General features: G+C 38.0%; 1 protein-coding gene across 3 annotated transcripts; it reads left to right on the top strand.

Annotated features, from left to right (window-relative positions):
• The first annotated feature begins 15,923 nt into the window (after positions 1–15,923).
• On the top strand, positions 15,924–71,169 carry susd1.S (sushi domain containing 1 S homeolog). Of its 3 annotated transcripts, XM_018239968.2 has the most exons (21): positions 15,936–16,297; positions 24,752–24,874; positions 27,941–28,096; positions 34,272–34,421; positions 34,604–34,756; positions 35,426–35,605; positions 36,365–36,544; positions 37,217–37,396; positions 37,751–37,930; positions 38,891–38,988; positions 39,097–39,280; positions 39,698–39,792; positions 40,124–40,310; positions 41,359–41,459; positions 43,152–43,329; positions 51,666–51,756; positions 53,871–54,126; positions 60,729–60,762; positions 65,360–65,453; positions 67,612–67,664; positions 70,723–71,169. In XM_018239968.2, exons 1-20 carry the CDS (start codon positions 16,213–16,215, stop codon positions 67,628–67,630), a joined length of 2,724 nt encoding a protein of 907 aa, XP_018095457.1. In that variant the 5' UTR covers positions 15,936–16,212; the 3' UTR covers positions 67,631–67,664; positions 70,723–71,169. The 3 variants fall into 3 exon arrangements, with proteins under 3 accessions (XP_041435913.1, XP_041435914.1, XP_018095457.1); XM_041579980.1 differs by lacking the exon at positions 35,426–35,605 and having other exon boundaries at positions 15,935–16,297; XM_041579979.1 differs by lacking the exons at positions 43,152–43,329; positions 51,666–51,756; positions 53,871–54,126; ... (2 more) ...; positions 67,612–67,664; positions 70,723–71,169 and adding an exon at positions 41,934–43,106 and having other exon boundaries at positions 15,924–16,297.
• The last annotated feature ends 50,727 nt before the right edge of the window (positions 71,170–121,896 follow it).

The raw sequence follows: 121,896 nt of genomic DNA, 5'->3' as shown, positions 1-121,896 counted from the left end.
AAAGCTAGCATAAAGATGTGCTCGTTTGGCGAGGTAGCTCGATTTGGTCTCCTACATGCTCACAGCCTAATGGAAACCTATGCTGGCCTGTTGGGAGAGAACTGTGGTGTGTTTACCTCCAGCCACTAGAGGGCTTCAGTTGATAATAATAGTGATGGCCGAATTTATTCGCCAGGCGCGAATTTGCGGCGAATTCCCGCAATTCGCTGCTGGCAAATAAATTTGCAAAAACATCAGCGAAAATTCAAAAAAAATAGACGCCAGTGCAGTTTCGTGAATTCTTTGCCGTTTTGCGAAATGGCCCAAATTCGCCCATCACTAGATAATAAGTGTTTCTGTGGATCTAACTGTCAGCACTCTTGTTTGTTTATATCTGGCCCAGTTATGCTCTAATTTACCTTGCATGCTCAGTTCAGGAGGCTTTTTCAGGAGATCCATGCTGACACCATGTGTTATTTTGTATACTCACACTGATTACAACTGATACAGACTTTTATTCAGGGAGCTTGTAATACACAGCAGTTGAGTCTTGTGGCTGAATATCTATTCCTGAAAAACAAGAGTACTGACAGTAAGAACTAGTGATGTTCAGCCCAGCCCAATACCCACAGGTTTACCCAGGGGTCAGTTGGGTTCGGGCAGATCCCGCACCAAACTGCCGGCTACCGACTTCCGGCTTCTTAACTGCGTGCCTGCTTGCCCTGGCCCTTTTGTGACAACCTCGCCAGGGCATGCAGGTCTATAAAGGGAAGCTGGAAGACAGGCTCGGGTGGGCATGGGTGGAGGGACCCGACCCGCACATCACTTGTAAGAACCACAGAAACATTTATCTAACTGAAGCCCTCTAGTGGCTAGAGGTAAACACACCACAAGAACCACTTGCTCAAGCATTACTCACCTGATGGGATATTCTAAGCTGTGTGATAGATATCTGGCTGTTGAGGAGGCAGTCAGGAAGGGCCCATACACGGGCAAAGAAGATGCAGACTGAATTAACATCTGTTTGGCCAGCTTTAACCCCAACCCTCTAATACTGTTTGTATTTCAAAAAAGGCTTTATTAAATGGACAAAAAAACAAAAACATTCATAAACTTACTGTAGGTTCTATTAGGCTGCAAACCATTTAGACATTCTAAATTTTAAAGAAGCCTTGATCCATCTTCAAAATAATCTAGTCAGTACTGAGGTTCCAATGGTTTGTGATCAAGTCATGAATGATCCCTGTTGTGCAGTATTACATTTGGAATAATAGGCATGGCTTGCTGAATTATAGATCAAAAGATGATTCCTTTCTCCTAACTCTCTACAAAGAAATTCTGATTGGATCCAGTGTGTAATGATATTGTTACAGGTGTGTGTGCCTTGACCAAGAGCTTGACCAGTATCCAAAAGTGGAAATTGCTGCATGTCTAACCTACACCACAGCTCCATAGTAACCATGTCTTGGCTATAGGGCATTCCAACAAGAACTGGGATACTTGGCAAAATCTATAAAAACCTGGGGCATGTAAAGCAGTTCATTCTTTCTTTTCTTATTCTTCCCATTGTCTTTCTTTAACAACTGCTCTGGTGGTCTTGCAATTTAAGAAACTCACTGATCTCCTAGCCTTGGCACCATACACAAAATATGTATGGTGCCAAGGCACAGACTGTTATTTAAGTGAAGGTTTACAGAAAAAAAGTCATAGGTCTACAGAATAAACATTTCTGCTAAATAAAAGCATGCTGCATGATTAATTAATTTATAACAATTACTGCTGCAATGAGGGGTTGGGTTATTTTAATATAAAATGCTGGTCATTGGTTCATAACTGATAAGTCATGACATTATACCTTTTGTTATGTGCAGGAGAAGGTAACTTAGATTTTAGTAAATTGCTCCTTATTCACTCCATATAAGGTATAGGCTTGCTCAATTATTGTCCTCTTCAAGATTCGGTTCGTAGATAAGGTGTGGGGGGGGGGGTAAATGTTTTGTTGTTTTAATCACCCTACTAAATTGATACATTTATAGAATTGCCGTAACTTTTGTTGTATTTAATATTTTTTATTCAATATTTTGATCTAATCAAGATATTATTAAGTAATGGCACGTATTACTTTATGCTCCTGGAATGCACAACTTTTTACCTATATAAACAAGTATTCTCCGTCAATACTTTTACTACAGAAAACTCATTTAGTCGGTTCTAAATTTTTAGCCCTTAAAAATCATAGGTAGGGGTATCACTACCATTCCCCTTTCTAACCCCATGCCCGGGGGCTGTCAATATTGATTTGCAAGAACATAATGTTTGAGAATATTCGTACATATGCAGATACACAGGGGAGATTTTTAATTGTACATTGTAAAATGAATTCCTTTTTAATTACAATTGTAAATGTATATAATTCTTCTCCAAGTCTATTAAATATAATTTGAACTAGTTTTTTTTTAAAAATTGCTATTGCGATTCGGCCAAACCCACGAATGCATCGCAAAAGATTCGGCTGAATACTGAACTGAATCAGAAAAAAATGTTACTTCCTTGTCTTGTGACAAAGAGTCACGCGATTTCCCTCCCCGCCCCTAATTTGCATATACAAATTAGGATTTGGATTCGGTTTGGCCAGGCAGAAGGATTCGGCCAAATCAGAATCCTGCTGAAAAAGGCTGAATCCTGGCCGAATCCTGGATTCGGTGCATCCCTATTTAAAACTGGGGAAGAACGAATAGCTTTTTATGCTGATGATATATTATATTATATTGTTTCTTCCTTACAAAAGGTTCCAGAATTGGTGCAGGAATTTGGTTCCTATTCTGGTCTACAGGTCAACTGGGACAAATCTCAAATAATGGCAATAGATGTTATACCTAATTCAGTGTGACCTCTGAATATTCCATTGGTCTGGATAGGAAAACAACCAGTATCCTCATGGAATCCTTAAAGGAAAACTATACCCCCAAAATGAATACTTAAGCAACAGATAGTTTACATCAAATTGAATGACATATTAAAGAATCTTACCAAACTGGAATATATATTTACATAAATATTGCCCTTTTACATCTCTTGCCTTGAACCACCATTTCGTGACTCTATCTGTGCTGCCTCAGAGATCACCTGACCAGAAATACTACAACACTAACTGTAACAGGAAGAAGTGAGGAAGCAAAAGGCAGAACTCTGTCTGTTAATTGGCTCATGTGACCTTACATGTGGTTTGTATGTGTGCACAGTGAATCTTACGATCTCAGGGGGCGGCCCTTATTTTTTAAAATGGCAATTTTCTATTTATGATTACCCAATGGCACATACTACTAAAAAAGTATATTATTATGATAATGGTTCATTTACATGAAGCAGGGTTTTACACACGAGCTGTTTTACTCGGTATCTTTTAATAGAGACCCACATTGTTTGGGGGGTATAGTTTTCCTTTAACAGCTCACCTAACTCAACTTCCAGATTTATATCTGTATTTTTTAGCAGCTCAGTTCTCACATTTACATGCATGGTTTGTGCCATATTTTGAAGATCCAAACATGCTTCTACAATTGTTAATTTTAGGATCTCTTAAATATTTTGCTCATAGTCCTTTGCATAATTGAATGAAGCATTCCAATCTACTTCCTCCTGTGCTGCACACTTCCTATAAGGCTTGGCAAGACATAAGGAAGCTGGGGAAATTAACCTCATATTTACTGGCTCCGCATACACCACTATGGGGAATTCTCATTTTCTTCATTTTAACTTTTTACAGGATTTTATATATTGGCCTAAACTTGGCATTAAAACACTAGGACATATTTTGCATGAAGGAACTTTGAAATCTTTGGCACAACTTACAGAATTTGCACAGGGCCATCATAATCACCCATTCCGATACTTACAACTTAAACATGCATTTAAGGCTCAATTTGGCCCATATCAGATTGATGTGACTCTAATGTTAAGAAATTCACATCCTAAAAAAATGATATCTCAGTTGTATAGAGCTTTACAGAATTTTTTCTCACCTCCTTTTCACAAAGCTCTTAATAAATGGCATTGGGTACTTCCCTCAATCACTGATAAATTTGTTAAGATTTGGGGTCTGTGGGTAGATATTTATCCTATACCATAGTACTGATGTACCACTGTTACAGAACTGTTTTGTCTATTCTTGGTTATGTATGTGCTTATTACTGTTATTAGTAGGTGAAAGTAATGTATTGGCAACTCTATTTGATATATTTGTGGGTCTAAATTCAAAAGCAAAACAAATACTAGCTGCGTGTATCTAAAGTGCCTATATGCAATATATATAATAGAATACAATTGGAATTTACATTAATAACAGCCCTTGGGGACAAAAAGAAGCAAAGTCATTATCCATAGGCATAAGCACTAGAGAGTTTAGATCTGTATCTTTCTAATATGTTTACTGACAAATGTGTTGGTGGGAACTTTTTTTCTCACAGTGTCTCAGTAATCTTCCTTCTAATGCTTGATAATTGCAATGTTATGTTTCCAAAAGTGCATAGGCCATAGAATATAGATGCTTTCTTCATACTATAGTTCCTGATGTCCTTGGAAGAATTGCTATCAGTACCATTAAAGGTTTTCACCGACACCTTTATTTCCTCCCAACATTAGAAAAACCACACCCCTAATTACCATGTCCATTTTACAAAATTTGGCAGGTTATGAAAGTTTGAACACATTTCTGTGAGTTTTGGGGCAATTATAACAGTTTTGCTAACAAAGGGAAAATTGCCCTTCAAGCTGTGATAGATGTCATAGTTCTCCAAAGAGACCTGCTTATCTTAAATTATTAGAAATGTATCAAAGTGCAGTTTTAATTTTTCACCGCCATCAGAATTTGCAGTGAACAAAACTGTAATTTGCAGCTTACGAAGCTTTCCTCCTCTCTTGAAGGACATTGAAAAACATTTGTGATAAAAACATTCTTAAGAGCATAAACTGAAAGATTACGGGGAAGCTGGTTTTCATTCCAATTTATGACACATACACTGTATTGTATCAGTACCTTTTCAGATGGTATGTAACTCCCCTCTGTGCTACATACCTCCTGCAGTATACATACAAGGATAAAGAATATTGCTTTTGTTACACGCATAGCCAGTATGAATGCTTAAGAAATGAACATGGAAAATTAGTATGGATTCTTCATTCATGTAAGGCCCTAGAATAAATGTGCCCCTACCTGGTATATTTCTAGTGTATAAAGTTAATTTATCATTTACACATATCAAAAAGGCATTTTAAGGAAAATATGGACCAAAATTAAAGGGGGTTATTTATTAAAGTTTTAAACCCCCTGGTTGGACTTTAAAAGGGGAAAACTATTTTTTCGTAGAAAAAAAACCTCAAATTTTTCAAGATGTATTAAATGCTGATGGCGAATAAAAAAGTACTTAATCTCAAACATGCTAAGTTCATGTAGAAGTCAATGGCAGATGTCCCATTGATATCCTGATCTGCTCTGAGTTTCGTTAATAATCCGAAAAATTCGTGGTTTCAGGCACCAAATTCGTAAAAGTTGGAGGAGGTTTTGGGTGTCATAACCGAAAAAGTTTCAGTGACAAATCGGAAAAATTTGTACAATTCAGATTTTTGCACAATTTTATTTTCGGAAACATGTTTTGATAAACAGGGAGACAAAATCGGTGTAGATTTGTCGGAATAGTTTTCAGAAAATGGTGAGAACTTTTTCCGATTTTGATCCCCAAAATGTGCAAACAAAATATATGTATAGCACCAATACACTGTGGAGTCAAATTTGCTCTCTAAATTTTCTTCTAGGCATAATAATAAGAGCTGTCAAAGGGACAGACTATAAAGAGTTGCCTACTCACATACTTACTGCAGCCAGAGTTCTCTTAGCAACCCTTTCTGGGAATGAGTTTATAAGGGACCATGACCCCTTATATCTCTGTATAACCCCCTCTTTTTTTAATCTTTTCTTTATATGCCCTGGTCTTTGTTATCTTGACATTTCTATTGTATACTGCTACAAGTGTTCTATACAGACATGTTAAATAAATAAATTTTAAATTTCGAAAAATGTAGCGGTGTGTATGCAAGCACTATTTTTAAATGAAGATACAATACATGTATATTCACACTTTGCACATTGCTCTTACATCATTTAATGATCCCTAAATACTAAATTTGACTATTGTATTTGAAAAAAAAAAGTCAAGACCACACGATGACATCCAGTAGTTGTGAATGTGAAACACTGTGAGAACAGCCTGACACATGATAAGATTACAGAAAGCCCAGGAAAGCCCAGTGTGACACCAGTATCAGCAGAAGGTTGCCTGATAACAGATAAGATGATGGAATATCTCTGCAAAAATGTTTTCTCTGTTATACCAATTCCCTTGCGAAGTGACTGATACTGTAGCAAAAAGCAAAGACACTTTTACCGTGGGAAATTAGCCTTTTTTTTCTTTTCAGAAAAAAATGCAACTTAGGGGTAAAATATAAGAACAAAGTGAATAGGATTTAGACAGTCTGATATATTGTAAGAATACATACAGTACATCCAGTGGCATAACTACCTATATAGCAGACCCAGTGGTCTTGAGGGGGGACCTGGACTGTTGCATCATAGTTCCCCCAACCCATCTTCTCTTGTCCCTTTAAAATACTGGTGTAGTGAAAGCTGGGAGGTGCTGCAGGAGTGAGGGGGCCTGGGATGGTGGGACTGTTAGCGCCAGGCCCTCTTAATATATGTTTTTTACATGGAGCCTGACAAACCTAAGTTACCCACTGCATACATCATTACCCAAAACCATCCTTTATTCTTTAGATGCTTCAATGGGCTGTGAATATTGGAAAGTGGATGTTCTGTAGGGAGGAAGGATATCTTTATTGTAATGGGGCTTCCATACATTCCCCACATTAGTACAGCAGCCATATTAAAAATTCCAAAGCATCACAAACCATTTCATTAAGAGAGGATGTAGCCAGTGTCAGACTGGGCCAGCGGGACACCAGGAAAAAACTTGGTGGGCCCTGGCTCTCATGGGCCCCCATTGCCCAGACCTGCTCCCCAGCTGCTGCATGACGTGTTTCTGCATGCGTGTGGCACAATGTATACGTGTAGCGGGCTGGGAATTGGAAGGAAGAGGCCACTGGAGACTGCCAGGTGGGCCCTTCATTTGCAGCCCTGGTGGGCCCCCAAAGCTCCAGTCCAACCCTGGATGTAGCTTCAGCAAAAAGACATTGATTGGAACAAAATTGATCAAAATGGTAATGTGAGGGCCACTTCGAAAATGAAATTCTAATATGTTGCGTGGAATTGTAAGTAAAGGATATACAGTTAGTAATTTATGTTATGTAACATATAGATACAGTATAAAAAGTGGAAATGATGGGGCCTGTTTACTAAAATTTGAATGTTTTTTTTTTCAAGAATATCTAAACATTTGTAGTTCTATATTAAAATCCGCGGTGGGAAAATTATTTGGACGTCCATTGACTTTAATGCATTTGGACAAAAGAGTCCTGCGTATAAAAATTGTCGTGTCGTGTCAAAATTGTCGAGCCTCAAAATAATTTTGACGCCCATCGACTTCAATGTGTTTAGTGAATTTTTCGCTGTTACGCAAATTTTTACAGAGTTTGCAAATTTCTCTGTGAATCGAAATGGGACAGATTTGCCCATCACTACTAATAATACAAAAATTCACCAGGTAAAAGTTGTTGAGGTCCTATAAAAGTCAGTGGGAGTTGCTCTGGTCCTATTGCACCTTTTAATCAATTTGGCTTTTAGGAGGTTTTCTGATTTTTATTTTTTTGCTAGGAATTGTCTGAAAAACTAGAATTTTTTGATGTTTTAGAGGCATTTGTATTTTTTTTGGATCGTTCAGTGTTTTTTTTAATTCATGCTTTTTAAATTTGGATCTTTTAATACATTCCATGGCTTTCACGGTTTTAAAGAAAGTGGGCTTATTTGTGGTTTCAAAAACCTATTAAACCACTAAAATGAGAATGTTGCTAAATCTGCCCTGATGAGTATTCCAAAATTCTCTGAAGGTCTGTGTACCTATATTGATTGTACTGATGCTCTTAAAGGAATAGTAAAGCTTAATTAAAGAAGTAAGCTAGAAATGTTGTACATTATGTTTTGAGTTTATACCAGCCCAAGGCAACCACAGCCCTTTAGCAATGAAGATCTGTGTCTCCAACGATTCCCTAGTAGCTCCTCATCTTCTTTTCTGCTGATTCACTGCACATGCTCTGTGCTGCTGTCACTTACTGAGCTTAGGGACCCACTCACAATATACAGTACCCTTAGAATAGAAATGTCACAATATAAGGCTGATTAGTAATTAATACAGATAATTACTACATGGCAGCAAGGAAACCAGTACAACTAGCATCAGAATGTAATAATCAGCCCTGTAGCATCAGCTTATATTAAGGGATGCACCGAATCCAGGATTCTGCCTTTTTCAGCAGGATTCAGATTCGGCCGAATCCATCTGCCCGGCCGAACTGAATCCGAATCCTAATTTTCATATGCAAATTAGAGGCGGGGTGGGAAATTGCGTGACTTTTTGTCACAAAACAAGGAAGTAGGCCGAATCTTTCGCAAAGGATTCTGGGATTTGGCCGAATCCAAAATAGTGGATTCAATGCATCCCTACTTATATTACAGGCTATGATAATTTTCTGCTTGATAATTTGTGACAACCCCTAAGCTTAGCTTCTCAACAGCTTCTCAGAAACTTTGTGTGACCCCTTCTTACAAGTTTGAAATCCTGGATCATTGCTGCTATTGAGAAACTAGAACTTTAGGCTGGTGCAATATGTTCAGTATAAGAAATACGGCATTTTTAGCCATATTCATTTTTAGGGTTAATACTCCTTTAAAGGAAAACTATACCCCCAAAATGAATACTTAAGCAACTTAAGTTTATATCAAATTAAGTGGCATATTAAAGAAACTTACCAAACTGGTGTGTGTGTGTGTGTGTGTGTGTGTATATATATATATATATATATATATATATATATATATATATATATATATATATATATATATATATATATATATATATATATATATATATAATGGCAATTTTCTATTTATGATTACCCAATGGCACATATTACTAAAAATTTTATTATTATGAAAATGGTTTATTTACATGAAGCAGGATTACTCAGCAAGTCCAGTTGTTTTAGATTTTCCTATACCAGATATACCATGATCTGGATGAATGAAAATCTTCATAGTCATACATGAAGCAGGGTTTTACATATGAGTTGTTTTATGCAATATATTTTTATAGAGACCTACATTGTTTGGGGGGTATAGTTTTCCTTTAAAAAACTACAGGAGTTAAAACACCTTACCCTGGCTGAAGTCTCTTCCCATTCATATAACATGGCAACTCTCTGCATATGGCAAATTTTTGGGAATGCTACAGACTAGAAGAGTTATGGAATTGTCCAGCTCTGTTGCAAGAACCCTGTAGATGGGAAGAGCAATATTATTTGTGCTGTACAGAATTAGTTATAACACTCTGAAATCTATTCCATGTCAATTATGGATTCTGTATGATACATGGTTGTTCCTGGCAATTATTAAATGTGATCAGTGTTCAGTGGTTCATCAACTTTTAATCAAAGGACCTTTCTGTTTTGCAATATGTTCTTGATACATTCTGTTGCAGAATACCAGAATTATTAAAAAAAAAAAAATCAGATTTCAATATGTACCCTAACCCTATATATTCTGCCCAATCAGTCATTTGTATACTTTTGAATGCAGCGGGAATGCATGAAAGGAAAAAGAAATTAAAGTTAGGAAATAATTTGTAGACTCTATGGACACAAAACCTTTTCTGGTCTAAAAACCTTGAAAGAACAATTCTATGTGAGTTGAGAAAATTTTCATGTGCTAAAAACAGTTCCTCTACAAAAAACACCCATTCAATTAACCTTTCAGTAAACAATCTTATCTGACTTCTACATCTGCATCAGCTCAAGATGTGACATTTATTCCCTCCAAGACTAGGGTTTTTTTTAATGTAAAGTAACAATAATGATGGTTTTAATGAAAAGAAATTTTAGTGGAAAATGGGAAATAACATTATATGAATTTTGATTGTGTCCTGCGATAAAAAAAAAGAAGAGCAGGGTCAGACTGGGACGCACCAACCCAGGCCTGCATCCTGTCAAATAATGTATGTGGCTCCTACTTTGAGGTGGCAGCGCTAGTGGGCCCCACACTCCCCAGTCTGACACTAAAATCTGCAATAAAATACCTGGCCAAATCATGTTTGTATTAAGGATTATTCTATATTATTATATTTTATATTAACATTTAAAAAATACCATTGGCAACATAATGCTTATAGATATCTAAAAAAAAAAAAAAAAGAGACAATGAATAAGCTGAGATGGGCAAAATGATGTTAGAAAGTTTTTGAATTTGGGCTCATATGTTTGTTTATGAGCTTTTTCAAATTGTGTCTTAAAAAGAAGCTTGGCAAAAAGTAAGCAATAGAAATGAATAATCATGTCACTTGCACACACTGTGCGTTATTGCACTACAATTGAATCACATACTGTAAAATCCTGACCTCGGCTCTTGATAATTTACAATTGTTATAGGGAAAATCAATCACTTAAGCAGATTTAATCAAAGGCGAAGTGGCTAACGCTAGCGTCAATTCGCCAGCAATATTGATAGACGCTAGCTGTCATTTGCACTCTATCACCAGGCGACAATTCGATCTGGCGAATGGATGTTACTCCACAAATTCAATGAAATGCGGATTTACTGAACGTTACCTCTTGCGCCAGACTTGCCTTCGCCAGCTCAGACCAGGCTAAGTGCACTGGAGTGCATACATCTTCCTCAATCTTCTGTTACTTACATCATATAGTGGAAAAAGCTTCTAAGTCCAAAAAACACTGGCGTCTTTTCTTTTTTTCAGAGTGATTGGCTGCAAAAGTCCCTAAATTTTTTTTTGGGTAAGCGGGTTCCCCCCCAACATTTTCTAACATAAGGAACAATAGCTATACAGTGGGCTCATGTGTAGGGCATTATAACAACTATATTTTATTTATTAAGGTTCCCTGGACTTGTGTAATGTAATGTATTTGCTGCAACATATACGTCCATTCAACTTTAAATTTCCCTTCGTATGCAAATCGACCTGAGCGAAGACCTCTAATGAATTGCACTAGGCAGAATTGAACGCTAGCGCTTCTTCACTTTCAATTGCTCACATTGCCGAGGTAATGCTAGTGAACGTCGACAGCAATCATGCCCGGACAAAACTCCGTATTCCAGTGAATTAGCTACCTCTTTGCACTGGGCCCATAAGCTGAACTGCTGCTATCTGATCCTAGATGTCCAAAAAATAGAAGATCACAAGAAAAAGGTACTGCTGCAGTTTAACTGCTCAAACAATCTGTGTTTATTGCCAACACTACATGTTTTGAGCCCTATGAGGCTCTTTGTCAACATGAGATGGGATTATTTCCTTTCCCGCCAAATATTTGCTTTTCTTTTTTTCTTTTAAATTTAAAAATATATTTACATATAAAAAAATACATATTGTGAAAATGATTGTAATCCTTGGAGTGTGTTCATTGATCAGTTACCAGGGAGTGTATATGATATACCATATGATACACTGTACTTTAGAATTAATGTAACTTCATAAAACACATTCACTTTTTACTACAGCAATACAAGAAATTCATGTTAAAACATTGTGGCTATCTTACAAGAAGCAACTATGGACAAATTGAAAGCTTCTGCTTAATTGGCTGTACCAAACACAGGCCTTATCAGACCTTACCACCTGCTTGACTGTTTGCATTTTTTTTTGTTCTACTAAATGTTCAAGTTACATAAGTAGGAGGAAGCATGATTAAGGCAGATATGACCAGATGAACTATCCAATGGATTATTACAATAAGGAAATAAATAAAACTGTGAGAAATGAAATATGTAGGGCAAGAATTACTACATATTAGTAGTGTCTAGAATTGATCTTACAAACACTACAGAGGAAATAAAGGAGCTGGTTTTAGCTAGAGATGTCGCGAACTGTTCGCCGGCGAACTTGTTCGCGCGAACATCGGGTGTTCGCGCTCGCCGGAAGTTCGCGAACGTCGCGCGACGTTCGCCATTTTGGGTTCGCCATTGTTGGCGCTTTTTTTTGCCCTCTCACCCCAGACCAGCAGGTACATGGCAGCCAATCAGGAAGCTCTCCCCTGGACCACTCCCCTTCCCTATAAAAACCGAAGCCCTGCAGCGTTTTTTCACTCTGCCTGTGTGTGCTGAAGAGATAGTGTAGGGAGAGAGCTGCTGCCTGTTAGTGATTTCAGGGACAGTTGAAAGTTTGCTGGCTAGTAATCGTTTTGATACTGCTCTGTTATTGGAGGGACAGAAGTCTGCAGGGGTTTGAGGGACATTTTAGCTTAGGTAGCTTTGCTGGCTAGTAATCTACCTTCTACTGCAGTGCTCTGTATGTAGCTGCAGTGGGCAGCTGTCCTGCTTCTGATCTCATCTGCTGACTGCTGCAATAACAGTAGTCCTTGTAAGGACTGCTTTTATTTATTTTTTTGTTGTTTTACTACTACTACTACTACTACTACTATAAGAGCCCAGTGCTATTAGTCTAGCAGTGTTGGGGAGTGGGACTGGTGTGCTAATCTGCTGCTCCTAGTAGTTCAGCAGCACCAACTTTAATTTTTTTTTTTTAATATTCATTTTTTTTTTATTTTACTTTTTTTTATTTTACTACTGCTGTAGTAGTGTATAAGTTGACCTTTTAGGCATTATTTGCCCTGTAGGCATTATTTGCACACTGTTTTCTTCAACCCGCCATCGAGCTGTGTGACCTTGTTCCCATTCTGTCTAAATATCCATAATATTACCGTCTCCAGAAAAAACACCGGAGTCACTTTTTTCAAGCAGCATTCATATATTTTACGTAATCCGTATCCACCGCTGTAGTAGTGTATACGTTGGCCTTGTAGGCATTATTTGCACACTGTTTTCTTCAACCCGCCATCGAGCTGTGTGACCTTGTTCACATTCTGTCTAAATATCCATAATATTACCGTCTCCAGAAAAAACACCGGAGTCACTTTTTTTGGCAAAAAATGACTATTTTCAGCATTTATGTGGCATATTTTTTCTGGCAACTGTGCTTCAGTGGCTGCAACCAAAAAAACTGGGCAAACAATGTCTACAAGGTCAACGTATGGCGAAAAATTACTATTTTCAGCATTTATATGGCATATTTTTTCTGGCAACTGTGCTTCAGTGGCTGCGTCCAAAAAAACTGGGCAAACAATGTCTACAAGGTCAACGTATGGCGAAAAATGACTATTTTCAGCATTTATATGGCATATTTTTTCTGGCAACTGTGCTTCAGTGGCTGCGTCCAAAAAAACTGGGCAAACAATGCCTACAAGGTCAACGTATGGCAGTTGTTTAAAGAGAACAGTAGATTACTAGCCAGCAAAGCTACCTAAGCTAAAATGTCCCTCAAATCCCTGCAGACTTCTGTCCCTCCAATACAGAGCAGTATCAAGCAGATTACTAGCCAGCAAACTTACTATCATCTGTCCCTGAAATCACTAACAGCTCTCCCCCTACACTATCTCTTCCAAGCACACACAGGCAGATTTTTCAGATACATTTTTGCCCTTGATCCCCCTCTGGCATGCCACTGTCCAGGTCGTTGCACCCTTTAAACAACTTTAAAATCATTTTTCTGGCCAGAAATGTCTTTTCTAGATGTTAAAGTTCGCCTTCCCATTGAAGTCTATGGGGTTCGCGAACCGTTCGCGAACCGCTCGCATTTTTGCGCAAGTTCGCGAATATGTTCGCGAACTTTTTTTCCGACGTTCGCTACATCCCTAGTTTTAGCCCTCATGTACATCAACTCTATGCAAATGTGTGAGCAGACATGTATAATATCTCTAGACAGTGATTTAAACAGCTTAATACCTAATGCAAAGCTTTTCTAATTTAGCATGTGATATTTAGTATAAACATTAAGGCAAAGTCTGAACATTGCCTCTGGCGACATTGCCCCACAAGTTACTAGGATCCTGGTAATGTTAAAGGAATTGTTTAGTATAAAAATAAAAACTGGGTAAATAGATAGACTGTGCAAAATAAAAAATGTTTCTAATATAGTTAGTTAGGCAAAAAGGTAATGTATAAAGACTGGAGTGACTGGATGTGTAACATAATAGCCAGAACACTACTTCCTGTTTTTCAGCTCTCTTGGTTTACACTGAATGGTTACCAGTTCGGGGGGCACAGGGGTTACTACTGGCCCGGGCCTGAAGGGAGGCCCAGCTGTGCTGCACTTTTTTTAAATAGCCAGCCCCCTTGACAGCGCTGAAGCCGTGCTGCCTCTCCTTAAGTCCCGAACAGCTGAAATGCGGAAGTGCCGAAAGCTGAAGTCAAGAAAACAGAAGTTGAAGTCCTGACCATCAATAGCTTTTTATAACTTGTGTGTGAGTTTTTTTTAGCACTGATGTCTGTATGGTCTCTTAACTGTGGTGTGGAGTGGGCAGGATCTGGGATGGGGCTTGTGGTCGGGGCCCAGGGGGCCTCAAAAATGTTGTTGTACAGGGTCCCTTGATTATTTCTAATGACGGCCCTGCCAGGCAGTAACCATTGAGTGGGGGCCACATGGGTCATAACTGTTTGCTTTTGAATCTGAGCTGTATGCTGAGGATCAATTGCAAAATCACTGACCAGTTTTGTCTTATGTGGCCCCCCTTCAAGTCACTGACTAACGCAGAGTTAGAGAGCTGCAAAGCAGGGAGTAGTGTTCTGGCTATTATGTGAGACATCCAGTCACTCCAGCTTTTATACATTACATTATTGGATAACTAAATATATTGAAAATATTTATTATTTTGCACAGCCTATCTGTTCCTTTAAGAGCTGAATTTCTGGTTTTCTAGTTCTAGTGCAAGAAAACGCAATTGCATTCTCTGCACTAGTGATGCACCCCCCAAACACCCCCTGCTCCGTCGCAAAAGATGTTGGGGGGCGTCATTACAGGAGCTGCCTCAGCGTGGCTAAGGCCCCTGAAAGCATAACTTTCACAGTAGCAAAGCCTCAAAAGCCAGGGTAACATAAAATCACACGGTAATTAAACCCTATTATGTATGGATGATTGATCCTCTAGTCATATACTCATACAAATAACCCAATGTTAATGTGGCTGTAATGCTGGAGGAGTATGGACTTATTGAGTGATCCCATCCTGCAGTTGAATAGCATAATATAGATACTATAAAGTGTTATATCACCCCATTACTTGAGCATATGATAGTGTGGAAATATGGCCTTTCTACTAAGAGGATCAACGGGAAAAACAAATTCAAAATTTGGTGGCTAGGGAACTGCGTGCTTAAATTTTCTGAATGTAAATTTACTCTTTACTCCCAAATTGGTCCTGCTATTCTCGATTGGCACAAAACAATTATTTTGGACATTTATGGATTATTTGAAAATAACTTTGTATTCATCTTTTGTTTGACTAGAGTTCACAATACATGCAGTCTTAATTTTCATCATAATCATTTCAAGACCAGGTTATATGGTATTTTAAAGCCCTGCCAACTCATTGGTAATCTTAATGGTAACGAAAACTCCAACAGGTACACCACAGAAAAGGCAGCCATTTTGGCATCTTACTGTACATAATCAAGTAAGGGGTTGACACCACAGTAAGAACAAGCTATTCATTTTTGTTTTCTTAAGAAAATAAGAATATTAAGGCTTGTTTTGTCTGCACTCTCTTTTCTCTAATAAAATAACTGTACAAGCAATATGAAAGAAGGTCAATTCAGCACAAACAGACACAAATATTGTTATCTCACATCCCAGCTTCTCAGGCAGCAGTCAAACTTCCCGCCGCTCTACCATACGAAATGTCAGATGGAGTGAGTCACTTGCCCTAAACATGCTGGTGGGATACATGCAGCTGTATCCAATGTGTTGTAATGGTGACTCAGTCCAGCTGTGGGCAAATTGTGATTCTGTATTGCACTGTGTGTGTGTGACCTGGCACAGGAAAAAGACATCCTGCAGCTGATAAAAAGGGGCTCTCAGCTTTGGATTCCTGTGACAAGTGCAGAGGGGAACGAGGCAAACTGGAGTTAAGAAGTGAATACAGGGAGGAGCAGTGACAGAGCAAAGTTAGTGCCATGACAACAGAGAGAATAGTACTTCTGCTAGTGCTGCCGCTCTCCTTGGTGCTCCTACTACCCTGCCATGCCCAGCTGCAAGATGGTGAGTTCTCATACTTCTGCAAACACAATATTTGCTTCTTTTATGTCATTCTTTTTATTATTATAGTAAGGAAATGTGAATATTTTCAGCTATTCCCAATGAACAGGTTTGCACTGTGTGCTATATATGGTATTGATTAAAGCTTTTGTATACAATACATGATACACACACACACACACACACAAAGCATAGCTAATTTTAGTTGCTGTATAAATACAACAGTATAATATATTGACATCAATTATATTTTAAACCAGAATTAGAATGCTTTAAGAGGTAGTTAATAAGGGTGGTGCACCTTTATGTTAACTTTTAGTATGTTGTAGAATTTTCCACTTTTCAATTGGTCTTCATTATTTATTTTTTTATAGTTTTTGAATTATACACCTTCTTCATCTGTCTCTTTCCAGCTTTTAAATGGGGGTCACTAACCCCATCTAAAAACAAATGCTCTGTAAGGTTACAAAAGTATTATTATTGCTACTTTTTCTTACTCATCTTTCTATTCAGGCCTCTCCTATTCATATTCCAATCTCTTATGCTAATCGTTGCATGGTTTCTAGAGTAATGTGGACCCAAGCAAAGCAGATAGAAAAAGCTGAAAAAAAGCTAAATAACTAAAAAAACACAAATAATCAAAAATGAAAAAGAATTGTTTACATTTAAAGAACAACCCTTTTTTTTTTCGATTTTTCAGTAGCTCTCCAGTTTGGAATTTCAGTAGCTATCTGGTTCCTATGGTCCAAATTACCCTAGGAACCAGGCAGTGGTGTAAATGGAAGTCAAGAAGACAATTAGGAGAGGCCTGAATAGTTTTCTGTCTGTTTGGGTCAGTGACCCCCACTTGAAAGCTGAAAAGAGACAGAAGACGGTATCAAATAATTAAAAAAATGCTACAAAATTAAGACCAATTGTAAAGTTCAAATAACTCGCCATACTATAACATTGTAAACGATAAACTCTTTTCATAGAAAACACCAAGTTCTTGCCTTAGGCTAATGGCACAAGTCATTTTATGCTGTGTTTTTTTAAAATTCTCTCAGAAGCATAACTGCAGTATTGCATCTCCAAATGACAAACACATGCATTTCTGATGGGTGTAAGTATTGATTGCATTGTAAACAAAATAGTAACTACCACATTTGGTAATATGCTGCAGTTTCAAGATGGAATCAGCAACATACCCCCCCCCCCAACGTTCCAGTTTTCTGCAGGACAGTCCCGGTTTTGACAGCTCAGCCCTCAGTCCCAGGTTTCTTACTGGTGTCCTGACTTTCTCTCTGATCTCCTGCACTGACTCAAGAAAAAGATACAAAGTTTCTGAAACTTAATTCAAATAAGAGTCTTTTTGGCAGAGAGCCCAGAACAGCCAGCAGATAAACTTAGATATGTTTGTAACAATTTAAGATAAGCAAAGAAACAAATGTAACTATTTATGATAAGCACGTCTCTTGGGAGAACTGAGACTAACAGCTTAAAGGGCAATTCACTTTCATTAGCAAAACTGCACAAGTCTTTGTCCCTCTTTTCGTTTTGAAACGTTGGGAGGTATGCAGCAATTCTCAAGAAACTGTTCCCTATACAATATGGACCATGGTACCTCATCATTAGTGGTGTTATTATGTTAACTTAATTCTGCAAATGCAATAATGCAATGGGGAATGAGAAGTTCCTGACATTCACAATTTAGTATGGGAATGTAAATAAAACACCTGACAGAAATCAGCTTGTGTATGAATTAGTGTAATTATGCCACTGAGGAATTTTTAAAAAAACACATGGTAAAAACACCACGTGTGGCATATGTCTTGCAGTATTTTGAAGGCAGGACTTCCATGATAGCAAAACCTAAAAAAACAACAAAAAACAGGTTAACAAAATCACACAATAGTCAAACCCTATTATGTATGGATGGATTACACACTTTTAATTGTCTACTCACATACTGTATAATGCCAAAGCGAATATGATGCAAATTTATTGATGAATGTTCCCATTCTGCAGTAGTATAGCATAGTACAGATATTATAAACCGTTTAGTATTTTTTTTTTTTATACATAACAGGGTAGCAGTTTTGTATGATTGTATGTCACCCCATTTCTTGCAGACTTGCAAATGTAGTTGCAATATTGCACTTTACCCATGCATTTACCCATAGCCAAAAATCACGTTTGCCTTCATTTTCTTTTTTTTGTAGTAGACTGTATTAACAACTTGCTTTACTACTGGCAAAGGTTTTTTTTGCAATTTAGCACCTATATTTTGAAATGAGCCCTAAATTTAGCTCAATCTGGTAGAGGTCTGTCTGAGTCATACCCACGCCCAACCTGTACCCATGCAAAGACCAGAAATGCATCACCTAAACCGTAAGTGATGTCCAACACTCATATTTTTAGATGAAAAAAAGTAGGGATGCAGAGAACCCTGCCACCTGTCATCTGTATCACTATATAACTTTTGTTTTCCTAAAGGGGTTGTTCACCTTCCAAACACTTTTTTTCATTTTAGTTGTTTTCAGATTGTTCACCAGAAATGTTTTCAATTGCTTTCTATTTTTCCATAATGTAAGTTTAAAGTTTAATGTTCGTGTCTCTGGGGTTTCAGTCTGGCAGCTCATTGATCCAGGAGCTTTCTGAACTGTTACCATTTGCTACATTTAGTTAATACAAATAGTTGATACATTTCTCAACAGTATCTGTGGAATATTAGCAACTATTGTATTAATTCTAACAGCTGCCTTTAATGAAACTCAGGGATTCTGCTCAGCGGGGACAAAGATAACAAATGTATCGACTAAAAGTTGTGATGCCAGAAGCGTGTATTGCACGTGTGCACTTGCACCGGGAGTTCCCGCATGGGGCATATAGTGTTTTCTTTATGTATAGTTAAGTAATAATAAGGATGCCTAAAGGAAGAAACTGTAGGGATGAATGGGCTCTTTTGTGCCGCTGTTAATGAGAAATCTACCAAAAATGACATGGTTGTATTAGTTTAGTGTACAGCTCCAGCTAGCTATATTCTAGCTAATAAGTTGTTTGATATTCCAAAGGGGCAAATCCATTTATTATGTTTTGCTTATATAACAACTACCTTTGTTATTTACACTATGTTATGCTAATGCTAATATGTATTATAGTGACATTTGTTGTTATTGTTATACCAGCAGTGGTGCATACAATCTAAGGTTCCTCACTGATAATGTATCTAGCTGATTTTCAGCCAGACATCGGTCAGGGAGGCATTTGAGCAGAGTCCATATATCAGATAAGCAGGTAATTTAGCCTGGAGGGGCCTAATTAGTAGATTAAAGAGAAATATACCCCCCACAGGATGTCTAACACAACAGAACAGAACACAACTTCCTGATTTTCAGCTCTATAACTCTGAGCTAGTCAGCAACTTGAAGGGGAGGCACATGGGACATAACTGTTCAGTGAGTTTGCAATTGATCCTCAGCATTCAGCTCAGATTCAAAAGCAACAGTGAACCATGTGCCCCTCCCCATCAAGTTACTGCCTGGTAACTAATCAGTGGAAACCAAGAGAGCTGAAAAGCAGGAAGTAGTGTTCTGGCTATTATGTTAGACATCCAGTCACTTCAGCCTTTATAGAATAAATTTTTGGCTAACTAAGTATATAAGAAACATTTTTTTATTTTGCACAGCCTATCCATTTACCCAGTTTTTATTTTTATACCGAACAATTCCTTAAAGTGGATCTAAGCAGCACCTATGACAATTCCACTGATTGGTGGTCTGTGCTCTAGATTTTGCTCTAATGAGCATGGCCTATTTTACTCCTGTATTGGTCAGTGCTTGTAAATAATGTGTATATTTGATGCATGTGACTTTTCGATGTACAGCACTATGGAAAATGTTGGTGCATTATGAATACTTGTCAATAATAATATCAAGCATAGATCTAAATCTTGCTGTTATTCCTAGGGAATAATAATGGAAAGATATGTTAAAAGAACTTATTGTGATGGCAACCCCACCTGTCATCTGCAGTCATTTTTCTTTTTTTCCTGTTTTTCTCTTTTTTTCTTGAACTCTAATCTGATGACTTGTTCATGCAAACAATGCTATTAGTACAGCCCAGTTATTTTCTTCCTCCATATTGTACTTCCTCCCCTTATCGCTTCAAGCATGTGATTGCACTGATGACATTGCTGCCCTTTTCAACAATACTGTACGCAGTGAATAATTTCCCCTTTCTTATTATGGTACAAGACTCACATATCTTACAGCTGTTTCCTTATCTTTTAATCTACAGATAAACAGAACTCTAAACAATCCCAATCATGTGGCATTTATATTCTGTCCTTTATTAACCTGCAACAATACTTTTAAAGGGACAGTTATTGCAAGCAAAGGAAAGGGTTTCACATATGGGCAGTATGGTGGCTCAATTCTCCAATGCTGGGATCCTGAGGATGATTCCAGCCATGGCATTATCTGTAATGAGTTTGTATCTTCTACCCATGTCTTTATGGATTTTCTCTGGCAACTCCTCCCACATTCCCACAATAGGGGTGAATTATTCACTATATTGCTGTAGCTTAGGAGGCAGCCAAATAGTCATGGCTTGTAGCCATGTTTAAAAGGGTTTAAAATGTTTTTTCAATCAATATACAATGGATAATGTATAATGCTTATAATTCTATTTTCATTCATGAGGCAGATGAATCTGACATGATTATGCACAGTTACAATTCACAGTGTAATACATTTTTCAAAGTATTGTATTACACTGTCAAAGATAATTTCTTGGGAACAATTTTCTAATTTTCTATGTGCATCTATAGTATGCACATTTTTCCCTTTTGCAATATTCCACCAAAAAGGTTAAAATAACAGATCTCAAAGTTTGTACCAAGCCTCAAAACAAGAAATGGTATGTTTGCATTCAAACAAGTGATCAGTAAATGTTTAATATTAATGGTTGTTATTGCATCATATTACTAGAAATGGTACAAATTGTGTGATAATTGTTGTTACCTAAATTAAAATTCTTTAAACTGTAGGGGTCCCATGTTCAGTTCCAATCATCAGAATCATAGTGGTCTGGATATGGTTTAGAGTGGTTTGGATAAAAATAGAGCTTTAGCTTCCTATGAAAAAGAGGTTTGGCGCCCTAGACAAACCGGCCTGTTCTGTTGCCCCTCCTTGCGCACACGCTCAAACAGCGCACACGTTGGGGATGCACATGTGCATGCGCGGAAGGGCACATACGTTGTCTATACCTGCCTCAGGGGGACACAAGGGTCTGATTAGTGGAAGGCAGCAGAAGAGGTATGTAGCTGGCAATCCTCTACCTTTGCGCCCTAGGCTCATGCCACTTCTGCCTATCCCTAGTTTCGGCCCTGATGAGGCCATATATGACTAATAGTTGGGAACCACAGACTGGGTAGAGGTATATTGCTTACAAAGCAACTAGACATTCAAAATTCTTAAGGATCATTGAGGAAGGTAGGAAGATTTATTTAGTGGAGATGTGTTAATAGCAACTGGACTTTCTAAGTATTCTTTAAAACAGTTCACTACTCACTGCTTGACATCTTCATTTCAACTGAATGGTAGGAGATTTAAGCCCTTAAGGGTAATACCATCACCAATATCCAGCCTTAATAGTTCCATTGGTGTTAGCTGCCACTCACAGAAGGATGAAAGTGTCATCCATTCACAATGGTACCATGATTCTCATTGAGGCAGATGTCTAGGTTTCAGCTGAATAGATCCAGTTTTATATGTAGCTCCAAGTAGAACTTTTAATTCATGTCTTCAATTCAGCTGCCAATCTGATAGCAAAAACCTGCAAAAAAGTAGAAACTCCTAGTATTCAGCAACAAATTCAGCAAATGGATCTCAGAGCGAGCATGGAGAAAATGACAGCAACATCTTTAGATGGTAAAGTCAAATGCACTGAAACTTGGGATCCCTGGCATCTCCTGCAAAAAACGCCTACTGCATAATACACTGCCCACACCTGAAAACAGCACCTGTACTGATATATCTGAGAATCAGGGTAAAATAATTGCAAAATAGATTTCTTATTATACCTTGTACAATTTAATTTTCTTTTCTTTTTCTTTCTTTGTATAATTATTTAGGTTCTATGTTACCTTCCACTTATTACTATGTAAACAAATACAATGTTTGAACTACCTGCAATTTCATTGTCCAATAAAATATTATGTTACAAAACAAAAAAGAAAAAAATGAGACTGAAGGGAGTAATAGGAGCACAGATATGGCAGTCTACAGTTTCAGACGTATTTCCCTTTTCCCACAAAGACGGATTTACTGAGGGTCCATCTGACTTCTTAATCTCGTGAAAAAAAGTAAAAATGATAAAGGAACCTTGTTAGGAACTGGAAGGAAGTTTTAAATATAAAACATGATTGACCTATATAATGATGTAATCGTTTCCATATTATTGAATATAATTATTATTATATTATTAAAATAAAGAAAGAGTTTATACATAGTAGGATCATTTGGTAGCTGATGCTCATATCTGCTTCATATTTACTTGGCAAGATGTCTAAACTTGAAAAGGAAATTACAGATGCATATTGAGCCATTATCTCTGACCATATGTCAATGAAATGGATCTGAGGTATCTGAGTTGCTGTTTATAAGAACATAAAAACTAAATTAGACTTTACAAATTGCACTATATGGCTCCTGAGATGTTATTATATAAAGAATACAGCAGACTAGCAGCCATAATTTGAACATCATCTCTGTGTGTGCTAGCTTTATAATAGATGACTGATATTATAATAAGACGCTTGATCTTCAATTAATGGCACTGGATTAGCAAAATTATGTTGTTGGTATTTCTGTAACATGGTTCAGTGATCCACATGGCTGAACAGTAGGCTATGTCATTTTTGAATGGACATGATTAATAGATGCTTAGAATGCATTTCTACAAGTTAAGCATTTGAAACCAACTACAAGGGTTGGGGCAGACGGGCAGATTCGGGGAGATTTAGTCGCCTGGCGACAATCTCCCTGAACTGCCTTCCATCTGCCTTCCATCTACTTGAATGAAGAATTGCCTGCGCTAATGGCATGCACTCGCGGTGCTTCGATTTCTGAAGTCGCCCGAAGTTGCCTCACGAGGAAATCGAAGTGATGCGAGTGCATTAGCGCAGGAGATTCTTCATTCAAGCAGACAGAAGGCAGTTCAGGGAGATTGTCGCTTCGCAGAAGAGACGAGTAGTCACCAGGCGACTAAATCTCCCCGAATCTGCCCCAACCCTAAAGCAAGTTCAGGTAGTTGTTGTGGAAATTAGTATTAAGGGCTAAAGGGCCGTATTTGTTAGTCATAACAAAAAGGAGTACAAGAGCTCTCTCTTAGCAAGCATTTTACTTTACATGCGCTCTTCAATAGGCTAAAGCTTGAAATAGCAACAGCAGTTTTCTTCCCTAGTGGGAACTTGGAGATAAATAGAATGAAGCATTTTCTCACACCAGTATCTTGAACATATACAGATTTGAATTTCAGGCCATTATAGTTTCACACAATGAAACTATACAGATTTTTTTAATAGAAAACAGTTCCTTCAATTGTTGGAGAAGGGCATTAAAACGGGTGGTGACCATTACAATTTAATTCTAAACGTTCAAATTCTCTGGCAGTGGGGAGCTTATCTAATAATTGTGATCCTGTGACTCTCATTGTTGGAAGCCCTTTTATGGCTGGAATGTAATGTGACTGTACGGCAACAATGCTTTTTTTTAAAACAGATTGTAACAAATGTTTGAAAATAGCTGGATTTTTCCTGTATTTATTCCCTGTCTCTTACATCAACAACATTATTAATTGACGTTATTTATTCAAATCACAGAAGTGTTTCCTTAAACAAGAACCATTTCAAGAAGGAATACAATGGTACAGGAAGACATTATGGAAGAGTATATTAGAACAAAGCGGATTTCACTGCACCATTGCAAACTTAATGGCAGGTGCTGACAAGTGTGAAAACGTATTATAGTCAGCAATTCAAATGGAGTTAAGCTATATGTAGTTATATGGAAAGACGTATCTATTTTTCCATGTAGTTTATTCCCTAACTCCTTTTGTGCAGGCCTTCTGAGTATATTGGTGCCCAAAAGAATAACAATAGTTACAGAAAACCCAGACAATGCTAGGAAGGAGTATAAAGGGCTCAGTATAGATTCCTGCTTTTAATATTGTTTGCATACATGTGATAAATGGGCAATCTTCTGCAATAATTGGTTGAGGAGGACCACTGGCTATTTAGCCTGTAGGGCTCATGAACTTGAAGTTATACAATCATTGGGACTTTATAAATGCTTGCTAGTGTCACTTTAAATGGACATATTACCATTGTGTCACTCTCATTAGTGACATATGGTTTGCCGAATATTGACCATTTCTTTTTAACAGGCTGATTGTTTTTTTTTTCCTGTTCTATAGATACGTCAACCCAAGATGTATGTAAAAAATGCCATACCAATGCCACCTGTCTTAGAAAAAATAATACGTATTCCTGTATCTGTAACTATGGATTAATTGGAAATGGAAGGACCCATTGTCTGGGTAAGTAAAAGTGAGAGAGACACACTAACTATTTCCCTGAAAATTTTTACAATTGTAAATATATACCTTAATGGGGAAAAATGAAAGTGGAGATGAACTGTTGGAAACATATAATTAATGAAAATAATGCAGAGTTTGATTTTAATGTAGAAACAAGCAGCTAGTAGAGCTAGTGAAGGCAGGGTGGGATAGTCTGTCTTGCTATTGCTTGTGTGTGAAAGAGATACAGCTAAAGACACTTCTTGATTGGATTTGATCTATCGCTTTTAGTTTGCCTTTTATGTGAAAATAACAATTGTTGTTTTTTGACCCAGTGACCCATAATGCTGATGTAGAAATGGAGAAGTCATTATGGGGCTGGGAAAAGCCCAGGGTGGAAAGCACTTCATACAATTTAAAAGACTTTTTAGATATAAAGAGTTCACCTTGAAGAAATCTAGTCTCCAGAGAGAATCCCTCATTTTATCCACCCAAAATCAGAGCATATGGTGTGTACTCCATGGTGTGAGAGCAGTTTCACAGTTGAGAATATTGTGAGAGAACATGGATGTGCATATTCTTTAGCTTCTTTACTAAGTCATAAACAGACTTTCAATGAGTATAACTGGAAGCAGCTTAGATTTGGACCTATACTTTAACTGCTAAAAGTCAAGCATATGCACCCACACCTATTTATAAAGTGGCCTCATCCCTTCAGTACTATATGGTATGTTGTAGTTTAAAGGAGAATTAAATCTTAACTAATGAAATAGGCTATAAATGTTGTACATTGTGTTATGGGTTTCTGTACCAGCCCAAGGCAACCACAGCCCTTTAGCAGTAAATATCCAAAGATGCCCCAGTAGCTCCCCATCTTCTTTTCTGCTGATTCACTGCACATGCTCTGTGCTGCTGAGCTTATGGACCAACTCAAAATATACAATGCACATAGAATATAAATGTCACAATATAAGGCTATCAGTATAATTCAGGCTGGTTCAGTATATAAAATGTGGCATTTCTAGCCATAGTCATTTTTAGGGTATAGTTCTCCTTTAACAGTACTTTCCTATCAATTAAATGCTAAACAAAACCTCCATACAAAGGGAAATTAATTCTAGGTGCTCATCCTGGAAATTTCGCTATATGTAATTGACCCTTATTTGTGAGACAAGTGCTTGGATCCTAAAGGTATAGGATATAGGGGTTTTGGATAGAAGCAAGAAAGCAGGCTTTGGGCCCAGGTGCAGGGTATTTTCTTTAGGAGGATATGGGAAATGTTAATGGTTTTATTACATTAAGGTTATCATTAGCCATATATGAAACCATATGTTATGTATCTTTGTTCATAAACAAACTGCAGATTTTTTTTCCCAAGTTGTGATGACAAGTGTGTTGCTATTGGTTGGGTTGCTAGGTGGAATAGGGGGGTGCTGTAGGTCTCAACGCTGCACTTGTCATGGAAATACACACCACATAAGGATTTCCCATATTTATAATTCACACACATCAACACACAAGTTCATACACAGGTACTCACACAATAGACAATCAGTTCCTAAAATGCCTATAATGGAACAACTACTAATGTTAGCTACTTTTTTATAGCAATTTATTTGCAACAATAAACATAAAGAAACTTATTGCATTGGGCCTAATACACGTAATGTTGAACAGCTGCTAGAAGCATCAATATACCAGTGCTCGGTCTAACCTGCTTTTTGGATTTGGCCAGCTGCTAGAAACAACATGCGGCCATTATTTGCCCACAAAAAGAGAAGATTTTTACAAAAAAAAAAATTAAAGTGTTAAGTGTTATGTAACACCTTGGCCAAAATATGTCATAATAAAACCTTTTGTCACTATGTTGTAGATTGCCCTACTGCTTTACAATGTAGGGAATGGTCAGCCTGGTGCTTAGTTCACATCCCTGAAGTGCACCCACCAACAACTGTTTTAAAGAACAAAAGGGTATGTTTGCCCCAGGGATTCATTTGAACAGTTGTTTTGAACAGTAACAGACACTAATTTTATTTCTTGCTAAATGTTTTATCAGCAAAGTTACTCATATTTCTGTGGAGGAGAAACTGCATCTGTTTTTTGCAGTGTTGCCTTTAGGCTACTAACACACCAATGGTTTGTCAGGCGTGCTGTACTCAAAACTGAATTGAAACTAAAATAGCCATTCAGTATCAATTATAATTCTTAATTTGGATCCTTAAGTCTTTCTCTATAATTACTTTTCTGTTTAAATAAGGACTTTTATTTAGAATTGCGTGATAAAATATTAGACTAAACCAAATTAATACTGCACGGGGATGTACATAATGCCACCAGGTGAAAGGGTGGGAGACCCAGCACTGAGCAGCACCCAGCACTGCAAGGTTGGGATCAAGAGGATACAGCATTACATGCATTGAGTTTTTAAGGAAATGATACAAACTTCCAAACATATTTCAGCAGCACTCCTATATAGTGAAAATTCAATTTATTTGCGCAACAAGTGAAGCAGCGTTTCGGGCTTAACCAGCCCTTTACCAAGCAAATAAATTGAATTTTCACTATATCAGAGCTGCTGAAATATGTTTGGTATGGATCGGACCTGAACAGTCGGCACCCGACGCTACAAAAAACGGTGAGGAGTGTGCAGCACTACTTTGTGTGTATGTAAGGAAAATGATACAAGGGACCTGTGCATTGCTAAACATAACATAGAACCATATTGTAGAGAGGTCTTTGTCGCCATTTTAATCTGTAAAGAGGCCTTTGTTCACCTTTAAGGCAAGGAATATATTAGGCAGTTTTTTATTGACACTTTAGTCAGTGGGTAGTTGTCAGACAAAAGGTAATTATTCACAGCAGATCTGGTATAGGACAAGGAATCCATGTCAGTCTGTGCTGGCACTAGATAGGATAGGGAATGTGGATCATATCACATTGGGACAGAGAACAAACTGCGCTCTTACCCCTAATATATGTAACATTCTAATACTTTAAGGCTTCCTGCCAAGAAACCTGAATGTCTGGTACATTCAAATACAATGCGCAGTACTAAGTTGGTTATTATATCTGTGTTTTATTTTGCAGATAAAGATGAGTGCCAGATTGGTTCCCACAAGATCTGTGGGGATCAGACAGCATGTCATAATACACATGGAAGCTTCTTCTGTGTCTGCCTGGATGGATATCGGCCGTCCAACAACCATAGGCACTTTATACCCAACGATGGCACGTTCTGCACCGGTCAGTAGATTATTAAGAAGACTGCCATACTATTAACTACATCTTTTACAGTTTCAGATTATCTCAGTGGGGCTCATTTATAAACTTCACGCAGGGCAGATTGGCACGATGGATATATTTGCCCTGCACATGGTCATATTTATAAAGCTGAATAAGAGTGTGCATTCACTGCAAATGTCTATAAGAGCTTTTTAAATATGGCAAAAATTGCAAATTGCAAATATCATGTGCACACTCTGCGTTTGAATTTCGCCACAACTTTGGTGGCGGAGACAATTTGCAAATTGTGAATTTAAGTTACTGTCAATGCTATTTTCGCACTCAACAAACTCGCACAGTGAGCACACTCACGCAAACACCCGCCTCATTTGCGAAAATGTATTCTCAATGTGAAATCGCAAAAAACGGAAAGACTTTATAAATGGTGATTCTGTAGACCCCCCTCCCCCCCAGCATAGCTGACCCCCGGGGAAATGCCCCTAACTTTATACTTACCCCGCGGCACAGATTCAAGCATCGGAAATTCCACGCAGCCATCTTCTGGATCTTCGTGTCTTCTTCCGGCGCATGTGAAGTTTCGTCGCTTTCGCAGTTGTCGCAAACTGGTGAATTGCTCCAAGCGGCACATTCTGGTGAATGTGCCGCTTCGCCGGTCTCCCACTTAGCTTACCGAAGACCCGGACGATGGCTGCATGGAACTCCGATGCCTGGAACTCCCTGGTTTTCTTGGGGGTTTTTTTTTTAAAAGGTTGCATTCTCCTTTAAGAGATGGGATAACCGGTAGCCCAATCTCACGTGAGCCTGCCGCTTTCTTTTAGACAGAGGAGAAACTACACACAGACACCATGGGGCAAATTCACTATGCGCCGAAGCACCTAACGCTAGCGTCAATTCGCTAGCATTGGCCATTTTCGTTACTTCGCAAATTCACTAACGGACGCTGGCGTAACTTCGCTAGCGTAACTTCGCACCCTTATGCCTGACGGATGTAACTATGCAAATTCACTAATGCGCACATTGTTCTGAACGCTACCTTTTACGCTAGACTTCCTTCGCCACCTCAGACCAGGCGAAGCGCAATAGAGTAGATAGGGATTTCTTCAAAAAAAGTTAAAATTTTTTCTAAGTCCCAAAAAACGCTGGCGTTTTTTCTATATTATGGGTGATAGGCTGAAAAAGATCGAAAAAATTTTTGGGGCTCCCCTCCTTCCCCCCTACATTTCCTGACTCATGGCAACTTACCTATACAGTGGGCACATGTGTAGGGCAAAATAAAAATTTTATTTGATGTTTTGAAGGTTTCCCAGGCATTTGTAGTGCTGCTATATATTCCTCCATTGAAATTTGAATTTGGCGCCGTATGCAAATTAACCATCGCTAGCGTAACTTAGATTCGCTTAGCGAATCAACGCTAGCGCAACTTCGCAACCTTACGCTACCCCTGAGCACAACTTCGGATTTTAGTGAATTTGCGGAGCACTGGCGAAACTTCGCCTGGCGAAGTGTGGCGAAGTGCGGCGAAGTTACGCCTGGCGCAACTACGAATCTTAGTGAATTTGCCCCCATGATTCTCTTGCTTCAAGAAGACATAACTTTATTAACACGTCTGCATTAGCAGACACAGATCATGTCACATGACACTGTATCAGTATCAGATCAGTATGGGATCTGTATGAGAGCACACACATTAATGTTAATACTGAGCCTAGTAGTTGATATTAGCACTGCAGCACTAAATCGCTTCTAGTTATTTGTAACCAGACAGAACCTATAACATAAATAGCTCATTTAGTAGCATATCATAGTTGCAAATTGTCATCAGTACATGATCCTGTAGCAACCAATAAGCTCTCATGAGCAAATATACCCAGTGTTACTAAATGAACCTAGTGAGTGCCTCATAAGTGTGTAAGCACTTTTGGGTGTATCACAATTCACAATTTACAGTTCAATTCTCAGACTGGGTGCACGTCATGAAGCCTGTTCACAAAGGCTTCTCCCCAACAGATGTAAATCTTGCAATAGACAGCACTCCGTTGTTCCATAAAAATGCCTTTTTTTTATCTTCTCATTGATAAAATGTTGCAATCTTTTTTGCTGCCATGAGATAAGATAAAATCAAGGCATTTTTATGAAACAACAGAGTGCTGTCTATTGGAAGATTTACATTTTTTGGTTGTATCAGTCAGTCTTTGTCATCATCAAAGAGATTTAAGGCAATACAGGTACTTGTAATGCTGCATAGTGCAGATGTGGCATAATAATACAATTCCTCATAGTAAGCTTAAGCTCCCTACATATAGCGCAGTGATCCCCAACCAGTAGCTCGTGAGCAACATGTTGCTCTCCAATCTCTTGGATGTTGCTCCTGGTGGCCTCAAAGCAGGTGGTTATTTTTGAATTCCAGGCTTGGCAAGTTCTGGTTGTATAAAAACCAGGTGCACTGCCAAATAGAGCCTCAATGTAGGTTGACAATCCACATACAGGCTACCAAATAGCCAATCACAGCACTTATATGGCACCCCAAAAACATTTTTCATGCTTGTGTTGCTCCCCAACTCCTTTTACTTCTGAATGTTGCTCACGGGATCAAAAGGTTGGGGATCCCTGATATAGCTGATAAGGAAAAATCATCCATCTCTATGAATATAGTGAAGGACATAAATGCGCAAACTAACTGCAACCGCGAGATAGGGTGAGAGCACTAACCCTCCGTCCAGCTGAACCGAACCACTCTGGTCAGGTGGGTTAAAGCAAACAGGAAGAATTAAAGGCGCATACGCAGGCTCAATGGTAGGGTAGGTGAGCACCTACCCTACCGTGACTACAATGGTCACTTCGTCAGAAGCACCATTGTAGTCACAAAACACGTAGAGCCATGCACTCCCCTGCCCTGCTCATCCATTTTTGAACCTTTGGAATTTTGAGTTTCTTCATGTTTTTAAATGACATAATAAACGTGATTTTTTACTTCTACATTGGTGCTCATCTACCCTACCATTGAGCCTGCGTATGCGCCTTTAATTCTTCCTGTCATCTCTATGAATATGTATCAGTGCCAGGCAATGCTGGCTGGGTGTTCCAGGCAACCCGACTGGCCACGTCACAACCTCCCCTCCCTTGGCGCATCCGTGCGCAAACAATGACGCATGTGATTTTATTGCCTGCAATATTGCGTCCATCACAGACAATGTTCCATGATCACTTAAGCTGGCCATAGATGTTGAGAATTTTAAAAGATCCGATCCTCATCGTGAGACCACGATTGTCTCGGAACGTTCGTACGATCGCACGAATTGACCATCAACTAAAAAGAACAATTTGCCGGGAAGACAAAGGGGAGCTGCCTGCTTGGCCCTGCAAACATAGAGAGATTGCACTGGGGCCGATAAAGATTTTTTAACCTGGCCGATCAATTTCCTGACAGATGTCGGCCGAAAAATCATAAGATGGTCGATCATTCGAATCCCACTAACCACATGATAATTTCGAAGGATTGGTCAGACTTTGCTAAAATCGGTCGTTCGGCAAGAAGAATCATCGCGTCTATTGGGAGCTTAAGGCACTCATTATTATAGCCTGTGCTGAAATTTACTTATGGTCTCTTTTACCAATATTTTCAAAATATTTCTTTTTTTGACACAGAACACTTAAAAAGTCTGACAGTTCTGACTGTATAGAGGAAGTCATTTTATTAACATTAGATCTTTGCTTATTTTAATTTCCTTATGGGGAATTGGAAGGTCTGTGAGAATAATTGTAATATTTTAATGATACATATAGTATGTACAGTGGAATGTAGAGTGTAGTATGAATAGTGGTCATAAACTGAAGGTTCTTTTATGAATTATTGCATGGCTATTGGTCTAGCCAAACATTGACATGGTTTAGTTATTAATTATTAGACTAATTGCCCAAATACACATTGGAAAGCATTGACAACAACCATGTGGCACCGCATGAGGGGGGGTCAGCCCTTAGGGATCTGTATCCACATGGACAGAGACGCATACCAGAATACAAAATAAAAAGCTTAGGACTCATTTATCAAAAATGGGGAAAGATACACAGTGTAAAATGGGTTCAAAGCCCCTTGCAACAATTTTCATCTAGTCTCAGAAGTACAAACCTTTGCCCGAATGCCAGAATGCTTTGCATCGCTGTATGCAGTGCACCTGTATTGGCGGCACATGGGCATTCCTTGGCACACCGCTAGAATGTGCCTTATTTGGAAGGCAAACATGCTAGGGTACATACATCACTTGGAAGCACTTTCCTTACTGCAAATTTACAGTATGGTAAGTAATAAGTAATGGGCTTCCTTGCACCCAGCAGAAATGTACTGTTCTTTGTGCAATAGGGCCTTTATTTTGTATCCCTTCGTTTTTCTGCACCTACCCCTTTGTAACTGTTCTCTACACTTGGCTGCAAATAGCACAAATATTTAATGGGGAATAATCATTATTTTCATAGAATATGGGGCTATACCATGAACATCCAGAAGTTTATAAGGGTTGATTTACAATCACGGGTGGCAACTTTAGCAGCTATGTTTGTTAATCAGTCCCACCAAGTACTGTGATTCATAACAGCTGAAATGCCAGATTTTGTCTGTTGTAATCATAGAATATGTGTCCTGCATAAAGTTTCATTCCTTGGTCCCAGTAGGCCTAATAACTGCACCTGAAACTTTTTTGTAGAATCTAAATTTGGCTAAATCGTAAGTTTCCAGATGAACCTCGAAGTCATGATGTGGCTTTGAAGTTCTGGAGAAATTAGCAGTTTTTTTTGTTTATAAGTAATGCAATGTATTCTTAATGCAGATTAGGACTTGGATTCAATTTAGGATTCAACTGAATATTTTGTGGAGGATTCAATATTCATCATGAATCAAGAACTCTGGATTTGGCGCATCCCTACTTAAAACCCTGTGACAGTCACATAGATAGATTGATCTATGATCATGATGGGACCTTATGTTTTCTGGCACCTATATATACTTACACATGGGCTTGCTAGCATAAAATTCTGTCTGTAGCCATAGGGTGGTGATATCAAACATTTTAAGGGACTTACTTGGATTGTTTAAGTGCTGGGATAAGAATATTTGAGAAGCAGAGTTTAGCATTTACATTTTAATGAAAGTGTTTATACTTTCATTAAAATGTAAATCATTAATTGTACATAAATATAATATATTCCCAAATTATTAATTTTGCAATTAAATTAAATGTTCCAGTAATAGCACAAAGCTAAAGGAGCTCTTGCAAATAAGTGTATTTGCTTAGCAGGTTACGAAAGTGCTGCCTGACTTGTGGCCTTTACTTTTATCCATTTTGTCAATCAGAAGCCAGTATTATTTTTACAGTTTGAATTTAGAATATCTAATCTTCCTCGTTGAGCTAGAAATGAATGTTATCTGAAATATGCTGCCATCTCCTGTCCATAAGCGGCATAAAAGCTTTTTATGTTTTAAAAGAGTGCATAATGTATGTAAAAATGTATAGCAGTGCTTTATGTTGTCAAGTCTCAAGATGAATACTGGAGCCTTGAAACCTTTAAGCACTGGGTTTAATGTTAAATGTCACTCAGAAAACACCACCAACAGCATCCCAGCAGCACACTCAAATTGTACAACAAATTGTGAATCCCATCAAAAGAATTGTACAAATAATTCTGCGAGTCGTATACTGTCTGTGGCAGTGCACGCAATTTTCCCTGGCCGACTGAGGTTATCATCTTGTCTTATGGCTGAGAATTTCTTTGATATCTCATCTCAGACATCTTTGTGTTACCACTATTCACAAGATGAGAATCCTTGCATTAAAGTCACACTTTCACTATGCATTCTATCAATCTTCTTCAGTTTAAATCCCCCATTGCATTGAATTAATAATTATTTCCAGAATTCATGGCAATATTGAGGTCAGGATAGAACGAACATTCAGTGGATTTTGACTATTCTCTACCTTTGCATTATATATATATATATATATATATATATATATATATATATATATATATATATATATATATATATATATATATATATATATAAATATTTATATATATATATATATATACACACACACACACACACACACATATAACATTTTTAAAGTTGTTTTACTAAATGCATCTAGTATAAATAGATTATTATTGTTTTCATGAGCAGATATTGATGAATGCGAGTCGGCAGATATTTGTGGATATAAGGGAAAATGCAAAAACACCCCAGGGAATTACGAGTGCTATTGCATGGAGGGCTATCAACTAAAAAGTGGAACAGAACCTTTCCAGGCCTATGGTGACATTGCTTGTGTAGGTAAGAAGATCGGTGTCTTACCTTGTAAACAAATAGTTTCCAATAGAATCAATCAGTAGTGATGACTTTTATTAGCAATAAAAAGAAAATTTTAGATATACTATTGAATTTATATAACATTATTATCATTATATTAACATTATAACATTATTATTTCTCATTTCTTGATATGCGCTGCCCAGATATTGATGAGTGTGAAGCAGAAGACATTTGTGGACCTAATGCGCAGTGTAAAAATGTCCTGGGAAGCCATGAGTGTTACTGCATGGAGGGATATAAGCTGAACAATGGCATGGAACCTTTTCAAGCAACTGGTCACATAAATGTATGCTCAGGTCAGAAAATGCTAAACATCATCAAAGATTAACAGTTTGTATATTGCTGTAATTTGGAAAAAAGCCAAATTCTTATTTTTGGGAAGCTCCACCTATGTAGCATTGTTACTTATTTCCTGGATAGAACAGAGCAGATGTAAGACACAAAGGCAGTTTCAGTTGTGCATCAACTTGGGTCTTGAGGTTGGACACCACAAATTAGTACAACTTCTGTCTTTTAAGTAACAAGACAAAGCTTAGAATGTATTTACACTATTTTCAGAATATGATTTAAGCTCTTTTGTTTTATGATGGTGCAATAATCTAGACTTGGTTGAACATTTAACAGATGGATGCCAGTCATTATAATGGAACAAATTATGCTTCACATTGTACTGGAAATGAATGGTTAAGGCCTATGCCAAGCAGGGGAACTCTCAGAAATGCTAGCTTTCATGCTCCAGAATGATTTTCACTTAAAAGTGCCTGCAGCTACCACAGATGTAACGTAAATGGAATGCAGTTGGGGAGAAGGGTGTTTTCACTACTGCTGTTCTCTTTAAGTGGATCACTTAAAGGTTATATGCCTCTGTCCAAAATAAAAAAGGAAGTTTTGTCACTGCACTTTACAGAGTCATTTTTTTTATTTGTGCTATCTACCAAGACTTTAAATATAAGTTTTATTCATAGTTGTTGATTGTGGACTACCACCTGCTCTTCCACATACTCAAATGGATCTAGAAGGCAATACTACCTTTGGAAGTCGAGTGACATACAGGTGTGATCCAGGATTCACTGCTAATGCGGGACACGACATTTCCATCTGCACTTCTCATGGAACATGGAAAGGAGACAGTCTTGTTTGCACAGGTAGAAGGCTTCAACATGGCATAAAAAGCAACACGCTAACTTCTATGCATCAAGTATTCTACTTATGTTCGTATGCTACCAGCAAAGCCCCTAATGATGTCAATCATCATCATGGATTCTTGTAAGACAGTGTTCCCCAACCAGTGGCTTGTGAGCAACATGTTGCTCACTAACCCGTTGGATGTTGCTCCCAGTGACCTCAAAGCAGGTGCTTGTTTTTTAATTCCTGGTTTGGAGGCAAGTTTTGTTTGTATGAAACCAGATGTACTGCCAAACAGAACCTCCTGTAGGCTGCCTGTTCACATAGGGTCAACATAATAGACAATCAGAGTCCTTATTTTGCATTCCAAGGAACATTTTTCATCTTTTCTTGCTCATTTCTACATCTGAATGTGGCTCAGGGTTAAGAAGGTTGGGGATCCCCATTGTAAAGAAAATATACAGTAATATTACAAAAATGGCTTTTCGAAAAAGTAATAAAGGGTTTGGCCAGACAGCTTGACAACAGTGAAAAACTAGGCAAGAATAAAAATGCAAGCTGAGGCAGTAACACCTTTATGCAAGACCTTTAAAACCTAGTTGTCTGTACTGTGCTCATGGGTGTTTAGTTTAGATCATTTTGTTTCCTCTGTAAATTACGTATTTGTCAGTGGCTGTTTTTGTGCATTTACATTTGTTTCCTCTTTACTATTTACATGCATTTGCAAAATGGCTTATTTTGTCTGATGGAGGTTCAAACACATGCAATTCTCTTTCTAGTTATAGATTGTGGTCTACCACCAATCCTGCCCAATATGCTAATAAACTCCTCAAACAACACCACCTTTGGAAGCAATGTGACATACAGATGTATGAAGGGATATGGGGCAGTTAGTGGGAATGGCGTTGCAAGATGTACACAAAATGGAAAGTGGGAGGCAGCTAATTTGTCTTGTCAAGGTGAGATTCATATTCATATATAAATATATAATCACTAGAGGTTAATCAATTTACTTAAAATCTTGTAGTTAAAATAAGTATATTGTTAGATGCACAGTTTGTATAGACAGCCCGAATCCCTGTAACTGACTCCTGGGAAAGTATTCAGAAACACATTGTCCGGCTTACCAGAGAGAAGCCAGTGAGGCTAATAATAGAATTGAAGCAAGGTACCAGGGTTAAGACGGAAAACTTGATAAACAGATCCAGATCAAGGGCAGACAGCATAGATTCAAGATAAGATAACGAGCAGACGGTCAAGACGGGCAGCAGAGGTTCATGGTCAGGAAACAGGAAGGATCGACAACAGGATATCACAGCAATAAGAATAAGGCTAAGCTTTGGGAATACACCTTAATAACAGATACAGATCTGCATCTAGCTTTTCCTTAAATAGCAGCAGATTTGGCGCCAATTCGCAGGCGTCACAACGTTTTGCGTCACAACGTAGGCACCACAACGTCATGCATCTAAACGTGCATGCCTCAGAATCTATACGCATATGGGAATTGCTGCAGAAAACTAAATTTAGAGATGCTTGGGGGATTCTTACAGATGGAGCACCAGACATTCCACATGGAACTTAAAATTCTTTAGTAACATTTTCAGTCTAATTTTCCTATTCAAATATAGTTGTGGATTGTGGCCAACCACCGTCCATTCAGCATGCATCATCAAGATTCGCAAGAAACACTACTTTGGGAAACAACATAACATATGAATGCATGTCTGGCTATGTCAAGCAGAGCGGGAATGGAATTACTGTATGTAATGAAGATGGAAAATGGGATGGAGTTGACCTTATATGCAAAGGTACAGTTACAATATTTATCATCCTATAATACAGTGCCTCCATCTCAATTTGACCCATGGGCCAGCAAACAGTATATGCTTAAATATTACTGACTAAATAAAATAGAGGAAAGTTTACTCTTTTGAAAACAGTGAAACACTTTAATTGCTGAGCATAACAATGTTTTTATTTCTCCTTATTAGCCCTAATACATATTTTAATACTGTGATGGCATCACAATTGCCCTTTACCCAAAATGGAAGAGCGCTATTTTGATAATGCTTCTTCATAACATAATTCTGTATCTTAAATTTAAGTTAACAGTTTGTATTTTTGGTCCTATCATTTCTTAATATCATTTCATTTGCTTTAAGAAATAAACTGTGGGCAGCCAACTTCAGTTTCCAATGCGCAGATGATTTTGAGTGGATCCACAAACCTTGGAAGTAAAGTGGAATATGAATGTCTACGAGGTTTCTACAACTCTGGTGGTAGAAGTATTTCAAGATGCACTGAAAATGGAAAATGGGAAGATGTAAATATCACATGTAAAGGTAGTTCTTTTCATTAGCAATAACTTTTTCCACTTCAGTCTAATCATTGTTTCAAAATCCATTTATACTTGGCATTTTGAAACTCTTTTGATCTTTTATTCTTACCCTATCTATAATTGCATTGTTTTTAAACTGTAGAGACCTACTGCAGATTTATTTTCTTCTATGCAATTTCCTTGTTTACTTTCACCTTCTCCAACTTGTAGTTTGTATCTGAATGTTTAGGTATGCTGACTATTTATATGCCAAATGTTTAGTTTGTGCTTGTTAGTCATATTTTCCATTAACAGTTGTATAAATGTAATAGGGTAATTTGCCTGATCTGAAATCCAAAGTAGATAGCAGCGCTGTGGTTAGGGGATGGGATCCATTAAAAAAGGGCACATCTACAGGGTTTTAATAGATATAATTCTATTACTACACAAGAATTCTCAAGCATTCTGAAGAAATGTTAAGCTGAGTTACTATAGAAATCTACGGCAACCTTGCAAAAATAGTGAAAAGTTACCTTCACCCTTGAGAAAAATGATATAAGAAATAACTGCTAGAAAGTGGTTTATGAAGAATGGAAGTGTGAGAGAAAAATGTTTCATAATTTTTGCAAAATCTGCCCGCATGTAAAAGTCTAGCTGGATTATAAAGTCTTTAATATATACATTGGAAATGACAAAATACAATTTGGAAATGAAGTATATGTAGATTTAGCCCATTCTAAAATAAATAAGAAAAAATTATAAATTGAAATTGAAATCCAAGGGAAACAAATGTAGAATTTGTAGCAGGACTGAAGATGTTTGCAATTCTGTAATTGACAATTTCCAAGGTGTTCCAATGATATATTTTGTATGTGTGGGTTAAAATAGGAACAAGTATACAGCATCTAACTGAATGTTGTAATAATGCTATAATAACAAGCCGAATGCTGAAATTATATTTAACAAATGTTTTTCTACATTACAGTAAACGAAACCTTAATTGGGAACATGACCATTTTCAATGAAACATGTCTACAATGGAGAAAAAGTTCTGAAATAATAGACTGGGAGATCTTATATAAGGTAAGAAAGATGTTTTCGTTGTTGTCCAGTTATTATTACAATTTACCTAAATACATATCAAAGAAATCAAATGCTTTTCCCTGCTTTATTATTTTTATTTATTAAAAGTTCACCATTCTTGGAAAAGGATGGGACCAGGAACATTTTGCTCACGAAAGAGATTTTGAGTTCATCACAAACAACAGTTTTCGATGTTTGGATCTTCTTCCTGGAAGGAACTACATGGTGATAATGAGAGCCGTGTTCCTGGAGATGCAGGAAATACCAATAAATATAACGTTGGAAACAGCTAGTAGGTAACAATAATTTTAAAAAAAACAGAGTTTAAGAAAATGTTCCACTGAGTTTCATATTAAAGTAATGCAAAAAGCTATTCTTTTTATGATAAAATGATTTTTCATGTTACCATTTTGTTATAAGCTTGTGAAGCAATTTGGCAGCTCATACAATCATTTTTAAATGCAAATATAGACATAAGTAAGACTCTCTGCACAGAATAATCTATGGACGTAAACTGCACTGAACATTTAGCAAGAAATGGTAAGATATCAACCTTTTAAGATAAACTGAGGGGTTGTGTACTTAATATCTTTCATACATTATCATTTGGAGATCTATTTATTTACATATAGATAGGTTTGAATTACACTCAAAAATGTTCTGGTTAAATGAATGTTGTTGATGATATTTTTGTTTACATTGTCCCCAGTGATGATGAGATTTGGTGAAATTACACTATTCAATACAACATGTCTTCAGTGGGCAAAGAGTTCTGGAAAAACTGAAGTACTGGAGGAATACACAGTAAGGACTGGACCTGTGCAAATATTCCTGCATTGTATAGTATACATGGTAGAATTAATTCTACAGGGAAACAGCCACTAGAATTGATTTAACACCCTGAGCTGTGCTCAAGACTTGGGATTTCTTCTCTCCTTATTGCGCCCAAGTCACCTGTATTCATATCACCTATAGGGGCAGAGCAAGGGCATGGTCAAACTATAACAGGTTTTGACCAGGGCATAAAGGGGGGGGTAGCAATAGCTAGAAATCTCTTGGATTTGGTTCCTATCATCACATACATTACTTTATTCTCTTTTTTTGTGAGTACTAACTCTTTGTTTGCTGTTTTTAGGTCCTGATCAAAGGGCACGCTTGGAATCCCCAAAAAATATTTCTGAACATACTGTTTAATTTCAGTACAAGCAGTAGGAATCCAGTGCTATGTCTATTGCTGCCATCAGAGGAAGAATATATTATTAATGTTACTGAATCATCCACAGAACTCTCCGCATCTGTTCCTCTCAACACGTCAGGGCATGGTGAGTGCATGGTTGTAGTTGCTAAAGAATATTTTTTTTAAAAAAAGGAGATCATGGGGCCGATTCACCAAGGGTCGAATATCGAGGGTTAATTAACCCTCGATATTCGACTGGGAATTAAAATCCTTCGACTTCGAATATCAAAGTCGAAGGATTATAGCGCAAATAGTTTGATCAAACGATCGAAGGAATAATCCTTCGATCGAAAGATTAAATCCTTCGAATTGAACAATTTGGAGGATTTTAATCCAACAATCGAAGGATTATCCTTCGACCAAAAAAACTTCCCCATAGGCTAACATTGACTTCGGTAGCTTTTAGATGGCGAACTAGGGGGTCGAAGTTTTTTCATAAAGAGACAGTACTTCGACTATCGAATGGTCGAATAGTCAAACGATTTTTAGTTTGAATCCTTTGATTCGAAGTCGTAGTCGAAGGTCGAAGTAGCCCATTCGATGGTCGAAGTAGCCCAAAAAACACTTTCGTAAAAAAATTCGAAGTTTTTTTACTTTGAATCCTTCACTCGAAGTTAGTGAATCGGCCCCCTATATGTGTCCATTTTATATCACATTTCAGCTTAATTTTGAACCTTACTGCTTGGGCTGAATTGCAAATAGAGGCCCTGTGTTTTACACCATACTATGGTCAGGCAGACATGTCCCTGAGATGTATACCGTTGTCAAACTATTTCACACACTGTGTTACTTTATCTTATATCATCAGTTCAAGGTTCATCTTGGCTATTAGTAATAAGCATGGTCTGTACAGCATACTAAGCTTTAATTTTTGGAGTGTATTTTGGGAGTGATACCTTTAAACTAAACCAAAGAGATCTTGCCATAATTTAAGGGGAATAATGCAGCCTAGATTGCAATTGCTGCAAACCATTATATTGGAAAAATTTCAGATTTTATTGATGCTAAAATAAACATGTGAGCATAGCTTTATTCTTTATCTTCACAGCTTATTATCAGTTGCAAGAAGTTAAGTTAGGGATGTGAAATCAAAAATTATATGAAATCATATTAGCTAAACCTTGTTGTTGCAGCCAATAGCAATGAAGATATCAGTGGCACAGCTCCTTTGGATGAAACTTGTTTGCGATGGTACAGAATTATAGATGATAATGGTATGCAAGAGATTTACAGAGTAAGTATTGGACCTGCTGAATTCAGTATATTTCTTTCACACAGTAGTCTGAGAAATCACTGACTTCAAATATTATATTTCTCATTATTTTCTGTTAAGTAAGCAAAGCTCAGGTCAACTTAGTGCATTATTCGACAATTTTTTTTGCATGTGTTTTCCTTGGGAATATTCTGCCATTTACATCAGACATCAGTGTTTTAGTATTTGTAGAATATGCATGCACTTGTTTAGCCTAGAAATGATTAGACTGCACTGGAGCGGAGGCAATGTTTCCAGACACATTGATCAGCAGAGGAGCAGCCAAGGTGCAGATTTTTAGTTTGCATTTATCCACAGGTTGAGATCCACATTGTGGCACTAGCCAAAGTGTTTACAAAAAGGAGACATGTAAGGCAAAGACAAGTTAAAATATAAAAAGAGGTAGCCGGAGAGCACTTGTTTCTTTAGTTTAAAAGATCATTTCTTTATTTGCAGACATTAACTGCTGAACGAAACAACACTTTACGCCCTGACAGCTATCATATGCCGAATACTATTAAAGGCATTCCGAAGGGCCAGTTCCTGAGGGTGAGACGTATATCCTCCAGTGATGAACGCTACCTGAGTAGTGCGAATAAACTGATTAATAAATTTGTGGAAAAGGGTTATGACTATAACTCATTGTGTATAATAAGAGATGAGGTCCTAAAACGAGACAGAACAAGTCTTCTAAGGAAGACAAAGGACACATTGGTTGTTGATCAAAGAATTCCATTTGTGAGCCAATTTGGACCACTCAGTAAAAAACTTGAAAAATTAATTTCGCAACATTGGTCCATTTTACAAAGGGATCCTGTGGTAGGCAAACACTGTAAAGCGGTCCCATTATTTTCCTATAAGAGAGGGAGAAACTTGGCAGACAAGCTGGTAAAGACTGATATCTATGGGACTGAGAATAAAACAAGATTTTTAAGCACTCCTAAGTTTGGCACGTTCCCCTGCCTGGGCTGTGGGTGCTGTAGTTCCATAATCAAGGGTGACAGTATAACGCACCCATTGAAGGGTTACAAGATCCCATAAAAGCTTATCATACTTGTAATACTGATTTTGTGATTTATGCCCTTAAATGCCCCTGTGGGAAAATGTACATTGGGCAAACATCGAGACAAATAAAAATTAGGATCAGGGAACATAAGTATTCTATTTCCAATTTTGATCCAGAGAACAAAAAAACTCATACACCAGTCGGCAAACATTTTTATTTGCATAAGCACAATTCTGCAACATTAAGGTGGCTGGTTTTAGAGAAAGTTCAGTTACCCCAAAGAGGGGGAGATAGGAAACGCCTACTATTACAAACTGAGGCAAGATGGATAGATAGAATGAATACAGTTGAACCAAGGGGAATGAACGAAGCTATGAGCTATAAATGCTGTGCAGTTAATGTCTGCAAATAAAGAAATGATCTTTTAAACTAAAGAAACAAGTGCTCTCCGGCTACCTCTTTTTGTATTAGTAACCTTGGCACTCCAGCACGGGGATTGCAGCGCGTAGAGAAGCACACCCATACGGATGGATACATAAAGGACCCTTTTTAAAGTTAAAATATACTTTCAGCCTAGACATCAGAACCACAGTCATAGCAAAACAGAAGTTTAGGGTTAAATATAGTTAAACATGGCTTATAGTTGCTTCTTTTATATTTCCCAATAGATTCATGTGCAAGAAGCAAAGGGGCAACCCAAGCAGAATCACCAGCAACTGCTGTTTAATATCAGTGCAGACCAAGGTACATCTGAGGTGTGCTTTAAGATAGCAACAGACAGGCAACAACAGTTATATGTGACAGAAGCCCCATCCCCTCTTGAATACAACATAACTAGAGAGATTGGTAAGTACCAGCCTGATCCGAATACAAAAAGCCTTGTGGTTATTGTCAGGGTAGGAAAAAAATTCCATATCATATACAGTAATAGGGATAAGAATGTTGATATGGGACTTGCTTTCCTTTCCCCTTCCCCCCAAATATATGACCTGTCTTCTATTCTGGGATTTAACCCTTCTGGTTTGTGAAAATAGATTATTTTATTGTAATACATAAGAGCCATGAATATTCTGTGAATTATAACCTTATAGCTTTGGACTTGCAAGTCTTGTATAAAAGCATTTGACCTTCAGCCTCATTCTTTTATAAGGTCATTCATTTTAAATATATATATTATAATAAAGGGGACATTATTCACTATATTTTTATCACGGATAATAACGCTAACATATTCTGCAGTGTTGTACAATAAATGGGTGCATACATTGAACATATATATTTACATAGAAAGCAGCCAATACCCGATACAAGAGGCAAAGAGGGCCTTGGCCAAAAGAGCTTAAAATCTATTTCCACCTTTATACAACTACAAATCCACTGTATAAGAAAACTCTCTGGCTTTTCAATGCTAAATGTGAGACTAAGTCATTTCCTCAGATACCATGGTATCCAAGGGAACCCTGGAGCTACTGTCACCTCCCAACCAGGCCAAAACTCCAGAGGAGTGATCAGTGGCACACAAGCAACATGTTGCTCACCAGCCTCTAGGATGTTGCTCACAGAGGCCTCAAAGCAGATGCTTATTTTTGAATTCCAGTTTCGGAGGCAAGTTTTAATTGCATAAAACCCAGGTGTACTGCCAAGGATAGACTCCTGTAGGCTTCCAGTCCACATAAGGCCACCAAATAGTCAATCACATCCCATTTTTGGGACTTCATGTTTACGTTGCTCCCCAAAGCTCATGGGTAATAAAGGTGGAGGACGATATCTTCAGAGTCTCCACATCCGCCTGTGTCAATAAGCACAGCCCAGATGCACACATGACTCACAACGAACACTGCAAATGATGCCTGGTGGATTTACAGAAAATTTTCAGCACATTTGCATCCAATCCACATCAAAGTGAGGGAAATATTGCTTCAATTTAGATGTTCTGACTACAGTTGTGTAAGTAAGTAAGTAACTGACTCCTACCTCCTTTGAATAGAAATTAGCTTTTACTGTTCTGCCTGGCCGACAGCCTGGCCCAAGCAGCAGTTTTGCACAATTGATAATATTAGCAGTGTAAGAACAGCTAATATAAAGAAATCTCAAAAACAAACACAAAATGTTTACATATTAAAGTTTTATACATTGAGGTTCTATATCCAGGGTATCAGATGGTATCAGAAGGAGTTGGATCACACAGCAAAGTTTCATGTCATCAGTTGTGAAGAGCATCCTGTTGTGTGCTTGGAACTGTATCTAAACACTGATAATACCATTCATATCATCAGTACATGCCAACCACAGAACATAGCTGAGATTAACAGGAAGACCTAGATTTAAAGGTACATCCTTTAAATACACAACATTACAATTAGTTTTTTCTTTCATTTTCCATGTTTTTCTCGGTTTTCTATATGTGTGGCATTTTAACCCTTATAGGGAATGATGTAAAACTATATAAAATGATCCCACTTGTTTTACTTGCTCCTGTTTTAAGTAAGCATATCATATGAGACTGATATTACCAAGGTCTGAAAAGCAGCCTTTTCCCTATTGATTTAGTTGAAGCAGAGTTAAATGTACTTTGCCTTTGCTATTTCAGTAGTCTAAATTTAACAAGCAGGTGTTTCAGGTATAGCACCTATTGGACTGAGCAGGCAGGGTTGGGATATGCCTAAGGCAAACACAGATGCAGCTGTGTTCCCACAGTTTATAATTCAGTAGTGTGTATGTACAACAGTGACTTTTAGCAAGTTATTTGCAGACACAATAGTGATAAAGGATTCTATAAAGTATATTCATAATTGATTGTTAATCCTGTAGGCCGCAATGGCTGCACTTGATCTTCATATTTCATTTTGTGGATTTTGAGTTATTTAACTCTGTGTTCAGTAGCTCTCCAGTTTGAAATGTCAGCAGGTGTCTGGTTGCTGGGGTCCAATGGTTTGAATGAGAGACTAGAATATAGAAAGATAAGTGACAAAAAGTAAGATTAACGATAAAAATGTAGAGACACAGAGTATAGTTTTTTTTGGCTGCTGGGGTTTGTGACCCCCATTTGAAATCTGGAAAGAATAAAAAAAGTGAAACAGGTAATTCAAATACGAAAAAAAAAATCTAAATAATGAAGACCAATTAAAAGCGGCTGAAAATGGCCCATTATTTAACATAGTAAAAGTAAATTAAAGGTGAATGCCTCTTTAATCCTTCATGCCAGACTGTGTACTAGTGCATGGATCTGATTTTGATACTACAGGCACACATGAGGACCATTTCCATCAAAAGTCATTTAACCTGCAAGTGTGTTGTGGCATAAAAGTGGAGCACCCAAATGCAATGAGAGTTGTTGGTTCTAATAAATAAAGATGGTTGCAATACTGCATTAGTTAAACCAAAGACTGCAGTACTGCAATCATGTTCAGAGGGGAAAGAGGGGCCTAAACAAGACTTGCAATTGGTCCAGTTTAGGCCCATAATGTTTCCCTTTCTTTTCTGCTCAAGAGCAAATAACCAGAGCTGGCAAACACAAATGGACGCCCAAACCAAACTCCTGGCTTCATACCTCCCCCTGCTCGACAACTCGTCTCTTTCTCTCCCTACCACTGCTGCTACTCACCAACGCTCTTCCCTCTCTCACTTTAAAATTCATACCTGTGCTCCTTTCCATCTCCTCGACAGCCGCTGCTGCTCATAGTTACAAGGTAGTAGTATATGAGAGTTGCTGATAGAGATGGGTCACTCGCTTGGCTTGCTTTGAACAAATACAAAATATTTCGAAAATGAGTTTCAACAGAAACTTCAAAAATCATGAAAACCTGCTATTTCAAAACTCAAATGTTTCAGATTCCTGTTTCACAAGTTTCCCTGCAAAATGACTAAAAGACAATTGCATAGGCTCGTCATTTCTGCATTCAAATAATGAAGAATGATACAGTGCAAGTATAGTTAATAACTTTCAGGGCAAATTGACTGTTGAACTCATGATATACTAGTGCAAAATACAAACATCTGTGAAATGAGGTACATGTGTTTATATTCGCTCTTCCCATGAGCCCTACTTCTGCCCTCAGGTGGTGTTTGGTTGTATGCTAGCCTTGTTTCCTCTGCCAGAAATGGCACAATTCTCACTCCCACTAGTACCAGAACTCAGTTTGCACATTATTTATAAATGTGGATGCTTATAAGCACACTGGAAAATAAATGCAAGTTCCAGACTTTGCTATTTAGTAGGTGCCTATAGATTTGCTCATTAATAAGCACTGCATGAAATGCCTGCCAATTAACATGCACTTATGAGCCGATAGGTTTGTGTTGCATGTATTTTATTCTGCTGCTCTTGGTACATTTACAAATTATATACTGCTGGGCTTTATGAACAGGAGTTTATTTATGTATTTCTTGCTCTCCTATATTCTGTTATGAGAAAGGACAGCTCTTGCCTAGGGGAACTATGTAGTGTAATTGTGCACCTCCACCCAGCCCTACAGAGATGTGTCATTCTAACCCCACCTTGAATCACAAACTTTATAAGATAATTACACAATATATTAAAAAAAAAGTTAAAGTAGTGAAAGCAGCTCCTAATAAGGAACAAGCAAGCCAAAGATCTTTTTAAACGTATCTGCGTTTTTAACTTTTTCTTCTGGTTTTGGGCCAAATTTAAAATATTGCTTTCAGCAAATATCAAGAGGCGATTAATACAAACATGTCAGAACAGGTATGATACTGTTCTATTGCATATTTAAAGTAGGGGGACAGGTGTGCAATGTAAAGTCATTTGGTTTAAACTGATTTATTATTTGCAATCCATTTCAAATGTCATGGGGCAGATTTACTCAAGGGCGAAAAGTCGACAGCGACTGCTTTGCACCCATTGCCACATATTGCCAGGTGAAAATTGGCTGAGACAACGCAAATTTACTCAAATGGGGAGTTTTGTCCTGGGCTTCAGAGGCTGATGACTTTTCACTAGTGTTACTTCGGCAATGCAAGCGATTCAAAGCGAAGACGCGCTAGCGTTCATTTCTGCCTATCGCAAATTCGCTAGAGGTCTTGCTCTCAGGCTAATTTGCATACGGTGGGAAATTTAAAATTGAATGGACGTATATGTTGCAACAAATACATACATTATACAATTCCAGGGAACCTTAATAAAGAAAATAGAGTTGTTATAAATACACATGAGCCCACTGTATAGTTTATGTTCCATATGTTAGAAAATGTATGGGGGAACCCGGTTACCCGAAAACAAATGTAAGGACTTTTGCAGGCGTTTTTTGGAAGCTTTTTCCACTTAAAAATATGATGTAAGTAACAGAAGATTGAGGAAGATCTATGCACTCCAATGCACTTCGCCTGGTCTGAGCTGGCGGAGGCAAGTCTGGCAAAAGAGGTAACGTTCAGTACAATCCGTATTTTAATTAATTTGTGGAGTAACGCCTATTCGCCACAGCAAACTGTCGCCTGGCGATAGAGTGCGAATGACCGCTGGCGCCGTTCTCTTTTGCTAGCGGATTGGCGCGTGCGCCCATCAGTAAATCGGCAAAGTCCCTGCAGGCGGTAACAATGTTGAATTGTCGCCAGCGTTTGCCGCTTCGCCCTTGAGTAAATCTACCCCTATGACTCTTTACAAAATTTTGCTGTTCATAATAAGCCCTGGAATTACAACAAAATACAGTATATACAAAAGCTTTACACAAACAGCATATTTACATTTAATGATTATTTTAAATATGTAGAAAATGTGGTAGAAAACAGGTTTCTGCTTGTGAAGGATTACAGTGAAGTAAGTACGTAGTTGAATGTTTTTAACAAGTTGGCATGACTGTCCACTAGATGGAGCTGTGCATTTATTTTATAGATGGTTGCAGGAAGATTTAAATGTGTTCCATACTCTTCTAAAGACAAAACCATGCCTCCCAACATTTGAAAAATTGGAAAGAGGGACAAAAATATTTACCTCGCCCATTTAATTATTTATCATGTCCATTGTACAAAATTTGACAGGTCATGAAAGTATGAACACATGTCTGGGAGTTTTAAGGCCATGTTTTATGTGTTATAACAGTTTTGCTAGACTCAGTTCTCCCAAAAGGCTTACTTATCTTAAATAGTTACAATTGTATATTTGCTTATCTTAACTTGTTACAAATGTATCTAAGGCAGGTCTGCTTTATCAATGGGTTTTATCAAATGGGCAAAATGGGCATCTGCCCAAGGACCACTAATTTATGGGGCGCATTGTGCCAGTATTCCTTTATTGTTTTTTTATTTAATTTATTTCCTCCAATAGTGCCGCCACCTGTATTACTGCTGCTCTTCTCAACCTGGAAATGTCTCTTCTGTTAGGAGAAAATCCAAGATGGGTTGTTACATGGTTGTCTTTTCACTTTTTCTTCTGATTTTCGGTTAGTCTGGCATGTCCGGAGTTAATGGAGTGCTCATTGGCCATTATCCAGTAATCTAACTTGATTGTCTGGGATTAATGGAGATCATTGTCCATTTCTGCAGTGATTATCCTAGCACAGCTCTGGTTAAAATTTTGTAGTAACTATACTGGCATGTGTAGGGTTAATATGATGTTACTTAGGGATTATAGTGGCTCTTCTGGGGTTAATATGGACCAGTGGCATGGAGGGGGTACGGGCCACAGGGGGCCCAGACCACAGGGTATTCTGCGTCTTAGTCCCCCTCTCCAACCCCTCTTCTACCTTTAAATACTGATGTGGTGAAAACTGGGAGGTGTGGCATTAACTTGTATTTAAAATTTGTATTTAAAATTTAAAGTTAATTTACCTAGATCAGGGCCTGCAACCCACCTTGTGTGGCCCCCCATACTGAGATTAACTGGTCCCTGCATTGTTTACACCTCAAATTAAGACTGTAATCCCCTGTATTGTTCAAACCTGTAACCTCTTTATTGTTCACCCACCTAAAGCCATATACTGTTCACACCTCATACCCAGACCACATTGTTCACCTGTTCACACATCAGACAAACTGCTCGAGTGTCGCCAGCATTGTGTCACTGTATGTAGCACAGTATGAACTGTTCATGAACTGAGTCCTGATAGGTTTCCCTGTCTCCTGCTCTGTTCTGCCTTCGCTATGCTCCCTGTGTGTGCCATACTCTGCCTTCCCCATGCTCCATGTTTGTGCCATACTCTGCCTCACCTATGCTCCCTGTGTGCAGTATTCTGCCTGCACTATGCTCCCTGTGTGTGCCATACTCTGCCTGCCCTATGCTCAAATGTTTGTGGTATATTTAAAATGTAAACTTTTTACAAATGAGTGATATCCCTGCAGTGAGCATCAACCATTTGTTTTTTTTTGGTGTGTTACCACCATTAATGTAAACATGGTCTTAAAAGTTCTTGAGATAACATTGGTGTGGTTTAAAAGGGGGGTGGTCAACACTGGCTTCCATTATCGGCCCTCCACCACGTAGGCCAGAAAAATTTGGACCTAAATCATATCACCGTCAAAACAATGGACAGATGCAAAGGACTATCCAGTGCTTTGAACTGTTTCTCCATTGTAAGCCTTAACCAGGATATTCAGTCGAAACTACTTTCCTCGGCTGAATTCACTCACTATAAACCTCAGGTGTAAATCTTTGGATTTTGCTTTTTTGTTTGTTTTCTGACTTCCCCTTCAGTGGGTGCATTCTACTGCTATTGATGTCATCTTGCTTTGGCGTGCATCATCACAAATTTAGTGGCAGTGTGCAGTTGTGCTCTGATTCTTTCTGTCTTCTTTCTGTCTACCCTGTTCCTGTATTCATCATGTTGTACCTCATCCTTGCCAGTACCTTATTTATACCCAGTCTGAAGTGACTAGGTTCCTAGCAGGTACTACAGCAGAAGGTTTGGCGTCCAAAAAGGGAATTGCTCAGATTTTATGGAAGAGTTAGACTTGTGCCAGCTACCCTCCCTCTGGGTTCTATCCTACTTGATCATTACAGCTTTTTGCCCTTGTTTGTGCTTGTTTTAAATCATGGAACCTACCAAGAATTTGATAAACAAATGCTCTTCCTTGGGCTGATTTACAAACACAGGTACTCAATCAGGTGGCTTGGCAAGTGAGGTATAAATAGGCAGTGAAAAAAGAGGTAACACTCACTTTGAGTCGGTCTTGAGACACTCCTGCCTTCCCACCATGTCATTTAATTTAAAAAAAATGGTATTGTCATAGCTGGAGGCAGGTTGTTTAAACACTGTAATTACAAATAATTGATGCAGGCTCCTGGCTAAGTTTATACAGGCACCCACCTCTTGTAGCAATAAAGCTGTAGCCATTCACCACCTAATTCTGTGTTGCTCAGTATTTTTTGGGTAATTTTATGTGCAGAGTTCTCATCCACTGAGTACAGCACAGCCAGTTGTAGCTCTAAATATGGAAAACGTCATTATTTAGCTTTTCTATTCTTTTTTCCCCCTTATATCTACTAACTTGCAGCAACTACACAAATGTCATAATGCCCTTATTCTTTCATTGTGACTTTCACAACGCGATAATATACTGTTAACATACTGTGATACCGTGCAGAAAATCCCTCTCATTGAGGACTATTGTTCCCACACAATGTTTATTCGATAAACTACCTGGACAGTGTTAATCTGGCCCAGAAAAAAACTGCTTAAAAGTTTAATAGAAATCAACGCACTGTTTGAAGGTCACTTTGTTGAATATACAAGTAACTGCATATCGTTATCTCTGTAGGGCTTATGGCATATGAGTTGAAAAGTGGAGTCTATTCTGTATGAAGTGGTGGCAGTAAATCATTGCATTTACAATTATGGATATGGAATCCGTTATCCAGAAAACCATTATTCAGAAAGCTCCAAATTACATGAAGGCCGTCTCCATTATCGCCATTAAAAACAAATAATTCTAATTTAGAAAAATGGTTTTCTTTTTCTCTGTAATAACAAAACAGTACCTTGCACTTGATCCTAACTAAGGCAAAACAATACTATTGGGTTTAGTTAATGTTTAACTGGTTTTTAGAAGACTCAAGATATGGTGATCCAAATAATGCAAAGATTGGATTTTAAAAATAACCCTACACCTGTATATCAATCAGTTATTTCATCATTGTGTCAATGCTTCACACATTTGTGTAAAAGTGGGAGTTTCATGTTTGAATTAAAAAACATATTTGTACAGTATATACTTTTATTTTTTTTTTGTAGATCCTCCACTTCCTTATGTGCAGTTTGCCTTAAAGAGTGGTCAGTTGCCAAAAGTAAGCATACAGAAAACTGATCAACATGCAACTTTTAGGTAAGATGCTATTGTTTTCTTTTTTTTTCTTTATTAGCTAAGTAGTAGTTGCTAAGTAGTAGTTGCTACTAAAATCTTTTGTAATTCCATTGAATTCACAAACTGGACAAACCTGCTCTACAAAAGCAAGCAAAGGACAGAAAGACATATAACTATGGTCTGGAACCATGGTGAAAGATCTCATTTCACATCTGTGTCATTAGTTCCCCCTCTGTTTGCAGGGGGTCATTTACATTGACAAAGGGAACTGCAAGGTAAGGATAAGGCCCCATTGCAGGTTGCATCCATCACCGCTTCCTAATTTGCGTGTATAACATACAAGTTAGGGGACTAATAGGGGGCAGGAGGGGGAACCCTTATGTGCCTCTCCTTCCCACCTTGCATGAATATAGTTAGGTCCCTGTGCTCTGAAAAAGTCCAAAGACCTGTGGTATTTGATTTAGGCGGGGAGGCAGGTTACAAAGCAGACTGCACCATATTTTTGTACTTTTTACTCTGACTTCCTGCTCATAAATGAGCCATACTATACAGTATGTAGGTGTCCTCTGTAGTTGTGCTCAGGATTTCACCACTTTGACTTAGAAAACCAAGAAGAAAAATATGTTTTTTTGGTGTACCAGGCTTTATAATCAGCAATGATTTTTCAAACTGGTTCACCATTATGCATTTTGCAGTGATGCATTTTTAAAAACAACAAAACACAGAAGCACTGTAAGATTATAGGCTTAAACATGTTTATGGAAGATAGCTTATCATACTTATCCCGTTCTACAGCAGCCTTATGGGAAAAATGATATGCTTCTAGTTTTCTAACTCACCTGATTTTTGGGCTGCTGGGTTGTCTAGTATCCCTCTATGATCTCATTCTCATTTCTTGACTGGCACAAGCAGAGCTGTAGGGCCTGTGTCCAGGGTGGCAGGGCTTGGGATTTTTACTTTATTTTCAAAGAAATAAAAAAAAAACCCCACCTGCTGCCAGAGAGTATCTGTTAAGTTCAGTGGCGGAGTTAGGGGAGTTGGGGTTCATCGGGTACACTGCTTCAGAAGTTACATCATGTGTAGCAGAAGTGATGTCACACTGTGAACATGATATGATGTGTGCAAGTTGGGGAGGCAGCAGAAATACCTAAATACGGTGTTAGGCACAAGCACCTTCACTTTAGAGCCACAGTCTGGCACAATGCAGGGGTTTTTGCTTTCGACACAAGGCAATGGCTCCAGCCCTGTAATTTAGGTTTTAAAATGACATAAACTTTGATACTCTTTCCTTGTATACCTTACTTCCTTAGGTGTAGGTGTAATTTACAGTACTGAAAAACAACAGGATAAGTAGAAAATGCACTGCTTCCAATAACTGTAGATATCAAACTTATAAAACAGAAAGTGTTTTGCTTTTTTCGGCATATAAATGGATTTAGATCATGCTTGCTCATTTAAAGGGAAAACATGTTTTTTTTCAAAACGCATCAGTTAATAGTGCTACTCCAGCAGAATTCTGCACTGAAATCCATTTCTCAAAAGAGCAAACAGATTTTTTTTATATTCAATTTTGAAATCTGACATGGGGCTAGACATTTGTCAATTTCCCAGCTGCCCCTGGTCATGTGACTTGTGCCTGCACTTTAGGAGAGAAATGCTTTCTGGCAGGCTGCTGTTTTTCCTTCTCAATGTAACTGAATGTGTCTCAGTGAGACATGGGTTTTTACTATTGAGTGCTGTTCTTAGATCTACCAGGCAGCTGTTATCTTGTGTTAGGGAGCTGTTATCTGGTTACCTTCCCGTTGTTCTATTGTTTGGCTGCTGGGGGGGAAAAGGGAGTGGGGTGATATCACTCCAACTTGCAGTACGGCAGTAAAGAGTGAATGAAGTTTATCAGAGCACAAGTCACATGACTAGGGGCAGCTGGGAAATTGACAAAATGTCTAGCCCCATGTCAGATTTCAAAATTGAATATAAAAAAATCTGTTTGCTCTTTTGAGAAATGGATTCAGTGCAGAATTCTGCTGGAGCAGCACTATTAACTGATTTATTTTGAAAAAACATTTTTTTTCCATGACAGTATCCCTTTAAAAACAACAACAGCTCAACTTTAGTTTCTTTCTCTTTATTTTCAGTTCCTACCAGGTGTTTGTGAAACATTTAGACCCACTGTGTTCCTTCACTTGTGAGTCTCTAGAAGCAGTGACATACTTTCACAATGTTTCCAAGACCCGTGCATACATCACAGCAGAGTTTTCTCCAAGTGATATTCCTGAGGTTCTAGAGTTCTCATTAGGCGACAGACAGTACTATGGAGAGTTCTACAATGCCCCTTTAAGGCAAGAGAAAGATTACTGTGTCATCCTGAGAATCATCAGTAAGTGGAAAAAGGTAAGTTGAATGTGACTTAAAGTAATCCTTCCATTTTTTCCAATATTTCCAACATTTGATGTCATGGGATTGAAGGCTGTCTTTCCTACCAATGTTCTTCAGATAGGGGTTGCTGTTTGAAATATTTAAATAATGATGCATATTCCTTTATTTGACAAACTGGGAAACTTAAATGTTGATATTTTCTTACATTCTCTAAATTTGCATGTATGCATAACCAACAGAATTTGCATTTTAATTGGTCGAAGGGCAGGCAGAGATCAGCGTCGTCAGGAACAAGGCAAGAGGTCAAAATCCAGGAATCAGTCAATATAGAATTTTAGAGAACCTGGGAACACTCAGTAGTAAAACCTCTGTTCAGGCATTGAACCCGGTACTCTGGCCAGTGCAATGACGGTACAACAATACAACCCAGTGTGTGCGAACCATGGTGGCGCCAAAGTCATTTTAAGGATTCTGATTTGGTTCAACCAAGGCATGAGGATTCGGCCAAATCCAAAGCCTGCTGAATAAGGCAAAATCCTGGCCAGATATCAAACCAAATATTGGATTCAGTGCATCCCTATTGGGCTATAGGTTTTGTTTAAGGTAGCTAGTCTTTTTACTCGGAAGGCTCATTGTCATGTTTTATCTGAGTAGGTGTTTCTTCAGATCCCTGCAGCTACTGTATTTGCAGAATATGGCTGCTGTTACCATCACAGAGTTGCGACCTATGCTGGGTTTTAATTATGGACATGGAAGTAACTACAGAGGATCAGGAAGGGGGAGGGCCTAGTGAGTAAACCTATGAGTAAGTACCCCAATAGACACGAAACACGTTAGGCTCCTTCCTTATGTCCTAATAAATAATTTTGTACTTTTGATTGATTTTTGTTTGACTTTTTTGGGAGATCTCACTACATACCTACATTTGTCAGTAGTGGGCCCAGTGAGGTCCTAATTAATGAGCATTTTCAATATATCGTAGAAGAAAAGTCAACTAATATTTAGCATCCCTAAAGTGAATTTGCTATAGGGTCTGTTTTAGGAGAAGAACACATGAAACAACCTTCTATAACATTATTAACCGTGTAATAAATACATTTCTTATGAAATGCAATCCAGTTTGCCCATCTTAAATTTAGACAATTACCCTAAACATTCTCTATTGGTAAATATACTGTATATTCTATTATGTGATATATACATGATACCGCATCTACCACAACTACATTTGTCTCAGGATTGACTTATGCATGTATTATGCATGCTTCTGCATTAGGCATTAGACTTAGGCAAATTTCGGCATGAGGCCGTTTAGGCATTTTCTGGATCAGGAATCTTTCCATAATATGAATCTGCATACTAAAATGTTAAAAATCCTTTAAACATAAAATAAACTCAATAGGATTGCTTTGCCACCAATATGTAATAATGATGCTTATTATTTATTTATTATTTACAGAGGAAAAAGGAAATAATGTTTAAAATATAGAATTATTTGCTAAAAATGGAACTTACAGGGGGAAATTTACTAACTTGTGAAAATTCGCCAGCGACGGCTTCGCACACATCGCTACACTTCGCCAGGCCTCAATTTGCTCAGACAACGCTTATATACAAAAATGCGAAGTTGCGTCCAGGGCACCGAACGCTGGTGAATTTTCGCTAGCGTTATGTCGGCAATCAAAGCGAACATGAGCTAGCGGTCAATTATACCTAGCACTACTTCATAAAGGGTCTTCGCTCAGGCTAATTTGCATACGGCAGGAACTTCTAAAGTTACATGGGCGTATATGCTGCAGCAAATACATTACATTACACAAGTCCAGGGAACCTTAAAAAAGAAAATATAGTTGTTATAATGCCCTACACATGTGCCCACTGTATAGTTTGTGTTCCATATGTTAGAAAATGTACGGGGGAACCCGGTTACCCAAAAAACAATTTTAGGCTATTTAAAGGAAAAGACGCCAGCGCTTTTTTGAGACTTAGAAAAATTTTCCACTAAAGATTGAGGAAGTCCTATGCACTTTATTGCACTTAGACTGATCTGAGGTGGCGAAGGCAAGTCTGGCGAAAGAGGTAATGTTCAGTAAAACCCACATCTTAGTGAATTTGCGGAGTTACGTCCATTCGCCAGAGCGAAAAGCAACGCTAGAGTCAGTGAGAAGCAACGCTAGAGTCTATTGCCTTCACTAACGAAGTGACGCCTGCACCCGTTAGTAAACTGGCGAAGTAACGAAATTATGTCACACTGGCGAATCATCGCCAGCGTTAGTCACTTCGCCCTTCAGTAAATGTGACCCCTGGAATTGAGATACAGATACAAGCATTGGCAATAACCCTCACTTTGTAATGCTAAAATGCAAAAATACTAAATTTATCATTTGCAAGCTGCTGATATCACATACTTTTTAATATTCTACTTAATGGTGTTTTATCTTAAAATTGCCTCTCCCAAGCACATCTGGCTTGATGGTTAAAGTTGCTTTTAGTAAACATTTTAGGCTCATTAACAATTAATGTTTAATGGCGATACAAAGTCCCCATAGGAAATGTGGCTTTTACATGTACAGAGGAAACAAGTGCACAGAAGTGATTGTTTAGTCGACATGTAAATATTTGGTTTTGCTTTTATTTGAACAAATAGAATTTATACAAAATGCAATGATAATATATCAAAATGGTACATTCAGAACTAAAACAGAAAGTCATTAATGCACGTGCAAGTGCAAGTGTGCAGCCCAAGCGTCTACAATTCGAAATTATTCCAGCATTGTTTAATTTATCAGTTTCTCAATTATAATAAGAATGTCTTGTGTTTTAATTGATTTAATAAGAAATTCATTTTTACTGGAATTTATCCTATTGCTGTGGAAAAAGGAGCAAGTCACTTGATGTCTCCCAATATAAAAATCTTTGTTTAAATCTGACAACACAGAAGAATATTTATCTTTCATTAATGCTCCTTTTTTGGTGCGTATATTACATTATCATTATTATTTTATATTTTGAGTGTGCTATTTAGTTCAAAGGGGTTGTGCCACCTGCCAACACTTTTCAGTTGTTTTCTTGCGGCCTCGGGAGCCGCTTCCTCAAATCCGGCCCTGAAGCTAAGTTCTCCCAATGCACACCCCCTCCCCCAGCACACACCTCCCCCCGCACTGGTCAAACCCTTCACCCCACTTATCCCCCCACTCACCCCCCTCTTCTTGCCATGCTCTATAACAAAGCTCATTGATGCACTGACATTAAGCACAGAAGGGCCAGAACTTGGTTGAGGCTTCTCTCCACCACTGCACCCAAGGCACATGCCTCTTCTGCCCACCCCATGTCCAGCTCTGCTCTTCATACTGCCGTTCGTTTATAAAACTTTTTTAAAAATGTTCAGCCTGCTGCAGGTTGAATACTGAAAGCAATTATCTGAATGGTTGCCATGGATTACAGGCCAGGCAGGGGCGTATTAATAGTAAGACCCCCAAGGGCCTGTGCCTAGCGCAGCACGATTTTGGGGGTGGTCCTCGGGGGTGCCTATTTTTTACATTTTTTGTTTTTTTTTTAAACCCCCCCCCACCCATCGCCACGGATTTCCATAGGAAATACGGTGATGGAGCAACAACAATAAATGTTAGACATATACTGTACATAGTTTCTGAGATTTACAGTATTGTCAAGTCTTTCCTGTATCTTCACTCTGTGCCCTTGCATTTGGTCCATTTCATCTTACAAGATATACAGCTATTCTCTGCTTTGTTTTTTCTTTTCCACCCACTGGCTTTTCTTTACCTTTTTTCTTTCCTCGTAATTTTGAATTACTTATCTTCCTCTACCCAATCCCCCAATGTTTTCCCTCAGGTAAAATAAACATTTCCTTCCTGAACAATAGTTTTTGAATAACTATACTTTTTGCTTTTTACTTGGGACCAACAAACTTTTTCACCTAGTACAGTTTTATGGTGAAATTTACATTTTATCCAGCAGTGAAAATGTTTGCTTATTAAGTCATTGTATTTTATTGAAAACTTAATAAAAAGAATTTTAAAAGAAAGAAAATGTTTGCTTATCCCCCTATAATTTCTCTATGTGAAAAAAATGCAGGCTTTGCAACACAAAAAAGAGACACATTAACCAAGCCCTTTGATCTGCAAAAAACTCTAACCCACCCTAATCCAACCCATACCTGACCCAACCCACTGAACCTTGCTGATCTGTATAAAAGCAATGTTGTCACCAGAGATGCAGGGTGGGTGCAAATATATAAATAACAAATGCAACCCATGTCTTCTGTCAGAAGTCATCACCAAGTCTGCACCCAGTGGAGCCCCCCAGCAGGCCAGTCCGACCCTGCCTGCCAAAGCCGGGATGAAAATTGGCACTGCAAGTGTGCGCCGTCGGTGACGTCACGCGCGCCACCGGAGTGCACTGTGGATAACGCGGCCCCATCTGGCTGAGCCCCGAAATCTGGCTGTGAGCTGCCAGGGGCCCTGAGGGGGTGCAGGCCCTGGCCCAATTGCACCCCCTGCTCCCCCGGTAGTTCCGCCACTGTTGTGAATGACCCCCACTGTCTCTTTATGTCCTCATGTCATCCTCTGGCTTCTCCTACCACAAAGGAATTGTTCTGTGTAAAAATAAAAACTGGGTAAACAGATAGGCTGTGCAAAATAAAAAATGTTTCTAATATAATTAGTTAGCCAAAAATGTAATCTGTAAAGTTTGGAGTGACTGGAAGTCTAACATAATAGCCAGAACACTACTTCCTGCTTTTCAGCTCTCTTGGTTTCCACTGATTGGTTACCAGGCAGTAACCAATGGGCACATAGGTCATAACTGTTGCTTTTTAATCTGAGCTGAATGCTGAGGATCAATTACAACCTCACTGAACAGTTATGTCCCATGTGACCCCAGGGCCGGATTTACATATTGGGTGCCCCTAGGCCCACTGCCGTTCGTCGCCCTTCTCCCCTCCAGGGGGACAGGAGCAATGGGGATTGGCGCATGGGAAATGTAAAAAAATATTGTATCTCCAGCACATCCCCAGTGTTTTTGAACCAATGTGGGTGTGGTTGGGCAGCATGCCGCCCCCCTAAAATCCTGCCACCGTAGGCCCGGGCCTAGGTGGCCTTTCCACAAATCCGGGCCTGTGTGACCCCCCCCCTTAAAGTCACTGACTCACTCAGAGTTAGAGAAATGAAAAGCCTGTAAGTTCTGTGTTAGGCAATTTCTATGTGAAGTGGCACACCCAGTTTCAAGTGAAACTGACTCATGTGACATTAGCTAAGCTCATACCTGTTTTAGAACTAGTTAAAGTAGAAAAAAAGAGAAACAAATCTTTACCAGGACAGTCCTTCTACGCAGGTTGCTAAAGGAGTCTAGTACCTATAAATGGGTAGGTTGGGGTGGATTGGGAGCCAGATATAAGGTAAGGCTGGGTAGATTGGGGCAAAAATAGGATTCTGTTTTTGGTAATTATATCCTGAGAGTTGCTGAACTGAAGCAGGGGGATGGAAATTGTTCATTGTATTTGGCTGCAGCAAGTACATTTGAGTTGCAACAAGGTGAGAACAGTCCTGGTTAGGGTTTTTTGGCAAACAGTGGTCTAAGTATGGAGAAAGCAGACACCTTGGTTGCAGAGGGGCCTTGGCCCCAGGGTCTGCTTTCTCTATAGTTGTAGAGCTGCCAGCTCCACTACTATCTCTGCTCCTCAGCAACCGCCCACTCCTGTCCCCACTCCACAGCCACTCTTACATACCTAAAAAGCAAGCATCACTAACTTGTGGGGAAAGCATGTACTTGGTGGTGCTGGTTTCTGTGCACGCCAGGCCACCGGAAGAGGGAGGGGCCCCGCCATAAGGTAGTAATGCAAATATTTCCAAGTGTCATAAGAATAGGACGTGACCTGTGCTTTTATTCAAGATTTATGAGGTTATCTAATAAAAGGCATAAAGTTTGCCCAGAGCAGTTAACCTTAGCAACCAGTAAGCAGGTAGAATTTACTAGTCACCTGTTTAAATGCAAGTATCTTATTGGTTCTTATGGGTTAATGCTCCTGGGCAAACTGTTTGCCTTTTATTAGATAACCCCATAAGTCTCTAATATATAATAATTATTACATAAGTGTTAATATGTCTCTGTTTTTACTCAGTTGCAGTAGAACTGGGAACTGCAATCCATAACAACTCCTTAGGCTCATTAACGATTGCAGCCACAAGTGAAGTTGTGCTAAAATACATGTGAATGTTGCTCTTATTGACACCATTTATTTAAAATACTTGCTTCCAAATTCATTGTGTGAATTCAGGGTGGTATATTTGCACTAAGCACCACTGCATCTGCCCTGCCTCTTCTGCTGAAGTGTGCGCATATTGAGAGAATTAAACTCTATTGAACCCTGGAGCTACTAACACCTTGAATGTAGAGGTAATGCCAAGGTTCCCACAGTGGGTTGCATCAATAGGAACAGCAGACTTATTACAAAAGAATCACACATAAACTACATTTTTTTAACCAAGTACTGGAAGTGATACAATCCCAACCCCGCAAATGTTCGATGCATCTTACAACTTACATGTTATTGTGTGTATCCTTGTACTCATATGTCTTCTTTTCTCTTCTACATGCAGGTACCAGTGTGTATCTTTGTAGCAGAAATTAAAGGTGAGCACTATATGCTGTAACATCTAGCATAATAGACCAGATTCAATTTAATGAGAAAAGCCAAATTCAGTTCTAGATTTTCCCATGGATTCAAATGCAATTCATTGAGGAAAAACTCACATGAGAATGCAGGAAAAGTCTATGTTTAAAAAGTGGACCTGAATTAGGAGAAATGTTTTTGCGACTCAAATTAAACTTTGTCCATATGTTTTCACCATAACATTAAATCTGGACCAATATCCTTAACAGGCACCTGTTGCCCTAAAATATTTTAGCCCACCAAAGATGAAGTTTAAGAGAGCCTGCACTCCGGTTGGGGGTAACATTTTTTTTTAAAAGCACTAGGACAGTCGCACCAGGAGAGAGCTCCCAATGCGAGCGACCATGTCGTACAGAGCACATGTGTATAATAAGTAAGTTGCAGCATTGGTTCATTATGCTTGTGCTCCAACTGGGAGCTCCTTGTGCGAGTGTCTTAGCAATTTTAAAAAAAACTACTGGTACCCCCAACCATAGTGCAGTTTGGTGGTGCAAAATATTTTATCTTAACAGGTGCTCTTTAAGGCTGGGTCACTAAGGTGCCACTCTGACGTTGCTAGCACTGTTTTTATACAACTCACATGCCCATCCAGCTGCATCATAGCTGCAACTACAGGTGAATTATATAGTATATTCAGTAAGTGATGGCACAGTGGTACTATAATATTCTTTGTTCTTCAAATATGACAAGAGAAACTACCTAACGCTCTATTTACTTGTATAGGGTTTAGTCCATATTTATCTACGGGTAAAAGTACAGTCTGCTCTGTTTCGCCTGTTAATAAATATTCCCCTAAGAATCCTGCACAAGTGCAGGCCTTCGCTGCATAGGCCGGGGCCTAGGGCGGCAGAAGCTCAGGGGCTGCATGCCACCCAGCCGCACTTAAATTTATGCCGAGCCGGAGCACTAGGGACTCTGCGTCCTGTCCCAGTGCTCTGGCTGTGGACAAAACAGTTGCGAATGGGCGCGATCCGAGGGGAGGGGGCGACGGAGGAAACCTGCCTCCGGGCGTGTGGAGGACAAATCCAGCCCTGCGCAAGTGAATATAAATCTATGAAATTTCCCTCTCTGGAGAACGCAGGTTTCATTCTTTGATAAATATGCCCCATATTATTGTAGATCTCTACTCAATCAATTTTCTTTCTGTTTAAATTTAAAAGACTGCCACTGATAGTAAAAAAAAGATCTAGGGAGTATTATAGGCAAGTGTTTGGAGCAGATCCAGAACTGACAACAAAGCTAAATATCAAACTGCACACAAAACCCAGAGTCTTTTAAGGACCTACAGATCTTCTGAAATCATAAAACAATCATAAAACAAGGAAAATGTATTGCACTCCTTGGTATTATTTACATATACAGGTATGGGACCAGTTATCCAGAATAATCGAGAACTAGGGTTTTCCAGATAACGGATCTTTTCGTAATTTGGATCTTCATACCATAAGTCTATTAGAAAATTATGTAATCATCAAACACGGATTAATTATATCTTAGTCTACAGATCTTTTCATTCTTATAACATAGACTGCCTTCTGAAATCATAAAATAAGAAAAATGTATTGCACTCCTTGGTATTATATACATATACAGGTATGGGACCAGTTATCCAGAATAATCGAGAACTAGGGTTTTCCAGATAATGGATCTTTTCGCAATTTGGATCTTCATACCATAAGTCTATTAGAAAATGATGTAATCATCAAACACGGATTAATTATATCTTAGTTTCAATCAACTACAAGGTAATTTTTCATTATTACAGAGAAAAAGGAAATCATTAAATATTTGGACTATTTGGATACAATGGAGTCTATGGGAGACAACCTTTCTGTAAATTGGAGCTTTCTGGATAACATTTCCCATCCCTGTACTTCATTGCAGGGCCCTGTTCTATTATACACTCTGTATCAGCCTGATAACTCAATTTAACCATATTCTATAATCGTCATAAATCAGTGTAGTCTGTGAATGCAATTGGATAATTCCCTTGTATGTATGTATGTGTATTTTTATTTTATAGCACTTTGAGGGCAAATCACTGCACAGCAGAACAATAAATTAGTAAAACAAACAAGAGGTGATTGCAATAATAAGTACAAAAGTTCAAACAAGTACAAAAATGCAATACACAGTATAGTGACAATACAAATTAAGTGCTTATTGTCAAGGAGACAAAAGGATGGAGGTCCCTGCCCAGTAGAGCTAACAGTCCAAATGGGAGGGTAACGTACAGACACAGATCAAAAGAATTTTAAGTGCTGTAGGTATTACAGTGGGTGACACATATAAATGCCAGTTCCCAGGTGTTATGCAAGTGCTCCAAAAACTAGTCTTCGGGTATAGTTCTGAAAACAATGAGGGAGTATTCTCTTCAGAGAAATTCAGGAATGCCATTCTAAATATAAGGAGCAGCAAGACAGAAGGGTGTGATGCAGGAAACAGCAGTAGCAGTAAGGGGTGCAACTGAGAGGAGTGGATGAGTGCTCTGAGAGGAGTGCTGGATTTGGCCAGGAGCATATAGAGAGACAAGAGATGACATGTAGTTAGGTGCAGAGAAGTGAAGGGCTTTGAAGTTTATAATGAGGAGTTTGTAGGGCAAAAAGATGACAGGGCCAGGGTTGTGAAACATCATCGATATGGAAGTTAAAATCCCTAAGGATGATTGCAGGGATGTCAGTACAGAGGAAGAAAGAGAGCCAGGTGTTGCAGTCAGAAAGGAAGGTAGCAGAGGAGGAGGCTGATAGGAGTCTGAAAAAGACAGGTCCCCATACAGAAAGAGGGGTGAAGATATGAAGGGCGTGCACCACAAAAGAGTTGAATGAGAAGTCGGGAGGAATAGGAATAGGTTAGAACCGACAGCAAGAAGGGAGGAGAATTCCAACTCCCACACAATGTCCAATAGTTTGGGGTGTGTGAGAGAAAGAGAGACCATATGAGAAATGCAGCCTCAATGGCGGTTTCATTCTATGAGAGCTAGGTTTCCCTTAGTGCAAGGAGACTGCATGATTTAGAGCAAAAATGATCAAGGATAAATGTGGATTGTTAGTTAAAGAGCAGATGTTGAGAAGGGCACAGACAGAAAGAATTGGAATCTGAATCAGGTTAGAGAGATTAGATAAACAAGAAGATTTGAGCAAAGGGGCAGGAAAACAGGTTTGGAGAGACATCCCCTGCTGCAAGTAAAATTAGGAAAAATAATGAGAAGATGTGGGAAGCGGATTTCCCATTTACTATTGTTGTTACTAGCAGGTAAATTGTTGTGAAATGTTGTGAAATGTCCTCATTCGAGTATGACTGCAGCAGGTGAGCAAGATTATCAGAAGTACTTCACTTTAACGTCTATGATTTTAAGCAGTCTATTTATTGTGGTAATAGAGTCCTCTGTACTGGCTCTTCCTTACCTTTAGGGGAAGGGCACACAGGCAGATTCGGGGAGATTAGTCGCCTCAGCGATAAATCTCCTCTTCTTTGGGGCGACAATCTCCCCGAACTGCCTTCCCCTACTTTCCCGACGGCTATAATGAAAAATCGACAGCGGGATGGCACTCGCGGCACTTCGTTTTCTGAAGTCGCCCGAAGTTTCCTTGTGAGGCAACTTCGGGCAACTTTGGAAAACGAAGCCCCGCGAGTGCCATCCCGGTTGCGATTTTTCATTATGGCCGTCAGGAAGGTAGGGGAAGGCAGTTCGGGGAGATTGTCGTCCTGAAGTAGGGATGCACCAAATCCAGGATTCGGCCAAGATTTGGCCTTTTTCAGCAGGATTCAGCCGAACCCATGTGCTTGGCCGAATCCGAATCTTAATTTGCATATGCAAATTGTGGGGAGGCGGGATTTCAAGTGACTTTTTGTTACAAATCAAGGAAGTAAATCAAAATTTATTTTCCACTTTTTCCTTTCCCACCCCTAATCGGCATATGCAAATAATGATTCGGATTCGGTTCGGTATTCGGCCAAATCCAAAATAGTGAGTTCGGTGCATCCCTACCCTGAAGAATAGGCGATTTGTTGCCGGGGCGACTAATCTGCCCGTGTGCCCTTCCCCTTATTCCCAGATTCTTACATTGGAATTGTAGTTCTACTTACATTTCCAAGCTTGTTAATATTTGAACATGTAAACAAGCAATAACGGTGCTTTGTTGTTACCAGAAATGCCTGCGGGGTTCAAACTCAATCAAACTATCATGTATTATTCAGACAATAAAGTTATCATGCTGACCGAGTAGATACAATTACAGTTGCATCCCAGAGCGCCTTTGCAGGGAAATTAAGTGGATAATGGTTGTTGATTTTGCTGAGCATATCTAATTCTCGGATGACTCTTCAGATACATAAAATAATCTTTTGTAAACCATTTTGTGCCAAATGCTGAATCTGGTCCATCAGATAATGTGTCTCATACAGTAGCTGGCTGTCAACTGTGGTTCTCTTCTAACTTGACACAGAGTTAGGCCCCTCTTACTATAGGTCTGACATTCTGCTTTACAGAGCAATGCATTTTATAGTGGTGTAACATTTTTGTATGTATTAATCTTTGATTTGTCCCCTTTATTTCAGGTTATACACCTCTAAGGAATAATATGAATATAGTCTTACCGGGATCAGTTGCATTTGTGTGTTTTATTGTATTTTTTTCTTACTCAGCAGCAAGGTATGTGTATTATATCTATATTTTTAAAAATGGACAATACAGTATGTAGGGTTTATACCAACAATAGGTTCAGGTATCATCTTGCTATCACTTTATATCAATGTTCCAGACTGTACTATTTCATTTTTCTCTTTTGGCCCCTTCGTCCTATATAACAGTTTAACACCAACTTGCTTTTGTCTTTTTAAGAAGGAAATAACACAATCATAAAGTAGAGAGTTTTACCATTTAATCTAAAGGCTATCTAGCTGAAGGAGTTCAAGTTACACTGAAAATAAATCTAAAGTAACTACTTCTGTTATCTTGTTAAAAATACAACCCCAAACCTATTATAATTTAACACCAAGTCAAAGTCTTTCCAGGTTTGGCAAAACTGCTCTCCAAAATCTGGGCAGAGGTGACACGATTAAAAATGAAGGGAAAAGAAAGTGCAGTAATTGGATAGGGCAAACAAAATAATTAATTTTAAAATATCAGCAATGATATTGTATCAAAAAGTACATGTGCACAATTTAATCTCTGAAGAAAACTCTTAAACAAAACTTTTAGAATAATGGAGGTGGCTTGAAGAATTATCTGAAGATGGTATGCCTCTGAAACACCTTTGGCTGTTGCTAGAAGAAGAATTTCACATTCCATGGATACTGAGCATAATTTATTTACCATATCAGGTCCAGAACTTTATGGTTAATGGCACATGGGTTGTTATCTCTGCAGACATATTTCAGCCACAAGAGAAAACACCCCACATACACGGGGTATTTAAAGAATAAAGATTCTGTTGGCAACTGCATTAAAAATTCTATCTACAGCATAGCACATATAAATATAGCATCCTAGCTACTTATTCCTACTGTACACTGGAGCCAGTAGGAAAGTAAAGTGTTGGTTGGAGCCAGCACAGCTACTGCTGAAATGCAAATAACTGCTAAAGGTATCTAATAAAAGAGTAAGAAATTATTTCCAGGACTCTGTGCACACTTCACTAAGCTTGATTATTCTCTGTACAGCAGTGCATGAAATAATTTAAGTACTGTACAATTCTGCATGCTTTGCTATATATGGTGCTAAAAATGTGGTGTTAGAATTTAAATGTACTTTCTACTACTCAAACATATAAACATATATGAGTGTTGCTTATTTTATATAGAATATCTGACATGCTAAAGTCCATTTTCAGATACACTATTGTGGTACTTTGTAGGCTAGTACGTAGAGACGTCCCCCCCCCCCTCTTGGGGGTAAACATATATTATAATTTGAAACCATTTTGTTTACATAATACACAGAAACCATGAATAACCTGTAAAATGTAATCGGTGAGCTTGATGTCACTTGTGTCACATGACTCATTGAAACTTGGATATAAAAAAGGATGTACACCACTGTTATATCACATATATAAATAATGTTGTGATAATAATTGGGGGAAGGTCCGGGAGTTCAGTGGCCGGGGGGAGTAGGTCTTGGCTGGTGAAGCCCACGAGGAACAGTGACCCACCCTGTTTTTTCTTGGTGTCCCGCTGGCCCAGTCTGACCCCTGCATCAGCACAATATACATTACATGTATAGATGCTTGTATGGACCTGTTATCCTAATTACTCAGGACCTGGTGTTTTCCGAATAAGGGTCTTTGCATAATTTGGATCACATATTTAAGTCTGATAAAAATATTTTAAATGTTAAATTAATCCAATAGGATTGTTTTGCCTCCAGTAAGGACTACTTATATTTTAACTGGGATCAAGAACAAGTTACTGTTTTATTATTACAGAGAAAAAGGAATTAATTTTTGAAAATATGAATTATTTTATTAAAATGAAGTCTATAGGAGGTGGTCTTCCTTTCATATGGAGCTTTCTGGATGACAGATACCATACCTGTATATACAGTACATCAGTGTTGTCCAATCTGTGCCCCTCTTCCTTTTGTTGAACTGCAAATTACTGCAAACAACCGATGCATCTTAATCTATGAATGATGAACTAAATTTCTATAGTTATGGAAATTCCTATCATATATGTTTCCCACTTATGTGTAAACACACAAATGCGTATACACACATATTGAATGCACAGTTACAAACATAAGCACAGAAGCACATCCATGCCTACGCTTATGTACTCAGAATGAATAACACTTTTGTTACTAATTGCAGGTGCTGCAAGAGGAGATAAGAGGGAATTTTTCATATATGGACACTGTAAGACTGTAAGTATTACTCCAATGTTATACAGTATTATGTACAGTATAACAGAAACAAGCATATTGATTGCTGACTGAGCTGCTATTACACACAAAGGTCCTTTGCTCTGTCTAGGGTCTTGTGCTTTGTCTGGGGTGCCAGATCAGTTGGTCACATGAGTTGTGGGCCAGATTGGGCTCTTCCAGTCCTTTGGAGTTAATGGAGTTATGAACTATTTATGATTAAAATAAATTAAAATTTGTTGAATTTCGATTTTAAAAATATGCAATACAAATAACATAAGCCTGCCCTTTAAAAGGGGTAATTTTACTGAAAAGTACCAGGTCGCTTACCTGCAGAAAACATAAGCAATATATCCATGTACTATTTTCTCATTCATTTTGTACAGCATTCAAGGTTATTTTTTTGTATCAGTAGTTACATGAGACATTGGTCTAAGATGTATAATATCACACTATTTGCTCTTTTCTGATTATGCCCTACAAATGAACACTAACTTTGCTTATCTTCATGAACACACAACAGGTGCCATAGTGGGCGAGAGCCTGACAATCACACTCTCGGTTATTTGAAAGTTACGTTAGCTTATTTTTGTAGGACTTAAAATGTTCAGCATGCTTAATGGTATATACACAATACTGTGCTGTGTCCTCTGTTACCCTTTCCCATTCTTGAATTACAATGCATTAGCGAGAACATAAGTTAGTTTGAGAAAGGTATTTAGCTAATCTCTATCAGCAAAGTGATACAAAAAAACACTAGTATCAAATTAATACACTGATTAAACAACCCCTTTTGTATAATTTTCCAGTTGTATTTGCACTAGTAGCACTAGTTCAGCACTAGTAGTGTAGCATTATTCATTTACAAGGTTTCCCCGTTTACCTAGAAATAAACAAGAATGTCTTTAGTCATAGACATTATAATGGCCAGTTGTAGAGTTAGAAAACTATACACACGTTGTATGACTTTCCTTCTTGAGTAAAACTGAAGCTTTGTAGGGTTTGAAAAATGCTTTGTAAAAAAATTATTGCAAGGAGATTTAAGCCAATGTAACGCAATTTTTCTTTTTCAATTTTTCAATTTCTTCACTGGATATCACTTGATGAAATCAAGTTACAGCATTGAATTTCTATGTTTCTCACAAATTGATTTTTTAAAAATGTGTTTTTAACAAAGTTTTAAGAATTATTTTTAAATTATTTAAAATCTCTAGAAATGTGAGATTTATAAAGTATGTGTACCAAGAAAAAATGTGATATAAAACCACAGTAAGTAAAAGTAGTCAAGGTCCTATAGAAGTCAATGGAGGCTGTGCTCTTCCTATTTTGAGGTTTTTGGATTTTTTAGCGCAAAGTTTTTTTGATTCATACTTTATATATTTGGATCTAAATTACAATGCATTAATGATTTTAGAGAAATAGGTTTAAGGGGCAGATTTATCAAGGGTCAAAGTGAATTGAAGTTAATTTTTGAAGTAATTTTTTGGAAACTTCGACCATCGAATAGGATACTACGACTTCAAATTTACTTCGACTTCGATTCAAATTAAAAATCATTCGAATATTCGACCATTCGATAATCGAAGTACTGTCTCTTTAAAAAATTCGACTTCAATACTTCTCCAAATTAAACCTGCCAAAAGTGCTATGTTAGCATATGGGGACCTTATAGAGCAGTTTTCTAAGTCTTTAGAGGTCAAAGGAAAATCCTTTGATCGATCGCTGAAATAGTTTGAATGGTTCGATTCGAACGATCTAATCGTACGATCGAACGATTTTACTTCGGTTGTTCGATTGCCAAATTTGGTAAAAAATCCTTCGACTTCGATATTCGAAGTCAAAGTATTTTAATTAGATGGTCGAATTTCAAAGTATTTTTTACTTTGAAATTCGACCCTTGAAATATCTGCCCCTAGCCATTTTATCTGCCATTCAGCCTTTAAAACAGGGAATTATTTACATGTGTATGTTAATTGGCTGGCACTTATAAGCTCAGTGATTTCTTACTAGAGCTCCTGAGATAAGATGAATTATTTATATTCTGATTTTTCAGTTAATAAGCAAATAATCAAACTTTTTGAAAATTTGAGTTTATTTGAAGTAGAAAGAACCTCTAACATTACACAAATTCGAATTTTTATAATTTGGGCCTCTAGTGTTCCTTCCTTTATGGGGTTCAACATGGTTTATCTTATGGTGCAAAAATACATTTACAGTGAGAGCAGTTATGTTATGGAATGATCTCCCAAGAAGTGGCTGTAATTGCAGAATCAGTTAAAGTTTTATGATAGGGTTGGATGGCTTTTTTAGCAAGTGAGTACAAAAGCATTCTGCATGTACAGGTGTGTGACCTGTTATCCAGAATGCTCGGGACCTGGGGTTTTCTGAATAATGGATCTTTCCATAATTTGGATCTTCATTCCTTAAGTCTAATAGAAAATCATGAAAGTATTTAATGTACCCAATAAGGATTCATTATATCTTAGTTTGGATCAAGTACAAGCTACAATTTTATTATTACAGAGAAAAAGAAAGTCATTTTTTAAAATTTGGATTATTTCACTATAATGGAGTCTATAGGAGACAGCTTTTTCGTATTTCTGAGCTTTCTGGATAATGGGTTTCCGGATAACAGATCCCATACCTGTACTGATATTTATATATAACATTGTAGACTAAGGACTGGTCTTGTGGAGTCAAGAAGGAAGTTTTTCCCTTCTCGGCCAAATTGGAAACAGCTCTAGGGTTTTCCCTTTCCTATGCATCAAATATTAGTTGGGTAGGAATTTTCTAAGCAACTGGCACAACATGATGGATTATTTTTAAACTGAGCTACAAGGTAACTATGTAAGTATTGTGCTGTAGAATATAGGACATCGTATTATACATAAATATATGCCAATACAATAGGAGAAGAGATCTCTGTTGGAGCTTTAAGGTGACATCTTTGAAAGAGACATGGTTCATGCAGGACATTTTAAAAAATGGAATGTATTTTGTGTCTTCAAGTTATATACCGTACAGCACATTAATGCAAATATTTACTTCTTTCTTTCTACAGCTGCCTTTGTTGTGTCATGTTCAACATGCATTCCTCAGAATACTGGGGGTGTCTACTAAAAAGAATATCTTACTCAACCGTAGACTGTTTTTTTCATGATCATGAGAGTATGAGTGATTTTTCTTCTGCGAGGGTGTGACTACACATTTCTTCGCTACAAGAATCATCAACAGCAAAGTTAATGGACACCAATGAGCGATAAAAGCTTCATAAAGGACCGTAATAAGTTACAAACTAGACTGAAGATACAGACATAATGTTGCACTATTTGATGTATCTGAAAGGCTTGCTTTAAGCTGATAGTTGGACACATGATACAGTAAAAGGGTTCATGTCATTTAAGCAATTGTTTGGTCTATATTTATTTCTTATTTCTATCCGAACCCCATTGTCATTTTGTATCCCCCTCCCCCTTTCTGACTGTAGAATTAAACATTTCTTTTGAAACAATGGTCATCTACTATATGCACTAAGCTCTAGTATCTCTTACTGCTGTTTTCTAGAGGATTATATCAAACTGAGCTTTACATGTGTTGTTATTTTATTACATCACTTATTGTTTATCAGTTTGAGATACTGCTATTCAATAACACTTACGGCTTCTTTTCTGGTTTCATTGAAACACAAACAAGTACTCCTGTTACCAGTTAAAGGGGCAGTATAATCCCTTATTCAACACAAATGCAATAGGACTTGTGCCCAACATACATTTTGCCTTTTGTTTTAATCACAAATATCTATACTATTTTTTACACAGAAAACCCTCCCTTCCCCCATTGTATGACTATTTTGTTAACAGGTGTCTATTATGGGGGTGGGCTATGTGAACCAGTAATCTAATTATTTACCTCGCAAGGCCCAAATATGGAGTAGTTGAATTTCCCTGTTTGCCCTTTTAAAATTAAAAATAATAAAAAAAATGATTTTTCCTAAATAAAATAACAGGTATAGGCCTATTCATTACACTCACATTTAACGGGTGGTATGCTGTGCCTTTGAATAAATATCAATGTTTATTTAATGTTTAATCACTGTAGCTCAATAAAACTTTTCCCCAGCTTTCCAGGGCACTACATTAAAATGCAAAATAATCCTCCAATAGTCCCACCTGATCTGCGTACTTCTGGCTCTATGTTCTTTGCTCTGCAACTGGAGTTAGAAGAGTTAAATACAGTTTTCTAGCTCTGAATTACTATGTCCTTCCACAATGTCTGGTTACAGCGCAATATAATGAAGCCAAAAGGACACAATAATCTCTGCATGTAAGATAGCAAGATGCCTTAAATAGTGCTGGTAATTGCTGGTGAATTCTCTTGCATCCATTATTTTTTGGTCAGTAGAATTCTCAATATTAAATTGTTTTCTATGCATTATTAATTGAACTTCATTATAGTTGGTATTAGTGTACCTTTAATATACTGCCATAACAAAAAAAAAATTCCAGATCAAAATAGCCAGAAAATTATGTTGATGTGTTTACTTACCCCACACATACAAATAGTGTACATGCTGCCAGGAACAGAAAGAAGAATGGATAAAAGGGGTATCCTTTGTAATATGAACTTCAGATATTAAATCTTAATAACTTGCAGAAGCCGGTACAACCTGTACCATAATATTTGTTTCACCACATGAATTATAATAATATTTGTGTAACCACATAAATGGCCCCCAGTATAAAGGAGGGATCTACAGAAATATTAAACACAAACAAATACATCAAAAGAACATATGTTGACATATAAAACAGGTTATCTTTAGGCAACATTGCACAGACTACTAAGATATAAAGCTTTGCAATTCATTTTGTCAGGAAACATATAGGTGAATGGGATTTGGGATAGATTTCCCAGTAGGGAGGTACTGTATGTGTATTATACAATCATTATACAAATGGCAGTGCGTTGGGGGTTTCCTTAATTAGGAAGGATCTAGTTTTTTTTTGTAGATAACAAGTTGTCTAATTTCAGGCAGCGTCATTAGGTGGCTACTAAAGCAAATAAACGAATGATAAAAAAGGGCATTAAATCAAGGGATAAAAACATAATTATGCCTCTTTATAGGTCCCTGGTGAGGCCTCATCTGGAGTATGCAGTGCAGTTTTGGACTCCAGCCCTTAAGAGGGATATAAATGAGCTGGAGAGAGTGCAGAGACGTACAACTAAACTGGTTAGAGGGATGGAAGACAAATTATGAGGGTAGACTGTCAAGGTTGGTGTTGTTCTCGCTGGAGAAAAGACGATTGTGATGGGACAAGATTACTCTTTACAAGTACATTAGAGGACATTATAGACCGCTAGTGGGAGATCTATTTTTCGATAAAGAAGATCACCGCACTAGAGGTCACCCCTTTAGACTAGAGGAAAAGTACTTTCATTTGAAGCAACATTGTGGAATGCACTGCCGGGTGATGTTGTGATGGCAGATTCTATGAATGCTTTTAAGAGGGGCTTGGATGATTTCTTGCACAAGCATAATATCCAAGGCTATTGTGATATTAAAATCTACAATTAATATACATATTGGTATATATAGTTTCAGTGGATGTGTTTAGGTATGTGCCCTGGGTTTCATTTGGAGGGGTTGAACGCAGTGTCGGACTGGCCCACAGGGATACCAGGAAAACTCTGCTGGACCCAGGTGTCAGTGGGCCCTCATGCTGCTAAACATTTGGCCTATTTCATGGCTATTCCGTATTTCTATGAGAAAAAAGAGACCAAGTAATAGATTATAGTATGTAAAGAAAAGAGACTAGGAGAATAGAGGTTGAGTGAGGAGAGGAAGAATAATAATAATACTGAGAGTGGGGCCCCTGGTCAAAGGTTTTTGGGTGGGCCTCTGGTGTCCCAGTCCGACACTGGTTGAACTTGATGGTCTTTTTTCAATCCAACTTAACTATGTAACAATCTTTAATTAAGAAGGATCTTGGGATATTTTATGGATAGCAGACTGTGTAACTCTAGGCAGTGTCACCCAGTGGCTGCTAAAGAAAATAAAGTACTGTCCTGCATAGAAGGGGGAAAACTTAATTTTGCCTCTTTTTAGGTCCCTGGAGTAGGTTATGCTGCCAGGTTGCAGCTTTTTGTGTTGTTTAATGTTTCAGAATACCTTTCTACTGTATGTATCAATACGATTGTACATTTCATTTGCACATTGAAGTTGGTCACACAAGGAGGTAACTGGTCATTTAATAATCAATTGGATTGGTTTAACCATCTGTCTGTGAGCCAAGGAAAAGGTTGGCTTATGACCATGTATAAATCCCAATATGTGTTAGTGCCATCTGCACAATATGTGGTCGGTTCAACTGTCTGAAAATCTTGTCTCCAGCTCAAATGTACTTAAGCACACTGTGGTGAACCTAGATGGTTGTAGTTCACTACAACAGATTGCAGTGCTAGAAAAGGAACAGGTAGCTGCATACAATTACTTATTAACTTATAGAAAGAGAAAAATTGGCAGTGCACTGTTTGCCTTTTAAAAATGATTACAAAAAAAATCAGGGGTTAGTAACACACTTTGATCAAAATATGTAAGTTTACGTGCCACGTCAGGGCCCCTCATTGTACGCAAGTCCTACACTATTTGTTAGCATTATAATTTTGTAGTGCATTTAAAATCAAGTCCCCCAACAGCAACCAATGTGACTGAGTAGTAAGAACATTGAGCACTTACCCTTAACTCAGGAGCTCTAGTGAAATTAACTTATGTTGAGATACTAGAACATTTCCATATGTAATTGTGATTGTTCTAAGATTTAAATTAATACTAAATCTGTAGATGCATGTGGAGCACACAAAGCTCCAGAAGTTTCAATAATGTTTATTCCTTCTGTACTTTTTATTTTAGGTTGGTGTCTCTTTAATCCTTTTCCCCTCTTGGCACCTTACAAAGAATGGCTATATTTTCTATCTGCTGCTCCATAAGTTCAGTGAGTACATTTTTATTACCAGCTGTTAAAAACAGAATAGCGAGATTGCAAAGTAATGAAATAAGAAATGCCTTAGATGGCAATCTGCAATACATATGGGTCCTCATTTGCATTCACATTAGAACAGAGATCATAGTCATTTGTGCACATAACCGGTTAAATGGTACTAATAAATACTAGGAAAACAATTATCTAGAGACACTCACAGACGTATACAGCACTTTGTGTATCCCAATGAATTCACAGTGTTCTTCCAAGCATGTAGAAAGCTGTGGCTTTAATGGACCAGGGTCTTTTATTTTTAGAAAGGAAAAGTAAGGGCAAAACTGGCCATGCTTATCTGATTTTAAATGTATAGAGTATGTCGGTATTCAACACTTGCTAATGAAACTGTAGGCACATTTAGATGCAGGTATGGGATCTGATGGGGTCTTTCTGTAATTTAGATTTCAGAGCCTTTGACAGTGCAATATATAGGGGGGGAGTTACAAAAGTGGTGATGTTGAGACAAAATAAAAGTGGGGATAGATTTGTCAGATTTCCCACCATATCCACTTCTGTAAATTTGTCTTTTAAACATGCAGGTTCCAGATATATTATGGGGTATATTTATCAAAGAGTGAAGAGAGATCGCCACAGTCCTCTAGAGTGAAATTCCGCCATTCTCTATTTATTTCTATGGGATTTTTCAAATGAGTATTTATCAATACACCTTCCAAACTCCCATAGAAATGAATGGAGAGTGGCGGAATTTCACTCTAGTGGACTGTGGCGATCTCTAAATTTATTCTTTGATAAATATACCCCATAGTCTTTTGCACAATATTTGAAACAACATTTTAACAACATTTTTAAAAAAATGTTTTGATGTTACTGGTCCTTTAAGAACCACACCATCATCTTTGGCCATGTGACTTCTCTTTTGGTCATGTAGCTCAAGAACATGTATAACAATACAAGATCCCAATTTAGCTTCCAGTCTGCTGAAGTAACGCTAGCGAAATTCGCCAGTGTTGGCTGCTGAGAGGCAACTTTGCATTTTAGTGAATTAGTGTAGTGGTAACAAATTTGTGCCGGGTGAAGTGTGGCGAAGTGGCTGCTGGCAAAGATTGACTCTTTAGTGAAATTGCCCCAAGGTTGGACATCATCTTTGAGAACCAAATGGTTACCTGCTATCCCAGCCATTCTTCATACTCAGATTTAAGAAAGCCACTTTGCTTGTGTAGCCCTGTCGTATCGCATTACATATTATTTACATTTGGTCGAAATATACAGTTTATGAACTCTTCAATTTAAATATAGTTCCTGGCAATCAGTATTTAGAAAAATTTACAAAAAGTCCCTGAATTTGGAGACTGGGTGTGATACTTTCCCTTTGCTTTTCCACAACTGGATGTTAATTGGATATCGTTTTGGCGCAGTGACTCTTTACCACGTGTGAAATGCTGATTTCTCTTCATCTCTAAACTTCCACAAGTAAGGAGCAGCTAGCTCTAAAAATGAAAAGGGAATATAATTTATAGGGGGGATTTTGAGACATAATAAAAGTAGATATATATTTGTCAGATGTCTATTGCCACTTCTGTAAATTTGCCTTTTAAAGGAAATCGCTATCAGTATGGAGCTGTATGATATCAGTAGGCTATAACAGAAATGTCTCATAATAAAAAGCATATACAGTCTTTTCCAGACATTTTGATTGCTGTGGTTTTCATTAAAACGGTCATTGGTGATTACAACTAACTAGTCTGGCATTAGAGTTATAGTTTATCAGTCTAGTGAATTTTCCCTTATGCTGTTTTTTTGGCAATGTCTTGAACCGCTCTCCAATTGCTCTGCGCAACCTCTCACTGCTATAGGTAGGGATGTAGCGAACCGCCGATAATGTGTTCGCGAACGCCGTTCGCGAACACCGGCAAAAATTGCGAACAGTTCGCAAACAGTTCGCGAACTTCGAACATCCGAAAATCGTTCGAACGATCGAAGGATTTTAATCGTTCGATCGAACGATTTTCGTTCGAATCGAACGAAAATCGTTCGATTTTAGCGATCGAATGGTCGAATGGTCGAACGATTTTGACGCGAACGCCTATTGGCGAACGTCGCGCGACGTTCGCGAACTTGCGGCGGACGCGAACAGCCGATGTTCGCGCGAACAAGTTCGCCGGCGAACAGTCCGCGACATCCCTAGCTATAGGTATAGGTAGTTTTAAATACTCAGGCACCCTGCCCATCTTTGACTTCACCCTATGAAGTCAGGTCAAATCCAGTTTTAAAATCGTAGAGGAACCAGGCCAGGATGGGGCAGGGTTGCAAGGAGGAAGGTTAGTGCCATAATATGTAAGATCAATGACAAGTGGACTTAGCTTAGTGTGCCATGATTAATATCTTAATTCAAAACAGGCTATTACATCAGTATATATTCATTAAAGGAATACTGTCATGGGAAAACATGTTTTTTCCGAAACGCATCAGTTAATAGTACTGATCCAGCAGAATTCTGCACTGAAATCCATTTCTCAAAAGAGCAGATTTTTTTATATTCAATATTGAAATCTGACATGGGACTAGACATATTATCAGTTTCCCAGCTGCCCCAGTCATGTGACTTTTTCCTGCACTTTAGGATGGAACTACTTTCTGGCAGGCTGTTATTTCTCCTACTCAATGTAAATGAATTACACTCAGTGGGACATGGCTTTTACTACTGAGTGTTGTTCTTAGATCTACCAAGGAGCAGTTATTTTGTGTTAGGGAGCTGTTATCTGGTTACCTTCCCATTGTTCTGGTGTTAGGCTGCTGGGGGGTGGGGGGGAGAGGGTGATATCACTCCAACTTGCAGTACAGCAGTAAAGAGTGACTGAAGTTTATCAGAGCACAAGTCACATGACTGGGGGCAGCTGGGAAACCGACAAAATGTCTAGCCCCATGTCAGATTTCAAAATTGAATATAACAAAATTAGTTTGCTCTTTTGACTATTAACTGATGCGTTTTTAAAAAAACATGTTTTCCCATGACAGTATCCCTTTAAGAGAGATGTAGCTGTCAATTTTGCTTTTCCCATGAAAATCAATTTTATTTAACCCAACAGTCAAAAACAAACAAAATTTTGCATGTGAAAGTCTGACCAAGCATTTCCTGAAAAGCCTCAGCTGCAGGAAGGCATGTGATTCTCTGGTGCCATGGATATGTCTTCATTTTCCCCTTCCCTTCTCTCATGTGGCTTTCCTTTCTAATCATATGAACGTAACAAGACATCTGGGGGTTTGTCATCTCAGTCATTCTAAAGTCTCATGTCTGAAGAGAATGGAATGCATTATTCCACGCCTCCAGGGACAGAAATTAGGAAAGATGATCACTTGTTTTCTTATCCATCATTCTATCCACCTTTTTGTTCTTTGTTTCAACTTTTTATAGTCTTAATTTATTTTTGTTATTAACAAGAATTTCCTAGTTTGTGAATTTCATTTATTTTGTGAAAAGGAGCGTAATTAAAGGACAAGTATGCAACCATTTTTTATTTTCTTCATGGTTTTTCCTGACTGTAATATAAAGAAGTGGAGATATCATTATTGCAGTTGCTTTGTTCCCTCCAAGATTCTGTGAAGGTATTAATGGCTCAGTCTCCATGTTTAGCTTTCTCTAAACAGCATTTCTTTCACCTTCCACTGAGTGTTTATAATTCCATTGCAAATACCACAAGGGGCATTGCCCAGCCAGGAGCAATTTGGGCACAGGCTTCACACCCACCCTCCCAAGCACCTCCCATGCCAGTGTGAGTCGGAACACTGGTGATTACAGAAGATTAAAAGAGCTGCCAGTGCTGCTTAGAATGTGGCTGGGCGGCTTGCGGCTCCTAAAATCTCATCGCCCTAGGCCCAGGCCTTTGTGATTTTGCCAGAAATTCATGCTTGGCCAGGAGCATTATGCTGTGGGGATGCTTCTTTGCAGCAGGCCCTGGAAGGAAATCTTTGAGGAAAACCTGATGCAGTCTGCAAAAAACCTGAACCATGGGAATAGATAAAACTACATACATGGCTTGGGTCCGAGTCCTGGTTTTTAATCCAACAGAGCATTTGTGGCGCTGTTCACTCACAACGACACTGTGCAACCTGACATAACTGAAACAGTTTTGCAAAGAGGATCAGGGAAACAGTACAGGGTTCAGATGTGCCAAGCTAATAGAGACCCATCCACATCCAAGCTGGAATTGCTGCCAAGGGTGCGTCAATTAAATACTGACTTGAACTTATGCAAGTTATTTGTGTTTTTAATTGTAATTTAAAGCACTTTAAAGAGCTGAAAAGAGTCTATTTTCTATTTTAATGTAACCCCCTCCCAAAAAAAAAAAATAAATAAAATCCCCTTGTTAGTCTGTGTTCAATGACAACAAAACTTGAAAACTTCCAAGGGGGTGAATATTTTTATGGGCATTGTAACGACTGTTTCACAGCTTGAGAGACAATTGTTGGCCTTGATGCACACTTAAAACTAAACAATTGTCATTTATTTTCTTGTCTATTATGCCAAAGGGAAAATATACTAAATTACAGAATTTTTCAAGAAATGGAAAACAAAAAAACTGTTAATTGAGTATGAGGGGGGGGGGCAATAAATGACATCCTGACCCAGCTATGAAAGCCACATAATTACCTGGATCAGTAAGCTTTTTGCTTAATGAGCCATTCTCATCCTGTATTACTTAAATCTCCTTTCATTCAAATACAATGGGTGGGTTCATGTCACTTGCATTATTCTAGAATGATATAGTGAAATGTAGATGATCCCATGTACTTATACACATTTCACTTTAATTGTACTGAAAACAGAGACCTGCTTGCAATTTACAATCAAAATTAACTTTGGATGCATATGTTATAGAGCAGACTTTGCACTAAGCCCTATTGTCAGTGTGTGTGTGTGTACACATACTATACTCAATTGTAGGTATTTGTAAAATAAGTAACATTTTGTGCTGTGAATCAATACTAACAGTTGTTACAAAATACATTATTTTAATTTTGTTTTTTGCCCAATAGGGGAGTTTTAACATAAATTTGGTTTTTGCTGTATTCATTTTTGTTAAGTAATAATATGAATTTTATATATGTAATTTAACTATATGATGCACAGTGATGATGACGATGATGACATGTTAGCCAATTAAGTCCTTTTCCCGCCATCATAGGTATTTAATGCATTTTTTGATTGCCTATTGTCACTTTGAGAAAGGCCTCGTTTAGTAAATAAAACATTTTGGTTTCAATTTAAGTTCTGAGAGTGTGGACATTCATTGTGGGATGAATATTTCAAATATTTTGGACACTGCACCCAGGCATTTGAACCATTTGACGAGAGTGCTGGCTCCTCCCCTCCATTGATTCTACTATATATATATATATATATATATATATATATATATATATATATATATATATATATATATATATATATATATATATATATATATATATAAAATATATATAATCCAAAGTACTAGTGCATGTTTACCATCCAATAAATATGTATAAAATTAATTGCAAGCTTAAATACTAAACTGCTACTGGTCCATTAGTGAGCATCTTATCTCTCATACAACAAAAGTCACCTGCAGTCAGTTAGCACCAAGGTAGGAGGAAATCCTGCTGGTTAAATGAATACTTGCAAAACAGCATCAATTTATTTAATTCTCCTAATGTTTATCTATGGTTGCATTAATTAAGGGATTTAATCATAAACTCTGGAAGCTGTGACTCACATATGCATCTAGGAGTCAGCATGTCCCAAGTTGGAGTAGATGTAGTGTAAACCCCTCACAGAGAGTCCCCAGGAGGCCTTTCTGACCTTCAGCTGTTGCTTGACAGTAATTTGTGTGAGTGTAAATATATATCTATATATATCTATATATATATATATATATATATATTTATAACCGAATTTGTAAGCATTTGTTAGCTGAGTCCTTGCTGTTTTTCGCTATTATATTTTATTGCAAATGTGTCTGCTTCAATGAGACACTATTTTATTGTCATTATGCATTATGCCGGCCCTCACAAAATACATGTTAAAATAATTGTTGCCTGGAAACAAGGCATAGCAAGTAATCTCCATTGGATTTAGGAGATTGTTGCCAGTTTCTGAGCTGCAATAGAATCCCAGCACCTTTTTCAGGTTTCCGTTAAATCCAAACCCTTAAGGTTATGTCACAAGATAACCCTGATGAAATCATGGGCAAGAAATGCCTAAAATAGCCTTCCATTGTGGCATGGCATTGATATGAATGAAATATCAGCAAAAGGACATAATCACCTGTAAATGCATCGGACGCCTGTTTGTACTAACAGTCACTCTTACTGACATACAGTTCATGCAACGATTTTTAATGAGCTACAATAGAAAGGTATTTTGGGGCATCAGTGTGAGTAGAACCCGCATTTTACATTTATCAGGGGACCAGAGAAAAATGGTGTAAAATCCAGGAAAATGTAAAATCAGTGAAATGCATTATGCATAATACAGTATATAGGTGGGACCACAAAACAACAACGTAAAATGAGGGAAAACTGAAAATCAGGAGTTGTAAAATTGAGTTTTCACTGTATCTCCAAATTTGTAATATGGAAATATAACCACTGTATATCACTGCAAAAGCAGTGAAACCTGCCTTCATTGATTTCTGTAAAATGAGTCATTTCTGGTTTATTCAGACAAGGCAGGATGTGAACAATAAAGTAAAAAGTGTAAAATAAATGGTAAACAAGGCAAAGGGTCTGGCCTATTGTAGCTGCTGGCAATGCCTAGAAACTACTGAATGGGTAGCATTTCTCTGCAAATCCATGCCTGCCAAAAAATTTGCTCATCACTAATAACAGCTGTTATTAAGTGGTAACAGAATGAAACAAGGCCTTACTCACGTACCATTTGTAAACTTTTCCAACTACTAATTAGAAAAATTCCTTTGAGATAGGCTGATATATGATCAACCATAATCAATGATGTCAAATCAATTAATTTAATAGCACATAGACATGCAGTCTCCTAAACTCAGATACCTGAAAGAGGCTGGACTGCTGGAGAATGTGGCTGTCATTGCCCAAAGACAGAGCATTTTGATTTGCATGTTAGCATCACAGGCCACCTGCTCATGCAGAACATTTTCATACCCTCAGTTGCCTGCTGATCTCAAAAACATTGCATGGTTGGCTATCCAAGGTGGAGTTCCCCTTAGAACCTTCATGTATGCTCATAACCTGTGCATGTAGCAGCATTCCCCATGGTGCATTATACATGAAGAAACAGCTTTGCACACTCTTTGGGATTGCCCATTTGCACAGGCCCTGCTTTATGTCCTGGAACATGAACTCAAAGACTGGGTGCCCATGAACTTTCTTACGCACCACTTGGTGCTTTATGGACTGTTTCAGGGGACCCATACCAAAGGGGCATTTTTGGAATCCTGGTGCCTTTTGAACTCTGTGAAGGACATTTTATGGTTCATTAGGTATCGCCTTATTCTAAAGAGGAAAAGATGACAATTCAAGACTGCAGCAGGCTGATTCACAGTCTGCCTCTGGACTACAGTATCTGAGAAAGCTTTGAGGAAGAAGAGGATTAAAACCTTCCCCATCCTTCCCTCATCATGTGTCTTTGGAAAATAAAATATCAGGTCCTTACCCCACTCACCTCCATTTCCCCATCCCTCTTTAGCCATATCATGTCTCTTAAAGTTTATTGTATTCTCTTTTTTTATATGCTAAAGTAATTTATTTCAATTTAAAAACTGTGTTTTTATGTTAATTCTAAACGCTGAGGTTTTTTTTTTAAAAAATAAAATATAGATTATTGCTGTGTAGAAAGGAAAATACCCTAATGCAACTCTCCAAGCTTTAGATTGTTATTATAACAGGAAATGCAGTATTATTTCAAATATCTCCTAGAAAAAGGATCGTTACGGACATTAAAATGTTTGTAAATTAGGAAGTGCATAACTAATAAATGGAAAAAAACACCTACAAAGTGCAAATATCAATTAAGGAAAATATTCCAGAAGCTCCTTCTGTATTACTATTGGGGCATTTGGATTACAAAAATATTGTAAATAACACAAGGAATGAAAAAAATTGAGTCAAACCACCATGAGCACTTTTATTTGTATTTATATAATGCTACTTGCTGCACATTAAACAAAAACATTAATAGAACAGACAGGGAACAACAAATAGTATACTAACTACCCAATGTATATAATTATATTAAGTAATACGTTTTAACCAGTTAGTAATTGGCCTCCAAGTCAAGAATCTCTGAAATTACAATTGTAAACCTTTGCTCATACATTCTGAATTGCATGAATATTTCCAATGGGTGATTCTCCTACAAATTGTAAAAATGCATGTAACCATATGTGTGATTCAGCAAGAGTAAAGATATTTGCTTATTTTTGCATGGCAAACACATCAAATACACAGAAGCTGAACAGCATGACATGCACTGGCAACGAAACATTAAACCTAAATGGCTACCATTCCCTGTCTTAATAGAGACTCTTGCTAATTAACATCACAAAATTCCAAGGATCTCATGAATGGACATGATAAACATCAAAAGAATGATGAAAATACTATGATGATAGACAAGCAGGCAATCATATACACGTCTTCAAGGAATTCCACTATTTGTTTTCCAAGGACCATATGTGTCAACATTGTGAAAGTAGTGTTAATTGTTTAGTTTGTTTCGGGTTAGTGACTAGGAATTCAACATTCTCTGCCCTACAAAATAATGTAGATTGACTCTATAACAGAAGACTACAGGGCTGTTTTACAATATTAACATATGCAAAATTAAAAATGCTGCATAATTTGCTTTGCTCTCTTACCCCCACTACAAAGTTTTTTAAAATCAGGTTACCTGTATAATTGCATGTGATACAAACTGCCACAACATTTTGTACAAGATAGAGATGTGCAAAGACTTGTGATTTTTACATTTTTTATTTGTGGTCCCACCAATTTATAATGCATTTCAATGCATGCATTTCCCTTATTTTAAGTCATGTTTTCCTGGATTTTGCATCAAAATTTTGTCCTGATGTACCCACAAACTGTTTTTTTACTCTATGAATGTTATCATTTGTGAAAGAAAGAGGTTTAAAATACCAGATATATACTTTGCCATGGTTCTGCCTGTAAATAGTCAATTCCAATGAGTCTGTCGCTTATACAGTTCTGCCCCAATCACTTATTCCTTTAGGTTGTGTATGTGACTGACAGAGAGGCCTTGCACATGCCCCCCCCCCATAGAGTAACATTAGCACTGAAATGCTTAACCCTTGTTATTAACACATAAATATTGTATCTCAAAGTAAAACTGACTCCTGTTCTTATATCCTTTCAGTACTTTAGTTACTTTAACACATTTCCCTGATTTTACATTTTACAAAAAATCTTCTCTACTGCGAGCGACTAATCTCCCCAAATGGCTTCCTGCCAGCAAGGATACGAATCGCCGGCGATGGCATTCGAATCAATTTGGATTTCCGAAGTCGCTCGAAGTTGCCTCTCCCCGTCTGCCACCACCCCTAGGGTTAAGGGCACACTTGGAGATTCGGGGAGATTTAGTCGGCCAGCTACTAATCGCCTCTTCTTTGGGGTGACTAATCTCCCCGATCTGCTTCTCCGTGTCTTACGCCTGCTTTAATGAAAAAATGCCTGCGCCAATGCACTTGCGACACTTAGATTTCCGAAGTCGACAGAAGTTTACTTGTGAGGAAACTTCGGGCGACTTCAGAAATCGAAACGCTGCAAGTGCATTGGCGCAGACGGTTTTTCATTGAAGCAGGCAGAAGACACGGAAAGCAGTTCAGGGAGATTAGTCACCACAAAGAAGAGGCGATTAGTCGCTGGTCGACTGAGTCTCCCCAAATCTCCAGGTGTACCCTTACCCTTAGTTTGCAAGAAACTATCCTTTCTTCAAATCTTCTTTTGGTTTATCTCCTTAGATAAAGTTGGATATTCTAAGAATTTCCATTTAGCTGCTATAGCTATACAGGTAGCTGTTAGAATATGGTTAACTAAAGTACGGGACTGTTTGGAGAGCTCAGAGAATGGCTGTCCAAAGAGATAAGTCTGTATGAACTTTGTGGTCACAGCCTCATTGGACCCCCCTGCTTAAAATTTTGTGGCAAGCGCAACTTTCCCTTTTTTTGTCAAAAATGAGTGTGTAGTGTGTATGTAAATATACAATATGTAGTGTTTATGTAAATATATTTAAACCTAAAATAGCACATTAATGCATTTCACTTGATTTAAAATCTGAACTACAGCTGCCACATGATAGACAATATATTTCCTTACAGATTTGCCACTTGCTTCATAATATTATTTGGAACACACAGACTTGCAGCAATCTCTCAATGTGCAGGGCAGGGCAAAAAGTGCTAAAACACAAGTGCTCATAAAAAAATAACCCCTATTGTCTTCTATTATATACCCCTATTATTGCTTCAATACACCATGAAGCCAATCCCATAATAATATGGTATCAGCACATAATACAGAAGATGCAGTGCTCTGTTAGAGCAGTTCTACACAAGGTAATATAATATCCACTATTTATTAGCAATGCTATGCACATCAGGGTTAACTCTTTTGAGAGCCTTTAAAAAAAGTGAAAGCAATATTTAAAGAGATAGTTCTACCATCCAGCAACCTAAACACAAATTATGCAATTATCAGCAGGTAACCTGTTTAAAAGCAAACATTTGATTGGTCGCTGCAAGTTTCCAATCCTGGTGCTAATGTTACACCTTTTATTATTATAATTTCAGTCTGACAACTATTTGTGAGTCAATAGTTCCGGGGGGGGGGCTTGCAAAGGATGAAAGGTTGTATAAGTCTGCAGTATATATAAAGTATGTAAAGTTGCAGCATATGATTCAGCAGGCATTTGGTGTCAGCATACATTCATTTGAATCAGTGCACTATTTGTTGGCTTGAACTACAATAAACATTGATGTCAACTTATGTTTTATTTCTATATATAATGTATAAATCCTTTCATGACTATAACACCTATAAACCATTCACTCAGAGACACCATATAAGGTTTCCATTCTGAAAAGAATATCTGTTCACATAGCAAAGAGAGAGTCATTCATGGTCAGATAACATGGGATGCTTCTCAGGATTGATCACAAGTTCACATGACACAGGACATAGTTTTAGCAGGCAGAAATGCAGAGCACAACACCCCTTGTGTTTTTTTCAGGATCCAAACTTAATAGTTTTGTTGTCCAAAGAAGGAAATGTAAATATAAAATTAGGCACTATTACTATATGTTCAGTGTTGTGCTTAGTGTTCAGCGTGACATTAGTGACATTGAAACCACTCTCCTATTTGCAGACAAAACAGAAATGATTCTTAATCATTCAAATAAGGCTCATATAATAGACTCAACAGGAAAATATAGAATAAAAGAACATAATTATATACCATACATACAATTACATTAGCGATCAAGTGCTAAGATATTAAAGGGGACCGTCACCCAAAAAAATGATTCCAAATCCTATTTTATGAACTTTAAATACACTGAATCTTGTTTCCATCAGAGTGGAAACTCATAATTATAGCAAGCAGGCAGGAGCCATTTTGTGGACACTGTTATTAAGACAAGCCTTGTATCATCTCAGAATCTTGTTTGTGCACCAGAATGGGGGACCTGATGTCTTTCCCCGTGCACTGGCTACACAATTAAATGGTTAAGCAAACTGGGGAATGTGTGGAGAGCAGTGACATCTAGGAAGTTTTTTTTATTATCAGACATAGTGGCAAATTTGAAGAGACATATGAAATGCTAACTGAAAAAATCTGAAAATATCTATAATCAATAGAATAGGAACTGATGTGAATGATGAAAAAATGTATATTGTTGATTCTATATAAATATAAGATAATAGTAATATAATTTTTATAATACACATTAATAATGTGCCAACATATTCTGCAGAGATGTACACTCCTACATTCCCAACTTGTGCAAAGGGTTAAAAAAAGGTGCACCAAATGTACTCAAGGGGCATACCATTGTTGTATGAGCAGGACAGTAATGTAGTGACAAACTAGATGCCCAGGTACAAGCTCTCTAGCAAAGGGGTCCCCAACCGAACTGAAAAAAGTGGTTTTGTATGGCAGGTACTTTATTTTCCTCAATACATAGGTTAATATTGTTTATTAGCACAGTTTATCAACACAGATCCATTTTATGCCAGCATATTTAGAGTTGCTAGCAATAGGTAAGGCAATACAGGACCCATTCCCGGGTAAGTGACCCACAATCTGATGCCTAGGGTCTAGTACTTGTAGTTACATAGTCTGTGTCATCAAGGTATTGTACCCTTTAGTGTTATAATTGCTTTTAAAGAAATTTAAAAGTAAGAGTGTTTTAATTTAGAGGTGGCGTCTTGATCCCACTGGAAGTAAGCCAAGTGGTTGGTAATAAAACAGAAGCAGGAACAATCCCCTAAATGATTGTTTAATGCTTTAAACTAATTAGGCATAGCTAATTCCCTTTACTAATAACCATTTTTCCAGTTTGTATCTGGGATTTAGATTTTTCTAGCTCATAGGTTGTCTTCAGTATCCCACCTGTATATAGACGGCATGGAAAAATTCAAGCGTGTATTCATGAAAAATTTCATTTTTCAAATTTCAGATTCAGATTTGGCTTCCCTGCGAGAGTCAGATGTGTTACTGAGATAGTTCTCATCTCTGTAACTCTACTAAAAGATAAAAAATACAGTAGAATAAAAATGTGATGGCAATACTTTGCACTTGTACATAATGAACCTGGTGCGTAACAACAGAGGAAGCAGACCCTGTGGCTGCAGCGGGACCAGGAGGTATAGTGGCACCATGAGGCTCTAATTCATGTACAATTTCAATAAATTTTGGTAAAACAGGACAACCTCTAGACATTTTGGGGGCCTGAAAAAATAACTTGCTGTGGGGCCCAGTAATATCTAGTTACACCACTGTAATGAACCAAAGGATTTGCTGATCAATCAGTTCTGCATGCTCAGTGGTCTGATATGAACTAATGAAACTAGAGTCAGTGACCTGATAAGAATTAATGGTACTAGTAATAAGTTACTTGTTCTGTGTTCCATTATACAGCAAAGATCTAATGCTTTTCAAACAGAGCATGTATTTTGCCACTTGATTTGAAACTGGCACTAGTTCTGTTTGTATAAATAATACACAAAACAATACATTTGCTAAGAAATATACAAATCAAGAAAATATACAACCTTTAGGCAGGCCCAGATATGTGGGAAGGCCACAAAGGCCAAGGAATATGGCGGCAGGAATTCAGGGACAGCATGCCACCCAGCTAGATCTAAATTTATTCCCGGAGCACTGAGGACATGCAGAAGATTTCATAGTTCTTTAAATCTCCCATCCCAAATCCCCAGTGCTCCAGATCCGCTAATAAGAAACTTACACTTGCGCGCAAACTTGTGAGGGGGGTGGACTATTGAGACTGCTTGGCCTAGAAGAGCACAATTTCGAAAGTCCAAGCCTTCCTCTAGGATTTTTTTAATGTTAATATAGCACACCTGTTAAACATTGATTCTTTTGAACATAAATGTCTACGTTGAGTAGGAGAAACAATGGCCTGTCAGTTCCATAGTACAGCACTTTCTGAAAACACATGACCAGGCAAAAATGACCTGAGATGGCTGTCTACACACCAATATTACATCTAAGAAAAAATACACTTTTTGGTTAGGAATTTTACATGGTAGATTGAATTCTTTGCAGTGTAAACAGTGTAATTTAGAAATAAAAACCATAAAAATCAGGACAGAATTCCTTTAAATTATTCAAACACATTATATCCCCATACAAGGATTCTCCTGCTGTAGCCATATAGACTGCAGGAGTGAAATACACCTGATCCTAAGGGTTTCCAGCAGCAACAGGTCCAAGGCTGCATAACCCACCAACCTTTTCTCACATACTGGCCTGTGCCCAAAATACACAAAATAAAGCTATGACAGCAACGAGAAAAGAATCCAGCATTGAAAAACAAATAAGTAATCAAACAATAAATCTGACAAAACCAAACAGGGGAATGGTGGGAAGGAAAAGTTGTAGCAGGCAGGCTCTGTTGCACTTTGTGACAACCAGCAATTATCTGCCTTCCCCTACCCATTTAAATACTCCCACCAGCACACTCAAATACACAGATTATCAATGAGGCTTCCCCAGTAACAAATTCTACCATCCCCCACCACTCCCATTGGTCAGGCAGCCATGCCCCAAGCTCCCAATGAGTGGGCTACAGGCTTTCTTTTTAATCAGATTCTCTCCTAGTCAAGTTCAAGTCTCTGATTCAAACCAATGTCCAGTTGTTAGAGTGAATCTAATTAGATCAGAATTGTCTCTTAATAGGCAAAATTTTATTTTTGTTTTACACCCTCTTTAGGTCTCCTCTTTGTTCTTAAAATGTGGCCCACAGACAAACCCTTATAGTATTAACCATTCAAAACTGACCAGTTTACGCTATTAAATGTGAATACATTAAAATGATAGTTATGTATTTAGATAATTCTATACAACGTGCACCTATGAAGCACTTTTAAGTCTGCAGGGAAAGGGGTGTTCTAACATAAAATAAGTTACCAAACACCAGCGTAGCCTGTAATCTGTATATACCATTCCTGCTCAGCCTGATATTTTACCATTCTTCCTAAACAGGCTGAAAAAGTCTGAAAACTTTCTAGCACAATGGATTAAACATTGCTCAGAATTTTCTAGTTCAGATTTTCTTTTTTTGGAAGTGCAACTACTAAATGTGTTTGTATGCTTCAAGCTCTGAAAAACAGAATGTGAATGCCTACTTTCTCTCTAGCAAATCTAGAAAACTGTTATTAAAATTAAAAGGTAAACAGGAACTGTCTTTTTTGGGAAACATTTTACAGCACATCAGGTCCAAATACAAGTTTACTTTACTTACCAAGTTTTTTAGCAGTCTGCTTACAGCTAATTTTCACTCCCAAAAGGCAAAATATGTTTTATATAAGGCTTATACAAGAAGTATTATGTCAGAAAATGTTTCCTTATAAAAATGTACAGTAAATGTTCTGTCTGTGTTCTGTAGTTATATAGAGCTACTGTGTATTCCGAGTTGTATATTTGTATAAAAATAAATATGCACAGCAACAAAAATACACAGTAGCAGAGTAGCACATTAGCAAAGTTAGTCCTATAGAGTACATGAAAATGTATAGCAAGTCAGTGCCATACTTTGTTTGTTTAAGCCCCCCTTGGATCACAAGCTTTTGTTCAGGGACCCCATTAGCTCATAGCTAGGTTATAGATTCATGTACGGGATCAGTTATCTGGAAACCTGTTATCCAGTAAGCTTCGAGTTACGGAAAGGCCATCTCCCATAGACTCAATTTTATCCAAATTTTTATATATGATTTCCTTTTTCTTTGTAGAAGACTTAAGGTATGAAATTACAAATTACAGAAAGATCCATTATCTAGAAAGCCCATGACGTCTTCTCATATCTTAGCAGGAGGTACATTATGTCATATCTACAATAAGAAATGTTAATATATATAATAACAATATAATTTATATATATATATATATATATATATATATATATATATATATATATATATATATATATATATATATATATATATATATATAAAATGACTAAAATGTTGGACTATTCCTTTTTTTTTAATCAATTTTATCAATATCTGTAGAGTGCAAAGCTACTTTTCAACTTTTCATTCCAACATTTTTATCCCTATTTACCTTTAACAATACCTTTATCAATTTTGGAATGCACAGTGATTGAGAATACAGCCATACTTTTTTTCAAGATATAGAGCAGTGATCCCCAACCAGTAGCTCGTGAGCAACGTGTTGCTCTCCAACCCCTTGGATGTTGCTCCCAGTGGCCTCAAAGCAGGTGATTATTTTTGAATTTTAGGCTTGGAGGCACGTTTGGTTGCATAAAAACCAGGAGTACTGCCAAACAGAGCCTCATTCTCGGTTGACAATCCACATTGGGGCTGCTAAATGGCCAATCACAGCCCTTATTTGGCACCACAGGAACATTTTCATGCTTGTGTTGCTCCCCAACTCCTTTTACTTCTGAATGTTGCTCATGGGTTCGAAAGGTTGGGGATCCCTGATATAGAGTGTGGATCCTTCTACCAGCATACAGTATATAATATATATTTATATAGATTTATGATTATTGTGTAAAGAATACAGTAGGAGTAGTAGATGTGATCTATTTGGACTTTGCCAAAGCATTTGCTACAGTGCCATAAATATTGTTTTCTACTCTAAGGTCTGTTGGTGTTGGTAATGCTGTTTTCACATTGATAGAGAACTTACTAAAGGATCATGGAAAGAGGTTGGTTATCAATTCTATTCCCTAGTTAGAGAAGGGTTCTCAGTAAAGGCTATTTTAGTAAGCTATGCACAATGCATTCAGCACATTGTAGTATACAACATTCTTTGTTAAAAATATATAATTTAATACTTGAATAATTTAAAACTTAATTGGACCCACCCTACTTCTCCAAACCTAGAAGAAATAAGATGGGTTATTAAAACTGGCCTTGGATAGTATTTATTTCAATCTTACATATGGCTGGTCAGTAAAGCCAGTTTTTACATTTTTACATTTATAATTTGCATTTCCTCTAGGAGACTGAATGTTACATTTTATTTTTAGCTTACAATGATATCATTGTATGTGCAACAGCAGCAGGGAAAACCAACTCTCGTGGCAAACACAGTACAACAGTTATGTTTCTTTTATGTTTGTGGCTGTATTAGGAGCAAGTTCTTCTAACGTAGGACAAACCAGCATTTCCACTGCACAGTGAGGCCATTGTATTCCTAACGCCATAGAATCGCTGCTTACTGAGTACCACTGTATGGCGACACACTAATTACATGGCTTACTATAGGAAGTTAACTTCAGCATTTTTATTATATAGCAGTTTCATTTTTTACTGGTATAGCATTCCCTTATTGGCAGCAGCCTTAGAAGAAGAATTTAAAACAGAAAATGACAATCCCCAGCACAGTTAAGAGTTCTCTGTGTTACAGAAAAGTACTAGTTAATATATTTCACCAATGCATTTATCAATTTTCATGTCATATTCTTATCCAATTACTTGTATCTTGAAAGTAGTCTGCAGTATAATAAAACCTTGTAACTTAACCAATCATAAATTGCATGTTTATTAGTTGTAAATGTAATTAGAATATGCTTGATTATTAAACTGATTTGACATAAATTTTATTCCGTAGTCAAGGAACATGCAGCGGTTACTGAACTAAATCTGAAGATGCTTAGATATGTTTTTATATATATATATTACATATATACACATACTATTGACAAAGTGTCTAAATAATTAGTACTTTCTATTATGTAGTTGTTAATATACATTCCACACATATGCATAAAAAGTACTGCATATAAAAACAAGATGATGCAAAGTGATACATTAAGCACGGAAAGTATATTTTTGATACAGATACAGCTACAGTATGTGTTTGGCTTTTGCCAAAACTATAAAGACTGTATTACACAATATTTATGTTATACTATAATATATAATATAATAACTATGTTCTACTGGTACATGTCAACCACTTGTCTTTGACTATTCACCAATCACAGCTGCTGTTTTCAGGGGCGGAAATACTAGGGGTTCTCCAGGTGCGATTGCACCTAGGCCCGCCCCCCCCAGAAGGAATCTAAAATAAAAATTGCATTCATTGGGGGCGTGGGTTGCTTTACTGGCTGATCTGATATACAGATAGCATATCAGATCAGCCAAAAAGCCCTGGCAGGATTTATCTGAACTGCTGAAAGATGTTGTAAGGCAAAGAGACTGCGAAAGGCATTAAGATCCAATAGTAAGTATTGTAAATCAGATCAAATATTTAGGATTAATAATTCCATCAGATCTAAATAATTTATATTCTTTGAATATCACTCCAGCCTGTCAAAAGGTTTTTTCCATGTGCGAAAAATGGGCCAATTCTCCCCTTAATATAAAGGGACGAGCACTCTTTTTTAAATCTTTAATAAATTTATTTGGAATGGTAAAAAGGCAAAAATTGCACTTTATAAATTAAGAGCTCCAGTTAAACTAGGAGGGTTAAATCTTCCTAACTTTAGAGCTTTTAATTTATCAGCCCTCACTAGATACTGTATTGAGTGGATCTCTCAAGGCAATAAATTTACAAACCCTGACATCGAGATCTTTCAAGAACCCTTCTTTGATATTTTATCTGTTTTACATGGCAAATGGGGAAATGTTCCTTGTGATTTTAAAAGGAATCCTCTTTATCGTGATTCTATTTTTGTGTGGAAACATTTATTCTCTCAACATGGGTATAGTTATACAGAAACCCCTTTCATGCCAGCAAAGCTCTTACTTAAACCCTCAGATTATCAAAAGTCTGATTCCTTTCTATTTTCTACTAAGAGAAATTTACTAGTCTTAGTTAAAGACTTATTTGATCCACTTAAGAAAACTTTATTGTCTTGGTCAAAACTCAAAAATGAGTACAAGTTTAATGAATCTGATAGATATTATTACTTAGCTTGTCAATGCGGTCTTTTTCTATTGCATAATAAAAACAATTTGATTTTAGCTGGAAAAGAAAATAAGTATTGTAGAGTTGGAGATAGTGCCACCCCAAAAGAGTCTTAATATACCACTGACTAGCCATTTTCTTAATAAAGAACTAAACCCTAAACATTAATATGGCTAGAAATGCCATATTTTGTATACTGAACCTATTGATGCAGCCCAAGGTTCAACATCGCAAAAGTATTAATAATTCAGGACTTAAAAGTTGTAAAAATGTCTCTGTAAGTGCATTATTCAGTCTTACTATAAAGCTTTCATCTAAACTTTATTAAGAAAGAGTTCAGTCATCTAGACTAGACTACGCATACAATAAATTATGCTATAAAATATCCATGACTCAGATTTGTAAATGTGAAATTGTGACTTCTGTTCAATGGTATAACCATTCAGTTGCATCACAGTCAAGGGATTATGTGTAAGGTCATAACACAAAAAAGGTGGGTTAAGATAGGAATGTGGGGGAAAAAAGGGATTTCTCTGAAAATCTAAATCACAGTTTGGGACTTTATATTAGGCTAGAGACACAGTCATTACATATTAGCCAAATTACCATCCAACAAGAAATGCGTGTGACAGGAGGTTTTGGGAAAAATAATGGAAAGTGTGGGGACCATTGCAGCAGAACTTCAAAATAAAGCTGAGGCAGATTTACTAAGATAGGTGGGAAACTTCTTTACTTTATCACCTGAGGAGGGAAAATGCTTATTTTTTATTATATTTTTATATAGTTGATATAGATATTTATAATTATGTCCATAATGATCTTCTAACTCTTTAGCCTCCCTGCCATGTCCCAGTTTTGACTTCCCAGCTATTCCAATGCTGGCTTTCCAGTCTGACCCAGTGCCAACTCCCTTGCCTGTTCCAGTGCCATTTTCCATGCCTGTTATTGACCCTGTTCCACCTGCCATGCTTGTCCCTGTGTCCCCAAGAGATCCTGTTACTCTAATAATAATAATATGGTTATTCACTGTTAATTAGGGCCTTCATAATCAAAGAGGCACACAATATCTTATGCCATATGTTATGCCATATGTTTAGCAGGAGTCCCAAAATATAAATGACTAGTTGGTTCATGAGTTATAGAACTATATCTATTATGTTGCTCACAGTCAACTTTTTTGCACCATACTTGCTTAAAGGGCTTGTTCACTTTTAAACTTTTAGTATGATGTAGAAAGTGATATTCTGAGACAATTTACAATTGCTTTTAATTTTTTCTATCATTTGTGGTTTTTGAGTTATTTATCTTTTAATTCAACATCTAGTTTGCAATTTTAGCAATCTGGTTAAAGTGCTCCAGGAACAGGGTACAATCTTATATCTGTGTCTACTCCTCACCAAAAAGTAGGAGGAATAAAAATGCAGACAGTAGTCTTTTTTTAAAAAAAAAAACTTGTTTTTATTGTAAATGATAAAGTAAATCACATGAAATAATTATACATGTTTCCATAAAGCAAAAGTTGTAGTGATTATGACATCAGATAAAAAAACATTTCAATAACATTTTAAACAATCAGCTCAGTTATGGTAAATGGCATGGGGGTAGGTCCTATAAGGATTAGGTGGGATAAGAGGTCAACAATCTGTTAGCCTGATGACTTCTGGGAGGCGCAGTTTCAGGTTGTAATTGTTCTTGTTGTAGTGCTGCTAGATATTGGGACGATTCCATGATCAAAGGATGGTTTTTGAGAGTTTCTATATCGTACCATGTTGTATGTCTAAAGGTATAAATCGTGAGAGATTTGGTTTGTTGTGGGAGGTGTGCTATGTAGGTTGACCAAGTATTAAAGAATTTCGATGTGTTGTGTTCTTTTTTGGTTATAGATTCTAGCCAGTTCATATGGAAGATGTGGTGTCGTTTTTGTTTCACCAAAATCAAAGGTGGAGTATCAGTATGAAGCCATTGTTGTAATATTGTTTTCCTGGCTGCTGCAGCCAATCTTCCCATGAGGTGTTTGTCGGTTTTTGTAATTTATGTGAACGAAGTAGAGTTGCTGAATAAGGCCCATTCTATGTGTATGTGGAGAGGTTTCCCAACAATCTGTGCTCCATATGAAGCGACTTCCTTCCAAAAGGATTGCATTGAGGGACATGACCATATGGTATGTATTAGATTTGCTTCCGGAGTGCGGCATTTCAAGCATTCATCTGAGGAGAGGTTACCCATCTTAAATCTTCTAATTGGGGTAAGATATTAATTATGGAGAATCTGCAGTGACATTTCCTGATATCTGCTTGCCGGAAGTAATGTCATAATTTTAGTATGTTGTTTTAGAATGTCCAATTCTGTGGTGTTAGGTATCTCCGTCGTCCATTTAAAATTAGGCTTGTCTCCGTCATCTAAATCCAGTAAAGGTTTAATAGTTTGATAGATGTGTGAAGTTGTGAGTTTCTTGCTTTTGTTTTTCCATGGTTGATTTAATAAGTTGTTTTTGTCATTATTTAGGAGTTTTATTATAGTGTTTGCAAAATGAATGATCTGCAGACTTAGGTATGGATAGGCGTTGGTGAATGGAAATTTTTCTGCTAGTTTTTGCAAAGAGAATATTGAGTAGTTAATGTCTAGTATGTCATGTATGTTGTGTAAGCCATTTACACTCCAGCAATAAAGAATAGGATTGCGTATACCTGGTGGAAAGTTTTTCTTGTCTATCCATGTTAGATAAGGGGAGACGTATTGTGATATGTTTTGTTTTTTCCTGGCTGAGTGCCAGGCTTTATATGTATCTAGGAATAATGGGTTATTTTTTATGTGTGTTGGGATGTTCTGTATAGGAGTGTGCAGTAGATAGTTTAGAGAATGGTTGTCGATTTGATATTGGTCTAAGGAGAGTGTTGTGTACAGATCTCTATTGAGAATCCAGTCTCCTGCATATCGTAAAAGGGCTGCTTCGTTGTAAGCTTTAATGTTAGGGAAATTGAGACCGCCTAGGGTTTTGGGTTGCTGTAATTTAAATAGACTAATTCTTGGGCGTTTTTCATTCCATATGAAGGTTCGAAATATTTGGTTTAACCGTTTTTGATCAGTTGGTTTAATACAGTATGGTAACATTTGCATTGGGTACAGGAGTTTGGGGAATAAAATCATTTTAATAAAGTGGATTCTGCCCAAAAACGACAGATTAATGTGCTTCCATTGCAGCATTTCTTGTTGTATAGTGTCAATGATTTTCCTGATGTTTAGGGAGTATAGATCATTGTGGTGTGAAGGGATTTTGATTCCGAGATATTTAATATTTTGTTTTGTTTTTTTGAAAGGGAAGTGTGAAAGCTAATCCGTATTTTCTGTATGGTATAGAGACAGTAGTCTTTTAAACAGAGATAAAGTTATTAATACTGAAATAATTATTAAGCATTTAAATCGCCTATTAAAGGCATATAGACTTCAGGGAAATGTATTTCTAAACAGCAGACTTTGTAGTAGATAAAGACAAGTTAATACTGTGTAAATGAAATCCATTCTTCTGCTTACTTGTCACAGACAACATTCCTTTAGATCATAAGCCAGCAGAGTTTTCATTCTAGAACAAGCATAAAGAATAACATCCTTCATTCCTGGGATTAAGTAAATCTCATTCAGCCAGTAGAAAAGAAAGACATCCAAACAGAGACTTTTAGGTCATCTGAATACCCGTGCTTTCCACATAACGTGACCACGGTCTCCTGACATTTCATCACTGAGCCTCCCTTAATTCAGATAGTTTAACGGTTGCATTCCAAGCAGATTGTTACCAGACAACTGAAATGAAGTTTTTAGCACGAAAATGAAAAAAGTCTTTAGGCCTGTGAGAGTTTTTTTTCTTTAAATCAAATATTTGTGTAAATATTGATAACCTGAAAAATTCTTAACGATAATAGCAAAAATCTATATTGTAGTGTATACACACATATAGATTTACTCTGTTATTTTGAGGTAGACTATTAGTGGGGATGGTGGGAACGTATGAATATATATATGGAAGCACGTATGTATATTTTTATTTACACAGTGCTACTTATATATTCAGAACTGTACAGCAAAACCATAATATTATTTTTAGTAGTAGTAGTAATAAAAAAAATCCAATATATTCTGCAGCGCTGTACAATAAATGGGTGTATACATTGAACAAACAGCACAGAAACAGACAAGGGAGTTGGCACTGGGTCAGAATTGAAAGCTAGCACTGAAATAGCTGGGAATCTTTGACTGGGCCAGATTGGAAAGCCAGCACTGGAATAGCTGGAAAGCTGGAGACATTGCTATCAATCAGTAATAATAATTTGACAGACTCATTAGCTGTCAATTATTAGACACTAAGACACATTGGGGCAAATTCCTTAAGCGCCGAAGCGCCTAACGCTAGCGTCAATTCGCTAGCGTTGGTCATTTTCGTTACTTCACAAATTCACTAACGAACGCTGATGTAAATTCGCTAGTGTTACTTCGCACCCTTACGCCTGGTGAATTTTCGCAACGGACCCTCGATTTTCGAACATCAAAGTAAAATCCTTCGACTTCGAATATCGAATTTACCGCATTTCATTCGTTCGATCGATTGTAGAAAAAATCGTTCGATCGAACGATTAAATCCTTCGATTCAAAGGTTTTTAATCCATCGATCGAATGATTTTCCTTTGATCCCAAATTGACAGGAAAGCCTATGGGGACCTTCCCCATAGGCTTTCATTGATGTTCGGTAGGTTTTAGTTGGCGAAGTAGGGTGGGTCGAAGTTTTTTTTAAAGAGACAGTACTTTGACTATCGGATGGTCGAATAGTCGAACGATTTTTAGTTTGAATTGTTCTATTCAAAACGAAGTCGTAGTCGAAGGTCGAAGAAGCCAATTCGATGGTCGAAGTATTTTTTATTCTATTCATTCACTCGAGCTAAGTAAATGTGCCCCTTAGTGTCTAAAGTATTGGTGTAGGAAAGATGTGGTTTGGGTTCCTGATGTTGCTTTAGTGGACAATGTATATAGCACCTAATTGAAGGAGGCTAGTGTACTGTAGATAGGGCTGCAGGTTATAATGGGGGTCATGGGAAAGGGGAAATAGTATATCTGTTAAGAACACTGTTACAAAGAGATCTGCCTAATAGTCTGTAGTAAACACCGGTGTTTGCTTGTAATTGCACAGAGGAGAGCTGGAGTTGATTTCACGTGCAGAACACTTTCATATGATAGATAATATTGAAACCTGGTGGAATGAAACATATGACTGAGCAATGAATTTAGATGGTTATTCCCTTTTTAGGAGGGGTGGAAGGTTTATAAGGTAGAGAACTTTGTCTCTTGAAACTTTTAGAATTAAAGCCATGCTTGGGGGGGGGGCACGTGGAAGCCCTATGGATAAAGATTTCAGCTGGCCTTAAAGGAATTGTTCAGTGTAAAAATAAAAACTGGGTAAATAGGCTGTGCAAAATAAAAAAATGCTTCTAATATAGTTAGTTAGGCAAAAATGTAATGTACACAGGCTGGAGTGACTTGATGTGTTACATTATAGCCAGAACACTACTTCCTGCTTTTCAGCTTTCTTGGTTTACGCTGACTGGTTACCCTAGTTACCAGGCAGTAACCAATCAGATATTTGAGGGGGGGGGCACATGGGTCATATCTGTTGCTTTTGAATCTGAGCTGCATGCTGAGAATCAATTGCAAACTCACTGAACCGTTATGTCCCATGTTAGACATCCAGTCACTTCAGACTTTATACATTACATTTTTGCCTAATTAAATATATTAGAATTTTTTTTATTTTGCACTGCCTATCTATTTACACAATTTTTAAAGGACATGTAAACCCCCCACACAATTAATCAGCTTTTTGAAATCTTTAAATGCCAGCCACTCTGGTTGTTCAAAGGTTAATTATAAGGCTGAAGCATGCACTTCATCACTTAGGATTCCTTCTCCTTCTCTAACCCATTTGGCCCCCTCCCTAGTGAATTTACATTGACTGTTGGCTACTGAGCATGCTCAGTTCTTCTCAGCTCAGATATCAAACACGCCCTACAGTCTAGCAGCCAATGAAGAGATGGCATTGTTGATTCCCATAGAAACTCTGTTTTAGCTGTCTGCTCCATTTGTTCTAGTAACCTTCTCTCCTGAGCTCAGCTTAACCATCACAGTGCTTAATCGAAGCAGGACTTTTTATCAAGTAAGTTGTGCCTGTGTAAGCTTGCATTCTTGATTGCATGAACTCGCGCTCATGTGCTCTTTACAGATATAAAGGTTACTGATGATGTGTCAGAGGGAAAATGGTCGGTGAATGAAGTTGTTTGTTTTAGGAAAATGTGATGGCGTTAGCAAACGGAGGGGATATATGCAGTACAAATCATGCCATTTGGGTGGGAATGATGTGCCCAACTTATATTCATGGGAAGAGAATGTATGGTTTGCATGCAGGGGCGGTTTAGGTGGCAGTAGCCCCAATGCCGCTCCCCTCCAACTCAGCGCTTCTAACTTGTAGCGTTGGAGCGGGTCGAGGCCACATCGCTAGTGCAATGAGTGCTATACATTGAAGGCCCCACATGAAAAGGTTTCTCCAAAAATGGGCTGCATTTGAAGCAGCTTAATTAAATAATGGTTGGGCTAAAAAGTTTTAAAATAAGTTTTTTCTTGAAGACTTGTGCAAGACCCCAAAATGAAAATTATTCCATGGCAGCTATATATTAAAAATATTTCCTTACCCATGCATCCTCAAATACTGATTTCAAATGAGTTGTGGAGAGCACATATGCATGATGTCAATGTAAAATATAAAGCTTTCTTGTCTTATTATCTTCAGTATATCATGGATATGATTGCTTGCTGGCAATGTCAACTCAATTCAGACAATCTTAGTATTATGTAACAGAAAGAATGATTTATCAGATTAAATTTCTGTCAATATCTTCTCCAATAACCTTGGGTTAATTTACCTGGTTCAAATCTTGAGCTTCACATTAAATGGCACTATAAGTCACCATTTCCATCAAGTAGTAGGTGTGTAGGCATGAACATTTACAGTAATATTAGCATAAATATTAGCTTATTTCACAGTCCCTTACTGTGGTTAAGACCTGTGCTCTGCTGCTCCTATTTGCCAGCTCAGCCGGTTGGTGTGAATATTTGTACAGCCAAAATGAGCATGGCATATAAATCAAGTGGTGCAGCAGAAGGTCCTATTTTTTTAAAATTGTTATAACCTGTGGAAGAACTATACAGAATATCTGTTTTTTACTGCTTTGTAAACATTTACTAGGAAGGGACAAACACTCCCTTTATTGGGTATCATGGCTACCATGCTCCCCTGGCTATACAGCAGTTTAATGAATACATATTATATTAATTATATTAATAATACATATACTGTACTAATAATACTGTAGTATTATTTCTGGAGCAAATACCTAATTTTTACCAATTCAGGAAAACATTGCATTATTTTTATATGCATATAAAACACTCTTTTTTTATTCTATTTTTTTTTTTTGGTGTTACTGTTCATTTAATTCTCAGTTTTTATCAAGCTATTTATGAATCTACAATATGTACTCATAATCATCTGATACACATGATCATCTGGGGAAGATTCATTTCCATCTCCATGTTCCGTTTCACTTAACAGAAACTTTTCCATTTTCAGAAAAAGAAAATAATATGTAAGTGGAATTATCTTGCTGACACTGAGCACTTATCGGGAAAAAGCATTTCACTTTCCTCATATTGGGTATCTATTTTTCCCAGAGTTGGCTGCGTTATTAACCCTATGATCAAAGACCTCGCCAGGAATGAAGAACAAAAAGCACTGGCAGTATACTGCAAGGTTACAGTAAACCAAAAGAAATTAGATTTTGTTATAGCTTAAATAGAAAGAGGAGTCCCAGGTGCACCCCCTACACCTGGTCCATAGACATGTGTCTCCTAGTATCAGGGTCAGACTGGAGGGTCCAGAGCCCACAAGGGCTGCCACCTTATGAGCCCCCTATTGAGCTTGTCCAGAGGCACAACCCTTCCCCTCCTCCCCACCATGGGTACCTTTTCACTTCTGTCCTTTGTGGCCATGATCAGAGGCAGGTTAAGAGGAGCATGGAGAACACAAACAGTTTTTGGCAGGTAGGCGCTTCTGGTTCTGTGGGGCTCACTGGTTTTTTTCGCAGTGTCCCATTGGCCCAGTCCAACCCTGTCTACTATATCATTTCCAGAGTGAGACATTATGCCCTTATGTTTATAATCTACCCTAACACGGGGGTTAATACATCACTGTAAATCTTTATAATAAAATCACTATTGTGTTTTCAGGTAACCTCTTTGTTGAGAGCGGAACACTTTTCCTAATTAATAAGTAATGTCAGCTGGCTTTGAAATTTTGATATAATAAAGCAATAATTGTTAACAATTACTGATAGGTGATGCCCTTTGCTCCATACTTACATAAGAAGCAGTCTATGTTACAGCTGTAAATAGATTATGCATGATTTACTGTCACTGGAGAATATTGTCACACCACCAATATACTGCTCTCTGTAAACTGCTAAGGAAAATGAGTAAGCAGAATATTTGACCTTGCAGTTATTTCCCAATGTAAAAGCACACTGAACAAACACATCTACCATTGGTGGAAATGTTAAATCAGGTGACAATTAACTACTTGCTAGAGCCTCTGAGTAGATGGACATATTTACCAAATGTTCTTCCAAGAGGAAAGTGATTTTTTTAGCTAGCTAAGATTTATGACACATTCACCATAATAGTCATGATATTTTTAGTACAGCTAAGTTGCCATTATAAGCAAAACATTAGAAATTTAATTTGAGTGACCTTGATAATGATTCTGACATAATTGTAATGAATGCTGCTAATTACAAGGATTGCGTCATATCTTTCACAGAAATGAATCATCATATTTAAGTCTGCATTAAATAAAAATACATTACATATTTAAAACAAAATTATAAAAAAATTACTTTCTGGCATATTTCATATTTAATGGAACAAAGATACCGGCACACAAGGCTTAATTTGCAGGGAAACCCTTGCTTTAATTCAAAGTGCGGAAGTGCAACGTTTCGGGGCCACGCCCCTTTCTCAAGCATATTTCATATTTAAACCTCTAACATGGGGTATGATTTCTATATCTATATAGTAATAATGGTAGCTGCAAAATCATGAGCAGTACTATCTTCTCATAAGAATCAATCAGTCCTTTAAGACTACGGAAAGATATGGCTGGCAGTATTTAGCAGGTAGCATTTACTGGTCTGCTGTGTGAAAGGAAAAGTACGATTTGGAACAAATGGTGCACATGTTCTGTACTATATTCACATAAATATAATTATGCTTTTTCATGATTTAATTAACTCCATTATAACTGTGGTGTGTTATCTTCTGCTCCCTATATTACAGTCCTACAGCGCCTTGGATACCTGTGGGTTACCTGTAAAAAAAGTAGGTAACATGCAGAATGAGGGTAGGATTTTTGGGGAGTGGGTATAGATGTGGGTCTCATTTATATTTCTTATCTTATGTTATATCGTTTATAATTTACTCCTTTTAAAATTTACAAAACTTTTTTCTGTCTCTGCCCACTTCTGATGATGTCACTTGTGGTTCGCAGCAACAGCACTCTCTGTTTAATGGTGGTCGGCGGGTTGCAGATTGGGTTGTGGATAGTCGATCTAAGGGGCCGATTTATCAAGGTTCGAATTTCGAGGGTTAATAAAACCTCGAATTCGACCCTCAAAGTAAAATCCTTCGAATTCGAATATCAAATTCGAAGGATTTAAGCGCAAATACTTCGATTGATCGATTGAATAAAAATCGTTCGATCGAACGATAAAATCCTTCGAAGGATTTTAATCGATCAATCGAATGATTTTTATTCAATCAAAAAAACTTTGCTGGGGAAGGTCCCCATAGGCTAACATTGAACCTCAGTAGGTTTAAACTACCGAAGTATGTAGTTGAAGTATTTTTTAAAGAGACAGTACTTCGACTATCGAATGGTCGAATAGTCAAACTATTTTTAGAATCATTCGAATCGAAGTCGAAGGTCGTAGTAGCCTATTCGATAAATGATGTCCTTATAAACATCTCTTAGGGATGTCAGCAGTTATAAATGGAGCTTAGTGGTGTAATTTTTGGCACATGACTCACAAAAACGTGTGTATTATAATAAATAAAGCACCCTTTTTTGGAAAACATGAGGAAATAAAAAGAAACCTCAGAGTTCCATGACCTGTATAAAAGTACTCAGCCTTTGGCCTTGTGCTTTTATATTGTCATAGAACTCCTTAATAACTTATAATATCCTTATATTTTACAATAGGTGGTATTTGATTCACTATGTAATGCTGCACTATAGAGGTAATTTACATAGACACTGGCCTTTCAAGGTGCACAATCACACCCCTTTAAATTTAAAACTGCTCAGGGTGCTCTTGTAAGCACTTTTATAATCTAAATTTTTTTTTTTCCCTAGATTTCATGATATTAGCAAATTTTACACTGCTAATATTATGAAATTGAAACAACAGTGCAACCTGCTGGTCAGTTCTACCAAATCTGCTTACAGTCAGAAGTAGATTTCCAAAAATGAAAAGAGAACTCTTCTGATAAAGCTCTGTTAAGGATTATAATAACTTGCATATGTCTTACCTCCTGATTGAGTTTCTGTAGCCCTGTGTCACCCGCTTGTTAATGTGTAATCAAACTTTCCTTCCGAAAAGGATATTCTAAGGTATGACGATGAATTACAATAAAATCCTATGTCTAATTACTTCTAAATCCCTACTCAGCTTTTTTTTCTGGAACATGCTTCTGAGATCGATATTACAGCTTGTAGATAGCATGGCAAGCATGAGTTAGATTATGTATTATTATTGCACTTTCCTTTCCATGACACAATTTACACCTTACATGGGAATTTACAGTCAGCTGCATATTTTACCAAAGCTATCACCTGTTGAAGAATTACTGAAAGAAAATCAATAAGAAGTTTATCTACTGAAAAAGCGTATGCTGTTCTAATGCATAGGTGTTCTCTAGCACTAAGCCACACATGAAAAGGCGATTATACCATGTTACCGACATTTTTTTTAAATTACCCTCATATGTGTCCCCACACATCCATAAAAAGTTTTAATCTGGATCAGTAATTTTATAGGCTATAGCAAATAAAGTTAAACTGGAATACAATGTATATTTTGCAACCCTTTTAATTAGTTGTCAGTTTATAGACTTTTTCAGGAAAAAAGATGCAGAACAAGTTGCAGAACAAAATGAGCAAGTTGAATATGACAAATAAAACATGAATCAATGTTTATTTATTGATTATACAGTGCAAATATACCACTGTGAGTCAGAAAGTACAGAACTACTTGTTAATACAACCCGTGGGAATTGTCTATAGAAAAAAAACATAATTTGGTAGTTTTGGAAGTGGTTCAATCAACTGTCTACTATTTACTGTAAATATTGTAACAATTTATAATCAAACACATATATGCATTCTTTTCATTTGTTTTTTATTTGCGTTCATATCAAAGCTTGGGTGGATACAGGACATGCTTTATAGCACCGAAATCTTATTACAACTTAATACAAACTCGAAGATAATGGAACAGCGTAAAAGTAAAGGATGATTGACTTTTGCATTCTTCATTTATTATGGCAATTAAATAAAATAGTGCTGCTGTGAATTAGAAATAGATAGAAGGGGGGGGCATGGCCAGCAACGCATGGAGTAAGACGCTGAAGAGTGAGCGCTCCGAGAGAAACCCCTGACTTTACCCTGTAAACCCTCACCATCTGCCTCTATTGCCGCTTACTGCCTTTGTGAAGTACCTGCTGCCTGTCCGGTACCGTCAGTCATGGGCAGAAAAAACCCTGCAAAAACTCCGGCGCGATCCAAATCTGCAGAGCCGCACCATGCGCCTCCTCAAAATGGCGCCGCGGGGCCTGATACTGTGTGGGAGATGGTGGAGTCGGAACGAGATGCTGCGCAGCCTAGCAAGGTGAGCCTTAATGCAGCGCGTTCCCTCAGTAAATTCGCCAGAACACCTGAGCAAGACCCCCCACCATCAGATTGCCATTCCATGGCTGCCACTGCAGTATCCTTGGGGGAAGCGGTGTGTACCCAGGTGGAGCCCCCCGCAGAGCCTACTCTGGGGGAAATTATGCAACAACTTGGCTCTAATCACGTCTCTGTACTGAATAAGCTCAATGAGCTGAAAACAGACTTTAATATCGTGAAACTGGATGTGCAAAAACTTAGAGAGCGCACTCAAGAGACTGAGAGGCGCATATCAGACCTAGAAGATAGGACTGGGCCATACAGTGCTACTCTGGAGGCTCATGCTCGGCAAATCTCTATCCTACAAGCCAAAACGGATGATTTAGAAAACAGGCTACGGCGGAATAATATCCGCATTGTGGGTATTCCTGAGCGTGCGGAAGGCAAGCAAGTGGAACTTTTTATTGAATCCTGGCTCGCTCATACCTTTGGCAAAAAACCCTTTTCACAATGCTTCATAATTGAACGGGCTCACAGAGTCCCAACGAAAGAGCCTCCCCCGGGGCACCCACCTCGGCCAATCATTGCCCGCATCCTCAATTACAAGGATCGCGATGCGATATTGAGGGAAGCCAGGATCCTTGGTTCCATACAATACGAGAACCATAGAGTTTCAATATATCCTGATTTTTCTATGGAGGTCCGTAATCAGAGGCTGAAATTCAATCAGGTGAAAGATAGACTACGGAAGCTGCAAGTACCATACTCCATGTCCTTCCCTGCCCGTCTACGAGTGGTGAAAGATGACAGAGCCTTTTTCTTCACTGCTCCTGAAGAAGCGCGGCGCTGGATTGAAGCAAGTTTCTCTCCACCCTTACCTGCCCGACAGCCGAGAGATCAACGACCACCAAGCCCTGTGCATCTTGAAGCCTAATATTTGGCTCTCCAGTTTTGATATGCTACCACCTTTATGAGGGAATTCTCCTGCCTCATGTCTCGGAGTGACATCGGCGTCAGAAGCAACGAAGACCTACATCGTCCAAAGCCCTGGAACCGGAGAACTACGTTTTGCACCCTTTGGTTCCTCCCCCTGCAGTTATGCTTTATAGTTTTGGGAACGAAACCCGCTCAAGTTGGGGTGGAACAGGTGGGGAGGGGATGTTTTTTGTTTTGCCACTGCTGAACCTTTTTCTGGATGTCGTTGTTCTGGTCCTGCTCGGATTTACCTATCTGCTCTCGGGCAGTCTCATTCTCTACTATTGGATTTACATTCTACTCGGCCTCTACTTCCCCGTGAGTATGCCCTCTCCTTCTCTGAGACTTTCTCACTTTTTTAGACCATGGCGGAGGTAAGACTGTTATCTTGGAACGTCCGGGGACTGGGTAGCCCTATAAAGAGGGGTCTTGTATTTAAGGTGATTAGGAGGGCTAAGCCACATTTGATTCTTCTTCAGGAAACCCACCTTGAAGGCAAAAAGGTCTGTACTCTGCGAAAATCCTGGTTGGGGGCCTGCTATCACTCCACCTACTCCTCCTATGCCAGGGGGGTTTCGATTCTAGTAACTAGGTCCTGTGCATTTACGATGTCTCAAATTGTGACGGATCGCGAGGGTCGATTTATATTGTTAAACTGTTACTTGAATGGGAAAATGTATAATATAATCAATGTATATATTCCTCCCCCTTTTAATGAGTCGCTGCTGTCAACCCTAATGGAAAAACTGGGTCCCCTGAGATTCTGGTACAAACAACCCAGGTTGACATACTTCCGGGGGGAATCTCAGACCACTCCCCGGTATTACTTCAGATTGAAACATCCCCGCTTCCTAGTGATAGACTATGGAAACTCAATAGGTACTGGCTCCAGCAGGAGGGCGTAACCGAGGCAGTAGACGGAGAGATCGAATCCTTTCTTGAGCTCAACAGTAATTCTATTAATCCCCAAATTCTGTGGGACTCGCTGAAGGCCTATATTCGAGGGCAGTATATCCTGCAAATCAAGTCCCATAACAGAAAAAGTCAGCGTGAAATTGATATGCTAGAGGCTCAGGCACTAACTGCGGAACAGGTTTTTACTCAGGGCCCCAACCCGCAAACGAAACATGACTGGGTTACTGCCCAAACAGCTTTACGTACTAAACAGCTGATGCAGGTCAGAAAATCACAACTTTACTTAAAGTCCAACGTATTTGCCACAGGTGACAAAAATGGTAAATTATTGGCCCTGCTGTCCAGGGAATTAACCCCCTTGACAAGCATCCCTGCTATTTGTGACAGCAACGACTCTTTAGTAACTGATCCGATTGATTTAACAGGGTGTTTAAAGAATATTACTCTGACTTGTACTCCTCCCGCATAACGTATTCCGCCCCACAGATCCACTCTTATCTATGTAACATTCCCTTACCCAGTCTGTCACAGGGCGATTCAGACATACTTGAGGCACCAATCACTGACCTAGAGCTGAGTGCAGCTATTGCCTCCCTGGCATCGGGAAAATCTCCCGGCCTAGACGGCCTTCCCCCCGAGGTATATCATAAACATGAAAAGAAGATGGTACCGCTGCTGACCCCACTATTCAATGGTGTATTGCGTGGGGGTGTCCTGCCTGACACCATGAGTGAGGCTCTAATCACCCTTATCTTGAAACCGGGAAAAGATCCGCATAAGTGTGCTTCCTATAGGCCCATATCTTTGATCAATGCAGACGCAAAACTCCTAGCTAAAATTCTTGCCATTAGATTGAACCAGGTTATCACCAAAATAATATCACCTGATCAAACAGGATTCATTACTGGTAGAACGACAGACATTAATGTCCGTAGGCTATTTACTAACATTGTTGCACCTCACGCTAACGCCGGTCACAGGGTCATTGTTGCGTTGGACAATGAGAAGGCCTTCGACTCCGTCGAATGGCAATATCTCTGGGCCACGATGGAACTCATGGGACTTGGGCCGAACTTTAGAAACTGGGTGAGAGCCATTTACAGAAACCCTGAAGCTAGGATTAAAACCAACCAAAATGTCTCCTCTTCATTCTCGCTTCTACGGGGTACCAGGCAGGGCTGCCCCCTCTCACCCTTGCTGTTTGCTATCGCAATGGAGCCTCTAGCATCTCTCATGAAGCACTCAGTGGAGGTTAGGGGTCTACGGGTGGGGCCCCATACTGAGAAGGTGGCGATGTATGCAGACGATACTATTCTGTTTTTGGAAAACCCTTATGATACACTAGATACAGCTCTTGCATTACTAGACACCCATACTACCTACTCTGGTTTGCGGATCAACTGGAACAAATCCATTATATTCCCCATTGATGACTTTATGCTTGACAACACTAGGTACAAGGCCCCCCTCCAATGGTCCTCTTCTTTTAAATACCTGGGCGTTTGGATCCATAAGGACCTGGGAAAATATGTAGAACTTAATTTACAGCCACTGTTGTCAACATTTGAAAATAAAATTAAAGCATGGTGTAGCCTTCCCTTGACACTCCTAGGTCGGATAAACCTATTCAAAATGATTCTATTGCCTAAATTTCTGTATATATTTCGTCAAGCCCCGGTGGCCGTACCCACAAGCTTTTTTCAGAAACTCGGGTCGTTGCTGATCACTTTCTATTGGGCTGCCTCCTCCCCTAGAACAGCCCTGACAACATTACACCATCCAGCTGACATGGGGGGGCTGGCTGCCCCAACTTATTCCTCTATTACCTTGCTTCTAAGTTAGTCAATGTCTGGTGGTGGTGTGCCCCAAACTCGCACAATGCTGCTACTACATTGGAAGCTCAACTGGTGGGCTCTTATGAGGCCCTAAAAAATTTACTGTATCGCGGTAAAGGAGGAATTAGCGCCACCACCCCACTTATGCTTAGTACGATACAAGTGTGGAAGATAGCCCCACAGTACTTCCCCAAGAAGGTGAATGAATACTCTGGCTGCCTACCCCTATGGTTTAATCCTCATCTCCCCCAGCTGAGAACTATTCCAGATGTCCAACTCTGGGCTAACTGTCATATTAAGTACTTGGGCCAAATCACTGAATTGGGTGAGCTGCTTCCCTTTGACGATCTGAAAGTGAAGTTTCAGTTACCAAATACCATGTTTTTCCGATATCTTCAACTTCGACACGCCTATAGGGCGCAATTTGGAACCACGAAAATTGATACAACACCCAGACGGCTGGAGGTTCTGGCTTTTGATTTGTCCCTTAGTAAACCAGTTTCACGGTTTTAGTCCCTACTAAACACACCTCAGAAACCAGTTTTACCGAAATTATTCTCTAAATGGTCTATTGATGCTCCTCACCTTACCCCTGATATGTGGGAAGATGTTCTAGACAGTCACATGACTGTGCTGATAAGTGCAAAAGACAAAATGATTCAATTTAGGTATCTGCATAGAACCTACTTAACACCCCATAGACTGCATCTGATGAACCCCTCCATCCCGGATGTGTGCCCCAGGTGCAGCTCTTCCCCAGCAGACTTTATCCATATGGTGTGGAGTTGCCCCTGTGTTGCCATGTTCTGGAGGAGGGTGACAGAAGAAGTTAGCGGGCTCTTGGCTCTTATCATTCCTATGGACCCACTGGTCTTACTCCTAAATCAAGTTGAAGAAACGGCCCCCACAGTAGCTGAGAGGGCTTTGTTAAATTTCCTGTTTATTCAAGCGAAACGCTTGATTGCTCTCAAATGGAAGTCCGAGCACCCACCTACAAAAAAGCAATGGATAGAACTGGTGAATGACTCACTGCCCTTATATCAAATCACCTATATGCGTAGAGGTTGCCCCAAGAAGTTTGGAAAGATCTGGTCCCCGTGGCTATCCGACCATATGCCATCATTGCTGCCCCGCATCTAGGGAATCCCCCGCCAACCCCTTGAGTGCACCCCCTATTTTCTCCTTTCCCCCCTGGTACAGAAACGACAAAATCCAGAACTAGTTGGGTAAATGTTTTGTGTTTAATGTTCCACTGATTTAATTGCAGGAGTGTTATTTATTCTTTAATTGCAATGCAGCTTCTGTACCTTGAATCTCAGCTAGGATGTCTGGCTCGTGGATGTGACCACTCTTCTCAACTCCTCCTACTATCGGGCGAGTTGCTCCTGTATGTTCTTGATACCGCATTGTATTTTGACCTTGATTTATTATTTCTCTCCTGCCCTTGTCTTTTTTGCTTTATTGTATGTGCTGTATGTCTGTTTACAAAACTTTTCAATAAAAACAACTTTTCAAAAAAAAGAAATAGATAGAAGGATAGAAATTATAACTGCAATCTATAAAGGGCCCACAACACTGAAAAAAATAGAAAATGTTTTATGTATAAGAAAATAAAGTGTATATAGGGGTTAGTATCTATGGTTACAGGACAGAATTTGGTCAAGAGTCTGTGCTGACAAAAAGGCAAGATAAAGAAGAAAGCCTTGCTACACTTGGGGGGTTATTTATCAAAATCCGAATTTTCTAGATTTTTTAAATAAAAAAAGTCTGACCAAACTAGAATCCACGGTTTGACCTTATTTATTATTTAAAAAACACAAATTAAAGGGTTCGGGAACAACCCCCCAAAAAATCGTACCAAAAATAGTATTGTTCGTTTTTTTTGGACTTTTTCCAGAATCGTATGTTTTATGCTGGCGTTTTTTCCCCGAATTGTAAGATTTTTCTGGCTTTATGCCCTAAAAGCCTGAAATGATATAGACAACCTCGGCAGGATCTTTGAATTCTGACTTTTTGCAGCCTCGGGGTATAATAAAAAAATTTGGAGGTTTTTTTTTACTAAAAAATCTGATTTTATAGTAAAAAAAACGTGGATTTTTCGAGCTTTTAGCATTCTGACTTTAATAAATAACCCTCTTAATATATATAATGTATTAATCATAAAAGGGGTCTATGCAAGCCTGTTGAGAGAGGACTACATCTGTGGACCAATGTGATCCTTCCCCATACTACCCTGATAGATATGTAGCTAAAAATATTGGGGAGGTATTTAGAGAGAGAGAACATACGCGGGAAGATAATTGCTTGTTCTGAATGGGACAATCGGCAGCTTAAATCTGTCCATTTATCGGCAGTTTTATTGTAGTAGCCAGGGGTGTAAAGGCAGAGGAAGCAGAGCCTGCGGTTTCAGGGGGACCCAAGACTGTACGGGGCACAGTAAGACCCTAATTAATGAACAATTTCAATATTAGCAATTTAAGTCTTGATAGAACAAACCAACTTTACAGTGGTTTGGGGCCCTAAACTGAATTTGCTATGGGACCCAGTAACATCAATTTACTCCACTGGTAGTAGCACAGCTCAGACTGACAATGTCACCCTCTGATAAAGAGGAATACACTTCATCAAGTAGGTTTGTGTTGCTGGGCCTCCTTATTTTTTGCTGTTTTATTGTTTGTGTCAGTTTTCCATGCCTATTGACCATGAGTCTGTGCATTTGTACTTGAATTCACTGTGTAACCTTTTTTCTTTTTTTCTTTCATGCTTATGTGCTGAGTGGAATGTTAGTCAGGGCTAATCTACCTGGGTTTCTGAGAGGTTACTCTGAATAATATACAGTCAGGTAAGCCTGGGAACTAGATTAACTTGGCATATGTTAGCCCCAAGGCACATTTTTCACACTCTTCAAATTGGGAAGAGAAGGAAGGGAAGTGGAGGTCTGTTTAGGGAGGGGATTTGTGCTCCTCTGGTCTGTGAGTTGACTCAGCTCTCTAGGAGTAGGCATTTTGCTAAACTGGTCCTGTGACTTTAGCAGAGTAATTTTACTTAGTGAAAATATAATATAGTATTTTTTTAATGGTCTGAGACCATGGCAATTTTGGGGCAGGGGTACTGTTGTTATCACTTATTAGGATTGCTAGATTTAGGCCATTGATCCGGTGGCATAAGACTGGACATAAGTAGAGCTAGTTTTATATTGTGGTGGACCACAGTGCCTTCCCTGATGCCGTTCCTACATAGGTTAGGACCATTACTTGCTCTACCGTAAGGTTAGTCAGCCTAAATAATCTTCATCACGCACTTTGGAGCATCACTTAACTGTAACGGGAGTTCCGTATGTCTAAATAAATTTATTCAGCACCTAGGAGTGTCTCATGTTGTAACTGAAGTTGTCAGTTTAAATGTATTTATTTAGCACCTAAAAAAGATGTTTGGTAAACTGTAACCACTGGTGCTTTTAATTACTCAATCCCAATTTTCCATAGTGTTTGAACGATCAAATTCTTCAGTCCTTGTTTAATTTGTTTTTCCTTTCTCTAATTTAGTTTGCCATAAATTCCATATATGTTTCTCTTACTTCAAAAAGAAAACATGGATATTGAATATCGTCGTTGCCATTGACTGATATAAATGGAGGGGGCACGAAAATCTCCTCGCCGGGGGGGCTCCTGAAAATTCCTCTGCGGGGGGGGCGCATAAACTCTAGTTGCACCACTGCAATCCATAAGATATTAAATAAATAAATAAACATGCCTTACTGACTTCCTTTGGTTGCTTAAGCTTATGTGACGTATGTAGCTTAGCTTCTAGTCTTTAATGGATGTAGTATGAAAATATGAGAATGTTTGACATGGGCGTGATTTTGACTATATTTGGTCAAGCCAAGTCTTACCTACAGTATAAACATTACAATACCATCTGCAGGGCAGACAGAGATGAAGGGGATATCTTACAAAAGGTGAAGCAGATGGGAGTAATGTCCCTTGGAAGGTCAGGAGGTTAAAGTGCACATCTCATACAAGTATACCTCTCATAGAAGTGTCCACATCTGTTATCATTATTAAACTGTGTCACACTGTTAAATAAGTGTGTGCACTTTAAACCAATCCTATGATAGGTGTAAAAGTGGTGCACATTGTAGAGGTACTGAGCCCCAACCTGCAACAAAATTTTTTTAGAACCCCCTAAACATGGTGACCTCTTTTGCAAACGTATCTTAAATTACAGCTACGTTAGCCAATAAACTTATAGCCCTCCTTCAGTCCCTGCAAATACTTGGCTTATTTTAATGCCATACTGACAAAAGGCACACAACTGAACATTTATGGGGCATAAGGTAAATAGTTTCAGATATCCAGAGTAAGCCAGCAGGGTAACGTTCCTTTTGGTTTCTTAGATAAATATTTGGGCATATACGACTTTAATTTCCTATGTTTTTTGTAAAGAGAATTGCCTAATACTGAAGCACTAAATGAACCAAATGATGCATTTGGATCTAGAAAACCTCCAGAACAATCCAGACCCTATCCAACAAACGCCCACTTTAAAAAATGACCAGAATCCATTAAAAAAAAAGATCCGACTGTTGAACTACACAGGTATACTAGGTAGGTATAATAAACAAAAAAATGGAACTTGAAGCAATGTATGTCTTATTTTTTCATTTTAATTAAATTTTGATACATGTATCTGGGGATGGCAAATTAATATTGTGTTGCTGCACAGGAAGACTTCAGTAAGCATTTTCATTAAAATGTTTATTCAAAACATATATGGATAATCAAAGAAAGCCCTGAACAAGTTTTGCTGTTTTTGCATATACAGCATTTATTCTTTACAAACCCAAGGGGCTGCTGGCAGGGAACTGTGCTTTACATAATACGTTATATAATACTATGCTTCCTACCCTTGCTTCTGTAGCGTTCAGTGGCTAGCAGTTAATCATTACAGTATATTAATAATGTTAACTGAGGTATTGTGCTTTGTTAAGACTTATTGTCTATACAAACTAGTGCTCATTTATAAACTTCGTGCAGGGCCGGTTCTCACAGTGAATATATTTGCCCTGCGCATGGATATATTTATATATACAGAATTACAGGGTTTTTGTCACACTGCAAATGTCCATAAGAGCTTTTGAAATCACAAATTGCAAATATTTGCAAAAAATATATATGCACAATCTCTGAGTTAGTATTACACCACGACTTTGGTGGTGGAGAAAATATTCCCAAAACAGTTTTGCATATTGTGAATTTAGGTAACTGACAACACTGTTGCATTAGTGTGACCTCCTAGGGGATAACAGGCCCTGCAGGACCATATCATTAAAACATTTTGCAGCTCCTAAGCCTCTCATATGAAACAGATGTCTATGGACCATATGACTTAAATAAAAATCTGTTTTTATAGCTTATATTGTCTGCAAATACACATGTTTTCAGTCAATAAACCATACCAGGACTGATATTGCTAAACATGGCAGTCACCAACCCCCAAGTGGCACAGCTCTATTGCTGATTCAGCACAAGGAACTAGGGCTGTCTAGAGGAGTGATTTTGGTGCAGGTTAAGAGGGGGCTGAGGGTATTGTACAATGGCCTAAATAGTTAAATTGGCAGGTGTTGATTTCTGTTTCAAATATGCTAAAACAACATATATAATCCAACACCAAGGCTACTAAAGTCTTCTACTAAAGCGTCTGGGAGTTTAAGAATATAATGCAAACAATCCAAAATTTAACTCAGACATGAATTCATCTCTATCAACCTAATAATAAACCTTGTGACCAGTTTACAGTCGCAACCACAGCTGCAATCTGCAAGGAAGCAGTGTTTGTCTGAATTGGAGCCATTAACAAGTAAATTGATACCAAAAATGCTTCTTAAACTTCTGTATTGTTTGGCACAAGTGCATCGGTCCAGCCTTCTGTTCTGAATCTCACACAGGTATGCCTTTTGACACAGCTGTAACTGTTATCGCACCAGGGCCTGCACACCCTCAGGCCTACGCCCACTGATGGTTCGCGCAAACACAAATCCACCACAATTCCAGAGAGGGGCATGGTCTGAAACTGGGACCCGCACCCTGTAGTTATGTTACTGAACACAAAACAGCAAATCTTCCTTATATTCTCTCATAAATAGTTGGAAATAAGATGGGTGCTGCAGTATAATTATCAGTGTTATCATTTGCTCCAAGGCAATTCTGTACTATGTTTCCAACTGTTCAGAATTAGGACAACCTACTAGTGAGAACTGTTAAGTTGTGGAATTCTTTCCCTGAAGCCATTGTACTGGCCAATTCATTAGACAATGTCAAGAAAGGATTGGTTGCTGTTTAAGCAAATGATAATATACTGATATTTTTATTCCCAGTACAATGTTGATGAAGGGATTAGTCATTTCCGAGTCAGGAAGAATTCCTCCCCCCCCCCCCGAGATATTTTGGAGTCACTTCAGATGTCAATTCAATGTGTTTTTTATTGGATTATTGGATTGCATTTTATTCTGTCGTTTTCCTTAAAAATACCAGATGTACCATTGATTGGGTATATACAGGTATAGGACCTTTTAACCAAACTGTATGGGACCTGGGGTTTTCTCGATAAGGGGTCTTTTTGTAATTTGCATCTACATACTTTAAGGCTGCTCGAAAATAATTTAAACGTTAATTAAACCCATTAGTATTATTTTGGCTCCAATAAGGGTTAATTATATCTTGGTTTGGGTCAAGTACAAAGTGCTGTTTTGTTATCACAGTGAAAAAGGAAATAGTTTTTTAAAATTTGAATGATTTGATTTAAATGGAGTCTATGGGAGATGGCCTTTCCATAATTCAGAGCTTTCTGGATTACAGGTTTCCGGATGCCAGATTCTAGACCTGTACTGAAACAAAATTGTACCATTTCATGCACACCATGTAATGTGTGGTCTGGCAGAATGATCATCAGTTTGCTGCCACCAATCCTAAATTACTAGCAAGCCATGCTCTGAATTGGTGTATTGGTACTGACACCAAACATAATCATGTACTGCAGAATCCTTAAGTGAAATTAAATGCCTGCCTGGCATCATTATACAACCTATTCAGTTGCTTACAAATGTATTGCATTATTATGCAGAAAGGTAGTTATAAATATCTATAAAATATAATTATATTGAGCCATGTGCCCACTGAAGGCTAATTAACGAACACTATAGAATACAACACTCTCAGTGTCAATAATTACCCTGCTGGTTTAGCGTTCTCATTAATGTACGCATTCTCATTCTTTATGCAGAGCAGTGCATTTATTCTCATTCTGTGCCACTAAATAAGCTGCTCATTATGTGAGCATTTAATTATATATCTGGAAATGGAAGTTTATTATCATAGCCAGAGATAGACTATGAAGGAATGCTGGGGCCCACAAATTGAGAGAAAAATCAATTTATAAACCAGTTCATTTAAAGTGAAAGCCCACATTAGCTTAAGAGAGAGCTTTTCTTCACAACAAGCCTCTCATGTGCAATTCACCACATCGGTAGTGGCCCCCATATTGAACAGAGATACACAAATACAAGGCTGTAAGAGTCAACTCATAGTTATTGAAGATGGCCTTTAGGTTGGGCTATATTGTGTTTCCCTACAGGGGCCAGTGAAACAGGTTGGTAACCACTGCTCTAAATGAATTTGGTGTTTGGCAAATGGGCCCTATAGTATGCCAGTAGCTATCTAAATATATTGGTAGCCCTCCAGAAATATTCTCTGCATAAGTTAGGAAGACAAAGCTCATTAATTTGATTATATTAAGAAGCTCTTTTGGAGAGGAGTTTCGACAGATGCTCTGCAGCACTGCACCAGCATATTTTCTTGATTAAAGAAGACTGCAGTTCTCTTGGAAAAGCGTATGGGATGTTCCTGCCAATATAACTTGGATCAATGACAGGACAGAGTAGCAATTCAGAGCTGATATAATTGAACACCTGTTTAATATTAGCCTTAGGGTCACTTTAACTCAGTGAGAAAAAAAAGCTGCTCTGCATGAAGAGCATCGTAAATTGCAGGCATCTGTTAAGTCTCTAGTTCATCTGGTTCAGACATCACTGGTAAGACCTTTTAGTCTTTGATTCTGTATTTTTTGAAAATGGACATCATATTACTAATGAGTAATAATAAAACAATGTATACAGCTTGGGATATATGTACAGGAACCTGTTATCCAGAATGCTTGGGACGTGGGGCTTTCCGGATAAGGGATCTTTCAATAATTTGGATCTTCATACCATATGTCTTCTAGAAAATCATGTAAACATTAAATAAAACTAATAGGCTGGTTCTACTTCCAATAAGGATTATCTATATCTTAGTTTGGATCAAGTATAAGGTACTATTTTATTAATACAGAAAAAAAGGAAAGAATTGTTTTTAAAAATGTTAAATATTTGGATAAAATGGAGTCTATGGCAGATGGCCTTTCCGTAATTTGGAGCATTCTGGATAATGGGTTTCCGAATAACAGATCCTAAATGTATATATATATATATATACAGCATAGCACCCGATACTAATCGATTACCAGATTACCTCCATTGGAGACTTAAATATATAGTGAATAAAGTACCCCCTCTTGTAAAATATAAGGATATTATTAGTTACCGAGGAGTTTCATGACCATATAAAAACACGAGGCCGAAGGCCGAGTGTTTTTATACAGGTCATGGAACTCCGAGGTAACTTCTAATATCCTCATATTTTACAATTGGGGGTACTTTATTTATTATAATACACAAATTTTAGTGAGTCATGTGACAGAAATTACATCAATACTCAACCGTTTATAACTGATGACATCACTACTCACCGTTTATAAGGATATAATTTACAGGATATTCATGGCTTTTGTGTATTATATATATATATACATACCTACTCATTATTATTATATTAAGTACAGTGACAAAATCATAAAATGTCTAAGCAGTGTAAAGGTCTGAATCATGTGCTACTTGCCAATTTTTGCACATTACACACTGCCTTCCATTTTTTTAAGGTCTGTGCACTCTGTTTCATTAGACAGCGCTGTATTCATGAGGGGTGGGAGGGGAAAAGCAGGAAAAATGCAGCATGTTGCGTCTCAACCTGCGTTCAGCGCCTACATGCGCCCATGTGAGTACAACCCCATTGAAAAAAACTGAATGCGTCTACTCCTGCGCTCCCCTGAGGCTGAACGCATCAAATCGGAATGCAGGGGAGCACAGCTTTAAACACTCATCTGTAAGAGCCCTAAAACTAAAGTTGACCCATCGGGGTGAAAAAAGTGCTGCTGACCAGTCTAGATCCCTTCCTATTCATTTACATGGGCAGTACCATGTCACCCACAAAAATGCCTTCTATTGCTCTTTTATATGCTATTTGTGATTACCAGTCATTCTGTGTTTACTGACATTCAAGTAAAAGGGAAGCGAGAGCAGTATTTTTATAAATGTCACAAGTAGTGGGCAATTTAAATGTAGCATGTGACATAATGACACATGGCAATAAAAAGAATGAGAATTTAAATTAAAGTATAAAATCTGAAAAAATATATATAATTTTTCAGTTTTTAAAAAATCAACTAAAATTGCTTAATATTGTTCACTTAGTATCATATGTTCAACAAAATAGCCATATAATAAAAAAAACTATAAACTGAGCAGATAAAACTATCCAAGATAAGCAGATTTCATCTGGTCACGCTTAAAAATGCCTTATCTGCAAACTGAATTTACTTATTTGTTGGTTCTTTGGACAACTGCCAGATCTAGTCCAATTTAGCCCATAACACACATAACCAAATCTGTCACATGTGTACAGTAGCTGAGCCAATTAAAATTAGTACATATTTCATTAAAGCTTTCTAAGGTTTTTCAGCCTGTTTAAAGAAATTCCTTTTAAAACATACAGCATTGATCAGAAAAAATTTATGATTTCTCAGGGGCGAAAACTTGCCTCAGGTGGCAGAACCCCGCAGGCTTGTCAAAAATCAATTTCTGGTAACTTTGAAAGCTAGATCTGGTTATTAAACTTGGCTTTTCTAGTGCAGAGAGTGCATTTGCACTCTCAGAACTAATTATGCAGCCTAATGGGACACCCTCTGCTGAAAAAAAGGTAAGCTCTGGGGGGCAGCCCCACAAAAGGTGTTTTAGGACAGCACAGAGGCCAGAATCTTCCCTGTGTTTTCTAGAACAAACACATTTTATATCTGATGAAGATAACCAACCACAAACCTTTTATATATATATATAGAGCTACCAAAACAAGTTTCCAATTCCTTTCTGTTGTAGCCAGTAAATAGTCAGCAGGAAGTCATATGTTCTGTATGAAAGAACTCCTTTGTCAATAAAGGATGGACCACAAATTCAACAGCTGGCAGAAGTTGCAGGGAATGTGAGTCATCTATCCTGACCTCTCTACAGATAGATTTTGTTTAAATGTAATATTTTAGTTCAATACTTCCTTAGGACTGTGATTTAACTCATAGGTAATATGGTAATTGCTTAGAGATACCTGAATATAAAGTTTGAAATAACATCCTTCTTAAAGATGACGTATTGATATCTAAAATTACAGATGCAGGTTAATTTTGTGAGAAGTGCCCGAGGCATCACATTGTAGTACATGAAGTTCTTTGTCAAGATGGGTGGGGAGGGTGGAGCAGGGAATCTTCATAATTTACAGGATGTAGTGATAACTTGTTTTACAAAGAGCTTTAAAGAGATATTGTTTATCTTTGAACATATTCCAAGAGCCCAATGGATCTTACAGTCTCTATCCTGGTCACATACTTTGGTCAATTTTATCAGGAGCCAATCAACTTGTCTGTATGTGTTTTCACAGTGTTGGAGATAACTGCAGTATCATAGGGATACCCAATGCAGACACAGAGAGAACATACTGAAAAATCTCCCCAATCAACACACCATATCTGTCAGTATATAATGTATCAGCAGCAACAACTGGAATAATAAAATGTGGTGATAACAAAGGCACTATAAGTTAGATCAGAGATCCCCACCAGTGGCTGGTGAGTAACATGTTGCTCTCCAACCCCTTGGATATTGCTCCCAGTGGCCTGAAACAGGTTCCCTTTTTGTCCTGGTTTGAAGGCAAGTTTTTGTTGCATAAAAAACATGTACTGCCAAACAGAGCCTCCTGTAGGCTGCCAGACCACATAGGGGCTATCGATTGTTACCAATTGAAGCCCAAATTTGGCACCCCCAGAACATTTTGCATACTTATATTGCTCTCCAATTTTGTTTTACATTTGAATTTGGCTCACGGATAAAAAAAAAGGTTGGGGACCCCTGAGTTAGATTTTTTTTAAAGCTTTTATTTATTCATTTTAAACTTAATACAGTAGGAAAAAAGGAAACATAGAAAGGACAGAGCTATCATACAATGATCTAACCTACAAAACAAACTTATATATGGTATAAAATGAAGTCATCTACATATATGATAAGCGGGAATCTACACACGTTGGGCAGGAGCATAAGTGTAAGTAAGTTGAAGCGATCTGTCATCCAACCAGGGAGCCTAAATCTTTTCAAATTTTCCTGGGCAGCCCTGGACCTCGTAGGTTAATTTGACCAGTGATAAAACTCTATTGACTAGTGCAATCCAGGCCAGGACAATGGGCAGTTGGGCCGCAATCCATTTTATCATAAAAAATTTTTGTCATAAAATAACAGTGATCGAATTAAGGATCTGGTCTTATTAGGGGAAATATGCACTCGATTGACCCCAAAAAGCAGACCTCTGGGGAGTAGGGGCCTGGGAAGGCCAGTTTGTTATCCACATAGTCCACCACTCCTCTCCAATAAGTGACAAGGCATGGGCAGGTCCAGATTGTATGATAGAACGTAAGTGTCACCTTCAGCACAATTATGGCATGTTGCCTTAGGATAATGGCCCATTTTTTGCAGTTTGATGGGAGTAATATATATTTGGTGAATTAATTTAAATTAAATAAGTCTGTCTTTCAGGGAGACAAAGGGGTCCGTTTACTAAAGTGCGGTTAAGTTTCCGCATGTTATCGCTGAGAATATTTTCCGCTAGAATATTCGCAGCGACTAAGCTTACTAAACAACGATGTGCTCAGAAGTCATTGCGATCACTTGCGGTAACTACGTTAACGAACCAGCTTACATTAGAGGTAATTTTAGCCATTTGCGAATTTTCTGGGGACAAATTAAGTTTTTGCGAATATTTATGCTATAAAATAGTCTTTTTTTATGGCAGTTATTATGGCAATTTTTACTGTGATATTTATGGCCAGAAATGCATCTTCAAAACTCATAAACTTTATTGATTGATGATTATACCATCAATAACATTACCAGGGTAACATCAATCAAACATGTCTGCATCATATAAACCCTTCTGCCAATAGAATCATATGAACAAGAAATCATACCAGTCAATCTCTTTGCTTCATAGAAATGCACAGTTTAATGTAGCCAATCACAATGAAACCAAAAAAGCGTAGAGTCCTTGGACTGTGATGCCGCTGCCAATAATACGCCTCTGAGCTGAAACTGCTGCTATTGCAACAGATAGAAGCAGAAGCCAAAACATCCTGTCAGCAATAGCTACAGATCTCTCTCCTGTCAGCAAAGAATGATGGGTAAAAAAAAAAGTATTATGGGATGTTTCCTGCCCCTTGAGAATTTTCTGGCGAAAAAAATACTTTTACGCCACTACATTGGTGGCGGTAAAATTTTGCAAATATTCTGGCGTTAATTTTGTCTTTAGCACATTTCGCTGTTTAGTAAACCAGCCGTTAATGTGTACGTAGCGTT

Source organism: Xenopus laevis, chromosome 1S, assembly GCF_017654675.1.
Source record: "Xenopus laevis strain J_2021 chromosome 1S, Xenopus_laevis_v10.1, whole genome shotgun sequence".
Taxonomy (NCBI): Eukaryota; Metazoa; Chordata; class Amphibia; order Anura; family Pipidae; genus Xenopus; species Xenopus laevis.
This window is presented reverse-complemented; position numbering and strand designations above follow the sequence as displayed.

Excerpts from the sequence above, each read along its gene's own strand:
- susd1.S (XM_018239968.2), top strand. The coding sequence starts at position 16,213 with ATGACAACAGAGAGAATAGTACTTCTGCTAGTGCTGCCGCTCTCCTTG. Across the intron at positions 34,757-35,425 it reads TCACATAAATGTATGCTCAG|TTGTTGATTGTGGACTACCA; the intron begins GTCAGAAAATGC and ends TTTTATTCATAG. Across the intron at positions 51,757-53,870 it reads GATCAACATGCAACTTTTAG|TTCCTACCAGGTGTTTGTGA; the intron begins GTAAGATGCTAT and ends CTTTATTTTCAG.